Source organism: Apium graveolens, chromosome 10, assembly GCF_009905375.1.
Source record: "Apium graveolens cultivar Ventura chromosome 10, ASM990537v1, whole genome shotgun sequence".
Classification (NCBI taxonomy): Eukaryota; Viridiplantae; Streptophyta; class Magnoliopsida; order Apiales; family Apiaceae; genus Apium; species Apium graveolens.
Window position 1 is genome coordinate 202,076,000 of NC_133656.1, and position 133,418 is coordinate 202,209,417.

The following is a 133,418-nucleotide window of genomic DNA, read 5'->3' on the forward strand; positions in this document are numbered from 1 at the left end:
AAATGAACTTAACTTTCGCGAAATCTTATACGGTTTCCCAAAAGTTGGGGAGCAAATGATAGGAATAAATAAATCCTGATTACATAATATTACAGTAATTATAAATGGTTTGGGCTGCAAGGCCCAATAAGAAGATGTATGACATTCAGACCAAAATGGTCAACACATTGATCAGGCCCGATGGACCAGATCAGGCCTGATGGAACAAAGAAGGCCCAAAAACCCTGAATATTAATTAATTTCGTAATTAATTAATAAGGGAAAAATCAGCTATTGAGAAGAGTCCCGATGAGGATATAAATCCTTGTAGATTAGCCTCAAAGGGACCTGAAAGGATAAGGAATCAGTTTCCTACTATTTAGGACTCCAAAGTCCATTCTAATTATGAGACTTGCCCACCAAGTCTCATATATCAAGTCAAATTCAAGGACCACCAGCATCTATATAAGGGGCCTCACCCCATTTGGCTTGATTATCTAATTTACAGAGATACGTAGGCATCTCGTAAAGGCAGAGTTAAGCTATGAAACACGAGAGCAGCCATTAAAGGCCTTGAGCTCCCGAATCTTAGTAATAAATACAGCAAATAATAACCTTAGTTTTTTTATCCATAACAATAATAATAATAACAACAAGAATAATAATGTTCAGTTAAAAGTTAATTTTTGGTTTAAATCAATAAGAAACGAATTATGTTTAATCTGATATTAATTTGATTTATCTCGTATCAGGGTTTACATTATTTTATTTTAACCCGAGGCCCATTGTTACGACTAAATCCAACTAATTATTTTTAATTTAATTCTAACTATTTATGTTGTGATCAATAAGATAATTTTGTTTAAGCCACAATAGTTAGTATATATGATCGATGCGTGTTTTTTATATGGAACTCGCTTTTTCGATTGTTTTAATTATCGAATTATATTTTGATTTTAATTTTGTGTCCGTTTGAATCAATTGTATAATATATTTTTTATCTTAGATGACTAATCTATATTATTTTGTTTATCCTATTCTATTGTATAGTTTTTTACCGGATCGGTAATATTTATAACCTGTGCGATGCACAGTTTATTTTTAATATTTTATAAATTTTTTGAAGTTTAATTTGAGGTGAAAATTTAATATATTAATTTTTTATTTTTAATACTATAATTTAATAATAATTGTAAATATACATATATAGATTCTCTTTAATTTGATTTTAGGCTTATTTTAGACCAGATTAATTATATACATTTTTTTGTATGAGTCTAAAACTCATTATACGAATTAAATCCAACTAATTGTATTTAGATTTATTTTTCTTATTTGTTCAAATCGACCAACGAATTATCTTTAAATTTTTAATTTTGTTTTATCCGGATTCAATACTTAAATTTTTAACCAGATGAGTAGCAGTTATTTATTTTAACCTCAGCAGCAAATCCTTTTAATTATATTTATAATTAGAGTATTTTTATTTTTATTTAATATTGGATGAAGAATATAAATTGTTTAGCCCGAGTAAATAGTATATAAGAAAAGCTAAGGAATAGGTTTGTGCTACTCTCGATGTGGTACAAAACCACTTTAATATTAAAAGTAAAACTTTGGAACATCAGTTCTCATTCACATTTTACTCATTTTGAGCGTGTAAATATGCGTTGGAATCCCCTCGAAGAGGAGAATACGTTCCAATAAATACACACCATTAACACATAATGTGTCTCACTCATATAGAGTCTCAAAATGATTCACAACTTAGTCTAAAATACTAGGTTTGTCCAACAACCCCCCACAAATGAGATTGATGGTCCAGTAGTACGCACCACATAGACAGAAATACGCGGAGCTTGACTTGGTGATAGTTCCGGCGGTCAGATATAGCATACGATAGGTAGAGAATGCTCCTTAAAACCTTCGCTCGAATAAGTCGACTTTACTGGTAGACAGTATGACGTGATGTCCTTGAACTGTTCGATCGTTTGTGTAAACGATGACATACTCATCACTATATCTTTCCTGACTCATTCAGTTCTCATAATTATGTCCATTTTGGCCCTGGAACATCGTCCTGGTTCTGCAAGAGTTTCTAACGAATTGTGCCTCGCAATTCTCCTTTGAAGCGGCCATACTTCTCTCTCACATAGGTGATCTTTATCTTATAGAGTAACCCGCGTTTACTCAACCGAATATTATGTATTTAAACTTGAAATCCTTGTATTCGTCAAAGATCATTAAAAGCATAAAACTTAACCTCGTACCTTACGGGTCTCACTGTTTCATCATCATAGAAATAGGCCAGGGGTTACCCCCACAGTGATTTGGTCATCATGATTTAGTTGTCCCATTGAACCAAGTTCTTGGGATCTCCAGTCAGCAAGGTTGGGTGTCCACCATGACGTCGTTAAGCAATAGGCAAGGCTCATTCCTCTCGATGATTTGACAACTATCTCTCGGTCTAACTAGATTCCCTTGGCTTAAACAGATTCGCTTAGTTTAACCATCTAGTTGGTGGATCCAAACATTATCATTTGACTTTACATAGTCAATCATGATAATTCTCGTTGAGAATAGTTGTTTAATGGTATTATGTCCTCATCATAGATGTGAGACATACCATTTCATACACAATAATGTGATCTCCCAATTTGCATATTGATTACACAATATATGCATATTGAAGACACATTTTCCTTGTCATTTAGGAATATCCTTACAAAGTGGCTATTCAGCCTTTTAACTGCATTTATTTTATGCACCAGACTCGTATTCCATCATGAATCGAGCTAAGTTTAGGATTTCCGTGACACGGCTGCTAAGTGTGAAATGTATTCTCGAATGACTTTTAAGTTCATAAAGTCAAATATCTAATTTACATACTATATTCACATAATACAATTAGATATCTTTCGTATTGCAGTCCAAGCTAATGAGCACATATCATACACCTTAAATCTCATTGCAATCACTTCCAAGTGACCAATTTCCATTGTACTCGTGCATCTACCCAGTTTACCAACTGTGTAGCCTATGTCTAATTTTGTACAATTTTAAAAAGTATAACAGACTTGCAATCCTTCTTGAGAGATCCTTGTTCATCTACGCTTGGATAAATATAAATCCATTCTAGCTATGACAACTTTAGCTTCGTTGATCTCTTCAAAATTCACATCACTAACATGTGACATGTATCATCTAAGACTTTTAAAGTCACGAAGATTGTAATCTTACAATCAAAACTTTTCAATCTCATCAAGTTTTCAGATGTGATCCTCTTGTCATTACTTCTCGTAATGATCAGATCACTCACATGCAATCAATTATGACTTGCATATCATGTGTAAGTAACACATGCACACTTGTCAATTCTCTGATTTTGAATCAGTTTGACATCTCATATTGATATATTTCACATTTATGAAATAACTTTACTAGTTATTACTTAAGGCTTCAGTTGTTATTGATATTACCAGATTTTAGCGTCCCAAAAACCAGCAATTTCAGTTTGCATCATTACCGAGTTTAAGCGTCCTTAAACTGACAATCCTTATTCACATAGCAACCAATTTTGAGCGTCCTCAAAATGGCAACCATGTCATTTATTTGAAGCCATTGCTTATCATAGCAATATCAAATTTAATATGCCATTATTTCGTGTCAATGTTGTTTCACTCAACATGATCACCGAAAATACAGATTTTCTACTCTTGCTTTATCTAGAGCAACCCTCATGTTCACGTAAATAGATATTTCTACAAATATCTATTTAGAAAGACCGTCTCAATGTTCATTGATGCACTTTTAAATTTCACAATACGATAATTTTAGTATCATCTTAATGAACCTTATTCTCAAAACTCGAGAATATTTCATAAATTATATAAGGTCATCACTTTTGACTGCAATATTTTATTATCAGTCTGACCTTATACTTCCTTCAGACCCACATATATTTTCTCAATTTGAAAATTTATTTGGGTCCTAATGCTTCTATCTCGTAAGAAAATCTAAATATTTTTTAAACAAGATTCTGTCAAACAGAACCACTCTCTCTATTTCTTAACATCCTTTCACCCACAAAGGACATAGAGAGAACATACATAATCCATTTTCTAGTACACGTGCTAGAAAATCTTGATTTACTGACTCTCAGTAATAGTCAATTTTTCTCTTGATATATTCACTTATCAAGGAATTATACGAGAAACGCATTGCTTCTATTAAATTTACGAGTTCACCTTCAAGCAAATTATCGAGACATTCGGGACTAGCAATTATCCAAGTTTTTTGCTCTCTGCAGGTTCATCCTCAAATTCATCCAATAACTCGTAAGTTCATTTAGATGACTTTTCATTACAGATCTACTAGGATCTCCTAGCTTATCGCATAAGCAAACCTAAACTCTGTAATAGTATTCTTACGAATCTCAAAAATTAGATTCATATATCGGATATTATTAGACTCAACCATTATCTATGTATCCATCCAAAATATCTCAATTAATTTTGGATCTCATGCTACCAACAGATGTATTGGTATCAAGTTTCGAGATACCCTCACATTTCAATTAATTTCAAGAATGTTTCATTACATTCCACTATTCATAGAAAATTCAATAATTTTCTATTTTAGATACCCCCACAATTTTAATATTTTACAGAATGTCAGAAAATATTCCAAAACTAATAGGAAATTTAATTATTTCCTTCAGGTGGTATCATGTTTAAGGAACGATTATCCCTTCGTAACTAATATCCTCAAATTCAGTGATAGTCTGAGTTGATCACAATCGTTTTTGCATCTCTCTCAGAGCGCAACTCAAGCCTGCATCTACTCCATTTATTTAATGCGAGTAAGGTGCAACGACCACATGAATATTCACGTTGTAAACAGAATTTGCCCAGTGATTTTCATCATAAAATTTATTCACTACCATCTTAATTATATGTATTAAGTTGGATATACCCTTGAGTTTATAGAGCACACATCTCTCTATTTAGCTTCAATATTGACTCGACTACGAGTACGAGTGACAAATGTTTTACTATCAAACCAGACAGTAAACACGTATCGTGTCACTACCTCTCATCTGAGCGGCTTTTACGTCATTCATTAAAACCTATAAGATTTTAACATCATGTTTAAAGAACTTCCCGTGGTTCTTATCATTAAAAATTCAATTACTGAATTTCTCTAAAATATTTACATGGTTCACACGAACCTACATTTCTGGCTCACCTACTGGTACAACCAGAAAAGGCCCAAGGAAGAACATAAATTTTCAATAAACCCACATTCAGTGATCCTTGATCAACTGATGCGTTAGGGTTAACAATTTTTTGGATTCTCTCTGAAGTTAAGCATAAATACTGATATCAATATTTGCCGTATTAAGTATCACATGGATCACTATAATAGGCTCGTGTGTCACTGCCGCAACAGACCGACACCAACACGTGAAATTACTATTTAATTGGAGGAAAAATCCAACCAGAAAAATATAATTTATGTGCCGACCCATAACCTGTACTCCAGGCCCATTAGGTTTTTTAATGTGGAGAATTCTGAGGAATTGTAAATCTGGTTCACTTCAGCTGCACAACTTGTCACATTGTTTAACAACAAACATATTACTGCATTATATCCAGTGCAGCACAAGTGAAAATACTAGAACAAATTTTCCAGTCAAACTAATGTTAACTAACAAGACACGTTATATAATAAAAAAACTTATGCCTTCTTTAATAGCTTTCCAAAGCCTCCATGTAGACTAAAAGCATTTTGTTAACAAATAAATCTATTAAAATAAGATGTTTAGAACTACATAGTTTGCATCACGTTTATTGTCACCAACCTATGCTTGTAATCTATTTTCTCCAATTAATCCAGTATTACAAGTTTGTGATATAACTCCATTATTAAAGATTAAACAATAATAATTGATGTCTTATCATCACTCAACAATGATTAAAAATTAATCACCAAATAATCAAGTTCCATCATGAAGGGTCACATTTATGTAGCCATATCATTTAATTGCATAGCAATATCATGTTATGAACTTGCAAACACGCATGTAAACTATAGCATATACGATTTTTGTATCAGTATACTAATAATTCCGAAATCAATTCAGAATTAAGAAACTCTATCTCATATATATTATCAATCACCATGTTAATTAAACAAACATAATAAACTATCCATTAATAGCGAAAACATAGACAAATTATAAATTTGGGTTTAATCTACCAATTTATAATGATCAACCCGAGAGAGATGTCACCAAATATGTCCACTTGAATATAAGTTGATCATAAATCAATAACCATTAAAGCATCAATAGCCTTATAAGAAACCAATTATCCAACAACTTTGTGCTTACTTTTGCCTCGTACTTGTTATGCTTAAACAAAACACCACTTATAATCAAATTTATATTAATTTCAAGCACATGGCAACAAGTGATCAAAGAAATTAACGCACTAAATTTAATTTAATTAATGAGGCAAATAATGGCCACTCATATACCCATAAATAAATCCAATTTAAATAATCAAATTGACTTTTGCGTCTACTCACAAGAAAGTATGAAAATTGAAGAAACTGCTTTAAGATTGTTATCAATCTTGTACGATAAAGATATTATATATATATATTGAATATATAACTAATTCACAAGAAAATTGCTAATTCTTAAATCACATAAGCATATAAGAACTAACAATTAAATTAGGAGAAGGGTTTGAGAAAACAAACAGAGATTTGATTTAATCTCAAGTCCAGAAAACTGTCTTCTTAAAGCAGTTTCGCCCCGCACCATCCGTGTTTAGCGACCTGCTTCCCAAGATAAAACGAGATACTAGTATAATCGATAAATCGAATATACTCTCAGCGAACTTGAACTGAGCACGAGAACTATTGGAAAAATTTAGGACTAAAGAGACCGAGAATGAAAGAAATGACTCTTATTTCCTCGACTTAATAAAACTGGTGCCCTAAGACTCTATTTATAAAGAGAGGCTTGAAAGGACTTGTGTTTTTTTTCGATGTGTTACATGGTATTTATAAGAAAAACTAATGAATAGGTTTGTGTTACTCTCGATGTGGTACAAAACCACTTTTCATATTAAAAGGTAAAATTTTGGAACATCAGTTCTCATTCACCTTTTACTCATTTTGAGCGTGTAAATATGTGTTGGAATCCCCTCGAAAAAGAGAATACGTTCCAATAAATACACACCATTAACACATAATGTGTCTCACTCATATAGAGTATCAAAATGATTCACAACTTAGTTAAAAATACTAAGTTTGTCTAACAAGAACTTCCATGCGCTTGTTCTTCTGGAATTTGAAAATGTTGTTGGAATCGGTTTTCTACATTGCGCAAAAAATACTCACGATGTTTATTGTTATTTGAAAGACCTCTCATTGCTTGCCTGGCAGGATAAGCCGCAACATATCTTCTGCCCCCTTCCACAATGACCAGTTTTCCCCACGTAAAAGAGTCGTCACTCTGTTCCAATACCCACATCACCACGCCATACACGTTTTTGATGGAATCGCGAGAAAAAGATCCCATTAGAGTTCTCCTTATTCTTTCATGGGAATATTAGGGGCAGCAGAATTAATAACAAAAAAAATATCTTCAGGCCATTGTATATTTTGGATTATCTCACGACTCAAATCAAAGGACATAACTTGCTTGATGACCTCGTATGAAATATGCAACACCATTTACTAATCTGGTCTTAGGGCAAGGCAACATATCAAAAGTTTCAGCACCGCTAGTACCAGCAATTTTAACCTCCACTTTTATAAACTTCCAACTATCAGTGCTCAAACTATAAACAGAAACCTCGTAAAAGTGCGAGAAAGCATCAATTTTAATTACTTTGTAATCATCATCATGATACCCGAAACACAAAGAAGTATACCTTGTCCCGGGTCCAAATCCACGCGTAGAATCGGGAGGAATTAGCTTCTTCTCTTATTTGATCATGGGATTATATAAAAATATAGGAACTTTTAAATTTAACAGGTAGTCATGAGTAGACAGACATTATAACCCGTGACAAATTCCGTAAACCTCTAAACAAAATTTAGTTGAATCTCTACAACATATGTCATTATATGATTTAAGAACCTCATATGATTTTCTGTCAATGAGACTAGCTGAGTAGTAGGAACCATAGTTGAGTAAAAGATATCTGTTTGTGTCTGTGGATTTCATTTGATGGGCAGCATAGGATTTAATGAATGACTTCTATACAGTAAAACCTCTGTAAATTAATACTCGATTAATTAATAATCTCTCTAAATTAATAATTTTGTCCGGTCCCGACTTGGGCCAGTTCAAAAAATGATCAATTTCGATAAGATAATAAGATAATAATTTTTTTGAAAACCCTGTATAAAAATATGGTCCCAATAAAACTATAAATTAATAATTTTCTTATATTCATAAAAATATAGCTATTACATCTTTGTAAAATATGATTCAATTGTAGTTTGTTTTTTCATATAATTTAAATCAACATGAAGCTCATCCCTAATCTTCCTTATTGCATCCAAAAGCTCGGGTGTGGTGCTTTCATGTTGCATCAAAAAGTTATTAAGCATTTTTGATGCCTTGAGTGCTTCTTTATGTGTAACCGGCTCCAACGGTGTTGTATCGTCTTCAAGATCATCTTCAACACTATTTTCAAGGATGGTGTTTGCAATCTCTTCTATACTCTGGACCTCGGAACATGATTCATTTTCACCCGGATAATCTAAGAAGTTATTAACATCCATTTTATTACGATAACCTAGATCCTTAATCATCACCTCAAGTTCATGAATGTATTCTTCCGGAGTTGTATGTTCATTTAAATTGCTCGAAACTTCATCTATGGAACGAATTTTGCAATGTTGAAAGCACCTTGCTATTGACTCTTGTTTTATATTTGTCGTCCACGTCGCGACTGCATAATTGATAGCATCCAAAATATTAATCTTTCCTGGATCAGATTGTCCCAACTCATAACCTTCTAATAACCCACGATAAAATCTCCTGCGATAGTGCATCTTGAAAGCTCTTATAATTCCTGCATCACAAGGTTGGATTTTTGATGTCATGTTAGGTGGCAAGAAGTACAACTCAACATTTTGTAGTCCTTCAATATTTTTTGGATGTGCTGGACAGTTATCTACCACAAACAAAATTCTTCTGCCTTGCATTTGGCTATCAAACCAACGAATGTATTCATCAAAAAGTACACTAGTCATCCAAGCTCTTTTGTTTGCACGATAATGACAATTCAAGCTGCCCATGCTAACATTCTTGAAGCACCGTGGCTTTGCATACTTTCCAATAATCCATAAAGGAATTTTTTCAGAGTCATCTTCATTGCAACATATAACAACCGTGAGCCTTTCTTTGTCTTGTTTTCTTCCTTCAAGTTGTTTCGTAGCAAGAGAGTGATCAGCTTGTAACCTGTAAAACAAACCAGTTTCGTCCATGTTAAAAACATCTTTCATAGGGAACTGGTTTATTTTTTTCCTTATGGACTCCAGTTTCTTCTCCATGTCCTGTACATCAACAGAACCACTTTCTCCAAAGCGAAGAAATGACTTAATACCATGTCTTAACTTGAATTTCTCAAGCCAACCTTGAGAAAAAGTGTGCTCCTGATCTTGTTGAGGGTATAAAATTTTCATGGTCTCTTTTGCCTTCTCTAAAATTAGCTCTCATGTCATATTAACACGATCTTGGTACCGGAGAAACCATTCATAGAGAACCTTCTCCATATCTGGATATTTTGCTGGTTTATGTCGCTTAATATCTTTTCTTTTCTCCAAGTAATTAGCTGCAAGATAGTCTGCTGACCTTTTCAGTGTATTTGATATTGTACCTTGACTAACTTTTAGATGAAACTTATTCTCGAGCCACAACTGGAGATCTTTTTGAGTGCATGATGAATTTTCTCTTTTATATTCACATAATGTTTTTCTTGCTTCATCCGTCATTGTTGATTTTGTGACACCTTTTAGATGAGAAGCCATTGTTTTGTTTGTATAATTTTTCCCCCAATCTAGTATATACAGTATATATAATATATTTTATGACTACACATACATTGAATACTTTCTATGTAAAATACAATGAATTAAATTAATTCATGTACTTTGAATTTTCCTAATATACATTGAATATTTTCTATGTAAAATACAATGAATTTAACTTATACACTCCATGGACTTTGAATCTAATATATTGTACATTACATTGACTTTCTAAATTCATATACATTGAATTAATTGAATTAAGTATAAAATATAAATTGTACAATTCATTTTATTTAAATTTATGTGAATAAAAATTTAATCAAAAGTTAATTTTGTTTGCTACCGAAAATTCTCTATAAATTAATAATTATTAATTTATCGATTAATTAATACCTCTCTAAATTAATAGAATTCTCCGGTCCCAACTATATTAATTTATAGAGGTTTTACTGTACTATACTATAATAACCGTAATGGGGTATAATTTGTAATTTGGTTGACCCCTCATTTTGGTTATCCCTTTACATCACGACCGTCGGATTTTCATCCACATACTAAAAAATACTCTTCACAAGTTATCACGACCGTCGGATTTTCATCCACATACTAAAAAATACCCTTCACAAGTTCTCAAGTTCGAATCCTGTCAACAACAAACATTTATATAATTATTTATAAAAATACATATAAGTGCTCAGGTACGAATCCCGTTAACAACAAACATTTATATTATTTATGTTTTTAGATTTGAATCTCACTCACTAACAACAAACATTTACATTATTATTTATGAATAACATTTCATCAATAATATACTATTTATACTATTTGAACCTAACTTGAAATTATAATTATATAATCATTATTTAATATTTAATTATTTATATAAAATTTTAATAAAATTATATGAAATAAAATTAAAAATATTTAAATATTAACAAAGACTCGTGCATCGCACGGGCCGTAAGCTAGTACTAGTAATGACTTTATTCCATAATTTGCAAACACACCTCCATTGTACAAGGGATTTTACGGGTTGTGGTAACAAAATCTTCGACAACAATTCTTGTGGTATGTGAATATATGTGCGCTCCATTAAATCACATGTTGCCAAATATTCATATGACACATCGGATTTGGGAAAGTTTTTGGTGTAAAAATTTGGGGTTCTAGCATTTTTTTATAAAAATATCGGAAATTTTTGATGAACATGTAGTCACGAGTGAACAAACATAATAACCCGTGAGAAATACTATAAACCTCTAAACAAAATTCACTTGAATCTCTACGACATATGTCACGTATGATTCAAGAACCTCGTAAGTTTTTTATCAGTGAGACTTGCGGAACAGTAGGAACCACCCATTCCGACTTTATTATTTTATGACATCGGTAACCGGAACATTAAATGGATGGCTTAAACGTGAATTGAGAGCACCATAATTGAGTAGGAGATATATGTTCGTGTTTGTGAAAGTTTTTTGATAGGCAGCATAGGATTTATTAGAGGACTTATTGCTAATAACTTGATCCCATAATTTGCAAATGCACCTCCATTGTACGAAGGGGATTTTACGGGTTGTGGTAAGAAAATCTTAATCAATAATTCTTCTGGTACGTGAATATATGTGCGCTCCATTGATTGAATCACAGGTTGCATGCGGCTTAACACCAGGGAAGGGATTTTGTAGATTTTTATAACTTTGTTAGGGTTTTATGTAGAGTGGTAAGAGGAGATTGTTTAAAGAGTTTAATTCTCTCGACAAACTCGCTCGTTCAATTAACTAGTTGGATTTAATTCATGAAGCATGAGGAAAAAAATGCCCCAAATGTCATTTTAAAGAAATACGGCCTCAAATATTACTACAAAACAGAGTATCGTTTGTCGTTTATTAACATTAGCTAAAAACGTAAGTGCATATTTCGTTTTCAATTTTTTAACTTTTGAAAAAGTCAAAACACAACATGAGAACAAGTTTCTACCGGCCTAAATTTAGTTTCAACTTTCATTTTTTCTTTGTTTTTTAATTTTAAATAAAATCAAAACGTAACTTGAAATCAACCCTTTTTCGGCTGAATAAGCCGATCTGTTCAATACCGAAACTTGAAAGGAGTTTGTTGAAGGAGGCTGTTATAGAATTATTTGCAACAGCAGCAAATGGATACGACTTAGAGAAAGAATGACGTTGATAAGTACCGTTTGATATAGTAATTTAATTAGAAAATCTCCGAAGTAATTATAAGATCGTGACAGCAATGTGATAAACGCGAAGATTCTACGTGACTCTCAAATCATACGTAAAATTGAACAATTAACCTTATCTTTCATATTTTCATATGAGTTATTAACTGCAAAAATTTAACTAGAAAATACCTGAAGTAATTATAAGATCGATGAAACAAACCAGACCGATATGCTTCCCTACCGGCCAAGTTGCTACTCAAATCTTGATCAACATTTTTACTAATGCTCCTAGAAGTCTATAAAAGCAAGGTCAATTACTCAACACTTCGTGATAGAGCAATAATATAAAGTAAAGTTGCTTGTAACATGCAATTGATATGTTCGACAGAACCGCGGAGCCACGACATCAAAAATTCACAACATTTAAATACTATACTATAAATTAATCCCGATGTTTTGAAAAATCAAACGTTATTTAAAATATAAAATACAATTTGGTAAAAGTAGAGGAAGTCCTGCAAACCAAAACATTTGCAACAAGAAAAATCTAGAAATCCTTTTTTTTTCAAACTGTCTCAAAGTGTATAATATTTACTCCGAACATATGCACATGGTCCACAAGCCAATGACATCCACTTCCAGGACTCCAAACACAATCTTCAATCCGAGCGTAACTTTGGAGGAAATGGACCTTCAGTTCCATCAGGTGGCTTTAGCTTCAGCTAAAAGGAAATTGCTCTTTCATCTCCATTGTTCATCAAAAAATATTAAAAAAACCCACATCATCATCATCATCATCATCATCCAACGAATATATTTCATGAAGTTTCATAGCCTTTTCATATATTTCATTCTTCTCTTGACTCTGAAGGTTTTCGATCTTTTCTAGTCCCTCAGCTTCATCTCTCAACTTCGCATGCACATTTACATCACATGTGTGACCCAAATTATTCTCAGCTTCTAAAACCTTCAAAATGTTTTCCAGGCCTCTCAAGGCAACAATAACAATTTTTGGATCAGGACAATTTAAGAGATCACACAAAGGCTTTATACACCTTTGGCTTACCAAGAACCTAAGAACCAAAAAAAAAGACTTCGAACTTACGGAAGATTTCAAATATCCAGAATATAGGGAAAAAAATTCAATAACAGGACCTACATGATTTGTTCATGTGTGCCAGCAGCTGTAGCATTCGCAACTGCCCAGGCAGCCTCTTTCTTGATTTCAAATTCAGCATTGCCAAGCAGTTGAACAAGGGGGGCTATAATACCAGCCTCAATAACAGCCTGAATGTGTCAGATACGTATTAGAAATACAAGTCAGTGATAAAAAGCAGAAAGGATGTATCTCTAAATTTAAATCCACATTCAATATTTTTTTGACAGTTGAAGACATATATGATAGTTCTTTATCTAGGATGATCGAGGATACTATCCAACTACTATTGGCAAGAACCATAAAAGAAATGAGCTAAACATAATTTCTCAATCTGTCACTTAATAACCCTATTTATAATAACCAAACTTACAAACAACGATACATTGAAGACATTGTAGGATCTTTTTTGTGTTTTACTTCCAACTAACTACACTTTTGCCCACAATTTACTTCTACCTAATCAAAGCCGAGCATGAGCTTCATGCGAGATGGCACAGCTCACATTTTTTTTTAATGTATATGTATTTTTACATTTTTTACTTGAAAGTATTGATTACAAATATATTATTAGTTTGTTTGCCCTGGTAAATGGCAGAAGAACAATTTTTAGTTTAATTATTTATTATTTATGTACTTGTTTAAATTTTTTTAGTAGGACATTTCTTTTAATTTTGCGCAGAATACATAAAATTGCAGGCACAACTCTATCCCCATAGCATGTACGAAAACATGTACGTAAATGGAATACATATTAACACAGAGACTGCTCTTAGACAAACTTAAGCAAGATAGAAATGCCATCGGCTAAATAAAATTATGAACATGAATCTCTTTGCTTAGCACAAGTACCTGTATCAGTTCATTATTTCCGGCCATGATATTAGAGATCATCCAACAAGCATTCCTCTTAATAATCTTGTGATTAGTTCTCAACAACTTTAAAAGGGATACAAGTGCTTGATGTTGTATAATGACCTGAAATGGTATTGAAAAACAAATTATAGGCTTTTTGCTAGCAAACATTAATTAAGTATCAAAAAGACCTATATGCTAATCAAATAAACTAAATGTTTGCCAGACACTCCCCGGAGCTAAAAGATGGCCACATGTGGATGGCTGTGATTGTGACATCCATTTGTCAAGGAGATATTTTAAGCATTTTAGTATCATGAGACCAACAAACCATAGCATCATAAAATAGACAGAAATAACCTGAGTTAAATTAAAAGGAAAATAAAAAGCAGGATTATAAACAGAAATAGAGAGAGGAATGGAAAATAACAGGGCTTTTACAAAGCAATATAGAGTGACAATACCTGTGTCTGCTTATCATCTCCTCTGACGATATTACCAACTGTGAGCAGAGCAGGAATAAGAACAGAAGGTGATGGGTGACTAGCAATTAAAATATAATAACAAAAGTCAAGCTTTTTGAACAAGATGAGTAAGATCAATGGCTAAGAACATAACTAATGGATTAATGGAGTACATTCTATCTAATAATAATAATCAATCACTCACGATAAAAGTTCAACCAGACGTCCGCAAACACCAGAGTCGATCACAGCTTGGATTTTATCATTAGTACCATCAGAAAGATTGGAGAATGCCAAACAGGCATGTTTAAGCACTTCTTCGTCATTGGATGTTACAATTTTAGCAAGTGTGGGGAGGGCCAGCTTTGTCTGATCAAACAAATTGGACGCAACTGAGCTTAGATGAACTTAAAGGCATCAAGAAAGTGGAACAAAGAATGTATGTTGCTAGTGTCAGCCTAACCTGCTCAAAATGAGGTTGTGGATTTCCCTTACAGAATTTTGACAAAGTCCAGGTTGCATTTTTGAACATCGATATCTTTGCGTGCTCGTTGAATTGTGCCAACAATGGTATCAAAGCTCCATGGGCAAGAACAAGATCACGGCATTCGGGTGAGTCAGCAGCTACATTCCCTAATGCCCAAACAGCCTGATAAAATATAGAGATGTATAGAGTCATGGTCATTGTTTTTACCTCGTACTAATAGGCATTATGTTGCAAACACAAACATATATAAAGTAGGAATTAACAACCAACATGGCTAAAAAAAGTAGGATATAGCTAATGGGAATCAAAAATCATAAAAAGGTTTCATTCCATACCTGTTCACGAACATCATCACTTGCAGAAGTAAGAAGTCCAACAAAAACAGGAATAGCTCCATGATCAATCACGACCTTGGTTTGTTCAGATGTTCCGGATGCAATATTAGTTAGGGCCCATGCTGCTTCATACTAAGGGCAACACGAGTTAGAAATAAGAACATGTAACATAGCAAATAATAAATCATCATAACCAACCTGTAGTTGTGGGTAGTCATCTCTTCCAAGACAGTCAACAAAGCGGGGAACTATACCAGTTTTAATAACTTCCTCGATAGGAGGATTGCATTCTGTTAATGAGAATATAATATCTATTTTATTTATATGCACAAGTAGATTAAACATTATATATAAAGGCTAAAAGAATCAAATAAACCTTTACAAAGAAGCTTTCGAAAATGAGCAGTTACTTTAAGCCACAAATTTCCATCATCTGAAAAAACAGCAGCCACCATTGGTGGAATAGATGTTAAATGCAAATTTATCATTAAGACACAATGTACATACATATATTTTACCTCTTGTCAAATACTATAAATAATTCAAAACAAACTCAATTCGGTTGTTTCAATACCAATATTATAGAATTCTATCCAAAAATCTCAATGATATCATAGAATATTAATATAGTCTACACATGTTCCTGTACTATGTCTATCATTTCATATCTAACAATGTATACCATCATATTACAAGTCGACATGTATTTGTTATTATCAAACTACCAAATCGAGCGAGACGCAAACATATTAGTATTTCTCAATAGACGACAATCCCGTATGACTTATGTAGTCATCATCAAAACCTTACATTCAGCTTTATCTACATGGTCTGGAAATCAACAAACCCCTAAAAAATATATTTTAATTACTCCTAACTAAAGATCATAAACCAAATTTAGCAAAAAAAAAAAGATCATAAACCAGGTCATAGCCAATTTCATATAATTGACCCAAAAAAATAACGGTAAGCACATCAAACACTAATTAACTATTCAAGTTAGGCTCAATCCTGTAACATACAATAAAATCAGCAATTAGACATTCAAGCATATAAATAGGGCTCCTGGTCCCTGAAATCAAGTTGTAACCATCTGTCTGCAGAAAATTACCCTATCCGCACTTAAGTTTTTTTGTTTTACAGAAAATTATGGCAGGGTTAGTCGGAGCTGCTTTTCTGTGATTTGTGTCGCTTTGAGTAATGATTGGGCGATTTAGGGATGGAATTAGTAGCGTTTTACGGTTCAAAGCAACACAAAAATATTTTCCCTAAACCACAAAATTTTTCAAAAGATCTCCTTCGGAAATATTTTAGTAATACGTCACCCATTAACACCAAAAAAATAGGGCAAAAAGCTATCATTGTAACAAAGCGCCAAATATTACCAAGTAAGTCACTACAATCTAGAACCAAATCATACAAGATTTAGAACCAGCATTACCAGCAATAACCAACCAATAATTGCATTTATCCAAACCAAACACACTCTGTCTCAGTTAGAGGAAATAGTCCCGTAAAACCCAAAAATCCAATCCATGTAAAACCAAAGACCATGAACAATTTTCAAAAACCCCCAAAACTAAACCCCTCTTCTCTACTAAATTTACAAAATTACTTACTCTAATAAAGGTAAAATTCACATTCAAATCCAAAGTAAACTAAGAGTTCTCAGAGACAAAAACACAAACATGTAAAGAGCAATCAACAAAAAACATGTACATACACCATCAATCAATTAAACTTAGTTGTTATACATGAAAGATGATAATGCAAACGGGCTGAACTTATAATTAACACAAATGCACAAATTAAACGTCAAGGACTTACTACAATTTAAACGGGCTGAACTTACGTAGTCATTATCAAAACCTTACATTTTATTACTTAGCAAGAGCTGAGGACGTATAAATAATTAGGATAATTTATAATTATATGCAGGATTAGGATCATGTTATGGTTCTATATACATGACGGTAGAACTATGCTAACAATGCAAATATAGTTTAGTTTTATGTATTATATTCATATCATGACATGTTATTAATAGAATGAAATGGCATTATTATCTATTTTTCTGTTGCATTTTGTTATTCTGGTCATGGATATTACTGTTTCAATTGTTTTTACTGAAATTCTATTTTGTTTTTTGGACTTATATCAAGTTCTAAATTTGTGTATGTGAGCGGGAAACAGTTCTGTCATACATTTACTGTCGTAAAAATGTGTATGTATTGTAGTGGGGACCAAATCAACATTTGTCTCTTAATGGTATTTCGTTGAAACCCTAATTATGTTGCATGTTTCTAGTTCTAAAGGTTAACGTGTGTAAAGCTTGAGCAGTTGATTTATTATAAAGGTCTTTTATACATAACCTTGTTGGAGATGCTCTTACACTACAGGAAAACACACTCAGATCAGTGTTTTTGCCCGTTGTCTGATACCCTCAAAGGCGTCGTCTAATCATAATCATTGTCTTTCTTTAAGCAAGACAACGGCAAAGTTGTGAAAAGGCGTTGTTAAAAGCTTGGTATGAATAACAGTTTTGTAAAACAGACTATTGTAAGACTTGTAGTTATTAAGCGTATGTTAAGTGAACCTCAATATCTGATAATGAACACAAGGGTTACTCGATAAGAATCTATTGGCTATACCCAGTTGTTAGTATTAGTGGAGTAGCTGCAAAACAAATTCAGATCGCCACACTACGTACTGGTTCCCCAATCCATAACACTCATTTTTTCCTCTGCACGTTGTCAAGTTTTTAAATTTTCATACATGCACAACATAATAATCAGATATTAAATACCCAATGTTCATCATCAGTTATACAAGCAACTCGAGGGGAAAAACGAGAAAAAAGCAGAGTAAGATGTTTATTAACTCTGTGCTCCGTGTGAGATGATATATATAGAAAAAGCCAACATTAATTGGATGGATTTAGAACATATATTGAACCTAATAACACTTGAGATGATATAAGCCGGCGTTATTTGGATAAAAATAGAACATAAATAGAACCCTTGGAGCCTAAATCAAAAAGAGTTAACTAACAATTACCAAGATATGAACCAGCATTACTAGCAATAACCAACCAACAACCGCAGGTACCTAAACCAAACACACCCGATATCTCAACTAGAGAAATAGTCCCGTAAAACCAAAACTAAACACCTCTTCTCTACTAAATTTACGAAATTACTTACTCTAATAAAGGTAAAATTCAAATTCAAATCGAAAGTAAACAAAGAGTTCTCAGAGATAAAAACACAAACAGGTAAAGAGCAATCAACAAAAGACAAGTACATACACAAATTAAACGTGAAGGACTTACTACTAATAACTTGTTTCCAGTATTTGCAAACGCACATCCATTGAACTAGTGATTTTACTGGTAGCGGTAAAAATATCTTCACCCACAGTTCTTCAGGTAAGTAAATATAACTGCGCTCCATTGAAACACCAGGGAAGCGATTGTGTACAAATTTTTTAGGGTTTTAAATTTATTTTTTTTATTTGCGAGTATAAATAACGAGCTTACGTTCTGATTCCAGTTCGATTTTGAATTTTGGATATTATAACCAACCGGTTGAACGGGCCGTAAAACTATATTTTTTAAAAATATTACTAGTTTATAGCCTGCACACGGGGAGCTCAAATATTATTTAATAAAATAAATAAATAAATTTATAAATTAAATTAAATAATATGAATATGAAAGATTAAATTATTTATATAATAAGTATATTACATCTACATATTATAATAAATTTATTTAAGAACTATTTTCGTTACATATGTTAATTTTATGTTATATATTTTATGAGATTATTTATATAAATAGATCTGTTAAAATTTAAATTTTACTTCAAATTTGTATTAAAAACTTACCATAAGTGGTTTTAAAAAAAAAACTTACCATAATAACAAAATTCATATTTAAAATTATATTGTAAAGTTTCTACAATTAAAATGGATCATAATAATTAAAATGGATCATAATAAGTATATGGATCTTTTATGAACCTAATATGATACCAAACCTAAAAATGGATAGTCCACTGGGTCAAATTAAAGTTAAAAATCATATCCGAACCAAAATATGGATACCGAACCAAAATATGGATACTAAACCTTAGGAAAGAGTTATTCAGCAATTTATAATATATAGATATGTAATATACTAATATAATTATTATTTAACCAAGAACATTTAAGGGTTTGTTCATCTTTTGATTTAAAAGATCAAAATCAACCGTCCTGATTTAAAAAAGCACAAATTTGCTTAATTTAAATTAGGACAAGTTTAACTAACTTAGAATGGTTTAACAAGCCAAATGAGTTAATCATGCTCGCGATTTAATCGAGTCAATTTTATGTAGTATCCTCACAAGCTTATAAATTTAAAGATTAAGATATGCATGCAATCATTTTTGTTTTTCAATTAATAAAAGTCAAATTTAGTAACAATTCCATATAAATTATAAATGAGTTTGTGAGTTTGTATTGGAGTTTTGAGTCGAATTTAATCAAGTAAGTTATATATTGGATCAACCGGTTAGGTGAACGAGTTTGAGTTCAAGCTCAAATTAGAGGTTCGATAACCGTAAGTTCGAACTTTTATGTTACTTTAATTTTTAGGTTACACAATTAAGGCCTTAAGGGTGTAAAATTTGTGTTCAATAATATAATTTTATTCAGATATAAACTGATATTCAATATTGAGATCCGTATCCAAATCTGAGATTAGCCAGAATCATATAAGCATTTCTGTTTGAAAAATTGAAAAACATAGCTTCCCTTTGTTTTTCTTCTTAAACACTTATGTAATTTACATAATTTGATCTTAAAGAAATATATATGTTGTTCACAAAAGATTAGAGCAGTGGTTGAGAGCTTTTCTGAACATTAAGGGTTCGATCCTAGCACAACAATTTTTACTAATGCTCCTAGAAGTATGTAAAAAATGAGTGCAATTCCTCAACACTTGATAGATACAAGTTCATAGAAGCGAGTGCAATTCCATAATGTTTGATGATAAAACATGAATCTAAAGTAAGATTGCTTGTTAACATGCAATTAATATGATAGACAGAGTTGTGGATCCATGACAAAAGGATTCACAACAATTAAATATTATAAATTTATTCACAATATTTTGAAAAATAAAATGATATTTAAGATATAAAATACAATTTGGTAATATTAGCGGATGTAAGTTGTCTCAAAATAAAATATTTGTAAGAAGAAAAATCACTACACCATATATTGCATACTGCAACTACCAAACAAACGTTGCTAAAAACCAAAAAAACGTTGCTATAGGTGCCAAAATGGTTATTGCAACGTTTTTGGGGGTTGCAATTTTAGCCATTGGAAAAGCACTCTATTGCAACCCCGACAAATCCTATTGAAACCCCTAAATATATGTTATAGTAATAGGCTACTGCAATGTAATGAAAGTTAAGTGGCGGGCCTACACATTCAGGGTTGCAATGGAAGTTGACCAATGTTGCAATATATGTTTGACATTCAGAAAAATATTATGGGCCCCACATGTATAGTAGTCATTGGTGGACCTATTTAGCAAACACTTTTAAAATGAAAAATTGGCATGAACTATTTGATTTATATCCATATTTCCCAAAAATAAGAAACCTGTTTTCTCATCAGTATCAAACAACCATTATTACATCAACATAGAGAACAAATATTCACTAAATCGACACCTGGAACAAACATTCATCTGACTAAGAAATACTATATTTTAAAATCATAAATATCCAACTAAGAAGTGATGCATCAGTCTTGTACTTGTGGATCTAATCTCGCCTACTCTGTCATTTCTTATCCATATCATATTCTTTTTTTGATTCATTATTCAGCTTATTCAATGACAATCCATCTTCGATCCACACGTCATCCTAAAGCAACATAATTGTTTTCATTTTAATTAACTTGAAAAAAGATGAAAGATTAACATATCAAGTGCCCAATGGCAGCGCGGAAAAATATCACAGCCCGATCCTATATCAATAATCAATAACCTCTGAAAGACCACCAAGAAAGAACATTTTAGAAGTATACAATCCATACAGATTTTAGGGGAATACATACCCCATAATATATTTTCAACAACTAGAAACTAGTTACACAAGTGAGAAACCAGAATAACTTAAGGTAAATGAATAATTATCAATATCCATATTAATTTTTTTTATCCTTGTTTTGTATCTTGAGTTAATTATTGACATTTGCATATTTAGAACTACCTCTATCTCGAGCTACAATATCTAGATTATTTTTTTATCATTGTCTTGTATCTTCAGTTAAAATTCACCTGATAAGATCTGAAATTTGAAGAAATCTGCTCGAACACTTGACCATTTTGCCAAAAAAGCTTTCCAGTAGTCTGTGGAAAAAATAGAGATTAGTAACTTCAAAACTTATTACATTTTTACAGAAGAGGAACTCTCTTGGTAAGTGTAACGATTGGGATTTTTACGAATTTTATTATGTGAATAAAATATAAATTATGTGAATTAGTGAAGGAATATTTAAAAATATATTATTCCATTTTGTCGAGTCAGTATAGAACTTAAGGTATGAAATGTGATTAATACTCGAGTTGAAATGTCAGTCGGGCCGTCAGCTGAGACGCGGACCGTAAAAGCTGGTGAGACGAAAAATGAAATTGATAAAATGATTGAGAAAAAAATTAAGTGGCGTATGTAAAAAATATGTGATGTAAAGGGGTTTTATGTATTCATATGATTATTTGATTAAGATTATGTGAAGCTATATTATTACTGGAATTATCGGTTGTTCGACAAATGCGAATATAATTATAATTAAAGTATAAACGAGAAAATTTGCAAATATGTGATTTAATTGATTGAGATATGCGAATAATATGTTATTTGACCCCTACCAGAGCCGGGCCTGAGGGTGTGCAAGGTGTTCGACTGAACAACGCCCTAAATTTGTCAGGGCACATTTTTTTTATATAGGTGTATACATATATGTTATTTACGGTTAAAATGAATAAAATAAGTAGCAAACAAAACTTTAATTTTTATTTTTAGGATAAAATTTGTAAATGCAAAAAAAATGTCCTACACTTAAATAATTTTTAATTGTTATCAATAAGGCACATAAATTTTAGAAACACAAATATCAAAATCATTTTAATAGAAATAATAAATACTTTTATTGAAGATTATAGTTTAAAAACTTGATTAAAGTTAATTATTTTAATTACAATTAAAAAAGTCAATTTAACGTCTAAATATGTATTAATTAACTTTTAAACTCTTTGCATTCTTAATATTTTGAATTTGTACGGGTGACTCTCTACTAACTCATATAAACACGTATTACCTATTCATATCATAGTTCATCATCTTGTTTCTGTTAAAAAAAGGAAAAGAAAGACTTCTTCCTGCCTTAATTAATCTTTTAATCACTCAACACTCATCAGTCATCACACATCGGACATCTAGGGCTCAGGCTGCAACTAGGGCTACATTTTATCACAAATTTAGAGATCACTTTGATTAAAAATTTGTGTGTCACACCTGCCAGGTTCTTTTGTTCTTATTTATTTTCTTTTGTTCTTATTTATTTTCTAGATTTATATTCAATATTTGTGCACTTTTAATATATACTAGAAGTAAAATTATGCCTCCTAAACAATTATCATTATATGAAAAAAGAAAGAAAAAAATAAAGGCTGTTGAATTTATTCAATCTCAAAAAGGAGCTCTTAATAATTTTTTTAATAGGGAGTCTCAAAATGTTAATAATGATGTTGATATTCCCGAAACTTTGGCAAATGATTTAGGTTGTGATAATAATTCAAATCAAGAGAATCGTGATGATAGCAAAAAAAGAAGAAGATGGCATTGATATTAGTCACCCTGTTGAAGTAAATCAAGAGGAAAATGTTGATGGATGTGTTGATATTTATAATCCAAGAATTTGGGATGGTCTTGACGTTAAGTCAAGAGATTTATTAATATTAAATGGTCCTAAAAGAGATATTTCTATAGTTAAAGGCCCTCGAGATAAATTATCAAGGTATTTCTCTTTCAATTATTATACACGGTATATATCAAATGGTGAAAAAATATGATAGGCCATGGTGTTGTACAAGACATGCCTGTACCATAACAAGACTAAGTCAAATTGACAGCCCTAAGTAAGTTGTATGATAATCTAAGTTTGCATTTTTTATTATATTACTTAAGTCTGTAAAAGTGTAAATAGATTAGACTGGAGTATTTTTCTGTAAACAGTCTCAAGCCTAAGAATAAACTCTGGAAGAAGATCATGAAGATCATGCCTCAGAGACAGTGTGAAGAAGTTTAGACTTGAATAAATCTGTTTTGGAAAAAACATTCTAAGTCAAGAAATCTACAAGTCACAGATTAATTCTTATAGAGAAGTCATTCGAGAACTCCAGAATAACTTATCGACAAGTCAAAATTAGATTATAGAGAAGTCTCAAAGATATCGACAAGTCATTTCTGCAATATAGAACTCAGAGATATCGACAAGTCAAATTGAAGATATGAAGATTGGAAATATCGACAAGTCAAATTCTCATTAGAGATCTCAGAGATATTGATAAGTCAATATGCCTATAGAGATTTTAGAGATATCGACAATTCTTTTCTAAATGTAGAAATTCAAAGATCTCGATAAGCCAAATTCTCTTATAGAGAACTCAGAGACTTCACTAAGTCAAAACCACTATAGAGTAATATGAGATCTCGATAAGTCATTATACTTATCGAGATGTCGAGTTCTCCATATAACAAACTGGAGATCTCGATTTAAAACTCAAGTACAAAATGCAGACCAGTTAAAGATCCAAGATTATCAATCAACAAACAAATCAATCACTGATTTGAAAAGTCTACAAAAGCAGCTTGAAGAGTACAATATCAAAGGGCAAGATTAACCGACAAAGTAAAGTCACAGAAATGCATGATTTGCGAAGATACACTAATCCAGAAATAGAAAGTTTTAGTTAACTTAAAGTAGGGTTTAGTACATGCTATTACATGTTGTGTAAAACCCGTGGTTACTGTTCTATAAAGTAAACACTGGAAGCTTTGTTTTAGTTGTAACAAATAGATCTAAAAATTCTTGCAACTCTCTCAAGAAAGAAGCTGAGTTCTTTATCAAAAAGAACCCATAAATTTGTAGCAATACATACTTGATTTTAATATAAAATTAAGTGAGTTTTGAAGATAGTGTGTTCATGTGCATGTTTTATTATTTCTGTTAAAATATATTATCTCTACAAGTTAGATTACTTTGTTCACCACATCCCTAACAGTTAAAAAGCTTAAAAATAATCCAAAACACATTTACCCCCCCCACTTGTTGTATTCATTACCTAACAAGTGGTATCAGAGCAAAATCTGAAAGTAAACAGATTAAAGATCTTGGAAGAATGAATACTCAGAAGCTCAGCAATATCAAAATCCCCACCTTTGACAGATCTAACTACACATTATGGAAAAAGAAATGATGTTGTTCATAAGGATGGCCAATCCACTATATATTCAGATCCTCAAGAATGGACCTTTCACCCCCATGGTAAGAGTTGAGGAATCTACAGATGGAGACATGGTTATTCCAGCACATTATGCTCCTAAAGATCCTTCAGAATACACTGAACCTGAAAAAGAAAAAGTATCTCTGGACAGTGGCTTGCAATTGATCTTAATAGAGTCACTTGACAATGTAATGTACAATAACATTGTCAACTGTGACACAGCCAAACAGATCTGGGAAAAAGATAGAAATTCTATGTGAAGGAACAGAGGAAGTTAGGTCAAACCAAAGGAGGATTCTGGTTTCACAGTATAAGGGGTTTATGGCTAAACCAAAAGAAGGAATTACTGAAGTTTTTGAGAGGTTCAATAAATTGATAAATGACTTGCAGCTACATGATAAATATTATGAAGCTGAGGAAGTTAACCTAAAGTTCCTGCTAGCTCTTCCTGACCATCTTGAACAGAAAATATCAGCTATAAGAGAAGGAAGAGATCTAAGAAGAATGACTTTGAAAGTTCTATATGGAATTTTGAATAATTATGAACTTGAGATGCTACAAAGAAAGTCATTGAAAGCACATCATGGATATGTTGTTGATGGTTCCGGTGCTTTAATTGTAAATGACAAAGAAGAAAGTGAAGATGAGCAAGAAGATCAAGTTCCAGTTATTCAAGCTATGGAACAAAAGAATAAAGGACCTCAGAAGAAAGTTGTATTGGAGAGCTGAAGGAAGATGAATATTACACTTTAGATGAGCTAGATGAAATAGACCAATCTATGGCTTATTTGGCTAGGAAATTTTCCAACATAAGAGTCAAAAAGCCAAGGTTTTTCAAAAATAAGGGACAATCTTTCAACAGCAATAATTGGAAACCAAAAGCTCAGTATAATTCAGCTAGCAAAGGTGGCTACAAAACAGGATCCGTGGACAGGTTAAAGATAAGGTGCTTCAACTGTGATGAGTTGGGTAACTTTGCTACTGAATACAGAAAGCCCAAAAAGGTGAAGAAGGATAAAGCTTACTTGGAACTGGAAGCAAAGTATGAATCTTCCTTGAAGAAGCAGTCTGGAAAAGCCTATACTACAGAATGAAAGAGTTGGGATGATACTGATAATGATGATTATGATGAAGAAGTTGGAAACTATGCACTAATGGCCTTTGAGCATGGAGAAACATCCACTTCAAAATCAAAGGTACCAACTCTAACCACTATTGATTTAAATGCTAATAAATATAAGGAGACTGTGGAAAAGATGAGTGTGGAGATATTTCATATACACACTAGCTTGGTAGCAGCTACTGAGGAAGTCAGTAGGCTAACAAAAGCTAATGAGAAGCTTGAGAGTGAGAAGCAAAAGCTGGATCTACTGCTTGTGGAGCTTGAGTCAGTCAAGCAAGAAAATGAATATCTGAAAAACAAGCTAAAGTGTGCTGCTGAGATTGAAGCTGTGTTGAGGGAGAAGCTGGAAAAGAATAAAGTAAAGTTGAAGTCTTACAGGAATGCATCTGAGTTGGTTGGTCAGTACCATGAGAAAAACAAGACATGTGCTAACATAACTATTGGTCTTGATTATGATACTTTGAATATCAACAAGAAAGCTGTAGGTGGTAAAGGAAAAGCAACTGAAAATGAAGATGTCCCAGCTATGCTGAGAAAGGTTGGTTCACCTATGTTTAAAGCATGTGAAATAAATTTCAGTGAAGAAGAGTTGATCATAAAGCAAGAAATTGATGATGAAGACAATGAAAAGAAAAATGCAGAAACAACTCCAACTTCCAAAGTTGAAAAGAAGCCCATGGTCAACCAAGATTCCAAGACACTTGTCAAGGAAGTAAAGATTGAAGATGCAAGAAAGAAGAAGAAGAATAGAAATGGGAAAATTGGGATTAAAAAAAAAGCAACAACTTTGCATTTATTGCAGATGCTCCAAGGAAACAGTGTCAAAAATGTGGCTCAATAAATCATCTAACTCACATTTGTAAAAAGGTTGTTAGCAATCCAGTAGAAGGAGCATGCAAGTACAAATAAAGCAAATGCAAATGATCCCTACTCATTCTGTGACAAGTTTGATTGCATCCCTTGCAACTTGAAAGTGATGAAAAGTTGCCACAAGCTGAGAGTAGACCTCAAAGAAGTGAAAATTGGGTCTACATCAAAAAGGGAAAATGCACAACAGTCAATGAACACTATACTTTCCGAAACAACTCATTCTGATTCTGCTCATTCTGTTAACAAGAAGAAAGTACCCAACACTGCTTGGGTTGCTAAACACACTTAATCTTCATTGTGTGCAGGGCAAAAAAAGAAAGTCATATGGATCATAGACGGTGGATGCTCAAGACATATGACAAGTGATATGGCCCTGCTATCACAGTTTGAGGAGAAGACTGGCCCATTAATGACTTTTGGAGATAACAACAAATGTTTTACAATGGGATATGGCAAATTAATTTCTGGAAATATTGTTATTGAAGATGTAGCACTGGTAGATGGTCTTGAAGTGAATCTCCTTAGTGTTAGTCAATTTGCAGACAAAGGATTCAAGGTCTCATTTTTCAAAGGAGAATGCTTTTTTATCAGCAAAAAGACTGGTGAAGGTGCTCTGAAAGGAGCAAGAAAAGGAAGCTTATCTATTGCATACTTGGACTCAGCAAATGAGGATGAAATTTGTTGCTTCTACACCAAGGAATCTATAGAGCAAAGTAAGCTATGGCATAAGAAGCTATCTCACTTGAATTTCAAGGCAATCAATACTCTAGTCAAAAAGGAGTTAGTGAGAGACATGCCTAATCTGGAGTTTGCTCAAGATGAAGTCTGTGATGATTGTCAAAAGGGAAAAATGAAAAGATCAAGTCACAAGAGTAAAACTGTGAATTCCATAAGTGCACTTTTGCAACTTATTCACATGGACTTATTTGGACCAGTTAATGTCCTGTCAATTTCAAGAAAGAGATATGCACTTGTGATGGTGGATGACTACTCAAGATACACATGGGTAGAATTTATGCACTCCAAAGATGAGACTCCACACATCATACTTAAGCACATCAAGAAGATTGAGAAGCAGGCTGAAGATCAGAATTGTGTGAAAAGATTGAGGAGTGATAATGGAACAAAATTCAGGAATACAACCTTAACTGAATTCTACAAAGACAAGGGCATTGTTCAAGAATTCTCAGCTTGTTAGGAATATGTTGTGTACTTGATGATAACTTGAACAAAACACTAAGTAGATTTGATTAAAGTGAAATTGTAGCCTTCAACGGATGATCCACATAGTCTCAACGGATGATCATTTTAACATTCGTTGAAAGAGTGGCTTATGTAATAATAAGATTAGTAGCACATTCCTGCATACTATTATGGCATAGTGAACTAGATGTTGTAGAATGTACAAGTCATGTTGACTACTAGATTGATATGCAAGATAGGTTGGCCAATTGTAAATATAAGATACCTTGTAATCTTGTATAAATGAAATAGAGTTAACTTCCAAGAAAACAGTCTCAGCGGATGATTCATAAAGCTTCAACGGATGATCAACTAAAGCTTCAAAGGATGATCCATATAGTCTCAATGGATGATCAGCCAAAGTTTCAACGGATGATCAACCACAGTTTCAACGGATGATTCAATGAAGCTTCAACAGATGTTTAAATTTAAAAGAGCAGTTGATAGTGACTTGACAGTCACATGCATTGATTGTATGCAAATGGAATGTAGCAGCCTATTTGCAGGATTTAGAGAACAAAGAAGCATTTCCATTTCCATGCTAAACTGAAGATATTCAAAGATGCGGGAAAGAGAAGTGAAGCAGCATGAAATTAGGCTAATAAATATTTTGTCTTATTATCTTGTCTTATTGTCATGTAAACTTGGTAATATATAAACCAAGTATAGCAAGTAGAACAATTATCGAACTAAGCACACACATTTTCAGAGAAACATTTTCAAGCTGTATTCTGTAGCATTTCTCTGTAAGTTTAGTTGTTCATACTTGTAAGCATCTGTGAGCTATTCAAGCTTCACAGGGTTCTCATTCGATATATATATATATGTATATATATATATGGTTGATACTTTCAAATCCACCAGAAAGTTTAAAATCCTGTGTTTTTATTACTTTGTGTTTTGATTCACATAAATTATTCATTCCGCACTTTGTAAATCTAACACCTATATATTATCGAGTAAGAACTGTTTTAAATTATTTAAAAAGAAGCCATAATTACATTCAACCCCCCTTCTGTAATTTTTGTTGTATTGTTAGGGAATAACAAAACTCCTCCGGAGTCTTCTCGTTCCAGTTCTCTCGCTCCTCCTTCCTTTGGGGCTGCTCAATCACCCTTCAAATCGCCTCAGCACTGTAATCCACCGTCATCCCCCTCACCACAATAAAACCATTCTTCTCCGCCTTAGCATTAGCATAAAACTCACGCACCACACTCATGGGCACAACAGCGAGTGTCTCGCAGAAAACAACCCAGCCCATCTTCAAGATCATCTCCAACAACTTACCATCTTTCCCCGATGGCAGAAAACCACGCTCCCTGGCTATAGGCTTCAAAAGTAGCCTTACATACTCCGCCTCAGCCTCGGGAGTTGAAAATCTAGGCCTCACACCACCCACACTCGAAGAATCGGTGGTGTTGTTGCTTACTTGAGCTCGCTGTCTTTTTGGTGCCATTGAGATTGAAAGATATTGAGAGAATAAAGGTTTGTAAGAGAGATTGTGTGTTTGAGATTTTTGAGAAGTGATGGAGAAGTTTGTGTATAAGTGTGTGTATATATAGGAGATTGGGAGAGAATTAGTTATGGAAAAGGAGTGGGAATTGATTATAGGAATAATGGGAATAATGGGTTTAATTTGGAGAGGAAAATTTGGGATGTGGAAGAGTAAAAATCGGGTGGGAATTGATTTTCTATTAAAAACCCTGATTTTCTCTTCAAAACCGACTTAAAATTTTTTTTGCGTGCAACCTCGGTGCGGGCGCGCCCAGCTTCTGGAGTTTCAGCGCGGCCGCGCGCCAAGTCATCGCGGGCGCGCCCAGTTTCTGAAAAACTGCGCGAGCGCGCCGTGCTATTAAAGTTGGTCCTGTATTTTTTGATTTTTTTTGTATTTTTCTCTTTTCTTTTTGCTTCCTCTACCTACTAATGTACAACATACTTGGGTTGCCTCCCAAGAAGCGCTTGGTTTACGTCGTTAGCTTGACGTAGAATCTCAAGATTATGTTGACAATAAAACGGCACTAACCACCTCACAGTTTGCCGTATTCCCATAGTAGTGCTTCAATTTCTGACCATTTACCTTGAATGATTGGCCTGGATCATTCTCAAAAATCTCCGCAGCTCCATGCGGAAACACAGTTTTGATTATGAGAGGCACGGACCATATCGACTTCAATTTTCCAAGATAAAGACGGAGACGAGAGTTAAATAACAAAACTTGTTGTCCCGACACAAATGACTTGAGCACTAGTCCCCTATCGTGCCACCTCTTGACTTTCTCCATGTACAATTTGTTGTTTTCATATGCTTGAAGTCGAAATTCGTCGAGTTCACTCAATTGAAGCATTCTCCTCTTACCAGTTGCATCCAAATCAAGGTTCAACTTCTTCAAAGCCCAATACGCTTTATGCTCGAGCTCCACAGGCAAATGACACCCCTTACCATAAACCAACTGAAACGGCGACATTCTCAACAGAGTCTTTTATGTTGTTCTATATGCCCAAACAGCTTCATCTAGCTTCAAAGACCAATCCTTCCTTAATGGACACACAACTTTCTCTAGAATACGCTTGATCTCTCTGTTAGATACCTCTGCTTGACCATTAGTCTGAGGATGGTAGGCTATTGCAATGTGATGATTCTCATTATATATTTACATCATGGCAGTGAACTTGCGATTGCAAAAATGCGATCCCTCGTCACTGATTATGATTCTTGGAGTCCCAAATCGTGTGAATATCTGCTTATGCAGAAAATTAAGGATTACCTTTGCATCATTTGTTGGCAAAGCCTTGACTTCCACCCATTTTGACACATAATCGACCGCCAACAAGATATACTGATTATTGCAAGATGAGACAAACGGCCCCATGAAGTCGATTCCCCAAACATCGAAGACTTCAACCTCGAGAAGCACATTAAGAGGCATCTCATCCCTCTTGGACATATTACCCACACGCTGGCATCGATCACACTTCAAAACAAAGTGATGTGCATCCTTAAACAATGTAGGCCAGAAGAATCTCGCTTGAAGGACACGAGTTGATGTCTTCTCTCCACCATAGTGGTCTCCATTAACAGTCGAATGACAGCCTCGCAAGATTCCCCCCGTTTCGCTGTACGGAATACATCTCCTGATGATTTGGTTAGCTCATTGCCTAAACAAATATGGTTCATCCCACATATACCACTTCACCTCATGAAGAAACTTCTTCCTTTGAGCGTAAGAAAAGTCTGAAGGCATAACATTACTCACAAGGTAGTTCACAATATCTGCAAACTACGGTTCTTCCTCTTGCACTCCAAATAGCTGCTCATCGGGAAAAGACTCATTTATCAATGTTTTATCCTGAAAAGTTGCACTTGGATCTTCCAAACACGAGAGATGATCAGCGACTTGATTCTCAGTACCTTTTCTGTCCTTAATCTCTAATTCAAACTCCTGAAGCAAAAGAACCCATCTAATCAATCTAGGTTTCGAGTCCTTCTTCGAGACAAGGTATCGAATTGAAGCATGATCAGTGGAAATTGTCACCTTCGTCCCAAGCAAATAAGATCGAAACTTCTCAAAACCGTAGACAATGGCCAAAAGTTCTTTCTCAGTAGTAGTATAATTTAGTTGAGCACCATTGAGGGTCTTACTAGCATAGTAGACTACATGAAATATGTTATTCTTTCTCTGCCCAAGAGCTGCTCTAACTGCATAATCATTTGCATCGCACATCATCTCAAAAGGTTCATTCCAATCAGGTGCAGTTATGACAGGCGCTGTGATCAAACTCTTCTTCAAAAGCATCTAGGCACTCGTCATCAAACTTGAACAGGACATCCTTCTCTAAAAGAGTGCACAAGTTGTTTCGAAATTTTAGAGAAGTCCTTGATGAACCGCCTATAGAAACCCGCATGACCAAGAAAGCTGCGAACTCCCTTAACAGAAATTGGTGGAGGAAGATTTTCAATGACCCCCACCTTGGCTTTGTCCACCTCAAGACCCTTACTAGAGATCTTGTGCCCGAGAATAATGCCCTGTCGCACCATAAAGTGACATTTTTCCCAGTTGAGAACTAGATTGGTCTCAACACACCTTTTAAGAACGACGCCAAGATTTTGCAAGCACTCATTAAAAGAATCACCAAACACAGAGAAATCGTCCATAAACACCTCCACATTCGAACCAATCATGTCAGAAAATATAACCATCATGCATCTCTAAAATGTGGCAAGTGCTCCACATAAACCAAAAGAAACTCTTCTGAAGGCGAAAGTACCAAATGGACAAGTGAAAGTAGTCTTTTCCTGATCCTCTAGAGCAATGCAAATCTGATTATAGCCCGAATAGTCATCCAGAAGACAGTAGTACTCATGCCCAGCCAATTTGTCAAGCATCTGATCAATAAACGGCAGAGGGAAGTGATCTTTTCTAGTGGCCTTATCCAGTTTCCTGCAATCCATGCAAACACTCCACCCCATGAATGTTCGAGTAGGAATGAGCTCATTCTTCTCATTAGCAACGACAGTGATACCTCCTTTCTTTGGCACACATTGAACTGGACTCACCCAAGAACTGTCAGAAATGGGATAGATGATCCCTGCATCCAGCCACTTAAGAATTTCCTTCTTCACAACTTCTTTCATGATAGGATTTAGTCTCCTTTGTTGCTCAACAGTAGGCTTGCTACCTTCCTCTAACAGAATTTTACGCATGCAATACGAAGGGTTGATTCCCTTAATATCTGCTATCGTCCATCCAATTGCCGATTTGAACTCTCTCAGAATTTTTAAAAGTTTTTCCTCATCACTACCTGAAAGGCCAGATGCAATAATAACAGGCAACGTAGATGCATAACCTAAAAAACATATCTTAAGTGTTCATGTAATGGTTTAAGCTCGAGTGTAGGAGCTTCCTCAATAGATGGCTTGAGGCGCTTAGGAGATTTGTTCAGCTCCTCAATTCCAAGAGATTCAAAAGGCATATCCATCTTCCTCTTCCAGGGAGAAGCATTCAGATATTGCAATTGCTCATCACCTTCATCATCTTCGCTATCAGAATTCCACAACAAGGCATTTTCTAAGGCATCAGACCTTAGCAATTGATCAAGTTCTGAGGTAACCACAGAATCGACCAACTCCACCTTTAAGCACTCTTCATTTTCCGGAGGGAACTCCATAGCATTGAACACATTAAAAGTTATATCCTGATCCAGCACTCACATGGTGAGCTCACCCTTCTACACATCAATCAAGGTTTGGCCAGTAGCTAAGAAAGGTCGTCCCAAGATTATGGGAATCTTCTTATCCTCCTCGAAATCAAGAATTACAAAATCAGAGGAAAGATGAGTTTATCCACCTTGACCAAAATATCCTCAACAATGCCTCACAGATATGTAATAGAACGATCGGCCAATTGCAAAGTCATATAAGTAGGTTTTGGATCAGGTAAGTCCAACTTCTTGAATATTGGCAAAGGCATCGGATTGATGCTAGCTCCCAAGTCACATAAACATTTGTCAAAGGACACTTTTCCAATGGTGCAAGGAATAGTGAAGCTTCCAGGATCTTTATGTTTTGGAGGCAACTTTTCTTGCAGCACAGCACTGCATTCCTCCGTGAGAGCGACTGTCTCTAAATCATCGAGCTTCACCTTCCGAGAGAGTATACCTTTCATGAACTTCGCATAACTAGGCATCTATTCAAGAGCTTCAGCGAAAGGTATGTTGATGTGAAGTTTCTTGAACACCTCCAGAAACTTCTCAAACTGCTTATCCAGCTTTTTCTTCTGCAGCCTCTTAGGAAAGGGAGGTGGAGGATAGATCTGTTTCTCCCCTGTATTACCCTCAGGAGAGTGTGTTCAATAGTAGTCTTCCTTGGTTCCACTTCTGATTCCTTTTGCATATCTTCTTCAGCTACAGCTTCTTCATCCGAAACTTGAGAGTGTTCGGGATTTGCAACCTTCCCAGACCTCAATGTAATTGCCTTTACCTGCTCTTTAGCTTCCTTCTTTCCTGGTACTTCAGTGTTACTAGGAAGTGTACCAGGTTGATGATTCAGCAAGGTATTTGCAATTTGTCCAATTTGATTTTCCAAGGTCTTGATAGAAACCGCTTGGCTCTTGCACATGAGCCTCAACTCTTCCAATTCAGATTTTTCATTAGACTGTTGTAACTGGAGTTGCTGCCTTGGTACATATTGCGGTTGTTGAAATCCAGGGGGATTGTACTGCTTGGCTGGATACTGCTGTTAAGGCTGCTGAACCGCATTCTGAGTGTTGCTCCAGCTAAAGTTAGGATGATTGCGGTTGTTAGGATGATAGGTGGCTGGTACAGGTTGCTGCGACCTCTGAAAGTTGCTTACGAACTGAGCTGATTCACTAGAAATGGCACACTGATCAATCTCATGGGCACCAGCACGAAGCTCACAGACACTAGTGATTTGATTAACTCCATAATTAGCCAAAGAATCCACCTTCATCGTCAAAGCCTTAAGTTGAGCAGCTATAACAGTAGCTGCGTCCAGCTCCAGAATTCCTGCTACCATACCCTGAGATAGTTGCTGAGTAGGATTCTGGTATTCATTAGCAGCCATCAGTTCAATTAATTCATAAGCTTCATCGTAGCTTTCAGCCCACAAGGCTCCTCCTGATGCTGCATCAAGCATGGGTCTAGAAGTAGCACCCAAACCATTGTAGAAACAGTTAATGATCATCCAGTCAGGCATCCCATGATGAGGACACTTCCTAAGCATCTCCTTATATCGATCCCAAGCCTCACATAAAGATTCTCCAGATTGCTGAGCAAATTGAGTAAGTGTGTTTCTGATTGCAGCAGTCTTCGCCATAAGAAAGAATTTAGTTAGAAACGTTTGAGCAAGATCCTCCCATTTGGTGATAGACCCTGGTAGTAGAGAATGTGACCAACACTTAGCTTTATCCCGCAGAGAGAATGGGAAAAGCCTCAACTTAATAGCATCTTCAGAAACTCCATTAAACTTGAAAGTGTCGCAAATCTCGATGAAATCTCTGATGTGCATGTTGGGGTCTTCTATCGGAGAACCCCCAAACTGAACTGAGTTTTATATCATCTGAATCGTGCTCGACTTGATCTTAAAGGTATTAGCCGTGATGGCTGGTCGAACAATGCTATACTGAATATCATTGATCTTTGGTTGAGAGTAGTCCATCAAAGCCTTTGGATTCGCTTCTAGTTCTCCCATTGCAACAAGAGCTCATTCTTCTTTCTCAACTAAGATCTCTTCTTCAACTTTCCCTTCGACAACAACTTCTTCCTCAGCTAGATCCAGTGTTCTCTTACGAGACCGAGAACGCGTATGCATACACGCTACCTAGAGTACCTGAAACACAACAAGGAATTAATTAAGTAACAATTTCCGAGCCACTGAACTTTAACGACCAATGATGACAAACACATAAACTAAAAATTAACACCACGGTCCCCGGCAGCGGTGCCAAAAACTTGTTAGGATTTTAACACGCGCTAATAATACACGCAAGTATACGCAATCGCAAGTAATATAGAATAAATTCTAGTTCATTCCCACAGGGACTGGTTTTGGTTAACTTTAATTATTGTATCTATGCAACACTAGTATGGTTATTATCCAATGCTAAGACGAATAACAAATTGAGATTATTTATACTACACTTAACTAAAAGATTATACTAAGAACATAAACTAAGAGATTAAAGAGAGTTGAATAATATATGACACAAACATGGGATTCTAACTTCATTAAATACTTCATTCAATAGCCTTTTTGTTCTTAACCTTAGCATGTAATGGTGATGACACTAATCCGATAACACGAAACTGATAAACGCCAACTTTCGTTGTACGAATACCATACTACCAGATATCCACAAAAGAGATAGAAGCTGAATAGACACCAATTATATTGAGACCCTATATGTTAATAGAATTTGACAACATAACGGTTTAATGCACAAGTTATCTATTGTGATTACATAGGGCAAGTAAAATGGTTAATATTACCTACGAATCATGCATATCACATACATGAACCTATGCTAGCCTGACAAGTTCTAAACCCTTAAATTCACTTTCGCTTCATTAAAGATTAACACTCTATCTTATAAGTTCGCGACGCTCACAAGACGAATAAGCACAACCAAAACTAGATTATCATACAATCACCACACACTAAGGCATCAAAACAAATTAAATAAAGAAATCCATAAATAAATCTGTTAGAACCCCACGATAACGATTAGCCCATGATTGGACTCATCATCAACGTGGGTTCCGATGAAAGCATGGTATAATAAACGTAGTTTTAATACTTAATAAAACCAAGTACGAAACAAGAATAAAGGTTCACGAATAAGAAAACTAGCATCCAAAGTTACAACTTAAAACAAAGAATCACAAGAATAAACTAGATCCTCTTCGCCTTGGTTGATTTGTGCTCTACGTTCTTCTCACACCTTCTCCTTAAGCTCTGGTACTTCTTCTTTTAAAAAACAAGCATAAGTTATGTTTATATAGCAGCCCACACAAAGTAGAAGTCTTCTGGATCAAAATTCCATGAGAAACAGGATTTTCCGAATTTGACCTAGCGCGGGCGCGCGCTTGACCAGCGCGGGCGCGCGCTTGACCAGCGCGGGCACGCGATTGACCAGCGTGGGCGCGCTGCATCTCTGGACTTCTGGCGTGGCCGTGCGCTATCACATTGCGGACGCGCCGTCTCTCTGGAAAAAATACTGACTATTTCTTTTCTTCTTGAGTTGAGGGGTCTTTTCACGAGCTTTTATTCTAGACACCATCCTAACACCATATTAGCATTAAAACCATGCTAATTCACCTGGTTACCTGGTAAATGCCTGAAATACAAAAACACTACAAAAACACTAACAATTTGAGTGCAAAACATCAATCCAAAGCTTTACGGAGCGTAATAAAGTGTCATAAATGCCACTCAACACTTAACTCCTGAAGAAGTCTATAATGCAGTTAATGAAGTTCACAAGGCTCAAATCAAAGCTTTTCACCTGTTTGGTAAAGCAATAGAAATAAAATTGACTAGTCATGAAGACAAGATTAAGAAGCTAGTAAGAGAGAAGATGGATGAGATTATTCCTTCTCAAGTCACAATCACCTCTAAATTCCAACATTCTGCTGATCAAATGGCCAGAGTTGATTTGACTACTGTAGAAAAGGATGTCAAAAATCTCAGACAGTCCTTCATAGCTTTGCAGGAGGTGGTTTAACAGCATATATTCAACTTCAATGATACAAAAGCTAAATTGAACCAGCTTCATCAAAGTAGATATGAGCCTTCTAATTTGCTTATGGAAGGAATCAAGCAAGCTGTCCAAGACACCTTTGGTGCCTCTCTTCCCTCATGTTCTCAACAACCTGTTTCTATATCCACAAACTTACAAATTCAAGCTCTTCAAGAACAAGTTTCAACTTTGCAGTCCTCCAATGACTCACTCACAGCTCAAGTGCAAGCTCTCACTACTCTAGTGCAGAGTCAACAGGTAGACATCCAGACCTTGGTGGACTCCCACAAGCATTTACAAATGCAAAATTTTATGGCTTTGGGAGCTATCATGGGAAAGCTTAACATTCCATTGTCTGCACTTCCTGAGACTGTGAGGCCAGAAATAACAACTCCCCTACTCATGCCTGTTCCCAATACTAAGGGGGAGATAGAAGCTAGGATTCAACAATCCAGGGATGCTGGTAAATCAAAGGAGCCTAGAAAATTGACATCAACTACTCAGACTGGTCAAAGCTCTTATAAAGCTCAAATCTCTAAAGATATTGGAAAGGAAAGACTTCTAAAAGCTGCAGAAGGACACTATCAATATCAAGAATTCAATGAACTTCTAGCAGGCTTGAGGGTGTCTCTCCATAATAACTATATCACATACAAGAAAGCTTTGGCCAACAACATCAACTTTGTTAGAGTGGTGATTGTCAAAGTTGATAAATTTATGGAAAAGAGTATTGTAGCTAATATGAATGACAGTGGACTGGACAGATGTCTACATGTGTCTCTCTCTAATATTCAGAAATTGAGAGCATCCGAGCTTGATGTAGTGATTGACAAAGTACATACAGTCATTCCAGAGGACACACAATTGCTACATGAACTCAAAAAGGCTCAGATAGATGTTTTTCCTGAAGCCTATCTCTATCCAAGCAAGGGTGTGGCCTACATTTGTCCTCAGACTAAAAGATGCAAAATCTTCAATATTCCTAAGAACTGTGTAAGAGGAAATATGAGGCTAATTATGACTCTTCAATCTGATCTGAAATGTAAAAAGAACAAGAAAATTGAAGATGAAGAGATGATCAGAATTCTTGACATATACCTTGTGAATGTTGATACCATGTTGCCAAACTCACAATACAACTTGAAGGATGACAATGATGATGATGAGCAGAAGCAAGATGATCAACCACCTTCTGGCTCAAATCCAAGTCAATCCTCTAAAGTAACTGGTAGCAAAGAGAAGAAGCGGGATGAGAAAAAACAAGATGATAAGAAAAGAGGAGAAGAGAGAAGAAGAAAGAAGAAGGTTGATGGCTCAGAACCACAATAACAAACCCTAAAAATCTAAAAAAATCAAGCTCAACCTTCTAAGACAACAAACTCAAATACAAAACCACCTCAAAGCCAAAATTCTTGTAAAGACAAACTGCTAACACCCTTCTGAAAATACCAATCACCTCATGCCAAACATCTCTAAAGAAAATCTCAAACCAACCTTCTGTTAAGCCACCAACCAAACTTCATTACAAATCTGTTGGGAGAAAACCAAAGAAAATGCAAGTTAATGAGAGGGCCACCTGGAACTATTATAATCAAAGTGACTTTCTGCCTCTAAACTGGTGCATCTCAGATGAAGACTACTTTCAACAATTAGCTGAAGAAATTGTCAGAGTTTGGGTTATAACATTAAGGGAAGTAAGAATCTACTATCAGGATGGAACCTTCACATTTCTTGGCAAAAGCTTAATTGACACATTTTCATCCACAGAGATCAAAAGAGTGATAAGCTTACTGAAAGATAAGGATTCTGTAACTAAGGCATGGAGATATGTTTTGGCTGAATGGTTGGTAGAAAGGGTAGAAAGAAGAGCAAGAAACAAGTCTGAAAGTGAGGAGAGAAAAAGAAAGTATATTGAGGAGATAGACATGTATATACAAAAATCTAAAGATCTCAAGGCAAAGGAGATGAGCAGAATTACCAAGGATGGACAATTCCTAAACATCAAGGCTGGCAGATTCTCAAGAATAAGGGTTGGTTTCTTGGACAGTTATCCTTTAGCTGATAAACTCAAACTTATAGAAGCTCTAAGAGAGACACCCATGATAGAGTAACTGGAAATACTTGTAAAGTTTTCATTAAAAAAGAAACAGGAGATGAGAAGTTTGATTAATGAATGTACCTATTGAACTCAAGAAACTCTTTATGTATAAATGTTGTATTTCTGTCAATTTGTATATAAAGTTTTATTATTCATTGTAGCTTGGGGTTAGTCTTGTAATCAGGCATGAATTTATGATAAACAATCTTCTCACAAATTGGGGGAGATTGTTGTACAAGACATGCTTGTACCATAACAAGACTAAGTCAAATTGACAGCCCTAAGTAAGTTGTATGATAATCTAAGCTTGCATTTTGTATTGTATTACTTAAGTCTGTAAAAGTGTAAATAGATTAGACTGGTGTATTTTTCTGTAAACAGTCTCAAGCCTAATAATAAACTCTGGAAGAAGATCATGCCTCGGAGATAATATGAAGAAGCTTGGAGTTGAATAAATCTGTTTTGGGAAAAACATTCTAAGTCAAGAAATCTACAAGTCACAGATTAAGTCTTATAGAGAAGTCATTCGAGAACTCCAGGACTTATCGACAAGTCAAAATTAGCTTATAGAGAAGTCTCAGAGATATCGACAAGTCCATTCTGCAATAGAGAACTCAGAGATATCGACAAGTCAAATTGAAGATGTGAAGATTGGAGATATCGACAAGTCAAATTCTCATTAGAGATCTCAGAGATATCGATAAGTCAATATGCCTATAGAGATTTCAGAGATATCGATAAGTCTTTTCTAAATGCAGAAATTCAGAGATCTCGACAAGCCAAATTCTCTTATAGAGAACTCAGAGACTTCGATAAGTCGAAACAACTATAGAGTAATAAGAGATCTCGAGAAGTCATTATACTTATCGAGATGTTGAGTTCTCTATATAACAAACTGGAGATCTCGATATAAAACTCAATTACAAAATGTAGACCAGTTAAAGATCCAAGATTATTAATCAACAAACAAATCAATCACTGATTTGAAAAGTCTACAAAAGTAGCTTGAAGAGTACAAGATCAAAGGCCAAGATTTACTGACAAAGTAAAGTCACAGACATGCAGGATTTGCAAAGATACACTAAGCCAGAAATAGAAAGTTTTAGTAAACTTAAAGTAGGGTATAGTACATGCTATTGCATGCTGTGTAAAACCTGTGTTTACTGTTCTATAAAGTAAAGACTAGATGCTTTATTTTAGTTGTAACAAATAGATCTAAAAATTCTTGTAACTCTCTCAATAAAGAAGCTGAGTTCTTTATCAAAAAGAACCCAGAAATTTGTAGCAAGACATACTTGATTTTAATATAAAATTAAGTGAGTTTTGAAGATAATGTGTTCATGTGCATGTTTTACTATTTTTGTTAAAAAAAATTATCTCTACAAGTTAGATTACTTTGTGCACCACATCCATAACAGTTAAAAAGCTTAAAAAATAATCCAAAACACATTCACCCTCTGTGTTGTATTCATTACCTAACACATGGTTAGTGTATTCAAAAGATCTTGATAGAATATTTTGTTTTTGTTGCAAGTTATTTTAAAAAAACTTCACAAAAAGAAAATATATTGATAAATGAGGGATTTAATGATTGGATACATGCTCCTGTCAGGCTTAAGGAACATGAAAGTAGTGGTGAACATGTTAATAATATGTGTGCTTGGATTGATTTGCGTGATAGACCAGAGACAAACAAAACAATTGATAAAGATGTTCAAGAACGGATTAAAAAGGAAAAACAACATTGGAAGAAGTTATTAAATAGAATAATCCATGTTGTGGAATACCTAGCTACAAATACATTAGCTTTTCGTGGAACAAATGACCGGCCTTTTGATGAAAATAATGAAAATTTTCTAAGATTGATAGAGATGATTGCTAAATGGGATCCTATTATGAAAGAACATTTGCGTCGTATTGAACATAGTAAAATTCATTATCATTATCTTTGTAATAAAATTCAAAATGAGTTGATTGTCTCTTTGGCTAATGAAATAAAAAATGTTATGATTAGGGAAATCAAAGAAGCAAAATATTTTTCTGTGATACTTGATTGTACTCTTGATGCAAGTCATCGGGAACAAATATCTCTCATATTAAGATGTGTGAATGTATCTAGTAATCCCATTCAAGTAGAATAATATTTTGTAGAATTTTTGAAAGTAGATGACACATCAGGTCTTGGACTTTTTAGTGTACTAGAGAATGTACTTGTTACTCTTGATCTTAACATTGATAATATTCGAGGCCAGGGATATGATAATGGATCTAATATGAAGGGTAAACATCAAGGTGTTCAAAAAAGATTACTTGATATAAATCCTAGGGCTTTTTATACTCCTTGTGGCTGTCATAGTTTAAATCTAGCACTCTGTGATATTGCAAATTCTTATGTAAAAGCAAAAGATTTTTTTGGTATTATATAAGGTATTTATAACTTGTTCTCAAACTCAACGAAGAGATGGAAAATTTTAAAAGACCATGTTAAAATTAGTGTTAAACCACTCTCTTCCACCATATGGGAAAGTCACGTGGAAGCTGTGAAAGCAATTAGATTTCAACCTATAGAAATAAGAGAAGCCTTACCGGAATTAGCTGAAATAGATGGTGATAATGATGTTAGGTGTAGGGCTAATACTTTAGCTTGTTTTCATATTGGAAATTTTGAATTTTTGGTAGGTTTAATTATATGGTATGAGATTTTGCATGCAGTGAATTTAATAAGTAAACATTTACAATCTAGTGATATGCTTATTGATGTTGCTATTGATGAGATACAAGGATTGATTATTTTTTTTAAAGAATACAGGGAGACTGGATTTATGGATGCCATGAAAATTGCTAAGGATATTGCTATAGAAATAAAAATTGATTTGATTATTCAGGTTAAAGAAGAAACATTTTGATGAAATAATTTCTCGATAAAATTCTCAATCACCATAAGATTCTTTAAGAATTAATTATTTTCTTTATTTGGTAGATCAAACAATTGGGTCATTAGAAAAAAGGTTTGAGCAGTTTAGTACCTATGAAAATAAATTTGGATTTCTTTTTTCTTACCAAAAGTTGAATTCCATGAATGGGAATAATTTAAAATTAGCATGCAATAATCTTGAACTTATTTTAAAGCATAAGGATGCCTCTGATGTTGATTGTGAAGAATTGTTCCAGGAGTTAAAAATATTAAGAACCATTTTACCAAATAAGACAACACATGTCATAGAGATATTGATTCATTTAGAAAGATTTGATTGTTTTCCAAATGTTTTTATTATTTACAGAATATTATTGACTATACCGGTCACAGTTGCATCTACTGAAAGGAGTTTCTCCAAGTTAAAATTGTTGAAATCATACTTAAGATCAACTATGTCGCAGAGATTGAATGGTGTTAGGAATATGTAGTGAACTTGATAATAAGTTAAATAAAACACCTTAGTAGATTTAACTTAGTGAATTTTGTAGCTCTCGACGGATGTTCTAATATAGTCCCGACGGATGACAATTTTACATCCATCGAGAGTGTAGCTTATGTAACAAATAAGTATTGTAGCACATTTCTGCAAACAACATGTTTTAGTCTAGTAGATTATATAGGATTCTTTAAGTCATGTTGACTAATAGATTGATATATAGAATAGGTTGGCTAATTGTAAATATGAGATGTCTTGTAATTCTGTATAAGTGAAATAGAGTCAAGTGACAGATAGACTCCCGACGAATGATCTACAAGGCTCCCGACGGATGATCAACATATTCTCGACGGATGTTCAACATAATCCCAACGGTGTTCATATTCAAAATAGCTGTTGATAGTGACAACACAGTCACATGCGTCGGGTGTTTGTAAAAGGAATGTGGCAGCCTATTAAGCAGGATTTTGAGAACAAAGAAGCATTACCATTTCCATGCAAATGTGAAGATATTCAAAGATGCTGGATAGAGTAATGTTGAAGCATGATATCAACTGTCATGTAACTTGGTGATATATATAAACCAAGTGTAGCAAGTAGAACAATTAACTAAGCAAGCACATTTTTCATAGAGATAGATAAAGCTGTACTTGTTAAGAATTTCTCTGTAGTTTGTTTGTTCACCTGTAAAGCAGCTGTGTGCTATTCAAAGTATCACAGAGTTCTCAATCTGATACACACACACACACACACACACATATATATATATATATATATCTGGTGGATACTTTCAAATCCACCAGAAAGTTTTAAAGTTTGTGTTTAATTACTTAGTGTTTTGATTTCTATTATTCTTTCATTCCGCATTACAACAAATCAAACACTGTGATATATATTAAGTTAGAATATTTTTTAAAATCTTAAAAGTAGCCTGAATTATATTCAACCCCCCCCTTCTGTAATTCTTGTTGTATTGTTAGGGAATAACAATTGGTATCAGAGCAAGCTCTTGAAGTACAAAGAGTATAAAGATCACAACAAATCAACAAGATGAACAAGAAGGATGTTGGAGTAAAGATTCCATTTCTGGACAAAGACAACTATCACTACTGAAAGGTGAAGATGCACCTACATCTCCTCTCTCAAGATGAAGCTTATTTGGACTGTATTGAAAGAGGTCCTCATGTCCCTATGAGAGCTGCTACAGGGAATGAACCATCAGTTCCAAAGCCTAAGCATGAATGGTCTGATCCAGACATTGAGCAAGTCAGGAAAGATAAAAAGGCCATGAATATACTGTTTAATGGTGTTGATAGTGATATATTTGACAACATCATTAACTGTAAAATAGCCAAAGAGGTTTGGGACACAATACAGATTATCTGTGATGGTACTGAGCAAGTAAGGGAGAATAAGATGCAACTCTTGATTCAACAATATGAGCATTTTCACTTTGAAGAAAGTGAGTCACTCACTGATATTTTCAGTAGGTTTCAAAAACTGCTGAATGCTCTAAAACTGCATGGAAGGGTCTATCAAACAAAAGTCTCTAACCTCAAGTTCCTTAGATCTCTCCCAAAGGAGTGTAAGCCAATGACAGTGTCATTGAGAAATTCACAAGATTACAAGGAGTTCACCTTGGAGAGACTGTATGGCATCCTGAAAACCTATGAGCTTGAAATAGAGCAAGATGAAAGAATGGAGAAAAGAAAAAAGAAGGGAGGATCCATTGCACTAGCTGCTGAGCTAGAAGAGAAGGAGAAAGAGGTGAAGGTGGAAGCTATTGAATCTACATTAAAGGTCTGTGAAAGCAAGGATAAAGGGCTGGTAGCTGAAAATGAAGAACAGTTGAGCCAAGATGATATGGATGATATTGATGAGCATCTAGCCTTCTTATCCAGGAGATTTTCCAAGCTCAAATTCAAGAAGAATCTTGGAGCAGCCAAGCCAAACAGATACATAGTTCATAAGTCAAAATTCAAGTGTTTCAAATGTGGTTAGGAAGGTTATTTTGCTAGTGAGTGTAGAAAGTGTGATTCCAGCAAAAAGAAGTTCGAGCCTGTTGATTATAAGCAGAAATACTTTGAGTTACTCAAGCAAAAGGAAAGGACTTTCATCACACAAGAGAATGACCGGGCTGCAGATGGACTGGATGAAGATGAAGAAATCAACTATGTCAATCTAGCCCTAATGGCCAAGTCAGATGAAACAGAAACAAGTTCATCAAGCAATCAGGTAATCATAACCAATCTAGCTCATTTTTCTAAAGCTGGGTGTAATGATGCAATAAATGATATGTCTACTGAGTTATATCACCTGTGTGTTACACTTAAGTCCCTCACCAAGGAAAATGCTAAAATTAAAGAAAATAATTTATTTTTAAATGAGAGGAATAATGTGCTAGAGTCTTAATTTATTGAGTTTGAAAAATTGAAATTAGAATGCAAGGTTACTAAGGATAAACTTACAGAATCCTTAAAGAAAGAGGAGATTTTAAGAAAGCAACTTGAACGAGAACATGAAGTAATTAAAGCATGGAAATCGTCTAGAGATGTTCATGCTCAAATTACTAAAGTTCAAGGTATAGAATCCTTTTGTGATGCAGCCTGGAAAAAGAGCAAAGAGAAGCTTGATCCAATCTGGTTGAAGGACTCTTTACAGATGTGGACTCGACAGATGATGAAAATCATCCGTCGGATAATCAAAAAGATTATCCGTCGAGAGACAAGGAGCCACATCTGTCGGTTGTGAGTAAACCAGTTTGCAAAGCTAAGTTAGTTAAATTGAATGAGAAATATGGATCAGTTTCTAAAAACTTTGTTCCAGGAGAATCAAGTCAAGTTAGAAAAGAAAAGAAAGTTAATATTTGTCATATGTCTATCAAGCAATTGAATGACAGACTGGAAAAGATTGAGGTTAAAACAGAAGCTAAAAGGAAAAATAATAGAAATGGGAAGGTAGGGATTAACAAACATAACAACTACACACCTGATAAATATGCACCAAGAAAAATTTATGTTAAGTGTGATAGTGTTAATCACTTGTCTGTTAATTGCAAGATTGCTAAGCCTACTCCCATGTCTGCACCTTCTTTTTTTTCCAACATGACTGCCATGTCTGCAATGCCTATGAATGTTATGCCTGCTCAGAATATGAATGCACATTTTGCTAATATGCCATTTGCACCTAATCCTTATTGTGCCGCGCTTAGTATGCCTCAAATGCCATTTAGCATACCTTACTGGAATAACATGTTTGCAAATAGCATGCCTTTTCATGTAAACCAAAATGTGCATGATAATTCTGTTTCAATGATTGGTTTCAAAGGTCCAACTCAAATGACTAAGGATGAATCTCAGATCCCCAAATCAAATGAGGTCAAACCTAAGAAACCAAAAAAAAGGCTAACAAGGCAGGACCCAAGGAAACTTGGGTACCAAAATTAACTTGATTTGGTTTTGATGTGTATAGGGAAACAGAAAGAATCTTTGGTATCTAAACAGTGGTTGCTCAAGGCACATGACTGGAGATTCTACCCTACTCACTGAGTTCAAGGAAAGAGCTGGCCCAAATATCACTTTTGGAGATGACAACAAGGGTTATATTGTGGGATATGGCTTGATTTCAAAGGATAATGTCATCATTGAAGAGGTTGCCCTAGTGGATGGACTCAAGCATAATTTGTTGAGTATCAGCCAGCTTTGTGATAAGGGCAACTCAGTCACTTTCAATTCAGAAGCCTGTGTTGTGACCAACAAAAAGAGCAACAAAGTGGTTCTTACTGGAGTGAGAAAAGGAAATGTGTACCTAGCTGATTTCAACTCATCAAATGCAGACTCAGTAACTTGTCTTCTCAGTAAAGCAAGTCAAGATGAAAGTTGGCTATGGCACGAGAAGCTGTCCCATCTAAACTTCAAGACCATGAATGAGCTAGTCAAGAAAGAGTTGGTCAGAGGTATTCCTCAAGTGGAGTTTACTAAGGTTGGATTGTGTGATGCCTGCCAGAAAGGAAAGCAGTTTAAAGCATCATTTAGAAAGAAACTTCATTCAACAATTGAAGAACCTTTGCAACTGTTGCACATGGATTTGTTTGGACCAGTCAATGTGTTGTCCATCTCAAGGAAAAGATATTGCCTAGTAATTGTAGATGATTTCTCAAAGTTCTCTAGGACATATTTCCTAAAGTCCAAAGATGAAGCTAGTGAAATCATCATCAATCACATAAGGCAAGTCAACAATCATCCTGACTTCAAAGTAAGAAGAATCATGAGTGACAATGGAACTGAGTTCAAAAATTATGTGATGAAATCATTTTGTGAAGAGAATGGGATTATGCATGAGTTCTCTACAGCTAGAACTCCACAACAAAATGGAGTGGTGGAAAGGAAAAACGGATCTCTTATTGAGGCTGCAAGAACAATGCTAGAAGAATCAAAGTTACCAACATACTTTTGGGCTGAAGCTGTGAATACTGCATGCTACACTCAGAATATCTCTTTGGTTAATCAAGAAAAATGCATAACACCCTACCAATTGTTCAAGAATAGGAAGCCAACTCTAAATTTTCTTCATGTCTTTGGATGCAAATGTTACATTCTAAGGAATCAAACTGATCAACATGGAAAGTTTGATGCCAAAGCAGATGAAGGAATTTTTGTTGGATATGCTGTTGGAAAAGTATATAGAGTCTACAATCTAAGAACTAACATTGTTATGGAATCAATACATGTTGTGTTTGATGATAAAAAGATTGAAGGACTGCAAGATGGAGATTTACATGAAAGCCTCAAATTTGATAATGTTGAGATGGTTAGTGATGACAGTGATGATGAAAGTGATCTAGAAATAGTGACTAAGGATAATGCAGAAAAATATACGACTAATGAGGCACATAATTCAACATCCGTCGAGTTACATAACGCTTCATCCGTCGGTAGACAATCTGTCTCATCCGTCGGTAGACAATCAGCTTCATCCGTCGAGATACAAAGTGCATCATCCGTTGGAACAATGAGAGAAGATGAGAGTAAAAATAGATCACTTACAGAAAGAACCCCATCTTTAAGTCAAAGATCCATAAACTCAGGGGGAGTTTCTTATAATCAAAACTCAGTCACACATCAAGACAACAATGAAGCCTCTTCATCAAGAGCTAATCTACCACAACAGAGAAAATGGACTAGAGATCACCCCTTTGAGCTCATTATTGGTGATGCAACTTCTAGAGTTCAAACAAGGAAAGCAACCCAAGAAGAATGTTTGTATAGTAGCTTTCTTTCAAAGGAAGAACCAAAGAAGGTAGAAGAAGCTCTGTTAGATCCTGATTGGGTTTTAGCTATGCAGGAGGAGCTAAACCAATTTGAAAGGAACAAGGTATGGAAGCCGGTACCCAAGCCTAAATGAAATAATCCAATTGACACCAAGTGGGTATTCAGGAACAAGATGGATGAAAATGGCATAGTTGTCAGGAACAAAGTTAGACTGGTTGCTAAGGGCTACTGTCAACAAGAAGGAATAGATTTTGATGAAACATTTGCTCTTGTTGCAAGATTTGAAGCCATCAGAATTTTCTTAGCCTATACAGCCCATGCCAATTTCAAAGTCTATCAAATGGATGTCAGAAGTGCCTTTCTGAATGGAGATTTGGAGGAGGAGGTCTATGTCAGTCAGCCTCCTGGCTTTGAAGATCCAAATTTTCTAGAATATGTCTACTATCTTTTGAAAGCACTTTATGGATTAAAGCAAGCACCTAGAGCCTGGTATGATACTATGTCAAAGTTTCTCTTAGAAAATCACTTCACAAGAGGTACTGTTGACAAAACTTTATTCTTTAGAAATGGTAATGGCTCTAGTATACTTGTTCAAATTTATGTAGATGATATTATATTTGGCTCTACATATGAAAAACTTTGCAAAAAGTTTGCCATATTGATGCAAAGTAAGTATCAAATGAGCATGATGGGAGAACTAACTTACTTTCTTGGCTTACAAGTTAAGCAAGTTAGTGATGGAATATTCATTAGTCAAACCAAATATAATTATGATCTTTTAAAGAAGTTTGATCTAATGGATTGCACATCTGCAAAAACTCCCATGGCCACTGCAACTAAGCTTGAATTAAACACTACTGAAAAGTCTGTGGATATTTCAAGCTATAGAGGCATGGTTGGCTCACTTCTGTACTTAACAGCTAGTAGGCCAGATATAATGTTTGCTACTTGTCTTTGTGCTAGATTTCAGGCTGATCCTAGAGAATCTCACTTAGTAGCTATTAATAGAATTTTCAGATATCTCAAGGGAACACCAAAACTTGGCGTTTCGTACCCTAGAGATTCTGGTTTTGATATAACTGGTTATTCAGATGCAGATTATGCATGTTATAAAATAGATAGAAAAAGTACAACAGGAACCTCTCGATTTTTAGGAAACAAGCTTGAAGCTGAATATAGTGCTGTTGATAGTTGTTGTGCACAGATTTTATGGATGAAAAACCAATTGTTGGACTATGGTCTACAAGTGGACAGAATTCCTATTTTATGTGATAACATAAGTGCAATTGCTATCACTGAAAATCCAGTACAGCATTCAAAAACAAAGCACATAGACATCAAGTACCACTTCATTAGGGAATATGTGATGAATGGTACTGTGGAACTCCATTTTGTTCCAAGTGAAAAGCAACTTGCAAATATCTTTACCAAACCACTTGATGAATCCACCTTTTCTAGGTTGGTAAGTGAGTTAGGTATGCTTAATTATTCTTAAATTATTTCTGATAATTTTACAAGTTATGATGCAGCCATAAACTTAATTAATTTTTCTATTTTAGATGAAATTTTGGCTAAGTCAAAATTTACATCTCGACGGATGCACATTATCCATCAAGTTTGATCATCCATCGAAATAGAATAGCTTAGTAAAAATTAATTACTTTTCTGGATTATTTTATACCCGACGGATAATTGGTTTATCCTCATCCGTCAAATTGTCTACATCTTAGCCGTTAAAAGTACTGAACATTATCCATCGGATATATTTACAGTCTGTAAGTATGTCACGATGGATAATTAACAGAATTTTGACAGTTTATTTTATTTTAAATGGCTATTTTAGGCTATTTTAATTGGTTACTTTATTTCACTTTTGACAATTTGTTTCTGAGATGGTATAAAAGCTAAATTCATTTTCATTCTTTTCTTTTATCATTCTCAAAGCAATTTCTCTAACTCTCTTCTTCTCCAAAGCAAATACTCTCTCTCTCTTCAAATTTCCTCACCTTAACAATGACACCAGTAGTCAAAATCATGTCTTAGTCTGGATTCATCTAGGAGAAAAACAATTTCGTAGCTCTTGTGAACAAGGAAATTCCGGCGTCTGAAGATTTTTACAAAATAATGGACTTTGTGAAGGGATGCAAACTCAGTTATGCTATGCTGGAATCACCCACAATCTACTGTGAAGTTGTGGAGGAGATATGGACAACTGTTGTGTACCAGTCTACTGACAAAACCATAACTTTTACTCTCAAAGGTAAGCAATTCTGCATTAACAGTGATGTAATTCAAGCATGCTTTGAGATTTCTGAGAACACTACTACTGAACGACACACAGATGCTAATTTAGTTACCATGCTTAATTCTATTGGTTATGCTCTTCCTACCACTAAGTTAAGTGAGATTAGAAGGCTAGGTCTTAGGAAAGAGTGGAGTTATTTGTGTGATGTAGTTACCAAAGTATTTTCTGGTAAGATAAGTAACTTTGATTCTATCAATACTGACATGCTTTATATGCTAGTTACTGATAAGTACCATAATTTCAGTGACATGATCATGTTTGAGTTAGGTTACAAGTTAGGGGAAATTAAAAAGAGAACTAAAAATATCTATTATGCTAGATTCCTTATGATTCTTGCTAACCATTTTGTTGAGGATATTGTTATTGAGAACCCAACCAACAAACTGGATTATTGGGTTCAAGAAAGGAGAGTGCTTGCATATCTTAACAGAGCAAGTCATCACAATGAGGTGCCCATTTTCTATTTTCCAATCATGGAGGGCCCTCAGGTAAGTGAGGTAAGCACCACTGTCTCTACTATTCCAACCTCCCAAATTTTTTTGCCTTTGAGTGTGGCTATGACATCTGTGTCAATGACCAAACAGATGCCTACCCAAGCCACCAAAACAAATATTTCCAAATCCAAATCAAAGAAAACCCCATCTGGTTTCTCTCAAAAGAAACCAGTTACATAATCAACCAAAACTAAAGAGGGGGGTGAAGGATGGTAATATAGGTGAGGGACAGGATGAACATCAAAGAAACCCCAAGAATAAGGTTGGAGAGGTGAGTGTACCCAAGCCTAGCCACACCATAGTTTCCCAACAAATTGTGGTGATTAATAAGGAAATTAGCACAACTCTAGTTTCATCCTCCCAAAAGGGTGTTACTATTGAAACAAGCTCCCAACCAGGAGCACAGGCCAAGAAAGTAAGGGACACAAGCTCACCCCAAACTTATGCCAGAAAGACGAGATCCAAAACCATTGGGGATGCACAGGGAACACACAGAGTGCAAACTGAAGCTAAAGACTCAGTCACTACACCATCTCAAATTCAGTTTGATGTGGCTCCAATAAATGTGCAGTCACAGCCAAAATCTTTAATAATGGAAGCACCACAAACACCAAACTCTCCCACAAATTCTCTGGATGTGGATATGATCAACACATCAATTCTTGATTCCCCTTCTTTAACTCTGTTGGGAAGCCAAAATCTCGTGCAAGTGAGCATCATCTTTTGGATAATTTGTTGGCTCACTTGCCAATTCTTTCAGGAACTGTTGAGACATCTGTGCCCAAATTATCATCAATCTGCACAGAGTCTATAATAGTTTCCACTTTAAACTCTATCACTTCTTCTATCCTGGTGGATATTATTCATCCGTCGCTTAGTGATTGTATCCCGACGGATGTGCCTAACAGCAGTCATCCGTCGGCTATCCCAACTACTACCTCGATGGATGTACCTCATCTGTCGGTACTCACTGCACACACTGAAAGTTTCAACAATTTTTTCAAGTGTAGATGAGTTAGTAGTTGTACAATCACTCTTAGGACTGAGGGAAGGGAGTGAATTGAGTGAGAGGCTGAGTTGCTCTCAGGCAAAAGGAGAGGAAATGAGTGAAATCATGCAGGCTATTTCTTCCAGTCTAGCAAAAGAGAGTGAGATGAGTTCCACCTTAGTAGGTGAAGGTGAGGGTGTGAGGGTGGTGAGCCAAGGGGAGCCCTTGATGCAAGAACAGAGAGAAAATGAGAGAAAAGCATGTACAAATGAATGGGAAGAGCCCATTGTAAGTGAGTTAATTGATGTCAATGAGGCTGACAAGAGACAGCTAATTCAGCAAGAATATCAAGTTGTTTTAGACTCTGTTTCTGTTGAAGCTGAGGCATTTACTAACCCTGTGGCAGCATATCAAGTTCTAGCTGAACAGGACAATGTGGCTACAGAAAAGATGCTTAACTTGGTGCATACAACTGCTTCAATACAAAGAGCGAAGGATGTCATCATAGCCATGCCACCTAAAGCTGGTGATGATGTTGACTATGGAACTGGTGAGTCTGAAGAGTTCTTTGGAGATGAAGATGGTGATGAAGAAGAGTTCATGGAAATAGGGGGAGAAGCAGGCGCAGGCCCTGGCTCTAGATTAAACATTCCACCTTGGGTGTTTTCCAAAGAGTGTGATGAGCAACATTTCAAGACAACTCTTTTTCACATCATTCACAGACACACACTGCTCTTCAAGCCACTACTAATGCTAGTGAAAGGAATATGTCCTAAGTCCAATCATGTATTAGGATTTAGGAATAACTCTTTATGTAATCTGTTTTGATTACATTGATATTAATAAAAGACTTGTTTTGTTTTTATTACGGGCTCTATCTATTTAAGTGTTTAAATAAGATATACCATAGTTTAGAGTAAAGCTTTTTATGGATTATGATGAGATCATAATAGTGAGACCTAAAAGATGATAACTCTAAACTTAAATAGTTCCTGATTATAGGATTACTAACTGGTAATTAATAATCCGCAAAGATCGATACATACTATGCTTGCTTCATTATGAAGGATGTCTGTTCTCATACACATTTGTGTGGTGACACTATAGCTAGTATGTAGGTGCTTATTATAGAATAAGTTCACTGAACATGACTTGCACAGTTGAACAACTGATGGAGTTCACTCACGTGTCAGCAGTTGTTCACATAGTGATAGTTGTACAAGTATCATTAGACTTGAGGTCATCATAGTCATCTTGTGTACACTAAACTATGCTTTGGTTTAGTTCTTAGTCTCCAGGGACAATTATTAGGGCTCTACTGGGTATAGGAATTTGTACAAGTGTTTTAAAGCTGTTTTTAACTGTTTTAATTGCTTTTAAATGCTTCATGTGATACATAGAGATGTATAATGCTTAGACTAATATGCTAGATGATGTAACATGCCTACCTTGATGTTTATTCATGTTTATATATTTGATATATGTTTAGTTTATCATGCGATGATAGATTTAGGTGAACTTAAATGAACATAAGGCGTTTGTTAGACAACCTAGTATAGTGAAATTGTTTCATAACCTTAATAACAATATTATGAATACAATCATGAGATTCTTGTATTTGTGAAATACGTAATTGAATATAAATTTTCGATATGAGAGAAAGGATGATTCTGTCAACAACAGATTTCTATCTGTAAGAAAGGGTTATTAAGTGACGCCTCTTGACAATGCTCCACCCGATCTGGGAATCATCTGATTATTGATTATTGATTTGAAATATTTAATTTAAAAGGAAGAATCTCTTTATAATATGATTATGATTGTAATGTAATATAATCCCTCTAAAATTAAATAATATCAAGTAGTAATTGGCCAATGATATAACGGGCTTGTGTCGGTCATAGCCTTCCAACATGATAGAAAGTAGTTCTTATTTTTGAATTATTATCGGTTCGTGCTACAGCCGAGGGCTTTGATTTCGAAATAAGAAATACTTGTCTATTACATAGAGATGTGTACATTGAATAAGAATCTAAAGGTCGGTACGTGCCACAGCCGTGGGCCTTTGGGGACTGATTCAACTGTACGGAATGTTGGGTTAGACTTGACTTAGAATATTGAGTTTGTCGTGCCACAGCCGAGACTCAATTATTCAAGAGGCTAAAGTTTGATTAGGGAATAACATTAGATGAAATTGACAAGAGTTGTCTGCCTATTGAACATTACATGGCGTTTCGTGCCACAGCCGGGGTTGTGTAATGGAATGTAGGATCCCTATTCCCACTATCATTATGAATGCTTAATTTTTCACGTAGGGGGTTGAATAAATTAGATAAACTAGTGGGAGCCATTTATGAATAAAGACCCGATTCATATAGTGTTTTGAAATGAAATCGAATATTTGCTAAGTGTTGTTATGTGTTTATCATTTACAGATTTACTTTATACATTATGTCTTCTGCACTATCACTCAGGAGCATACTGGATGCTCTCAAATTGACTGGTCCTAATTATGCTGACTGGCTTCGAAACTTGAGAAGCTGGAATACGTGATTGACTCACCTAAGCCTACTAAACCTGCTAGTGATGCACATAATGATGAACATGTTGTGTATCGTAAGTGGGTAGATGATGCAAATGTTACTCAATGCATCATGCTAGCTTCCATGAACATTGAGCTACAGAAGCAACATGAGCATATGGATGCTCACACTATCCTCAAGCATCTACAAGAGTTGTATGATGTGGCAGGGAGGACAGCTCGATATGAGATATCGAAGGAGTTGTTCGGTTGTAGGATATCTGAGGGATCATCTGTGAATGACCATGTACTTAAGATGATCAATTTGATTGAACATCTTGGACAACTTGGTTTTGCCATGGATGGGGAGCTGAGCCAAGACCTGGTCTTGCAATCGCTTCCGAGTTCGTTCTCGCAGTTTGTTGTGAACTTTCACATGAATAAGTTGGATGTCAGCCTGCCTGAACTCCACAACATGTTGAAGACTGAGGAATCGAATTTTTCCCCTAAGAAGAGTTTTGTTCTTCTAATTAGTGAAGGTTCCAATCCTAAGAAAAGGAAGAGGAACTCTTCCAAGAAGAACAAAGTAGGTGAAGAAAAGCCGGTTCCACCAAAAGCTGAAGACCCCAAGAGCAAAGTTGTTTGCTTTCACTGTAACAAGGTGGGGCACTGAAAGAGGAACTGCAAGGTTTACCTTGCAGAATTGAAGAAGAAGAAGGGTAGTGAGACTGCCGCTTCTGATTCAGGTATGTTCATGATAGAAGTGAATATGTCATTAAATCAAATTTCTACTTGGGTATTAGATACCGCCTGTGGTTCTCATAACTACAATTTATTGCAGGGACTAAGGAGAAGTAGGACTCTTGAGGAAGAGGAGGTGATTCTATTGATGGGAAATGGAGCAAGAGTTGCAGCTGAAGATGTAGAATTATTTCATTTACATATGCCTACGGGCAAGACTATTGTTTCAAATAATTGTTATTTTGTTCCCTCGATTGTGAGGAATATTATTTCTATTCCCATGTTAGACTTGGCTGGATTTTCATTTATTATTGTGAATAATGAATGTTTTATTCTTAGAGATAATATTCTTTATGGACGTGGTACTTAAAATAATGGTCTGTATAAATGTGACATAATTTACTTCAGATTGAACAAACTAATAAAAGAAAAGGGATGATGAAAATCTCACTTCATTGTGGCACTGCAGTCTCCATTTAGTAGACATGGAGAGAGGGCTGCAAATTTGCTAGAAATGGTACACACAGATGTATGTGGACCAATGTCTACGCATGCCATGGGTGGATTTTCATACTTCATTACTTTCATAGATGATAGATCTAGATTCTGATATGTGTTTGATGAAACACAAGTCTGAAGCCTTTGAAAAGTTCAAAGAGAATAGGTATGAAGTGGAGAAACAAACCAAACATAGTATTATAATTCTTCGATTAGATCGAGGTGGTGAATACTTGAATGGAGAGTTTCTGGATTATCTCAAAGTAAATGGTATAGTCTCCCAGTGGACTCCTCCAGATTAGTATCTGAAAGGAGAAATCAAACTTTGTTAGACATAGTTCGGTCCATGATGAGCTATGCAAATCTTCCAGTATTCCTATGGGGTTACGCATTGGAAACCTCAGCATATTTACTGAATAAGGTGCCTTCCAAATTTGTTCCTCAAACTCCGTATGAGATATGGAAAGAAAGGAAACCGAGTCTTAAACACATTAAGATTTGGGGATGTCCAGCTTATGTCAAGTATGTTGACCCAGATAAGCTGGAATATCGATCCGTAAAATGTAGTTTTGTGGGATATCCTAAAGAGACTTTAGGGTATTACTTTTACACCGATCATCGGGTGTTTGTCTCCAGACATGCTACCTTCTTGGAAAAGGAGTTTATCCTTGAAGGAAACAGTGGGAGCAAAATTGAACTTGATGAAGTTCAAGAAGCACAAACTACTACGGATCAGGTGGAAACACCTATTCTGACTGAACAACCTTTTGTGGAACAGCCCATTCATAGAACAGGGAGAGTGTCTCGCCAACCTGAGAGGTAATATGGCCTTGTCATTAAGAATGACAATGAGTTGTCGATCATTGATGATGACGACCCTGTGACCTATAATGAGGCTATGAGTAGTGTTGACTCAGAGAAATGGCATAGTGCCATGAGATCCAGAATGGAATCTATGTATACGGTATACAAAAGAATGATTATAGCAGATGGCCAGGTGGAGACCTTTAAGGCCAGGCTTGTGGCAAAAGGATTCAAACAAAGGCAATGGATTGACTTTGATGAAACCTTTTACCTGTAGCCCTGTTAAAATCAGTTCGGATTTTGCTTGCGATTGCTGCTTACTACGACTATGAGATCTGGCATATAGCCAGATGGTTTTCTTTCCGAGGGAAATGAAAACCTAGTGTGTAAGCTACTGCGAACCATATGTGGTTTAAAGCAAGCTTCTCGTAGATGGAATATCCGTTTTGATGAGACAATCAAAGAGTTTGATTTTATCAAAAACGTAGATGAACCATGCGTCTACAAAAGGGTTAGTGGGAGCGCGGTAACATTTCTTGTATTGTATTGAAATAGAGTTGACACACATAACAACATAGCAAACCCACTCACAAAGCTACTTTCTGAAAGTCACTTTGATCGTCATAAAGACTATATGGGTATTAGATACCAGAGTGATTGGCTTTAGTACAAGTGGGAGATTGAAAGGAATATGTCCTAAGTCCAATCATGTATTAGGATTTAGGAATAACTCTTTATGTAATCTGTTTTGATTTCAATGATATTAATAAAAGACTTGTTTTGTTTTTATTACGGGCTCTATCTATTTAAGTGTTTAAATAAGATATACCATAGTTTAGAGTAAAGCTTTTTATGGATTATGATGAGATCATAATAGTGAGACCTAAAAGATGATAACTCTAAACATAAATAGTTCCTGATCATAGGATTACTAACTGGTAATTAATAATCCGCAAAGATCGGTACATACTATGCTTGCTTCATTATGAAGGATGTCTGTTCTCATACACATTTGTGTGGTGACACTATAGCTAGTATGTAGGTGCTTATTATAGAATAAGTTCTATGAACATGACTCGCACAGTTGAACAACTGATGGAGTTCACTCACGTGTCAGCAGTTGTTCACATAGTGATAGTTGTACAAGTATCCTTAGACTTGAGGTCATCTTGTGTACACTGAACTATGCTTTGGTTTAGTTCTTAGTCTCCAGGGACAATTATTAGGGCTCTACTGGGTATAGAAATTTGTACACGAAGATAGTGTATGATCAATAAAGGATCTACCCCTTCCAGTGAAGGAAGTGAATGTTCAAGGCTGATCCACTCATGCTAGTTTAGGAATATCTGGCCAGAGTGAATGAAATTAGAAAGGAGTTTCTAATTTGCATAGAACTAAGCAAGTGATTAAATTAGATAGGCTTGACACGAGATCCATGCCTTGTATTTAATCGGGACATTGTAGGGTAGAAGGAGTTTATTGTACGATAACTATTCACTGAATAGGTTCTTGGTATTCTAAGCAGTGAATTCATATTATCCGGATAGTCGCGATATGCTGAGAAGTATCCCTCACGATGTAGAATAAATGTGATTAATTAATTAATCATATTTAATAAATTAGAGAATTTATATAAATAATGATAAAATAGTTTTATTATTATTTATTTCTACTACCGGCTTAATATTGAACTTACAGGGTCACACCATAAATAGAGAATGATTTAATGGTGGAGGAATTAATTAATAATGGCTAATAATTATTTATTTGTGAAATAAATAATTAATTAGAAAATTTAATAATTGATTAAATGAGATTTAATTAATTATAAATTAATTAAGAAAAGTTCTTAATATTATTAATTAAGGATTTAATTTTTGAAAATTAAATCAAGAGAGAGAATTATTTCTAAAGTGTTTAGAAAAAGGATTAATAATTAAAAGGTGTTTTAATTATTAATGAGAATAATAAATGGGATAATAATAATAATATTTATGGGAAAATTTCTGCTGAAAATTTTGCCTATAAATATACTATTATAAACCTTATTTTCATTCGAACCCAAAAACCCAAAAGTTTTAGAAAACCAAATTCTCTCCACCTCCTCCTCCTCCTTAACGTCGTTTTCTTGGTGGATACCGGTGGAGTGCTTCACGTTTGAGGAGCAGCTGCTAAGGATCTCCGAACGTTGCTTTTGGATCGCATATTAAAGGTTAGTAATCGATCCCTATGTTTTTACCACGATTTATATGCTTTTATTTGGATTTTATATGTGTAAAAGTGTTTTACCATACCTCCGCTGCGATTAATATCCAACAACTAGCACCAAGAAGCTTCTACAAGCATACCTCAACTCTCTACAACTACATCAAATACAAGCTCTTCAACACAATCAAGATGTCACTTCAATCAAAACAGAGATTGACCAAATCAAGAAGGATGTCTCTAAAAGATTAAATGCTAAATTTCCAGATACAACAGTGCTTGACATCAACAGACAATTGAGGAAGAATTCTAATCTTGCAACTAAAGTGGATTCCTTGGACATAAGACTGAAAGCAGTAGAAGCCTCTCTCACAGTTATTCATCTACATCAAGCACAGCAAACTCAGTTTCTTCAAAAACTGGTGGCTGCACAAACTTCTACCTCTACTCTATTTGATGATAACAAAAAGGGGGCGAAAGATTCAACCGTCCCAGTTAGTCAAGAAGGGCAAACCAGTGAGGGGGAGCATGTGTTAAATGTTCAAATCAGCCAAGTAATAGTTCCATAAATTATATTACCAAAGCCACCAGTATTGGACAGCATTGATCTGATCCAAATAGTAGTTGCTAAGCTGGATTCACAGTCAAATCTCAAAAAGTTTGATGTTGCAGCTATTGAGAAGGAATTGGATGACAAGTGGAAGAAAATAGATGAAGAAATTACAAGGAAATTTGGTCCAATTGAGAAACCAGACAAGATTTTTCATCATCACTCTCAAGTCAAACATATCTCTGTGAATGAAATGAGTCTAGGTAGCTTAGATAAGGGCCAACCTTCATGCATAAAGTCTCCAAAGGTCAATCTGGTTTTGAAGCCTAAAAAGAACTATTTAAAGTTCTCAGACAAAAATCCTGTGGATCTTATGTTTGAGACACCAAGGCCATATGAAAAGAAGTTGTTGGCAAGGTCCATTGCATTCTTCAAAGATCCAACTGATTCAGTGCTGAAAAGAAGAATTGCCAAAATTTACTGGAATGGAAAAGAGATTTGTGTGGTGGCTGGACACCCTCAGTTTGTAGCAGCTAAAAAGGAGGAAAAAGAAAGGATCAAGCAAGAAAAGAAGCAGGCTGCTTTAGATGCTAAAAATCTCAAACAAAAGAAGAAGCAAGATGCTATCTTGGCCAAACTTCAAGCTGTGAAAACTGCAACTGAGATCTCTGAGAAACCACTTGTGATAACTAAAACTCAGGATAAGAAAGTGCAAAATGAACCTCAACAGACAAAGAAACCTAGATACAAGGTCAAAGCCAAGAGAAAATTGGATTTCAATGATGATAAGATGGAGGATTACATTCCCAACCAGTCTACCACTTCAACTTAAATATCTAAGCCCTTAGTGGTGCATGAGGAATTTAAGGTGGATCCAACAAAGAACTTTCATGGTGAGCCTATAATTCCCAAGGATGAGCCAATAGACTGGGAAAGCTTGCCAATTCCTGATCTTGCTTTACCAATTTTCAACAAAGCAAAGAAGACAAAGATTAGAGCAATCAAGAAGGTCAAGCCTGTGACTTTCAGAACTAAGACCCTAACCAAAGCTCAACCAACAGTCAACAAGGGAGATCTTTTATACATCTGTGACATCAAAGAATTTTCTAAGATTAATCTCTACATGGATGAACTAGAAGAAGTAAGAGCAATTGATGCTTACAGAAATCTCCCTGAAAGACTGGTGTTCAAGTACAAGGGAGGGAGAGAAATCACATGGTCTCTTCACAGGATTCTTCAAGAAAGCCAATCTGTACTAATAAAGGTCTTCTCATCCTTCAAGAAAAACTTTGGTTTTAATGTAACTGCAAGGAAATTGGTCCTAAAGAAGATAGAAAATCTAAGGAGTAATAAAGCTAAAGATGCACTCCCAAAAACTTTATCAATTCCCTTCACAGGAAATATAGTGCATTTGAGGCCTTATTGGCTGATGGAATTCATGGATGACAAGGGTGTTAGAAGATTTTTTAGACTGGATGACCAATTGAGTATCTCTAGCAATGAGACTCTATTGGAAATACAAGAAAAGTTGGATCTGTCATATGCTAAAGAACTTGAATTTCACAGGCAGCTCCAAAATCAAATAGAGGAAAATAACAGGAAGCTTGGGAAGAAATCGAGACAATCAAGGAAATAGAAATTATCTGCTCAGATTAGAGGAGCACCTTGATAATGATTGTGAGAACTTTTTGTACATTCTACTTTGTTCAATTTCAATTAATTGTAGCACTTATCAGTTTTATCTACTATAATTCAAACTGTACATTTAGGTTGTTTTGTTATCATCAAGTTTCTCTTAATTTATGGCTACAATTCCAGTAGATATAAATTAGGCCTGTAGATATAAATTGGGGGAGATTGTTAGGAATATGTTGTGAACTTGATGATAAGTTAAACAAAATACCTTAGTAGATTTAACTTAGTGAATTTTGTAGTTCTCGACGGATGTTCTAATATAGTCCCGACGGATGAACTTTATAGTCCCAACGGATGACAATTTTACATCCATCAAGAGTGTAGCTTATGTAACAAATAAGTACTGTAGCACATTTCTGCAAACAACATGTTTTAGTCTAGTAGATTTTGTAGGATTCTTTATGTCATGTTGACTACTAGATTGATATGCAGAATAGGTTGGCTAATTGTAAATATGAGATATCTTGTAATTCTGTATAAGTGAAATAGAGTCAAGTGACAGATAGACTCCCGACAGATGATCTACAAGGCTCCCGACGGATGATCAACATATTCCCAATGGATGTTCAACATAATCCCGACGGATGATCATATTCAAAATAGTTATTGATAGTGACAACACAGTCACATGCGCTGGGTGTTTGCAAAAGGAATGTGGCAGCCTGTTAAGCAGAATTTTGGGAACAAAGAAGCATTACCATTTCCATACAAATGTGAAGATATTCAAAGATGCTGGATAGAGTAATGTTGAAGCATGATATTAGACTAGATTTATTTTATTTTATTATCTTGTCTTACTGTCATGTAACTTGATGATATATATAAACCAAGTGTAGCAAGTAGAACAATTAACTAAGCAAGCACATTTTTTAGAGAGATAGATAAAGCTGTACTTGTTAATAATTTCTCTGTATTTTGTTTGTTCACTTGTAAAGCAGCTGTGTGTTATTCAAAGTATCACAGAGTTCTCAATCTGATATATATATATATATGGTGGATACTTTCAAATCCACTAGAAAATTTTAAAATTTGTGTTTTATTACTTAGTATTTTGATTTCTATTATTCTTTCATTCCGCATTACAGTAAATCAAACACTGTTATATATATTAAGTTAGAACATTTTTTAAAATCTTAAAAGTAGCCAGAATTACATTCAACCTCCTTCTGTAATTCTTGTTGTATTGTTAGGGAATAACAAATGGATTAGCACTTTTATCCATAGAAAATAGTTTATTAGAAAATGTTGATTATAAAAATATTATTAGTGAGTTTGCTTCAAAGAATGCTAGAAGAACAATTTTCATATAATTAATGTCATCTATGTACTTGTTTCTTTCTTAACAATTTTCATTTAATTTTTTTTATATATAAAATAATTATTTTATGCACCAGTATTGTTTTTACACTTTTCAGTTGATTTTTATTATTGCAAGTACTTTTATATATTTTTATTTTTATTTTTATTGATAAAAATATTTTAAAATCACGAGGGCATATTTTTCAAAATTTGCACAGGGCTCTAAATGTCATGCACGGCTCTGACCCCTACGTGATTGAATGTGTGATTATATGATTTTTAGACATTTTAAAATAATTTATTATGTAAAAAATGAGATTTATTTGACCTTTAAATATATTTCTAAAATTATCAGAGTACGTTTAAATTACGAAATTTGTTTTAGTATTGTTGGAATATCTGTAGAGACTTTTTAAAAATAAGAGTTAGATTTATTTTAAGATTTTGATATTTTAAAATGATTATATTAAATAATTTTTTAAGTAAAAATAAAATACAATTAGATAAAAAGCAGGGAGTGAAAGTTGCCACAAACCAATATTTGCAACAAGAAAAAATGGTCTCCTCAAACAGAAAACCATTTTTCTTGTAAACTATCTCAAGGAGTATATTCAGTCCGAACTTAAGCAGATCATCGACGTGCCAATGCCATCCAAGACACCAAACATTATCTTCATTTTTCTTGGTAACTGATCATCATCATCCTCCAACCAGTATTGTTTCCACAAGCTTCACAGCCTTTTCATGTATTTTATTGTTCTCATGACTCTGAAGATTTTCAATCTTTTCTAGTCCCTCGGCCTCGTCGATCAACTGAGCATACACATTTACATCTCCTGTGTGACCCAAATTTTGTTGGAAAATATGGGTATAAGTCCCATATTGGTAAGTCATATTTTTGAGCATTATGACTAAAAGATGTGTGAGATATGATGATATTCTCTTAATAATGGAAATTATTATTTTCCATTAGAATTTGGCTCAAATATTATGGCATAAATTAATTTGATTTTGTTTCAGATTAATTGATATGGTGTATGTCTTGATATATTTAATCTGATTCTGTTTCAGATTATTTATGGAATAGAGTAGCTTGCAAGTATTACACCGATTCAATAATTAATGATATTTAATTATGGAAAAGAGTAGCGCACAAGTCTATCTACACCTATATAAACACCTCTAAGGCGTTAGGGTTAGACACACCAAAAATATATTCGCCTCTAAACACAAATCTCTCTTTCTCGGTGATAGTTTCGTGCTCGTTCAAGCTCGCTGAAGGTGCTCGTTATCCGTAACGCCGCCGCTACCTCGTTTTATCCTGGGAGGCTATCGACTCGCACATACGGTGAGAGGCGAAATAGCTTTAAGGAGACAGTTTCAACTGGACTCGAGGATCTCTCTTCTGTTTATATCTTTTCTTCCTCCGTTTGATTTCGTTTACTCACGCACACACTTGTTTGATTATTTGTATTAATCGCAGATTGTTTTGAAAATCTTAAAGCTATTTTTTTATATATACATCTGTGACTGATACATCTGTATCTGCTTGTTTTGTTGAGTAACAGATCGATGGAGAACCAAACTGTGAACGATTCGATGAACATGACGGCTGATCCCAACACACAGATCACTGGATCTGATGGGGTTCACCAGCAGCCGATTAACCCTAATGCACGGATCGTACGATCTGATGGGGGTCAAACGCCTGTTGGACATGTGCCTTCGGGACATGTGCCTGTGGGACACACTGTCATTGGACAGTTTAGTGTTCCTCTTGGACAGATATCGGCAGGATTCACTCCTCCGATCATACCTGCGGTGCCTACTGGTGTGCATACACCTGTAGTACAGACACACGTACCATCTGTTCCACCCGTGGTGCCTGCTGCACCTGTTATGCCAACTGTGCCTGCTGCACATGCTGAAAAACCTGAGAAGTTCAACGGAACGAACTTCAAACGTTGGCAACAAAAGATGCACTTTTATCTGACCACGTTGCATATGGATCGCTTCCTTAAGGAAGAACCACTGTTGCTCACTGCTGAGAGTAACATGCAGACTGTGTATGCTGCTGATGCTTGGAAGCACTCCGACTACATCTGTCGGAACTATGTGTTAAATTGTTTGTCTGACTCGTTGTATAACGTATATAGCGCGAAGCCAACAGCTAAGGTCTTATGGGAGTCACTTGACCATAAGTATAAAACCGAGGACGCTGGGGCAAAGAAGTGGATTGTTGGCCGCTTTCTTGATTATAAGATGGCAGACTCTAAGACTGTGGTCAGTCAGGTGCAGGAACTGCAAGTGATCATTCATGACATTCATGCTGAGGGAATGGTCATAAGTGAGTCTTTCCAAGTTGCTGCTGTTATTGAAAAGCTTCCACCTGGATGGAAAGATTTCAAGAACTACCTTAAGCACAAGCGAAAGGAGATGTCTATGGAGGATCTTATTGTTAGACTTCGTATTGAAGAAGACAACAGAGGGTCCGAGAAGAAAGTTAACGTTGCCACTGAGAAGGCAAACATGGTGGAGCATGCTCAAAGCTCCAAGCCCAAGAAGGCTAATTCTGGTAAAGGGGCAAAGCTGGCACCCAAGGGAGGGATTTCGAAGTCGAAATTTCAAGGGAAGTGCTACAACTGTGATAAAGTTGGTCATAGGTCTTCTGACTGCAAGAAGCCCAATAAGAAGAAAGAAGCAAACATGGTAGAGAATATATCCAAGGAGATGGGTGACATAGACCTCTGTGCTACGGTCTCTGAAGTAAACCTGGTCGGTTCTAATCCATGTGAATGGTGGATTGATACTGGTGCTACTAGGCATGTTTGCTCAGACAAGGCGGTTTTCTCTAGCCTCAAAGCTTCTGATGCTGGTGAGAAGCTCTACATGGGGAATTCAGCAACTTCTACCATTGAGGGTGAAGGCACGGTGATCCTGAAGATGACCTCTGGGAAGAATCTGACTTTGAAGAATGTACTTTATGTGCCTGATATTCGCAAGAACCTTGTGTCTGGTTCTCTGTTGAATAAGCATGGCTTTCGCATTGTAATAGAGTCAGATAAAGTTATTTTGTCTAAGAGTGGTATGTTTGTAGGCAAGGGTTATTTAACTGATGGGCTTTTTAAGCTCAATGTAATGTCCGTTAAGGACGATAATGAAATGAAGAATTCTTCTGCTTACTTGCTTGAGTCTCCTAATTTATGGCATGCTAGATTAGGACATGTAAATTATGACACTTTACGACGTTTAAGTGCAAAAGAATACATACCTAAACTTACTATCGATCCAAAACATAAGTTTGAGACTTGTGTTGAGGCAAAATTAACGAGATCATCATTTAAACGTGTGGAAAGGAACACCAAAGTGCTAGACCTAATACATAGCGACATATGTGATTTAAAATTCGCTCCAACAAGAGGAGGAAACAAGTATTTTATTACATTCATTGATGATTGTACAAAATACTGCTATGTATATTTGTTGAAAGGCAAAGACGAAGCTATAGATAAATTTAAAATCTATAAGGAAGAAGTTGAGACACAACAAACTGAGAAAATCAAAACGATACGAAGTGATCATGGAGGTGAATATGTTGAACCGTTTGGGGAATTCTGTTCACAACATGGTATAATCCATGAGGTCACTGCACCATACTCCTCTCAGTCAAATGGTGTGGCTGAAAGGAAGAATCGCACTCTGAAAGAGATGATGAATGCGATGTTGTTAAGCTCTGGGCTCCCACAATCGATGTGGGGAGAAGTCATCTTAAGCGTAAATAATATTTTAAATATTACGATGCGCAAGAATAAGGATGTAAGTCCTTATGAAATGTGGAAGAAAAAGAAACCAAGTTACCAACACCTGAAAGTGTGGGGGTGCCTTGCAAAGGTACTGATCCCTACACCGAAGAAGGTGAAGATAGGTCCTAAGACTGTGGATTGTGTCTTCATCGGATATCCTCCACACAGCACTGCATATCGGTTTCTTGTTCATGAATCCAAGATTCATGATATTCAAAAGAATACCATTATGGAATCAAGGAATGCCTCATTTTTTGAGACGATGTTTCCCTGTAATCCAGGAAACCAACAACCTACGACGTCTAAACGATCTCATGAGTCTGTAGATGACGATAATGAGAGTGACGAAAGTGAAGACGAAAATGTGGGGGTAGTGAGAAGGAGCAAAAGATAACGAACGGAGAAATCCTATGGGTCTGATTTTATGACCTATTTGCTCGAAGAAGGTGACCCAAAAACTTATAAGGAGGCGGTTACCTCACCTGATGGGCCTATGTGGAAAGAGGCCATCAAGAATGAAGTTGATTCAATTATGCAAAATCATACTTGGGAATTAGTGGACTTGCCAACTGGTTGCAAACCATTAGGTAGCAAGTGGGTTTTCAAGAAGAAGTTGAAAACTGATGGCACTATTGATAAGTATAAGGCCAGACTTGTAATTAAAGGATACAAGCAACAAAAAGGCCTTGATTACTTTGATACATATTCTCCTGTAACGAGAATAACGTCCATAAGGATGATGTTTGCTATTGCTGCAATGCGTAATCTAACTGTACATCAAATGGATGTGAAAACAGCTTTCCTAAATAGAGACATAGATGAAGAAATCTATATGGAACAATGTTAGGTCACACTTTCACTGTAGAGGGGGTGAATACAGTGTTTATTACAATCAAATCAAACTTCAAGAACTTATGTAACAGAAAACAAACTTTATTGAAACAATAAACTCTGTTACAATCTGGAACTGTTATCTCTCAGTGATGAACAAAATATCACGAGAGCTGCTAGGGTTATAGTAAAAAATATTCTCGATAATGATAACACTTATAGTGTAAACCCTATGTCTGTGTTTATATACTACACAGTTACAAGATAATCGCTAATTGATATGGAATATAATTCTGCTTCCTAAAATATATCAATCAGATATCTTCTATTCCAAGTATTCCATTCTTTATGGAATTCCTTCTTCATGCATATCTCTTCTTATGTTTATCTTGATCTTCTTAACTTTAATCAGCTACTGTCCTTATCTGATCGTCCTTCAGCACCTAAGTTCTGATATCTATCTCCTGATGCTTATCTCCTGATAACATAAGTACTGATATCCCTTAAGTCCTGACTTCCAGTATAAGTACTGATCAACAGTTAAGTACTGATCTATCCTGTTCACACAAGATCTGAAAGCTAAACATAAAACATATTAGCCATGACATTATCAAATATATCTAACAATCTCCCCCAACTTGTAAATTAGCAAAATATACAAGTTTAACAGATATTTGATGATGTCAAAAACATTAAGTACAAATGCATGAGAAATAGACAAGATAACTACAACTTACAGTCCTTAAAGCTTTTACCAATTTAACTTCTGATAACAACTTTAGTCTGTATACACATCAGAATTTAAGTAGTTGTAGATCTTTGACTTGGCTTCATCATTTTCTGATCTCTCTGATGTCAGGAGTTGTTCTGAGATAATTCTTCAACAAACATTTCTCAGCATATCTGAGTTCATCAATCATTCTCCGTTTGACATCTTTAAGCTCTGCAGTATCTTCACCAGTTTGAAATATTGCAGCTCTGAGATCATTAATCTTTGCTCTTCTCAACTCCCGATCTAGTCTTATGACATAAGCTTTATTAGACTCTAGATTGAATTCAAGCCCCTTAATACCAAGATATGTTCTGATCTGTGCAGTATTAGGCTTCATATCAACAATATCACCATTGTGATTTCTGTACTTTGGAACATATCTGCTGTCAGACTTAACAGAATAAAGCCTTTTCTGTCTCTGAATCTGTTCTTTTAAGTAGTTTGCAGCAGTCTCTGTTATTCTGTCATCCACTTGAAGTAAGAAAAGCACATGCTCCAATTCTTCAAAATACTTCAAAGGAATGGCATTTTGTCTTATATGATAAACCCTACCATCTGTCATGAAATACAACATGATGTATTCTTTCAAGTAGGTATGGTAAACCATCTGTACAGATTCTAATTGATTCAATCTCTCAGGAGTTGCTCCAATACCTGGTTCACTCAAGGAAGTTGGATCATCGGTAGTGTTGTGTACTCTTCTTTCATCAACACTTCCCAATCCAGTTTTATCTCTAGCTTCCTTTCCAGTAACTACTCTTGCTTCAAAACCACTTGGAGTAGTCTTCAAAGATTGAGTCTGTTTTGCTTTAGTGAAGCCTGGTAGGAGTGTTTTAGATTTATTTTCTGATATCAAGTTAACTTGAGCACTGTCAGAGGTTACTTGCTTCTTCTGAATATCAGAACTTACAATTTCTTGACTCTGAACAACTTGAGCCATGTCAGAGGTTGTTTTAAGAATTTTTCTTGAAGTCAGAGCAAGATCATCTTTTCCATCAGTAATTTCTTCTTCCTCAGGAGGTACATAAGGCTTGATAGGTTCACCAACCTTTTCTTTACCCTTGGATCTTGGATCTATCTGTGGTTGTGATCTAGCCAAAGTTTCTTCAGTATGTATCCTTTCTTTGATCACAATGCCTTTAGGTTTTGGAAGTAACTTTTTACCAGAAGCTTCAGATTTAGATGTGACTTTCTCTGATTTAAGTCTGGCTTCTTCTTCCTTTAAACTTTCCAAGTCCATCCCTGGATTTTCTTGAAGAAATAACTGTCTTGACATTTCCTCATCAAGATCTAGAAGTTCATCAGAACTCATCCTTTTACCAGCAGCAGAACTTATTCTTTTCCCAGTATCAGAACTTGTTCTGTGACTAGCTTGTCTTGATGTAAACCTTCTACCTTGACTATGACCACTACCCATTCCAGAGTTTCCTTGGTCATCTTTTCCATCATCCTTTCCTTGCAGTGTCTTGTTGGTTTTGCATTTGGACTTAATTACCTTCTCCCCCTTTTTGGCATCAGCAGGTAATAAAAGAGAGATAAGTAGTTCCACTGAGGTCTGGATTTCAGTAAGTTGCGATTGCTGAGAAGCTTGATTTGTCAGAATTTGATCAATCTGAGCTTGTTGCTTCTCTTGAGTTTTCTCAATATAAGCAACCCTGTCAATGGTAGGTTGGAAGAACTTTTTCTTATCAATTTTCCAAACTTGTTCCTGTTTGATAAAGTTCTCCTGAATCTTGTGTAGCTCTGCATGAGTGTTGGAATGAAGACCTTGTAGATGTTTAGTACTCAATGCAGTGACTCTAAGCTGGGTTTTAAAATCATCAGAATGTAACATTTCATCAGCTTTAGTCAAGTGCTCAGCAAGATGTAAAGCATTTGGAACACATGAAACTGAGTTCCATTCCTTAGTCCACTCCTGACCTGCAGGAGTTTCACTCCAAGGTACTGGTGCATCCCTGATAACAAACTCCTTTACCAGTTCAGACTTAGGAAGAGTCAGTGGAGGAGTATGTCCTGAAGGACCTGCTTAATCAGCATCTACAGTTGTAGCAGCCTCACCAGTATCTCCATCATTTGCAGCATCAGAACTTAGAGAATCAGTATCTTCTGATAAGACAACTGTGTGAGTAGCAATGGAGGCTTCAACATCCTCTAAATTGCTGATCCGATACTAAGTTCTGATCAACAGCCATATCCTGATGCTCACCTAAAATCTGATCATCAGCATCTTGATGCAGAGAAGGTGTTAGTGATAACTCAGGAGTTTGAACAGCATCAGTAACAGGTGTTGTGGAAGGATTATTTGCTGTTGGAGCTTCTAAGAAAAGTATTTCAGGCACAACCAGGTTCTGAATATCAATTTCAGCACTTGTGCCTGGATCAACAAGAGACATAGAAGGTGAATTAGCCTTGTCAGATACAGGTTCCTGAGATGGAGTTGATGGAGAAGAAGTGACTGGAGCAAATTCCTTGTCTTGTGAGATCAGAGATTCCTGATCCCCTTCCTTAGCTGCTTCCTCCTCATCATCTGAAATTGGCCTTTGTGCCCTCTGTTTCTTGTACTTCCTTGTTGATTTGGATTCCTTGGGAGTTTCAGGAACCGTCATACGTCTAAGCCTCTTGAGAAGCCTAGAACCCCCAATTGCAGAATCCTTCTGAGAAGTTGCCTTCTCAGCTTCATATACCACAGGTTCTGAAGAGGAAATCTGATCTTCAGAATCTGATTCATCTCTCAAAGTAATGCTTCTCCTCTTTTGAGGTGTTTGAGGAACAGTCTTTGTTCTCTTTGGCTTAGAGGATGTAGGCTTCACAGTAGGTGCTGAAGAAGAAGGTTGAGCAGTCTGTGAAGTGGAGAGATAGGATTTGAGATAAGTTCTGAGGGTAGGTTGAGTAGAATGAGAGGTAGGTACTGAGGTTGATGGATTTTGGTTATGGTGAGTTGGTTGTACATTTGAGTAAACAGATTTGTAAGTAGCAGGATCAGCATTTACCAGAATATGTTTCACAGACTGAGGAATCTGTAATTATCTCACCATTGATTTCTTTGTGTCAGCATTTATCAGGTCGTTAAAGTACCTTTTTGCAACCTTAAAAGGTGGGGTTTGAGTGCTGACTAACTGGGGTTCAGCAGTACAATACGTATAAATAAGTTGACAGAATCTAGCAAAATAAACAACATCTCGATCCTCTGTCATCCTATCCCCAATAAAACCAATTATTCCAGTTGCAAAATCAAAATGAGTTTGATGGATAATAGCATACCCGATGTGCTGACTCAGAATTGGGATGGCATCAAAATTTGAACACTTGTTGCCAAAAGCCTTGGTGATGCAATCGAAGAAGAAACTCCATTCTCTTCTGATATTAGCCCGTTTCAACTGTCCAAGTTTCGTCAGACTCTTTTCATATCCCAAATCAGTCATTAACCCCCGAAGTTCTGATTCCTCTGGTATAGAGAAGGTACAATCTTCTGGAAGATGTAATGCTCTTCGTACTGTACCAGGAGTGACTACATAGGATGAATCACCCACTTGGAAGATAATACTGGGAGTTCCTCGTTTACCACCATCATCAAAAACTCCAGTCCTCCAGAACCGCAGAACTTGTTGACTTGAAAATAATTCAGGCTGAGTTAAGGCGTACCCAACCTCACTATGTGCAAGAAGATCTTGCACAAAATGCAATTCAGATGGAGCTTCAGCATGATCAAGAATTGCAGCATAGTTGTTTGGAACAAACTTTGCTCCATCAATGATTAAATCCTTTGGTGCCATGTGAAAAAATATTGAAATTCAAGTATGCCTGTTAGGTGTTTGAGATAATGTCTGTATGAAAAACCAACGTGAGAAAGAATGAGAAAGAGAGTAAAAGTAAGAAGAGAGATAAAGTATAAAGAAAATAAAAGATTAAAGAAATCTTCTCTCTGTTGTTCTTATACTCTGAAAAAAAATGTTACCGTTGGACACCTGGCAGACATGCAGTAATAACGGATAGTTACTGGGCTCGAGAAAACAGGAATGATTACTTACCCAGTTGCCTTGTTTCAAGGAAAAACCATTTCATTTATCAAGATACACAGTTTTAATTTCAAAATTTAAACCGTTAGCACTGATTGAATTATTTTTCACTGCAACATTAATATTCTGAAAATGAATCATGTGAAAAATGACCGAGATAATTTCGATGAATAAGTGCTGACAAAGAATCAGAACTTAAATAAAGACAAAATTTAAATGGTCATCAGAATATCAAGCAGGATTTAACAACACAAGATAAAATAACTCAGAGACAAAATCTTGAAGTAAAAACAGTTTTCATTAATATATCAAGTCAATACATATATGAAATAGAAATTACATCAATACAAGATTTTCCCTAAGCTTCTAATCCTAACGTCAACAGCTTTAGTCTTAGCTAAGAAGCCTGACAAAGCTGAGGATGAAGAAGAACAGGAAGAAGACGAGATTAAGTCATCTTCCTCTTCCTATCTTCGACAAACAAGATAGCGAGTCGAATGATTCGCTCTTGCTGACGGATAGCTTCCCGCCGTTCCGCCTCCAATCGATCAAGATGAAGCTGGTAGTCCATCTCTAAGAACAGAAGTTGGTTCAGCACCGCCTGTGGGACAGAGCCCCATATCTCTTCAGGAATGGCAGTTACATGCCACTACTGCTGCCAGTCGGCGCAGCTAAGCTCCATATGAAAATTTTGGTAATTCAAAAACATGTTGTATCGAACCATGATGCTTTTGAAAAAGAATATGAAGTTATGATTGTGAGAAAAATTGATGAAAGGGCTAAAGTGAAGTGGCTGATTATATAGGCAAGAGAATGCCTAGAGACGCAAAGATATTTAATGCTGACAGATAGAAGTCTACCTCGTCTCCCTAGACTTGAAAAAGAATAACAGTCATTGGAAAGAGGAATCATGGTCTAGACCCCACAAGACACAAGAAACAGTGGACTATTCAAGTACAAAACCATTAATCCTAATCATAGTGACTATTAATCTTCCACTTCAACATATGCGAGTACAAACTGAGACTGTTATTAAATTTCATTCAAAGATAAGCCAAGTAAAGGATTAGACTGAGAAATCAGAACTTAGACCTATACCAGAACTTAACAGTCATCAGAACATAATTTCTTAACTCGAAAAAGGAATGCTCATCTTAGTAAATACTCATACAAGTTCTTAGTTATGAACGTCAGAACTTAATCATCAGAACGTGTAACTAGAACTTGTCCTCAGAATTTGTGCAAAAATGACACAATGACTGTTTATCTAAAATAACATAGACCACCACAGAAATTTTCATCATTCAGATGGAGTGATTAGTGTGTGCATTAAGCTAAATAACAGACAAAGAGTAAAGTCTGATCTACTTCAGTACATCTTAGAAATAAGTCATAATTAAAATTTTGCTAAAGAGCTGTCATTATCCTGAAACCTACTGATAAATGAGTTCATGCATGAGTCCACCTCAACTGTTTTTGTGCTAATTTTATGCATCTTTAAAATTCTCTTTTACAGTGGCTTCTCAGTGTAAGTAAGTCACGACTGCTTATCAGAATTTATGCTATTATCAGAGTATTTCTCCAGTAATCATAGAGTGTGAAAAGTCACCAAGAAAATATTTTGCTTTTCTAATGCATATTTACTTAATACCAGCAATGCACTTGGGTCGTCCCTTTCACATTTTTACTCTAGATCTCAAAGGAGTACCTGATATTATTCTTTGATTTTTTTTTTCTTTTTGATAAGTGAGGTTTATCAGCACTTAGTACATTCAGCAGTTTTACTAGAATCAGAACTTAAACAGATGAGTAGCATTATTCTAATTTGGGACTTAGTAATAAGATGAATAAAGTAAACTAAACTAAGCTCAAGTATCAGAATTTGCTTGTGTCATAAGATTTCCGCAGAAATAATTACTTCTTTCATGGGATCATTTGTTTATTGAAGACTAGTAGGTCAGTATCTAGCACAATTATCCTCATAGGATTGAATAGTTACTGAAACAGACATATCACTTATCAGAGTTTAGAAACATATATCAGACAACAGTCAGTACTTAAGGACATTTATCAATTAATGCACAGAATATACAAAGAGATTAATTCTGTAAATACTGATCATAAAGTCTGATAACATAGAACAAGTTTAAGCAGATTTAGAGAAAGAACCTGAAATCATTCCAAGTTCATTTACCAATTTTGAAAAGGTAGCTTCACACAGTGGTTTTGTGAAGATATCTGCTACTTGTTGATCTGTGGGAACAAAATGCAATTCCACTGTACCTTCATCCATATGTTCCCTGATGAAATGGTACCTGATGCTGATGTGCTTTGTCATAGAGTGTTGAACTGGATTACCTGTCATAGCAATAGCACTTTGATTATCACAGTAAATAGGGATTTTGAAATATGTTAACCCATAATCCAGTAACTGATTCTTCATCCAGAGAATCTGTGCACAGCAGCTTCCTGCAGCAATATACTCTGCTTCTGCAGTTGATGTGGAAATTGACTTTTGTTTCTTGCTATACCAAGAAACCAACCTGCCTCCAAGAAATTGGCAGCTACCACTTGTGCTTTTCCTGTCAATTTTGCAACCTGCAAAATCTGCATCTGAGTAACCTATTAATTTAAAATCTGATTCTCTAGGATACCATAATCCTAGATCAGCTGTTCCTTTAAGATACTTAAAGATTCTTTTTACAGCTGTTAAGTGAGGTTCTCTTGGATCTGCTTGAAATCTTGCACAAAGACAGGTAGCAAACATGATATCTGGTCTACTAGCAGTTAGATAGAGAAGTGAGCCAATCATACCTCTGTAATCAGTAATATCTACTGAATTACCAGTATCCTTATCCAGTTTTGTTGCAGTGGCCATGGGAGTGGATGCACTTGAACAGTCTTGCATTCCAAATTTCTTCAGCAAGTTTCTGGTGTACTTAGATTGACAAATAAAAGTTCCTTCTTCACTTTGCTTGACTTGAAGGCCCAGAAAATAACTAAGTTCTCCCATCATACTCATCTGATATCTTGACTGCATTAGGTTGGCAAACTTTTTGCAAAGTTTGTCATTTGGAGACCCAAAAATAATATCATCAACATAAATCTGAATCAAAAGTAAGTCCTTGCCATGGTTGAGATAGAACAGTGTTTTGTCAATAGTTCCTCTGTTGAATCCACTTTCCAGAAGAAACTGAGCTAAAGTCTCATACCATGCTCTAGGAGCTTGCTTAAGTCCATAAAGTGCTTTATCAAGCCTGTAGACATAATCTGGATGTTTGGAATCTACAAAGCCTGGAGGTTGTTCAACATATACTTCCTCTTCCAATTCTCCATTGAGAAAAGCACTTTTCACATCCATTTGAAAGACAGTAAACTTTTTGTGAGCAGCATAAGCCATGAATATCCTTATGGCTTCTAACCTAGCAACTGGCGCAAATGTTTCATCATAGTCAATTCCCTCCTGTTGAGAATATCCTTTTGCAACCAGCCTTGCCTTGTTCCTTACAATTATGCCATCACTGTCAGTTTTGTTTCTGAATACCCACTTTGTACCAACAACCGATCTATTCTTAGGTCTTGGCACTAAGGTCCAGACTTTGTTTCTTTCAAATTCATTCAACTCTTCCTGCATTGCTTGCACCCAATCAGCATCTTGAAGAGCTTCTTCCACTTTCTTTGGCTCAGACTGAGAGAGAAAAGAATTGTAAAGACATTCATTCGAAGTACCTGTTCTAGTTCTGACACCTGCCTCAGGATTTCCAATTATCAAATCAGGTGTATGTGATTTTGTCCACTTCCTTGCAGATGGAAGATTTTCTCTAGAACTGGATGCTCCCCCATGATTCATGCTGTCTTCGGTTTCATTTTCTGATGCTCCCCCTGAAACTATGCTCTCTGAGTTGGATCCTTCAGTATTTAGATTTTCAGTACTGTCAGTACTTGGCTTATCAGAACTTGACGAATCAGAATTTGAAGAGCCAGATGTATGTTCTGATGCTTCTTGAGATGTGATAATATCTTGAGTATGCTCCCCCTGCATTGGTGCATCTTCCTTTGACGTAGTCACCACAGTTTCAATAACATCAGAGTTTAATCCATCAGAATTTATAGTATCAGGACTTAGACTGTCAGGACTTGAGGTATCAGAATATGAATCTTCATTTTCAAATCTCAGCTGATCATGATCAATGCAATCTTCAAGTCCAGTGATCTTCTTGTCATCAAAAGAGACATTGATATATTCTATGACCACTTTTGTTCTCAAATTATAGACTCTGAAGGCTTTTGTAGAAAGTGGATATCCAACAAAGATTCCCTCATCAGCTTTTAGATCAAACTTGGATAGCTGTTCAGGATGAGTCTTGAGAACAAAACACTTACATCCAAATACATGAAAGTATTTGAGATTTGGCTTCTTGTTCTTCACCATCTCATATGGTGTTTTTCCATGCTTGTTAATGAGTGTTGCATTTTGAGTAAAACAAGCAGTCTGCACAGCTTCAGCCCAGAAATAGGTTGGAAGCTTTGCTTCTTCAAGCATTGTTCGTGCAGCTTCAATGAGAGTTCTATTCTTCCTTTCAACAACTCCATTTTGCTGTGGAGTTCCAGGAGCAGAAAATTCCTGCTTTATTCCATGATTTTTGCAGAACTCTTCCATTATCAGATTCTTGAATTCAGTGCCATTATCACTCCTCAAAATTTTCACAGAATCTTTGATCAATTTATCCAGATGTTTGACATGATCAATCAGGATAGATGCAGTTTCACTTTTTGTGTGCAAGAAATACACCCATGTGTATCTGGTGAACTCATCTACTATGACCAACGCATATTTCTTCTTTGCAATAGACATGACATTCACTGGACCAAATAGATCAACATGAAGCAGATAATAAGGCTCAAGAATTGATGATTCAGTGTTGCTCTTGAACGAAGATTTTCTTTGTTTAGCCTTCTGACATGAGTCACAAAGACCATCAGGAACAAACACTGATTTTGGCAGTCCTCTCACAAGATCTTTCTTGATCAGTTCATTTATCTTGTTGAAGTTTAAATGAGAGAGTTTCTTGTGCCAATTCCAGCTTTCTTCAGTTGAGGCTCTACTTACTAAACAGATTGCAGAACCATCAGAACTTGTTGAAAGCTTAGCTTCATAAATGTTACCACGCCTGAATCCCTTCAGAACAATTTTTTCTTTAGATTTACTAACTATTTCACAATGTTCTGCAAAGAAATCAACATGATAACCTCTGTCACAGATTTGACTTATACTCAGTAAGTTGTGTTTAAGTCCTGAGACCAGAGCTACATCTTTAATGATGACATTCCCAAGATTGATATTGCCATATCCCAAAGTTTTTCCAATGTTGCCATCTCCATAAGAAACACTTGGGCCAGCTTTCTCCACAAAGTCTGATAGCAGGGCCTTATTTCCAGTCATATGTCCTGAACATCCACTGTCCAGAACTAAAATATTTTTTCTGTTGCCCTGCAATCAAAAAGACCACTAATTATTAGTTTTAAGGACCCAGACTTGCTTGGATCGTTTGGCCTTTTTAGGTTTGTTAACATTTGCAGCGGATTTAGCATCAGATTTTATGTTAACAGTTTTCTTATCAGAACTTATACTACCAGACTTTGAATCATAACTTACACTAGAAGGAACAACAGAAACTTTCTTTAAAGAAGGTTTTATTTGATAATAATCATAGTACAAACTATGATATTCCTTACAAGTATAAATGGAATGCCATAAACTACCACAATGAAAACAAGGATCTTGTGGTTTGTATCTAACAGACTGACTCTTAACTCCTGATTTTGTAGATAAGGAGTTAATATTCTTATTCTTCCTGCAAAAAGAAGCCAGATGGTTAGAACTTCCACAGTTATGACACGCTTTCCTAGGAGCATCAGGAACAGATTTATAGTTATTACTTTTATTCACACCTTCCTTTCCATTCCTATTTTTCCTAGGTGATTTTACCTTGTTTGCATTCTTAACATCTTTCAGCTTATGCTTAAGCTGCTTCTTTGTCATTAAGCCTATGTTAACTTCAGCTGTCTTTTCCTGTTTTAGTTTGTCAGAAGCTAATTCCTTTTTAACTTCTGATTTCTCATTTTCAGATTTTTCAGTTACAAACTTAACAGGTTTTAACTTCAGCTTTTGCTTATCAACAGGCTTAATTTCTACAGTTCCTTTTTCATTTTTATTTTCTCCATAACCTAAGCCCTCTTTCCAGTTTCCACTGCTTAGCAAATTTTGAGTTGTTTTGCCAGAGTTAGTCCAAGTTCTGATAATCTCTCTCTCCTTTTCTAACTCAGTTTTTAGAGATTCATTCATTTTTAGCACTTCATCCCTAACATAAAAAGCATCATCTCTATCCTGCTGAGTTTGATGGAACATGACTAACTCTTTTTCTAAGAAATCATTTCTTTTCCTAAAAGCAAGATTTTCAGAAGTTAATCTTTCACATGTTAAAGTTTGATCTCTATAACTAACAAACATGGTTTTAAGATATCTTCTCAACTCATTAATATCATCAGTATGAAAAGCATAAGTAGTCTGAGGTACCTTTGTTTCAACAGCTTCAGAACTGCTCTCAGAACTTGATTTATCAGCATTTGCCATCAATGCATAGTTCTCCTCACTTTCAGAGTCTGAGGTGTCTGTCCAGCTTTTCTGCTTTGTGACAAGAGCTTTGCCTTTGTCACTCTTGGTCTTCTTGCAATCAGGAGATATGTGGCCTTTCTCACCACAATTATAACATTTAACATTAGCGTAATCTCCTCTGTCAGACTTTCCTCCTCTTCCTTCAGATCTTCTGAAATTCTTCTTATCAGAACTTATGCCTTTCCTGGAAAACTTCTTTCCCTTCCTGAACTTCCTGTATGCAATCTTTGTGATTCCTTTCACCATAAGAGCACACAGCTTCATCATCTCCTCATCAGCATCAGTTTCAGGCGAGCTTTCAGAATCTGAGTCATCATCACTCTCAGAACCTGATGACTCAGTATCAGACTTTATGATAAGAGCTTTACCCTTGTCTTTCTTTGAGGAAGGTGGTTTGGGGGATTCCTCTTCAGCCTTGAGAGCAACTGTCCTTGACTTTCCTCCTTTCCTCTTGCTTCTTTGTTCCATCTCAAGTTCATGAGTCTTGAGCATTCCATAGATTTCATCAAGAGTTGTTTCATCAAGATTGTAGTTGTCTCTTATTGTTGTTGCCTTCAAATCCCAACATTCAGGAAGAGCTAACAGGAATTTAAGGTTTGTATCTTCAAGATCATACTCCTTATTTACTAATGACAAGTCATTCAAGAGTTTGACAAATCTATCATATACATCAGTCAATGACTCATTAGTCCTAGAGTCAAAGTGTTCATACTCTTGAGTGAGTATTGTCTTCCTGTTCTTCTTAACTGTTTCAGTTCCTTGACACCTTATCTCCAGTGCATCCCATATCTCTTTAGCAGTCTTGCAGTTGATTACCCTGTTTGACATTACATTATCAATGGCACTATGCAATAAGTGTCGTACCTTGGCATCCTTAGCAATAGATGCTATATCTTCAGCAGTGTAATCACTCTTTTCCTTTGGTACGGTCTTTGCTGCTTCACCTGCAACTACAACAGCGAGCTTGGTAGGTTTGTGAGGCCCTTCCTTGATTCTATCAAGGTATTCTGGATCTGTTGCTTCCAGAAATATGGTCATCCTTACCTTCCATATGGGATATTCAGATGGTCTCAATATGGGAACTCTGATAGTCTCATATCGACTCTGAGTTGATGTCTTTGATGATTCCTCAGTTTTGGTAGGCTTAGTTGGAGTTTCTGTGTCAGACATGATTGTGTTTGGATCTTTAACTGTATGTGTGTTAACAGAAGGCTCTGATACCACTTGTTAGGTCACACTTTCACTGTAGAGGGGGTGAATACAGTGTTTATTACAATCAAATCAAACTTCAAGAACTTATGTAATAGAAAACAAACTTTATTGAAACAATAAACTCTGTTACAATCTGGAACTGTTATCTCTCAGTGATGAACAAAATATCACGAGAGCTGCTAGGGTTATAGTAAATAATATTCTCGATAATGATAACACTTATAGTGTAAACCCTATGTCTGTGTTTATATACTACACAGTTACAAGATAATCGCTAATTGATATGGAATATAATTCTGCTTCCTAAAATATATCAATCAGATATCTTCTATTCCAAGTATTCCATTCTTTATGGAATTCCTTCTTCATGCATATCTCTTCTTATGTTTATCTTGATCTTCTTAACTTTAATCAGCTACTGTCCTTATCTGATCGTCCTTCAGCACTTAAGTTCTGATATCTATCTCCTGATGCTTATCTCCTGATAACATAAGTACTGATATCCCTTAAGTCATAACTTCCAGTATAAGTACTGATCAACAGTTAAGTACTGATTTATCCTGTTCACACAAGATCTGAAAGCTAAACATAAAACATATTAGCCATGACATTATCAAATATATCTAACAAACAACCTGAAGGGTTTGTTGTCCCAGGGCAAGAAAGGAAAGTGTGTAGATTGGTGAAATCATTGTATGGTTTGAAACAAGCGCCTATGAAATGGCATGAAAAAATTGATGAGGTCGTGCTGGCCAATGGTTTCAAAATCAATGAATGTGATAGCTGTGCCTATTACAAGGATAACGAGAACAGTATGTCAAGGAGAATGACAATGGCTATGTCATGATGACACTATATGTAGATGATCTACTTATTGCTGGAAGCAATGATAAAGTTATCAAATCTACAAAGGACATGTTGGAATCAAGGTTCGACATGAAAGATATGGGACTAGCAAATGTAATTCTGGGAATTCAAATTTCTAGAACATCAGAGGGTCTCGCATTAAGTCAACCACATTATGTTGACAAGATCCTTGAGAAGTTTCTTAAGGATGACTTTGAGAAAGCTAGGACACCTGTGGATATGACTTTGCACCTATCCAAGAACAAAGGTGTAGCTGTTTCCCAATTGGAATACTCGAGGATAATTGGTAGTCTGATGTACCTCATGAGTTGTACAAGACCAGACATTGCATACTCAATTAGCAAGTTGAGTAGGTTTACGAGTAATCCGGGAGCTGATCACTGGAAAGCGATTATAAGGGTACTAAGGTACTTGAGGGGAACTCGAGACTATGGACTGCACTATGGCAGATACCCAGCAGCATTAGAAGGATATACTGACGCAAATTGGATATCTAGCAAGAAAGCACTTAAGTCTACGAGTGGCTATGTGTTTACATTAGCTGGAGCGGCAATATCATGGAAATCCTCAAAACAAACGGTGATAACTCATTCCACGATGGAAGCTGAGTTTGTGGCACTAGATAAATGCGCCGAAGAGGCTGAATATCTACGTCAGTTTCTGGAGGATATTCCAAGATGGCCAAAGCCTGTAACTGCAATAGGGATTCACTGTGATAGTCAATCTGCTATTGGCAGAGCACAGAGCACGATGTATAATGGAAAGTCTCGTCATATACGACGACGACACAGTTCCATTAGACAATTGATCTCAACCGGAATTATCACTATTGACTATATACCGTCAAAGGATAATATCGCGGATCCACTAACCAAAGGGTTATCAAGAGAAGTGGTTGAGAAATCATCGAGAGGGATGGGCCTTAAGCCTATTGCTTAACGGCATCATGGTGGACACCCAACCATTGCTGACTGGAGATCCCAAGAACTTGGTTCAATGGGACAACTAAATCATGATGACCAAATCACTGTGGGGGTAACCCCTGGCCTGTTCCTATGATGAGGAAACAGTGAGACCCGTAAGGTACGAGGTTAAGCTTTGAGCCTTTAATGATCTTTGATGAATACATGGAGCTCAGGAGTGAACGCATGGAATTCAGTTGAGTAGACGCGGGTTACTCTATAAGATAAAGATCACCTATGTGGGAGAGAAGTGGGGCCGCTTCAAAGGAGAATTGCGAGGCACAATTCTTTAGAAACTTCTGCAGAATCAGGACGATGTTCCATGGCCAAAATGGACATACTCATGAGAGCTGAACGAGTCAGAAACGATATAGTGATAAGTATATCATCGTTTACATAAACGGTCGAACAGTTCAAGGACAAGCACGTCTACTGTCTACCAGTAAAGTCGGTATGCTTACTCGAGCGAAGGTTCAAGGAGCATTCTCTACCTATCGTATGCTATATCTGATCGAAGAAACTATCACCAAGTCAAACTCCGTGTCTGTCTGTCTGTCTGGTGTGTGCTACTAAGATCACCAATCTCACCCATGTGGGGGATTGTTGGAAAATATGGGTATAAGTCCCATATTGGTAAGTCATATTTTTGAGCATTATGACTAAAAGATGTGTGAGATATGATGATATTCTCTTAATAATGGAAATTATTATTTTCCATTAGAATTTGGCTCAAATATTATGGCATAAATTAATTTGATTTTGTTTCAGATTAATTGATATGGTGTATGTCTTGTTATATTTAATCTGATTCTGTTTCAGATTATTTATGGAATAGAGTAGCTTGCAAGTATTACACCGATTCCATAATTAATGATATTTAATTATGGAAAAGAGTAGCGCACAAGTCTATCTACACCTATATAAACACCTCTAAGGCGTTAGGGTTAGACACACCAAAAACATATTCGCCTCTAAACACAAATCTCTCTCTCGGTGATAGTTTCGTGCCCGTTCAAGCTCGCTGAAGGTGCTCGTTATCCGTAACGCCGCCGTTACCTCGTTTTATCCTGCGAGGCTATCGACTCGCACATACGGTGAGAGGCGAAATAGCTTTAAGGAGACAGTTTCAACTGGACTCGATGATCTCTCTTCTGTTTATATCTTTTCTTCCTCCGTTTGATTTCGTTTACTCACGCACACACTTGTTTGATTATTTGTATTAATCGCAGATTGTTTTGACAAATTTTTCTCAGCTTCTCCAACCTTCAAAATTTTTTCCAGGCCTTCCAAGGCAACAGTAACAATTCTTGGATCAGGACAATTCAAAAGATCACACAAAGGCTTTATGCATCCCTGGCTTACCAAAAACCTAAGAACAAAAAATAAGACATCAAACTTATGTCATCTCCAGAATATAGAAAAAAAATTGCAAGAAAGGTGACCTACTTGATTTGTTCATTACCACCGAATATAGCATTTGAAACCGCCCAGGCGGCCTCTTTCTTGATTTCAAATCCAGCATTGCCAAGCAGTTGAACAAGGGGGGCTATTATACCAGCCTCAATAACAGCCTAAAGTTGTTGGACACGTATTTGAAACACAAGTCAGTGAGAACAAGCGAAAAGGATGTATTCCTAAATTTAAATCCACAATCAATATGTATTGAACAGTTCAGGTCGCATATGATATTGATACTCGAAAATAGTATCCAAATACTACTGACAATCAGAATTTCTCAGTCCGTCACTGATGCTAATTAAAATAACCAAACTTACAAAAAACAATTCCTAATCCTAGAACAGTCATGGCATTTTCTTAATGCGCTACTTTCCAGCTACCAACAACACTTTTTGCCCACATTTTAATTCAACACAATAGCTTATATTTAAATGGAATACATATCAATACACATACAGATCCTAGACACCTATAAGCAAGATAAAATTGCCTTGGGCTATATAAAGATATTTATATGAATCTCTTTGCTTAGCACGCAGACCTGTATCTGTTCATTATTGGCAGCCGTGATATTAGAGACTGTCCGACATGCTTCCTTCTTGATACTTTTCTTGTGATTATTTGTCAGCAAGTTTAAAAGGCAAACAAGAGCTTGAGGTTGTATAATGACCTGAAATAAGTATTGAAGAACAAATTATTGGCTTTCTTCTAGCAGCCAGAAATTAAGTATTAAGTTATCAACAACACCTATGACAATAACCTAATTGTTTCTACACAATTCCTGGAACGGAAAATGGGCAATGTCACACGTGGAGTTCCATCCAATTGTCAGGACAGCAATTTTAAAAACAACAGTAACATGAGACTAACAAATCCAACAGAGTTCCATCAATTAGACAAAATTTCCCAAGTAAAATCGAAGGGGCAAAAACTAAATTTATAACAGAAACAAAACACTAGAAAAGAACAGAGATCTTTACAAGCATTACGTAAAGCCAATACCTGTGTCTGAGTATCATCTCCTGTGGTAATATTCCCAACTGTGAGCAGAACAGGTCTGAAAACAGCAGGTGAGGGGTGGCTAGCAATTGAACATATAAACAAAAGTCAGGTTTTTAGTACAAGATGAGAAAGATCAATAAATAAAAATAATTACCGATTACATTGTATCTAATAATAATAATGATCAACCACTCACTATAAAAGTTCAACCAGACTTCCACAAAGACCAGAGTCGATTACAGCTTGGATTTTATCATTAGTACCATCAGAAAGATAGGAGAATGCCCAACATGCATTTGTAAGCACTTCTTCGTCATTTGAATTTAAAAGTTTAGCAAGAGCAGGGAGGGCTGGCTTTATCTGTTTAAAAAAAATGGACGCCTGTGAGCTTAGCTAGAGGCATCAGGAAAGTGGAACAAAGAATGTATATTGGTAGTGTCGATCTAACCTGCTCAAAGTGAGGCTGTGGCATTCCCCTGCAGAATTTTGACAAAGTCCAAGTTGCAATTCTTAACATCGATATCTTTGCATGCTGGTTGAATTGTGCCAACAACGGCATCAAAGCTCCGTGGGCAAGAACAATATCACGGCATTTGGGTGAGTCACCAGCTACATTCCCTAATGCCCAAACAGCCTAATATGATATAGAAATGTCTAGAGTCAATGTCATTGTCTTTACCTCCAACTAATAGACATTAAATTGCAAGCACAAACAGATATGAAGTTGGAAAAAACAAACAACATGGCTGTTATAGCCAAAATTTGGTATTGGATCATCTCGGGTCAAATACGGGTCAATTGGAATTGAATTGGGGCAAGAAGATGAATAATTAGGTTTTGGTCTACATTGTATGAAGCGAAGACGCGCCCTGTATATGTAGGATGCGTCCATGATTGTGTAGGCTGTACTTTGGGTTGTCATGTAAAGAGATGAGCAGAAAGATATTGAAAGGAGGAGGACGCGCCCAAGACGCAGGACGCGCCCAAGGCGCAGGACGCGCCCTGATAAGTAAAAATAATGGGATGAGCTGTATAGGTAATAAGGTTGCCAAGCAAGGAGAATATGTGTATTTTACAAGGGGAGGACGCGTCCTGCCTCCTGGAGATGCACACTTTGGGATGGTTGAGCTTGTTCTCATTCAAGACAAAGCAAATAGAGATACTTGGAAGATATAGCAATATGTGGAGTTCATAGCGTCAGGACGCGCCCAATCGTTCAGGATGACCTATGTGTGAAGAATGCATGATCAAGAGTAAGTTTAAAGCAAGACAAGCGTGGAAGGAGCAATGGAGGATTATTTTCACTAACATATTTGTTGCAGGTACTCTTTGAAGAATTCCCTCCTTGAGACGGTCAAGGAGGGGGATGTCCGTGAAAAGCTTGAAGACCTCCAGGGGTATGCCTGATGATTGAAGGCCTCCTCCTGTATTCAACGGGTGTCCTCGTTGGGGATGCGGGGTTAACTTTGGTGTGTGCTTTGGGAACTCTGTTCTTGTATTCAATGGGTGTCCTCATTGGAGAACTTTGGAGTCATCCTGCACTTTGCACCCAAGAGCTTGGGATCACCTGTCCTGCTATCTGGTGGGTTATCCTCATTCGGGGGACAGGGACGCGTCTGGCATTTGGGGTGAACCGTGGCTATACCTGCGTTCGTAATTCAAGGGAGATAGCTGTAGCGGAATGTTATCCTTGCGCAGGGAGATGCATTATCCGTGAAGTCCTGCGATTACAAACGAGCCTTGGGCCTTCGCGGTTGGGCCTCATAGTTGGACATTCCTAAAGCTAGCGGAAGATGGATTCTGGACCGGGCCTGGGAATAAGAAGTCTAAGCCCATTAGATTTCTTATTCCCCAAGAACTACGTGGGCTTGATTCCCTATAAATAGGGATACGTAGGCAAATTGTGAGGGGTCGGAAGCGAGAGCCATAAGGAGCCACCACCAACCCTAAGCAATCTCAGCCCCCAATTTATCACAACCACCACACTCCGCTCACTTTTCAGGCGAGGGACCACCATCGTAGATCTTGATTCCGGCGAAGAACCTCAAACTTTGTTGATACCAAATTCCTCCGTCAACAAATTGGCGCTAGAAGGAGGGGTGCTCATCAAGATCATAATCTCAGGAGGAAGAGATGTCTCGTCACGATGAAGGTTCTTTGACGCAAGAATTGAAGGATAGCCACGGAGGAGTTGCATACAACGGCCACGAAGGAGATCCGTAAAATAAATATTTTTGGCCAGGGGGGTCGAAGGAGATTTGAATGTAGTATCCACGGCCACGAGGGAGATCCATGGATGATGATTTCCAGCCATGAGGGTTGAAGTTTACAACCATGGCCACAAAGGAGCAAAATTGGATGAAAAATTCGGATTTGGTGGGTTAAGCGATTTGCTTACACTGTTTGGGCCGTATCTCGAGTTCCGTAAGTCAGATTTGAACGATCTTACAGCCTACGCGAAGCTTATTGAATTCTCTTTAATTCAGAGATGATATGGATAGGACAATCCAAGTTGAGCAGCCCGGAAACAGAGGAAAACAGCAGCTACGAATTTTTACCAAAAAATCCTATTTATCTTAGAAGATTGCAAGAAACCCATTCCATTAAGAAGATTGGGAGAAACCTATTTGGTATAGAAGATTGAAGAATCCTATTCTATTTAGAAGATTGAAGAATTCTATTCTATCTAGAAGATGGGAGAATCATGTTCTAATTAGAAGATTGGAGAATCCTATTCCATTTAGAAGATTGGAGAATCCTACTCCAACGAGAAGACTGAACAATTCTATTTGATTTAGAAGATTTAAGAACACTATTCAGTTTAGAAGACTTAATCAGGCGCAAATCTGAGGACGATCGGGAGGAGAACACTCCAAGAAGAAGGCATTACTATCATGAGCTAGTCATCGCCTTTAACAAGATCCATCAAGGTAACACTCAACTAGTTTCGTTGTATTTTACATTACTTGTTTTTGGGACTTGTGCAGGAAGAGGATTGGGAAAGAGATTTGGCATGGAGAAAATCCCCCACAAACTCTTAGGACGCGCCTTGATTAAAATATTTGGGGCCCATATGACTTTCAGCAAATTTCAGGAAAATTCACCGACTGGACACGTCCGTCCCTCTAGGACGCGTCCTCCAGGTAACATTTCAAGTTCCATATTAATTGTGTTTATTGTAGGTAGGAAATCTTATCAGGAAAAAATCTCATGAGTTACCAAGTGCTGCGTCACAATATATTAAGGCGCGCCCTCTGCATGTGAAACATTCAGTGGAGAATTGCTCTCCCAGGGCGCGCCCTCAGAAGAAAAAGTCTATGGAAGTTTTCAATGAAGATGTCATGATAATCAGATGAGTTATAGTCACTACTTGAAGAATGGCTCGACTGGAACTAATTCCTCATCTTTCAAGACGCGCCCTTTCCTTAAGGCGCGCCCTCAAAAAAAAATATTGATGGTGAGGTGAACTTTATTGACCACAAGGAGAATCTTAATATTGGAACTTCAAGAGAAAAGAATCTATCAGAGTAGAGGTACCATGAATCCTAGGACGCGCCCCTTAATTGTCAAGGTGAGGCCCCAGGACATGAATGAGCTCCTTCATCTAAGGATATAATGTTATATCCTCAACAGTTATAAGTAAACTCTCCAAGGCTATCTCTCTCAAGGCGCGCCTTTATTGAAATACCCATGTGATCTTCCTCGATATTACATACATGATTTATACAGAAGCGAATGAAGTACAATGATCTTCCTAGTATGTCGAGAGTTTAGTTTCAACGAACGCGCCCTCACATCCTCAATAATCTGAGTGAGTTTTCAGGACGCGCCCTGAGCATATTTGGCTCATATGTTAAGGCTTCTTCTTTCGATATGACTACCAAGGTCATCTGGTTGTCTTTAGCAAAAAGGGAATGTGGGAGTTGCATTAGTTCAGATGAGGAAGATGAGGCTACAAAGTACTTTTGACAAGGTGCACGCTCGGGGGGTAGGTTACCTCTCATTAGTTCTGTGGTGTTACATATTGCCACATGAGTAAGGTACATGGCTTTTCCTAAAAATAAGAGAGATGCTTAAGGTCGGAAAAATACTCATGTTTAAGGAAACGCTCAACTTTAAGAAAATGTCTCTGAGAGTGAGATGCCCTTTATCAGATGCCACTTCGTGAGATGCCTCGTTGGGAGATGTTTCAACAAGAGATAGTTTCTGCATCGCTTGAGCTTTGTTGAAGATAAAAGCCTTCTAAAAATATTGATCTTTGATTTAGTTTTGTTACATGAAGATTTTGTAGAAGACCCTTGTCGAGGTAGATGCTCCTCTTACAAAGGACGCGCCCTCCAAGGATGTTAGCTTGTCGAGGTAGACGCGCCTCTTACAGAGGTAGCTCCCTTAAAGAATGATTTCCCTTGTCGAGGTGGATGCGTCTCCGACAGAGGACGCGCCCTCCAAGGATGATTTCCCTTGTCGAGGTGGATGCGTCTCTGACAGAAGACGCGCCCTCCAAGGATGAATACCCTTGTCGAGATAAGACGCTCCTCTTAGAGAGGACGCGCCCTCCAAGGATGAAGACCTTGTCGAGATAAGCCACTCCTCTTAGAGAGGACACGCCCTCCAAGGATGAAGACCTTGTCGAGATAAGCCGCTCCTCTTACAAAGGACGCGCCCTCCAAGGATGTTAGCTTGTCGAGGTAGACGCGCCTCTTACAGAGGTAGCTCCCTTAAAGAATGATTTCCCTTGTCGAGGTGGATGCGTCTCCGACAGAGGACGCGCCCTCCAAGGATGATTTCCCTTGTCGAGGTGGATGCGTCTCTGACAGAAGACGCGCCCTCCAAGGATGAATACCCTTGTCGAGATAAGACGCTCCTCTTAGAGAGGACGCGCCCTCCAAGGATGAAGACCTTGTCGAGATAAGCCACTCCTCTTAGAGAGGACACGCCCTCCAAGGATGAAGACCTTGTCGAGATAAGCCGCTCCTCTTAGAGAGGACGCGCCCTCCAAGGATGTTAGCTTGTCGAGATAGATGCACCTCTTACAGAGGTAGCTCCCTTAAAGAATGATTTCCCTTGTCGAGGTGGATGCGTCTCCGACAGAGGACGCGCCCTCCAAGGATGATTTCCCTTGTCGAGGTGGATGCGTCTCTGACAGAGGACGCGCCCTCCAAGGATGAATACCCTTGTCGAGGAGGATGCGTCTCTGACAGAGGACGCGCCCTCCAAGGATGAAGAACTTGTCGAGATAAGCCGCTCCTCTTAGAGAGGACGCGCCCTCCAAGGATGTTAGCTTGTCGAAGTAGACGCTCCTCTTAGAGAAGACGCGCCTTCCAAGGGTGATTCCCCTTGTGGAGATGGACGCTCCTCTCATAGAGGACGCGCCCTCCAAGAATGATACTCTTGTCGACGTGGACGCTCCTCTCATCGAGCAAAACGCTCCTCGTAAAGAGGACGCGCCCTCTAATGATGTTAATTATTTGAGGAAGACGTCACCTCTTTAAAGGGCGCGCCCTCTAAAAATAGATGATTGAAGAAGATTGTAAAAGTTTTGACTTTGATTTGAATAAATGAATCACGCTATTTGTCGAAAAGATGAGATCAGCGGTTTGGAGTCATGATTTGGAAAGAAGCAGGAAATCAAATATAGAATGGTATTGTGTCATCGGTGGAAGGATCACTATCACCAACAAGGCACGTCCTCCTTGCGTCAAAGATTATTTATTACTTGAAGATCAGAGAGCTAGTGTTTTATTCTGGTCGCGCTTTCCTTAGTGCGCGCCCTCATATGATGACCCTTTCAGTTTAAGGCACGCTCATGGGAGACCAATATTGGGATGAAAAAGTTAGAGAACCCTCAAACCTTTGTTAATGGATTGTGCTTTTCCAAAGTATGTGAAGTGCACACTTTTGTATAAATTCTCTTGTTTCTTACACCGAGTTAGCTCATGTAAGCTTAGAGATATGGTACATAAGTGGTAAGCCTCTCTAGACAAACCAAGGTTAAAGTTATCAGAAAGAGAAGGGGTATTCATAGGTGAAGGCGGGAAGAAATGTGAATAACAATTGTGAACGCGGCAAAGAGTGAGAGCGCGCCGTCATGGTCAATAAGGAGGATAAGATTCCGAAGACGCGGCCTTAATTGAGAATCCGCCCTCATAGAGGAAGATGTAGAGGACGCATACTCATACGAGTGGAGGATGACACAAATTTTTGCTTGGATGTAGATATTAGAATTCCAATTTTGTTTCCAACTTCATATGGAATTCGGGGGGTAGTTGTTATAGCCAAAATTTGGTATTGGATCATCTCGGGTCAAATACGGGTCAATTGGAATTGAATTGGGGCAAGAAGATGAATAATTAGGTTTTGGTCTACATTGTATGAAGCGAAGACGCGCCCTGTATATGTAGGATGCGTCCATGATTGTGTAGGCTGTACTTTGGGTTGTCATGTAAAGAGATGAGCAGAAAGATATTGAAAGGAGGAGGACGCGCCCAAGACGCAGGACGCGCCCAAGGCGCAGGACGCGCCCTGATAAGTAAAAATAATGGGATGAGCTGTATAGGTAATAAGGTTGCCAAGCAAGGAGAATATGTGTATTTTACAAGGGGAGGACGCGTCCTGCCTCCTGGAGATGCACACTTTGGGATGGTTGAGCTTGTTCTCATTCAAGACAAAGCAAATAGAGATACTTGGAAGATATAGCAATATGTGGAGTTCATAGCGTCAGGACGCGCCCAATCGTTCAGGATGACCTATGTGTGAAGAATGCATGATCAAGAGTAAGTTTAAAGCAAGACAAGCGTGGAAGGAGCAATGGAGGATTATTTTCACTAACATATTTGTTGCAGGTACTCTTTGAAGAATTCCCTCCTTGAGACGGTCAAGGAGGGGGATGTCCGTGAAAAGCTTGAAGACCTCCAGGGGTATGCCTGATGATTGAAGGCCTCCTCCTGTATTCAACGGGTGTCCTCGTTGGGGATGCGGGGTTAACTTTGGTGTGTGCTTTGGGAACTCTGTTCTTGTATTCAATGGGTGTCCTCATTGGAGAACTTTGGAGTCATCCTGCACTTTGCACCCAAGAGCTTGGGATCACCTGTCCTGCTATCTGGTGGGTTATCCTCATTCGGGGGACAGGGACGCGTCTGGCATTTGGGGTGAACCGTGGCTATACCTGCGTTCGTAATTCAAGGGAGATAGCTGTAGCGGAATGTTATCCTTGCGCAGGGAGATGCATTATCCGTGAAGTCCTGCGATTACAAACGAGCCTTGGGCCTTCGCGGTTGGGCCTCATAGTTGGACATTCCTAAAGCTAGCGGAAGATGGATTCTGGACCGGGCCTGGGAATAAGAAGTCTAAGCCCATTAGATTTCTTATTCCCCAAGAACTACGTGGGCTTGATTCCCTATAAATAGGGATACGTAGGCAAATTGTGAGGGGTCGGAAGCGAGAGCCATAAGGAGCCACCACCAACCCTAAGCAATCTCAGCCCCCAATTTATCACAACCACCACACTCCGCTCACTTTTCAGGCGAGGGACCACCATCGTAGATCTTGATTCCGGCGAAGAACCTCAAACTTTGTTGATACCAAATTCCTCCGTCAACAATGGCTAAAAAAAATTAGGATATAGCTAGTGGGAATCATAAATCATAGAAACACTTCATTCCATACCGTTTCACGAACATCATCGCTTGCAGAAGTAAGAAGTCTAACAAAAATAGGAATAGCTCCATGATCAATCACGACATTGGTCTGTTCAGATGTCCCCGATGCAATATTATTTAGGATCCAGGCAGCTTCAAACTAAGGGCATCACAAGTTAAAATTAAGAACATGTAAAGAACATAGCAAATAATAAATCATCATAATCAACCTGCAGTTCCGGGTATTCATCTCTTCCAAGAAAATCGACAAACCGGGGAACAACACCAGTTTTAATAACTTGGTCGATGGGAGAATTGTGCTCTGTTAATGAGAATTTGAAGTTAATATTAAATATATGCACAAGTAGGTTGTAATAATATATTTAAAGGCTGAATGAACCAAATAAACCTATAGAAAGCAGCTTCCGAAAACCAGCAGTTGCTTCAAGCCAAAATTTTCCATCATCTGAAAATACAGCAGCCACCATTGGTAAAATAGATTCCAAGTGCAAATTAAAAAAAAAAAAGTTAACTTATAAGTTACCGATAAGTTAAGGCAAACGGGCTGTACTTATAATGAACACAAAGGCACTCATACAAAAATTAAACATGAAGGACTTACTACTACTACTAATGATTTGATTCCATAATTTGCAAACACACTTCCATTGTGTAAGGGATTTTACTGGTTGTGGTAAGAAAATCTTCGCCAACAATTCTTGTGGTATGTGAATATATGTGCGCTCCATTGAATCACAGGCAAACTGGTTGCATGGGGCTTAACGCCAGGGATTGTGTAGAAATCTATAACTTTTCAGGGTTTTATGTTAGTTTTTTAAATAATATAAAGTGTTTTTAGCCAGGCCTGTTCTCCAGTTCGATTTCCGATTCCAACTGAAGTTCGAGTGTATCAGCTGTTTAATTTAATCCAATTCATAAAAGAAGTATAGAATTTAGTGATGAGATATAATAAACCCACATAAGAAAACATGAAGAGTATATGGGGGAGCTTATCAAATTTAAAAACTAAGGTATACAAATAATTTTAATTTATAACTAATTCTCGGCAAAAAAATAATAATTTATAATTAATAAAAATAAAATCTAACAATAATAATATAATATAAATTAACATTCGAAACAAAGGAATGGAATGTCATTCCTATCCCCGTTCCATTTCATTAGAATGGTTAAATTTATTTAGAATTGTTAAATTTATTGCTTGTGGTGTGATTATTTGTTTTGCTTGAACCAACTTGCTTGGATATGAGTTAGAGGTTGTATTCGATTAATATATGTATTTTAATGCGCCTTCCCTCTTTAGGGTTGTGAGGTATATAAACGATCCAGAAATTGGTTCCCCCAGAAATTGGTATTATAAGAGGTAAAAATTCCGATTTAAATTTTATTGTGTATGATAGTATTATAAAATAATGTTTTTTAAGATTATGATGTTTAATTAGTATGAGGTTATAGGGATGATTTCATTTAAAATAATGAATTCGTTTTTGTCTACAGCTTACTACATCCAAATATTAATCGATATGAATATGTATTTTAATGCGCCTTCCCTTTTTAGGGTTGTGAGGTATATAAACGATCCAGAAATTGGTTCCCCCAGAAATTGGTATTATAAGAGGTAAAAATTCCGATTTAAATTTTATTGTGTATGATAGCATTATAAAATAATGTTTTCTAAGATTATGATGTTTAATTAGTATGAGGTTATAGGGATGATTTCATTTAAAATAATGAATTCGTTTTTGTCTATAGCTTACTACATCCAAATATTAATCGATATGAATATGTATTTTAATGCGCCTTCCCTCTTTAGGGTTGTGAGGTATATAAACGATCCAGAAATTGGTTCCCCCAGAAATTGGTATCAGAGCCAGTAATAGGCGGGAAATGAACAGTAAAACACTGTAGCAAAAGTAGCCGTGAATAGTAGACAGTGAATAGTAACTAATGAATAGTAAAAGGTACATGAATAGTAAAAATGAAATAAAATTTGAAGGTTAAATGAGACCTCCGACAAGAATAAATAGAGAAAGGAATAAAAGATATAAATCTAAAATAATAGTAACTCTATTAATTTTATTTATAGTAGAAAACAAAGTAACACAACATATGTGTAAGAAAATTTTATACAAACAATTAATCTGACTTATGGAAGATTTAAGGATACGATCAATTCAGTATATAGCTGATAAAGAACCAACATATAATAGGCTAATAAATCAACATATTGAAAGTTGTAAGATAAGCATTCAAATAATAAATGAAAAATTAGATATTATAGCTATATTACAAACAATGTTGAAAGAAATAGATGAAAAAATTAGGAGACTAGAGGAAGAAAAACTTTTATTAAAACGAGAAAAATTTATTAAAGAAACTAATTTAGAAATCGAAATAAAAGACTTAAAAGAAGTATTAACTGAACAATATAGATTAATAGACGATTTAAGACAAAAAATTAAAAAATGAATTGGACAGATCCAAATGCAATAACTAGAAATAATAGAAAACTAAAGCAATTAATAAAAAATCAAGAAAAATTAGAAATAGATCTGGAAAAATTACTAGAAAGAAAAAATAAAATAACATGGACAAGAGAGAATAACGAAGAAATTATGAGAATTTACCTACAACTTGGAAATATGATAATAACATAAACTAAGAATACAAGGACTTAAAAGAATAATTTTAACAAATAATATAACTGGATAAAATATAGATGGATAAAATGTCATTAGAAGAAATAAGTGAAAAACAAGATATATATTATCAAATGGATGAATACGAAGGAGGAACATCACAAACCCTAAGTTTTAAACCAGATATATATAATCAAATTCAAAGTGAAACACAAGAATTAACAATAAAAAATATATTCAAGACATCATATTTTGAAAGAAATAAGGAAGTTAGGTATATAGCCCAAAAATATGAGAATGTAATAGATATAGATACAATAAATGGAAAAATAAGAATAAATTTAATAACAGATGGATTAATAAAAAGAGAATTATCCAAATTAAAACAAAATGAAGCAAATAAACTAAAAAATATATATATTGGAGCAATAGAATTTACAATAAAAGCATATTTTCAGAAAAATATCGATACTCCTATACAGATATATGTATTGGATTATAGAATAATAGGAAATATACAAGATTCATTAATAGCGGTAATAAAAGGAAACTTGATATATCAGAAATTAAAATTTATAATACAACCTGATTTCAGTATATCACTAAGGGATGAAAATAAAGAAAGATCTTTAACATTATACTATAAGTTAGATGGAATAAAAATGCAAAAAGGAAGTAAAGTTATTAGTATAGAAACCAAAATGGTTTATGTTATGACTGGAAACCATCATGTAAAGAAACAAACGGAATTAGGAATAATAGTACCAAAGTTATATAATGATATATTAGAAAAAATTTAACATAAAGAAGAATCTCAAATAACAATCCCAGAAGAAATTACAATAGATTTTAGTAATAGACAAATGATTCCAAGGCAAAGAATTAAACCAATATTAGAAGGATCTAGATTAAGTTTTAGAAAAGAACAAAATCCTATAAGATTAATTCGATCAATGAGTATGATGAGTAGAAAGATAGATTTAATAAAAATAGATACCGATAGTTTGAAAATAAAAATAATAATATTTGACGAAACAATAACAAGAGACTGTATAGCAGAAATTAATACAGGAGCTACCAAAAGTTTTATTCATATAAGCAAGGTAAATGAAGAAAATTGTAAATGGATAGAACCTCAGACTTACAGATATGCAGAAAATGATAGAGAAATATTTATTACTAAATGTACTAATTTAAAGTTTAAAATATTAGACTTGGAATATAATATAAATATAGGAGTAATTGAATATGATAGTTCGAGTGAATTATTATTAGGAAGCGACTTCTTAAAAATGATAAATTATAAAATTAATAATAATGAAATATAGATAGTAGATCAAGAAAAAGAAAGATTTATAGAAAAACTATGAATATACAAGAAAAATTAAGAAATAAGAAAGAAAAGTTAAAGAAAATACAGAGTATGTTAGAAAGCGAAATAGATTCACAAATAAAATACTTAGAATATAAGGAAAGACAAACAAAGTTAGAAAATGATATTAAGAAATTAGAAGAACAGAGTAAAAATACTAGTAAATATTGGATAGATGTTGGAAATGGTTGGAAGAAGCGAATCAACAAATAATAAAATGTCAGACTCAGAATTTATAAAAAATTTATGGGAAGAAATAATAGTTAAGGAAAAACTAAATGCAATAATGAGATTGGTAGAAAAACAAGATAATCAAGAAAATTTGAGACAAATAATAAGAGAAGAATTAACAAGCTTATGGAATAATTCTGAAATACCTACTTTAAAAATGATACTAGACAAGTTAATAAAATTAGAAGAAGGAAAACAAAAAATTATACCAGAAAAAGAAATTACAAATAAGCCAGAACTAAAAGCCATAAATGCATGGAGAAGAGTTAATGAGCCAATGATGATAGATATAAGTAAAATGAAACCTAATATATCTGAACCAATAGGAAAGGTATTAGATAATTTGGGACAACTTAGTAAAAAAGGAAAGTTCTAATGGAAACTAAAGAACAAAAAGAATATAACGTGATAACATTTTTAAAGAATCATGGAAAAGAAATTTTAGAAAGAGAAAAATATAAGTATGAACCATTAAAAAAGGAAACAACTAGTGAAAGCAAAGCTGGGTTTAAGATTGATACAACTGTGATAGAATATTTAGTCAAAATTAGAACAACAAAAGGAAGAAGTAGAAGAAATGAGGACGGAGAATAAAAAACTACGATTAAATACTAATGAAGAATGGTTAGAAAAATATAAAAAATATAAAAATAAATATAAAGAAACTAAAAAGGAACTAAAAGAGGTAAAAAGAGATTTAAGACAAACAAAAAAGGAATTAAATGAAAAAACAGAAGAAAATAAAAAAGAAATAGAAATATTGAAAAAACAATTAAATAAGTTAAAAGACAAAAAAAAGGATACAAGTGAAGTTTCTAGTACTGTATCTACAAATAATAATACAAGTACTAGTGAATCGGAACAAGATAATTTAGGAAAAACGGTGAATATAATAGAAGAATATAACAGTAGTTATGAGGAAAATTCTGAAATGGAAATAGAAAATAAAAATATAATAGAAGCTTTAGAAAGAATGAAAAATATAAATGCAGTAATAAAACAAGAATCGAATAGTGACCAAGAAGATAAAAATAATTATACTGATATAGAAACTGAAGGAATAAAAAATGAGGAGATGGATAACTACCCAGAAGAAGAAGTAACCGACCATAATATGGAAGTTATAACAAGATATAGGAACACGATACCAAAACACATACCAATAGGACAACATAATGAATTTAAAGAATTCATAGGATCAATGTCACAAGGCGTAAACTTAAATGGATACTTTTTAGACTTAGATAATGTATATGAAGAACAAGAAATTAGCAGGAGAATAACTGATTGGAATTTAGGAATGTATATAGCATTAATGAATTCCACTCATACAGATGAGTTAGAATATACTTATAACTTGATCTCAAAAACGTTAATTGGAAAGTTAGCATATTGGATAGAATTCATAGAATATCAGTTAAAAACTGAAGTACTAAGGTATGCAACGGATTGGAAATTAATGTTACAAATATTTGATATGATATTAAAAAGAGAATTCTTAGGATAACCTTGGATAGTAGCTAGAGACCAAGTTCTAATAGAAAGAAAAATAGAAATAATAATGAATCTAAATAACATGAAATGCTGTAAAATTAACAAGTTACCAGAATATACTATAAGTTTTACTAAATTCTAAATTCTTTTATGAAGCTAGATTCTTACCCGAATAAGGACATATATATCAACAATTATATTATGATCATTTACCAGAACTTTATAATACTGAGATAACTAAGGAATATAATAAGTTAGAACCTCGTGAGAACACTCTGGGTGAAAGAATAAGAGTACTAAGAGGATATCTAATGAGAAAATGTGAAGAATATAGGGTACAACAGAAGGTTAAAAAGGATAAAAAACTAGGATTAAGAGAAATATGTGGATTCACTGAAAGAAGACTAGTATTTGGATGTGAAGATAAAAAACCCTATAGGAACTATAAGAAGAGGTATAATAAGAAAAAATCATATGATAAGTACAGAAGCAAACAAAATAGAAATAATTATCCTTATAAATACAACAGATATAAGAGAAAAAGATTTAGGAAATTTAGAAATACACCAGAAAATAGGAGAAGATATAAAAATAAGAGAAAGTTTAGAAGAAAACCTTTTAAAAAGAAAGATATAAGTGAATGTAAATGTTGGAATTGTAATGAAAAAGGACATTATGCTAATAAATGTCCTAAACTGAAAGAAAAGAAAGTAAAATATATAAATACATCACAATTCATAATGGAAATAGAACAAATTAAAGAAGATGACAATAGATGGTATGAATATGAAGAGTTTTATATTAGTGAAACTGATAATGAAATAAACTTTATAAATTATGAATCATCTAGTGAAAGCAATTGGGAGGAATGGTAGCAATATACATAGAAGCAGATGTAGAATATAAAAAATATAAATTCCTAAAACAAAAAATATTTATAGATAGTGGAGCAGATCTATGTCTAGTAAAAAAGGAAGTTTTAGCTTCATATAGATGGGAAAAATCTAATGCACATAGAACTAGGGTATCAGGATTTAATGAACAAAAGAAGGAATTAGATGTAATAGCAAAAAACATGAGAATAAAGCTAAATAAAACATTATTCAGTCTACCTATTGTATATCAGAATAAGATGAAGCAATCTATATTATTAGGAAATAACTTCTTAGATTATTTTAAAACACATATAGTAACTTCAAATACCCTATCATTACAAACTTCGTGTAATAAGTGGATAGTATTAAAAAGAATTATGCCAATAAGTACTATAAATACTATAAGAATAAACAATCTAAGAATAGAAAGAAATAATAATCTACAAGAATTAACTGAAAAATATAATAATTTATTAAAATTCAACTTCGGAGAAAATCCTATGAGTTTATGGGATAAGGAAAAGATATATGCTGAAATAAAATTATTAAACCCTAATGATATAATAAGATCTAAACCTATTAGGTATAGCCCTTCAGACCAAAAAGAATTTGATAATCAAACCAATGAATTATTAAAACTAAAATTAATACAAGAAAGTAAAAGTCCACATAGCAGCCCGGCTTTCCTTGTAAGAAAACATAATGAACAGAAAAGGGGAAAAGCCCGTATGGTAATAGACTATAGAGAATTAAATAAGAAAACTATATTTGATGGATATTTCTTACCATATAAAAGAAATCTTATAAATAGACTAGGAAATAAGAAATGGTTTAGTAAATTCGATTGTAAAAGTGGATTTTGGCAAATAAAATTAACCAAAGAATCAAGGCCTTTAACAGCCTTTAGTACTCCGCAAGGACATTATGAATGGATAGTATTACCCTTTGGATTAAAAAATGCGCCACAAATATTTCAAAGAAGAATGGACCAAATCTTTAGAAAATTAAAAGATTTCTGCATAGTATATGTAGACGATATATTAATATATAGTGAAACTCTAGAAGAGCATATAAAACATTTAGAGCAATTTATAAAAACAATAAACCAGCATGGAATATTATTGTCTGAAAAGAAATCTGAAATCTTTAAGAATAAGATAGAATATTTAGGATACAAAATAGATAAAGAAGGTATACAATTACAAGATCATATAGTAACAAAGATTGTAAATTTTAAGGATAAATTAGAAAACAAAAAAGAGGTACAACAGTTTTTAGGAATAGTAAATTATGCCTCAGATCATATTAAAGACTTACCTAAATTAAGAAAACCATTACAGGAACTAACAAAAAATAAACCTTTTGAATGGACAAAAGAACATGAAAATTGTATAAAAATTCTTAAGGAAAAGGTGAAAGATTTACCAAAACATAGAATACTCATAGAAACAGATCATTTAGAATTATATACTGATGCTAGCGATATAGGATGGGGAGCAGTCCTAATAGCATATGAGAAGGATGACATAGATAAAGAAAAGCCACATATATGTGGATATGCAGGAGGAACTTGGAAACCTAATGAATCAAACTACCACATAAATGAAAAAGAACTATTAGCTGTAAAATATGGGATTAAGAAGTTTCATTATCATTTATTGCCTGTTAAATTTGTAGTAAGAACAGATAATACTCAAGTAAAAGCCTTTATTACTAATAAAATAGAATTATTACCAGAATTAAATAAAAGAAGAAAATGGCAATCTTTTTTCTGTTGTTATGATTTTGTAATAAAAAATATATCAGGAACAAAAAATGTGTTAGTTGACTATCTTAGTAGAGAAAATAAACAATGAAAATAGAATATACTAGCAGACAAGCTCAACCATGGAAAATAATATCGGGATCTTTAATAATATGGACTACTACTTTAGAAGTTGTAGAATTCATAAAAAAATTTGCTCTCGAATGATTAGATGAAAATAATACAGAAAAACTAGAAGAAGCATATAAAGGATTTCTAGAAATAGAAAAACACATTGGTTATTATTTCACTCCTAATAGAAGGTATATTGATGAATTATTAATATCAATTATTAGAAAATTAAATGTCATTGAATGTCATGCATTTTGTTTTTGTAAAGGGAAAATTTAATTATTTGTTGTTCTTAGCAGGATATGGAAAATTTTGAGAAATATATCACTGATGTCACTTCTCATATATCAACCAATAATGAGAAAATCACCAAACTTCAAAAGGAGATAGAAACACTGGTTCAGGAGAACCAACATTTTCTGAAACAAATTATGGAAGCTATAAAAGACAAAACAACTCTACAAGCTTCAGTTGCAATCCCTACAATAAAACCTATAACATTTTCATCAAAGCTTGCAACCATGCCATCACCTTCAACCAACATATTAACTACTCTGTCAAATTTATCAATGAGTGATAGGCTGAAACACTCACCTGAGATAGTGAAAACATATGAGCAAATGATGAAATATTATGATTATAAATCTAACCCTGATGTGTGCAGACTGACAAAATCTACAAAATATCCCAGATATATTTGTTGTGAAAATGCAAAACCTGACATAGTCTATAACCTGTTTATACATGGTTTTGTTGACAAGATCTTAACAAATGAAACCATGTATTGTATATCAAAACTACCAAGTATAATTGTCAAATCCATGGAAGCTATGGTACGGGAAATGGGAGCAGGCTCATACGGAATACAAGTTTTTGATGCATCAACTGATCTGGTTGGAAAACCCATAGTAATATGCCAACTATTTAAATTAGGAAGGAATATGGCAGGTATTGTGGGAGAAACCAAAAGCTTGAAATTGCCAAATCCCTGTGATATTAACAAATTCCAAGAATGGTTATGTGAAAAACGAGCCATTGGTCTAGCTACCCTCAGGTCCAAAATACAAGATATACTACGAGCTCGGAAAGTTATAATCATTTCTGAAAGCCATGGTGGAGGTTTCACCGAAAGTATAATAACCTTATATTATGATAATACTATACAAAATTCAGGTACTATGGCATTAGAGATAATGCTTGATAAAATAGAAAACCTGAAATATAATCATGCAAAACATACTACTGAATATTATCAAAGAATAACAGGTCCTAGAAAGAGACCTATTATCAGTCTAAAAGATAATGATTAAGGGAATTCTGATCCCTTTGCATGATACAAAAATGGTGTGATACACCAAAACACTGTAAATTGAATGGTGAAAACCAAAAAATATGAAAGAGCTATATTACCAGAAGATAAAAGATTCCTTTCAACAACAAAATATCAAGGCAAAATGACAAAAATGGAAAAAGAAGAAAAGGAAAAGCATATTCCCGGGAAAAGATGACAGATCCTGCAAGATATCATGGCAGACACAGAAGATAAAGATGAAGAAAATATGAAGAGACGACAAAAGAAGAAATGGCAGACAAAGAAATGGCAGACAAAGAAAATAAAAGATTCGTGGAAAAAACCTGCAAAAGAGAATTATTAGTAATTATGTAAAAGAAACCGGTTATCCCGGTAATCTGTAACCATATAGAAGGACTACTATAAATAAGTCCATACATAAAATGTAAAGGATATCTGAAAATTTCTGAAGTTCAATTCTCTCTTTGAATATGTCTGGCTAAATTTCTTCACTCTCTATAAACTCTATTAAGAATATATCATAATAATAGAAAAGATTATTTTATATGTATTCATATACAATCAGGATTAATTCAGGAAAATAATACATTGGGAAATAGCAATATGGAAGAGACCGTGTGAGGACTCCTGCATCCAGCCAAGAATATCCAAAGGAGCTTGGAGAGCGTTGAGGATAATAGGGCAAGGGTGAGTTGAGACTTCCGGTGACCAGAAAGCTATTATAAGAGGTAAAAATTCCGATTTAAATTTTATTGTGTATGATAGCATTATAAAATAATGTTCTCTAAGATTATGATGTTTAATTAGTACGAGGTTATAGGGATGATTTCATTTAAAATAATGAATTCGTTTTTGTCTACAGCAATCTGATGGTATTTAACAAATGATTGAAAGAAGTCTTTTCAAATTTGAGTATTTAATTTAGATTTTAAAAAGTTAATCAGTTTTAAAAAAATCATCACAATATGATGGTATTCAAAAATTTATTATTTTTTGAAAAAAAAAGTGGTGGATTTTAATGAATTTGCTAGTACATTTTTAAGGTTTCGAAATTACTCCAAAATGCATGAAATTTTGATAGAATTCTGAAAATTTTCACAAAATCTTCAAAACTCTGCAAGATTTTTTTTTAATCAATTCCATCAAAATTCGCTAATAATTAAAATTTATAAATTATTAACAATTATTTAAAATCTGAAATCAATATTAGACCGTGTAAGTGTAAATATCTTCCCATTTAAATAAGTTTAGCTAATCTTTAATCTGAACAAAACAATTCCAATTTCAAGTTATCTAAAATTATATCAAACAAGTGTGCAGTTCCAAGATATCTGAAATTATATCAAACAAGTGGGACTAGTTAGTGATTACTGGTTACCATGGTCCATGGTGAAACCATAGTGAGATATTGTTAACTCCAATAGGCTCTCTATACACTTTTTTTAGTCAAAATTTGAGGAGAATTAAACAAAAAACAACTCAAACAACCTCCTTGTCCCTCCCTAGAATATTAGGATCTCTAAATCTCTCCTCAATAGTGAGGAGCATCTCTTGTCTCCTCTTCTCATTTTATATTAACATATATTGAATGCAGTGAACTACAATCAACCTGAATCATGTTTTATTCATATTTAATAAAAAAATAAACAAAAAAGATTGATAGAGAAGAACACCCGGGAGGCTTGTTGGAGTGGAAAGGAAAAAATGGATTTTAAATAACTAAGAGGTTATATAATAATATATTTTACGTGGAGAATGAGATCCTCATCTTTCATATTAATTATACATTTTTTACAAATGAGTCGTTACCTGCTATTTAACTTTAAATTACCCAAGTAATTATAAACTCGATGAATCAAACAAGGCCTACATACTTCCCATTATCTACCGGCCAAGTTGCTACTCAAATCTCAAACAACACTACATAAGCACTTCTGTTTAGACAATTAGAAAATAAAGCTAACCTTTGTTTCCCTGGTTAAACATTTATACGAATCTACATAATTTGGTCTTAAAGTAACGACTATGCTCCTATGCCCCCCTCTCCCTGTACCAACCAAGTAAAAGAGAAGGTATACTAAGAACTAACTTCTTACACACAGCAATAATATATTCAGGTAACTGTAATTGTAGGATAAATCATACAGAGTCATTCAACTGACAGTCAGCATCTTTACTGATCCTAGAGGTCTATAAAAGTGCTTGCAACATGCAGTTGATATGATAGACAGAACTGTATATCCATGACAAAAATTCATAACATTTAAATACTGTAAATTTATCCCGATATTTTGAGAAAAAAAACAATATTTAAAATATAAAATTCAATTTGGTAGAAGTAGGACATATAAGTTGCCGCAAACCAAAACATTTGCAACAAGAAAAATGGTCTACTTCAACAGAAATCCTTTTTTCATCTAAACTGTCTTGATGAGTATATTCCATAAGCAGCTGATCCACAAGCCAATGCCATCCGGGAATAACCGGATAGACTCCGAACATAATCTTCAATACCTGAACCCATAAAGTAAAGCCAATCAACACACAGCTGGCCAATATTTACACTGTGAAGACAAATTGAGAGACGATGTGAATCATTAATGAAGAAGTTACAACAACACAAGAAAGATGAAAGAGCACATACCTCTTAGCTGAAGCTAAATCCACCCGATGGAACTGAAGGTCCATTTCCTTCAAAGCTGAGCTCGGATTGAGCAGCATCAGCCCCTGGTAACTGCTCATCATCATCATCCAACCAGTATGTTTCCAGAAGCTTCACAGCCTTTTCATATATTTCATTGTTGTCATGACTCTGAAGGTTTTCAATCTTTTCTAGTCCCTCAGCTTCATCGATCAACTGAGCATACACATTTACATCTCCTGTGTGACCCAAATTTTTCTCAGCTTCTCCAACCTTCAAAATGTTTTCCAGGCCTTCCAAGGCAACAGTAACAATTCTTGGATCAGGACAATTTAAGAGATCACACAAAGGCTTTATGCATCCCTGGCTTACCAAAAACCTAAGAAAAAAAAATAAGACATCAAACTTATGTCGGGTTTCAAATCTCCAGAATATAGAAAAAAATTGCAAGAAAGGTGACCTACTTGATTTGTTCATGTGTACCACCGGATGTAGCATTTGAAACCGCCCAGGCAGCCTCTTTCTTTATTTCAAATTCAGCATTTCCAAGCTGTTGAACAAGGGGGCCTATTATACCGGCCTCAATGACAGCCTGAAGGTGTCGGATGCGTATTAGAATCACAAGTCAGTGATAACAAGCAAAAGGATGTATCCATAAATTCAAGTCCACAATCAATATGTATTCAAGAATTCAAGTCACATGAGACTATTGACACTCAAAGATAGTATCCAACTACTACTGACAATAATAATAAGAACTGAGCTTTCTTAGAATTTCTCAATCTGTCACTCACTAATGCTAATTAGTAATTATAATAACCAAACTTACAAAAAACAATTCCTGATCCTAGAAGACGTCATGGCATTTTCTAATGCTCTACTTTCCAGCTATCAAAAACACTTTTTGACTATATTTTAATTCTACACAATATCATCTACCTAAATAAAATACATATCAATACACATACAGCTACTAGACCCCTATAAGCAAGATAGAATTGCCTTGGGCTATATAAATTATTATATGAATCTCTTTGCTTATCACGCATACCTGTATCTGTTCATTATTGCCAGCCGTGATATTAGAGATTGTCCAACATGCTTCCTTCTTGATACTCTTCTTGTGATTATTTGTCAGCAAGTTTACAAGGTAAACAAGAGCTTGATGTTGTATAATGACCTGAAATGGGTATTGAAGAACAAATTATAGGCTTTTTGCTAGCAGCCAGAAATGATACGTTAAGTTGTCATCAACACCTATGACAATAACCTAATTGTTTCTAGACAATTCCTGGAAAGAAATATGAGCAATGTAACACGTGGAAGTGTGTGACTGGGCTCTAGAGTGTGACATCCATATTTCAGGAAAGCTTTTTTAAAAACAACAGTAACATGAGACTAACAAATCCAACAGAGTTCCATCTATTAGACAGATTTACCTGAGTAAAATTGAAGGGGCAAAAACTAAATTTATAACAGAAATAAAAGACAAGAAAAGAACAGAGATCTTTAGAAGTAATATGTAAAGCCAATACCTGTGTCTGCATATCATCTCCTGTGACAATATTCCCAACTGTGCGCAGAGCGGGAATGAGAACAGCAGGTGAGGGGTGACTAGCAACAAAATATATAAACAAAAGTCAGGTTTCTAGTACAAGATGAGAGAGATCAATAAATAAAAGAATTGCCGATTACATTCTATCCAATAACAATAATCAACCACTCACCATAAAAGTTCAACAAGACGTCCACAAACACCAGAGTCGATCACAGCTTGAATTTTATCATTAGTACCATCAGAAAGATAGGAGAATGCCCAACAGGCATCTGTAAGCACTTCTTCGTCATTTGAAGTTACAAGTTTAGCAAGAGCAGGGAGGGCTGGCTTTGTCTGTTTAAAAATAATTGGATGAAATGAGCTTAGCTAGAGGCATCAGGAAAGTGGAACAAAGAATGTATATTGCTAGTGTCGATCTAACCTGCGCAAAGTGAGGTTGTGGCTTTCCCCTACAGAAGTTTGACAAGGTCCAAGTTGCATTTCTTAACATCGAGATCTTTGCATGCTCGTTGAATTGTGCCAACAACGGCATCAAAGCTCCGTGGGCAAGAACAAGATCACGGCATTTGGGTGAGTCACCAGCTACATTCCCTAATGCCCAAACAGCCTAATAAAATATAGAAATGTCTAGAGTCATGGTCTTTACTTCCTACTAAAAGACATTAAGCAAGCACAAACATCTACGAAGTAGGACTTAATAAACAACATGGCTAAAATAATTAGGATATAGCTGGTGGGAATCATAAATTGTGAAAACGCTTCATTACATACCTGTTCACGAACATCATCACTTGCAGAAGTAAGAAGTCTAACAAAAACAGGAATAGCTCCATGATCAATAACGACTTTCGTATGTTCAGATGTCCCGGATGCAATATTAGTTAGGGCCCAGGCTGCTTCAAACTAAGGGCATCACAAGTTAGAATTAAAATTATGTAAAGGATGCGGCACATAATAATTCATCATTATCAACCTGAAGTTGTGGGTAGTCATCTCTGCCAAGAAAGTCGACAAAGCGGGGAACAACACCAGTTTTAATAACTTCCTCAATTGGAGGATTGCGTTCTGTTAACGAGAAGGTGGATTTTATATTAACAAATTGCACAAAGAGATGGAAATATTATATATAATGCAGAGTAAACCAAATAAACCTATAGAAAGCAGCTTCCGAAAATAAGCAGTTGCTTCAAGCCGCAGATGTCCATCATCTGAAAAAACACCAGCCACCATTGCTGGAATAGACTCCAACTGCAGATTTATTATTAAACACATTATACATACATATGTTATACCTCATGTCACATAATATAAAATACTGAAAACAAACTCAATTCGGATGTTTCGTACCAACATTATACAATAAGTCTATCCAAATATCTCAATTAAATCATATAACATCAATTTTGTCTTCACATGTCCCAGCAATCTCTCTATCATTTCATAACATAACAAAATAACACCATATTGCATGTCAACATTAGTTTTTATCATTATAAAACTACGAAACCGAAGTGACACGCCAACATTTTAGCACTAGAACGACACTCATGGATGACTTGTGTGGTCATCGTCAAACCTTACATTAAACAATAACAAAATATTATATATTAATTACTGATTAAAGATCGAAAACCAATGCATAACCACGCTATATAATTGGCCTAAAACAATAACTATAAGCACAACAAACATAAATTAACCATTCAAACTGATTCTATAACATACGTAATTTCAAAAAAAAGAAAAAGATCAAACATATACATAGCATATGGATGTATGTATGTATTATGACTTCCATTAAAATCAAAAACTTAAAACAAGTTAAAGTCACAGTCAACATAATTCACCTATTGTAATGACAATCGAAACTTGTGAGCACACATACACAAATTGTCCAATAACATATACATAATACATAATTAATACAAAGGCATTTAAACATACATATATACATACACATATACACTAATCGTAATTAATCATATTCACTACAGACATAAATGACCTAAACCGATTACAATCGAAGCAAGAAAAAGTAAACATTCAAGCCATTCAAACACATAAAAAGACACATATAAACATATAAATCAATGTACCTACAGTTTATACCCTCTGTTAAAGCTAAATCGATACCAATCGAAGCACGAAAACACAAATTAAGCCTTCATGCAATTCAAACACATAAAGACACACAAATACACATACAAATCAATGTACCTATAATTCATACACTCTGTTCAAGCTAAATCGATAACAATCAAAGCACGAAAACAGAAATTAAACATTCAAGCCATTCAAACACACAAATGAACATAAAAATCAATGTACATATAACTTATACCGTCTGTTCAAGCTAAAACGATAATAATCGAAGCACGGAAGCACAAAAACACAAATTAAACATTTAATCCATTAAAACACAAAAAAACATACAAATACACATATTAATCAATATACCGACAATTTATACCCTCTGTTCAAGCTAAACCGTAAAATCGATAAAAATCGTAGCACGAAAACACAAATTAAACATTCAAACACAAATAAACACAAAAACAAACGTAATTACAATTATCGCCCTCTATGCAAGCTGAACAGCACTAGCAAAGAGATTCTCAAGTAAAAAATATTCACTATAACTAAATCGATAACAATCGAAGCACGAAAACACAAATTAAACATTTATTCCTCTCAAACACATAAAAACACACAAATACGCATAAAAATGAATGAAATTACAATCCTCACCCTCTGTTCAAGCTGAACAGCAGTAGCAGATAGATTCTCGAGTTGCGGAGCTTGAACGCCTTCTCTCCGCTTCTTCATAAGATTCTCTTCTCTCCGATTCTTCCTGATCTCCACCATATTGTCTTCTCGTCTTCTCCGGCCTTCATCGGCGTCGACGGCGACCTTGTACTTGCTCCGGCGAACCTCGGTTCTCGCGTTAGGACGGAGAGACATGGTGAGTGTGTGGATCGAGAAAGTTGTGTGTACAGGTTAGGGTTTGAGTGTTTGAAAATGAGAGAGAGGAGAGTGACCGTTTTGAAAGAGGGGAGAAAAGGCGGAGAATGTGTGCAAATGTTTTTGATTTATTTCGTTTGGTTTTCCAAATGGGTAAGAAATCTGAAGTGGGCTTGGGCCTTTGTGATTTGGGCCAAAGATAAATTATAATAATTAACACACTCGTATTAATCTTCTAATATGACCCAATTGTCATGTGATTAACATTTTTGTGTAAAATCACGTTATGTTAATGAACATTGAAAGATACACATTGGGAATGAATTTTGAATTTAAGAAGATCTGCGATCAATTTGCAAAGCTGAATTTTTTATGTTTCATGCTCAAATTTTAGAATGTTTTGTGGGATATTTGAGATACTGGAAGAAGCTAAGGTTCATTATCAAATAGTAATGTTTGGACATATGTACCAAAGATTTTTTGAAGGGTATTTTTATAAAGATATTGTAAACTTTTTTAAAAATGCAAAAATACATTTTTATATAACCATTATTTGTAAAAATATGATATTTTCAAAATTTATTTACAAATATACCGATTTTAAAATAATTAGAAGCAACTAAATGCAAAACTCGTCGGATTATACCACTATATGCAATATTTAATATTTTAATCAAAAAATTCGATGCAACTAATTGTATACCTGGTCAATTTTGGTTGCATTTTATTTTTGCAAAAAAATTTAGACGATATTAAAATTGCAAAATAATTTCAATAATTTAAAGAAAGTATTTTTAGTTTCTCCTTTTTTATCAAACTTAGAAAAGATAGTTTTTTGTAGTTTTTTTTTTATCAAATATAGTATTTTTACTATTTGACATCGTTGATTGTGGTTGTAAAACATTGTTTACAATTAGACTCATGATGGAGTAAAGTCGTACAAATATTTAAAAAAAAAAAATTGATAATCTCTTTTTTTTGTTGTCAACCAATCATCTAAATTTATTAGTTTTCTTAATATAAGCTAGCAATGTTATCTTTCTAAATTTATTAGTTTTCTTAATATAAGCTAGCAATGTTATCTTTCAGACTTTCACATTCATAAATAAATAAGTCCGGCCATCGAAAATACAGATCATACGTCTTGCAAAAATTAATTTATCCAAACTTTTTGATCCGGTCATCTTTCCAATAAAAATCAAAGTCTTCACTCTTATAACGTCATGTTTTCTCCTACAAAATAAGAAAACAAAAAAAATTGTCCCAGTTATCAAAGGATAAGACGGAAACAATGCAAGACATGAGCAGTTGAGCTGGAGCACAGAGCAGAGAATAGACTAAAAGCAATGGAAGCAAAATTATCAACAGTGGCAAAGAGCTTAAAACCCTCACCAATACAAGAATTATCATTACTAGCACAAAGATGCAATGCTATCAACCTTGCTGAAGGCTTCCCTGATTTTCCTGCTCCTCTACGTATCAAACATGCTGCCACTCAGGCCATCAATTCTGATTTTAATCAGTATCGGTATGTCTTTTCATCGTAAAATCTGCATTAGCTGGAAGAATCTTGTCTGCTGATTACGATTACCATATCATGAATTCTTGTCCCGCCATCACACGTAAAATGTACCCATTATACATACTTACAAGGTTTTAGATGAACTGGTTACTTAACATTTTGGACGAGACTTGCTAATTTTATTCTAGCAATATGTATGTAATATGTTTTTTTCATCTGCGAATGTAACAAATTTAAATAAATATTATAGTTGTGTATCACAGGTTTAATTATTTTCAAGTTGTTCTTAGTGGTAAAATGTAAGACCTTATCGCAAGTAGCATCAAACAAATTCACTGCTTGAATAACCTGTACTATTTACAAGAGGTTTTTTTTAGCAAATGAATGTTAATTTCTATGCCAATTTGGTATCTAGATTGCTAATTTTTCTTCTCCGTAATGGTGTCTTTTCAAACGATATGAAACTTGATGAGTCATGTGTAAAGCTACAATATCTATTTGTTAACGATCTTAACAATTTGAATTGTTGACTTGGATATGCCTATTACTTGGTACAAATTTTGGTACATGGCAGATAACCTGATCCTTTGACAGCTTAAAAGTATCATAGCTATCAACAACATCTTTGCTCTTGTTCTTTTTTGCATCTCCGGGTCTTTTAATACAAGCTACAAAGTATCGAGATCTCCTCCCCTCCCTAGTTCGTCTGTACTATGTAGATATCTACTTAAAGAAACCAAATGACCTTGTAAGTCACAATTACTGATATGATGTTGCGGTGATATCACTGTGTTTGATTTTAGTAGGATCTAGACCTGTAATATAAATAAAGTAGTAAAACTGTAATATGATTCATATTAAAGAAAAAAAATACTACCTGTATGTTGTTTTACTTAATAGTTAATAATAAATTGATGATATTGTTCATGGCTTGATTATTAAAGGCACGTCCAGGGAATTTGTGACAATCTGGCTGACAGAATGAAGCAAATGCACGGTTTAGATGTTGATCCAGTTACCGATATAGTTATTTGTTGTGGTCAGACTGAGGCATTTGCTGCGACAATGTTTGCAAGTACGCTTTTAATTGTTGTACAAAATCTTTGGATAGTGGATTTCGAGGAATTTATCTAAATTTGAGTTTTGTTTTCACAGTAATTAATCCAGGTGATGAAGTAATATTGTTTGATCCTTCATTTGAAACATATGATACATGTATTACTATGGCAGGAGGAGTGCCAGTAAGTTTCTGGGAACCATTTGTTAGTTAATACGACCGATTTATGTGTTTTAACTTGGATGATGTGTATGCCCAAAGGCTTTAATTGATTATTAAGATCAATTTTGCAATTTGCAGGTATATGTTTCCCTTGAGCCGCCTTGCTGGACATTAGATGCAGAAAAACTTATGAAGTCTTTTGCTGCAAGGACAAAAGCTATAGTATTGAACAGGTATGCATAATCTTGTATATTTGTAATTTTTTGGTAAATTGAGGAAGGTTACAGTTGTATGAGTTTGCATAGTACTGCACAATAAAGAACATCGTTATTGCATGAATGAACAATATATCATCTGAAACAAATTCACTTGCTAACGAGGCTTAGTGACAGATTGTTCTAACCTTAAATGCTGAATGTATATGCTGATCGCCATATATTTGTAAAGTCGTCTTCCTGAAAATCTTTGTTGCTACTAGATGCATGCTGTTGAACCAAGGAACTGCTATAGATTGTTGCTTCTGTCTTGTAAGGCATTTATTTCTTTGAAGTAATAGTATTTGTTGCTAAGAAGTATTTTCAAGGGTTTGGTCATCAAGCTCAACACTTAATTATTTCTTTGTATTTGTGACAATGTGTGTATAATTTTTGAAATTTCATAAATCATACAATAAAGAAGTTTGACACAATGCTTTGTATTTACCCATACACTGCTAATGTGGCCTGTTGGAGACTTGTACATTGGGTAGCTGCTACTACCATTTTATACTCTAAACACTTGAGACAGATTAGTGTAGGGATCTGTTATATAGATAATAACATTGCTCTCTATCTATCAAAAGGTCAAATTTCAACTGAAAATACCCACGTAAATCCGACAACATTGTCTACAAGACTGCAACCAGAACATAGTGCAAATTCTGTTGCAGGTGCATAAAAGATACTTTGGTGGTACAAATATGTGTCAAAACATCAAGAATGTAAGCATGGGTTTCGATCAGGCTTACACTTGCTATCAGAAGGATTTTCATCTGAGCTGAGAATTCAAATGATATAAACATTGCTATAAACGAAAAGGGTCCAAGTGTTTGCAAGTGAATTCTGCTAAAATTGACATTTTTTGGGACCTTTCTTTGGTGAAATATGGTTCGGCTTCACAGCCTGTAAAGGGGTTTTATGTAGGAGCTGTGTGTAAGGGAGAGATGGTTTTGTTTGTTGGAGATTTGCAGAAAGAAGCGATTAAGAAAGTGAATGTTGTTCTTTGTTTAGTTCCATGTTTGTTCCGAAGAGGGAATATATATTTGGAAAGAGGGTGAATAAAAGTAGGGTTCATTTTCTGATAATGGACAAGTTCATCAACTTGTGATTGAATGTGAAACAGTTGGAGTGAATGACATGTGCCTTGTTGTTCATTTAGACAGCAAGGTAGTGATGCAGGTAAAGCATCTACTATGACCGTTTCGTGGGAACCAGACCATTTTGGCTGATGGGCTTCCTGTAGACATTTTTTGGGATGTTTATAATTGGTTATTTGACACAACTTTTGGGATTGCCATTTTCATGTTTCAACCTTGTTCGAAATCTGAGAAGTTCTGGGATAGTCAGACGTTGGATCCCTCTGAACTCCCTTGGTAAGTCATCTGATCCAGGATTTGCTCTGACCTTGTATGCTTGGAAGAACGAATAGCAAAGCCTCCTTGATACATGATATGTGTTTTCTGGTCGGATGGTATGGAGATGGTTGAACATTACGAAATATGGTACTATAATCACTGAAATTATTTGCTTGTTCATACCACTTTGCAATATCAAAACATTAGTGCTATACCTATAACTCTTATATAGTGTTTACATATTTCAAGATATATTTACGCTCATACGTGTGTATTTGCTTGAGATGTGAATGAAGACCCATCATTTTTCAGTTTGGGTCTTATTATGCAATGGAAAACAACCTAATTGAATTATATTATAAAGTTTTGTGGCGTTCTTATCATTTTCTTTCATATATTTGAAGTAATGGCATGGACTGTCCCGAGCTCAGAAAATATAGAAATTGCAATAGTAATTTGTTAAGTAAAAACTTTTATGAGCTTTTATTCTCATTTCATTGAGAGTGCTTTAGCAAGACTTTTGCATAACATGGTTTTTTTAGTGTGGCACTTTTCGTGAAACCTGTGTCACTATCAAGTGCTACGAAAACTATATCCTTCAACTCTTCAAGGACTAAATATGACAGCATGTACTGGTGGTGAACTATATATGGTGTAAGATTCTTCAACTAGTGAATACTTCAAATCTACAATCACAAGTAGCATAATGTAGTAGCTTCTGTGATTTAATACAACATTGCTGAGGACCTGATCAGTAATTTACTCAAGTGTTAGGCATACTGTTCTTTTTGTGCTAGATACTAAAGTCAGAACTGTTTATTGTATTAAAAAAATCATTTGTATAACAAAATTAGTTGATGTACTTATCCAAAGTTTCACAGTCCGCACAATCCGACTGGAAAGGTTTTCACTCAGGATGAGCTAGAGATTATTGCAGGAGCCTGCAGAACATGGGATGCCCTAGCTGTAACAGATGAAGTATGACCTTACTTCTTTCTCTCATTCCTAATTGCTATGAGAATACGAGATAAATAAAAGGTTTAGCAATGCTCATAAAAGCTGCATCATGTTCCCTTGCAATTCAAAACTGAACACTTTGATTCTCTATTTTCAAATATTTAAGTGTAGCACTTCATACATTGAACCGGCCTGTCTTATCAAATTTAGATACATATATTGACACTGGCTTGCAAAAACAGAAAATTCTGGGTGTGTTTTATTTCTTGCTTCTCATTAATTTTCTCGTTGTTTTTTGGGACCTAATCACCTATTGTATATGCAGGTATATGAGCATATTACTTATGACAACGAGAAGCACATATCTCTTGCGAAACTTCCAGGAATGCAACAAAGGACCATCATCACATCTTCATTGTCAAAAACTTTTAGTGTAACTGGTGAGTTGTAATTAAACTGCACAAGCATTGCATGACTGTACCCTGGTCTCACTGAAGATGCTAGATTGAATATCTTTTATTACTGTAAATTGGAAAAGAAATTTTTGTTTTCAGTAAGCTATTATATTTATTTTTAAAATCGTTTTTGATTTCTCTGTTCTCTGTTAGGCTGGAGAATTGGATGGGCAATTGCTCCCTCCTGCATTGCAACTGCAATCAGAAATATCCATATAAAACTTACGGATTCAGCTCCAGCACCTTTCCAGGAAGCCGCTTTGACTGCATTAACAAGTACTCCAGAATACTTCGAAACATTGAAAAATGTAGGATGTTAATATATGTGAAAAACGTTTTGCATTTTATTGTTATCATCGTCACTAATAATCCATTTCTTTGTGGTCAGGATTACCAGGAAAAAAGAGATTTCATCATAAAGTTGCTTGAAAGTGTTGGCTTCAACTTTGCATTTAAGCCAAAGGGTTCATTTTTTATATTTGCGCAAATTCCCTGCAGTTGCACCCTTTCAGATGTATGTACCATTCTGTACTATGTTGAAACTATACTTAGTTTTTTAGCCCATGTAGGTTGATCAAGATTTATCATCATGAATTATGTGGCATTATTATCAAATACAGATACAAATTTGTCATTATTATCTAAATCCGTCCTAAAGATTTAAAAAAAATAACTTTATGGTTGTTGATCTGATGAATGGTATCTGTAGACAACTTTAAAAAAAATACACTACCATACTTGATAGAAATTTGAGAAAGGGCGTGCTTCTTACACTGACTGTGTTGGCAACTTGAAATTCTTTCAGGTCGAATTCGTGGAGAAATTGATTAAACAAGCGGAAGTGGTTGCTGTACCAGGACGCGAATTCTTTCATCGAACTTCAGAGGAAACGCAGACAAAGGTTTGTTATCAAGAAAGATACATCAGATTTGCTTTTTGCAAAAGCAATGCAACTTTAAATGCTGCTGCAGAAAAAATCAAGCGGCTTGTTGATGAAAGGGGCGAGCTCAATTTTCTTTAGTGCAGAACAAACTTGTTTGCATTTTCTGATATGCATTGAGCAATAAACAAAATGCAATGCACTTGTCCTAAGGGTGAAGTGATGAGTGTAGCGTACTGAGATTTGCTATGTACTACATGGATATTTTCTTATCATCTCAAGATCAAGTATATCCTAAGTGGGAATATTGCAATGAGGCATCTCAAGTGATACAGAAATGTATATCTAATCTGTTATAATTCTTAATCGAGCTTTATTACTTAATTTTTGCACTCGAGCCCATAATTCCTAGTTAAAAGTTAAAACCTATTATAACTGATATCATGATTTTAAAAATCTATTCAAATTAAAGAGTTAATTGCATTTTGTAACCCCTACCTTTCACTAAATAACAAAATTATATATTTACTTTCAAAAATATAGTTTGCAACCCCTAACTTTATATATCAAATACAATATGCATCCCTTTAACCATTTTGTTAAAAATATTTATATTGTGGAGGATAAAATTGAAATTCAGCAAAATATTTAAATAATAATTTTGATTTTTTTTAATTAAACTAAAATTTAGAATTTTAAATTATAAAAATAATATTAATGTCAATTATTTTATTACTCAACATAATTTTTAAAATTTCAAAATATAGATATATTTAGAAACTTTATGATTATATATAAACATATATTTTGCTTAATAAATATATTTTAAGTATTTAGCATTATGATTAATTTAGAGTATTACTAATAGAAAATAGCATTAATTTTTTTCATGTAAAAAATGCATTAAAATAAATATTTTAATTAATTTGAAATTTTAGTTATTAATATTAACATCTCAATTTCAATTTTATGACCATAAGGGATGTATATTGTAGTTGATATTGAAAGTTAAGGGTTGCAAACTGTATTTTACAAAATAGGTATATTGTTTTGATTTTAAATGAAAGGTGGGGGTTGCATAGTGCAATTAACTCCAAATTAAAACACATACATTTAAACCATCTTTAATACCTGATCGGTGTTATAAAAATCGATAATCGGACATGATCGGTCACGTGACCTTGTAAGGATTAATCGGTGAATCGGGGATTAATCAGAAGGATTAATCAATAGAAAAATCGGAAGTAATTTAATATTAATAAATATATATTTATATACTCACTCCGTCCCACTGATTCTTTAGATACTTTTTCCTCGACGCGTATTTTAAGACTATTATAAAATATAATTCTATAATTTATTTTTATAATTTTCATTTTCTATATAAAAATTTAAACATTATAATTTTATTTTAAAAAAATATTAAAAATTATTTAGAAAACCATATTTTACGGGAGCCTTAAAATGCGTGTCGGTGTCGATCATTTGTCCCCCGACATAAAGAATCCAGCAGGAGAGATTGAGTACAATACATCAAAAAAATATTGTACATAGGAATTTTTTATATATGTTGTTAGTGAGAATCGAACTCGAGTCATATACATGTAAAAGTTCATACAACTACAGCATGTTGTCACTTGAGTTTTTTATCGTACACATAATATGTTAGTGTTCTAAACAATAATAAATTTTATTATTAACTTCAAACATCTATATTATATTATAATAGATGAAACATTAAAAGTTTAGTAGTCGGTCGGTCGGTACTTGCTGAAATCACTTAATTACCCTTACTTAGTTATTCTAATTTTAATTATTGGGTCGATCAATTTTAATTTTAATTCTAATTGATATTGAAGTCAACTTCCTCATTTTATATCGAACTCTATATTATTATAATTTATATTAAATTTAACTTCTTCTAACAATTTATATTTTAATATATATCGAGTTCTATATTATTCTAATTTTTTACTTCGGCCTAAATTAAATTTAAGCAAACTAAATATAATTATTAATATTTAGTTGATATATCATGCGAATCGAGTTAAGATAAAATAATAATACTATCAATTCTCCTAAAAAAATTATACTAATGAACTTGGATAAACAAAATAATATATTTTATTTATCCACGATAAAAAAATACATTATACAATTGATTCAGGCTAACACAAAACTAAAATAAAAATACAATTCGATCAACAAAAATAAAACCATATATACTAATTATTTAGTCTAAAACATAATTATCTTATTGATCCAGACTTTAAAAAAATTAAAATTAAACTAAAAATAATTAGTTTAATTTAGTCGGTGTATTGGGCATCGGGCTAAAATAAAATAATGTAAACCGCTGATCCGAGATAAATCAAATTAATATTAGACTATGTATTATTCGTATCCTGTTGATGTGAACTAAAAAATTAAATTTTAATTAAAATATTAATATTATTTTTAAAAAAAATACACATAAAAGTATCAATAAAACTATATCGTTCAATTAGTAATATTATTTTTTCACTATGCTAAAATAATATTTTTAAGGTCCCAACATAATTGAGACATTATATTTTTATCCTTAATAAAATAATAATTTCGTTATAATAACATTCCCCCTTACCAATGCTATCACTTTAAATAAGTTTAAATGTTTTAAAAAGTTATGAACATATATGTGTACTAATACAATTATTATGAAGTCATATCATTTAAAGTTTTAAATGAACAAAATTAAGATTTGAATTCAAAAAATATATATAGTATTAAAAAAATATGTGCGATTCGTGCATTGCACGGTTTTTAAGCTAATAATTATAATATCATCGTTACCATATTGCTATTTAGAATTTATATTTTATTCATGAAAATTGGTGAGATATTTAATTAATGTACAATAATAAATATACACTTGTGTATACTATGTATTTAAAACAATATGTATGCACATATTTTTGCATGAACTTTTGCTACATTGTCATGCATGTATAATATGTCTATATGTGTCATGTAAAAGAAACAAAATATATAATTAAACATGAAATATAAATAAATCACATATTTATTTAAATATATATATATATATATGTCATATGTATGTGTATGAATATTTTAAATTTAAGTGATGAATTTTAGGTTTGTAAATATGATATTTTCAACAACAAAAAAGTACCATCAATCTATATAGTTATTGAATTATTAATGGAGTTGGTTTTAAAAGATTGATTTCAAGAATAATTTTAAAAATTTGATATTAAATCGATGAGAGATGTACCATCGACAATTCAGAAGATATTTTATTTAGTTTGAAATGATCAAAGTATTCTCACATCTAATATTTCTAGAAAATAATGTCGTTATAGGGAATCGAACATGGCTATAGCCCAATAAGGAGTTTCTATTCACTAGAAAAATTATTTAGTAAAATGATAGTTTAGCCAACAATCAATTTTTTTGTCGTTCGATCGTGATTCTTACGGTTATGGTTAAAAAAAATCAGCACTCCGCTATAATTTTTAGTAGAGCGATTGTTGCTCTGTTAAAGTTTATAGCGGAGTCTCAATAGCTCCGCTAAAAAATATAGTGGAATGGTTGGAGATATCACGATCATATTAGTATACTTTTTATATCTTTATGATATTACAAATCATATTATTATACTCAAAATTAAAATCACAAAAAAAATTTATACACCTCAATTAATAGGATACAATACACAATCTCGCTCTCCTTCTTCTCGGCTGCAATTCTCAATACAAAAAAATAGGGGACTCATTTTGATATCACTCGCTAAATATGTATATAGTGTGCAAGCATTATATTTTCTTTTCTACGAAACCCTTTATCCATTTAAATTTAAATATTGGACTGATATAATTAATGTTGGTAGATGGCGGAATAACAGTGGATGGTTGAGGAGGTTTAAGGGTGGAAGTAGATATCAAGGAAATGGATAAATGTAGATGCAATTGTTTGACATCGTAATTAAATCTTCAGTAACTCCGCTAGTATTTTTAGTGGAGCGACTAGAGAAACACCGTCATTCTGCTAAAAGTTGTAGTAAAGTGCTAAGATTTTTTATTTTCTTTTAATCAAAGCCTCTGGAATCATGGCCTAATGGAAAAAAATATTAATTTATAGTAGTGACTTTAATAATAAAATAGTTCATCAATTCATTATTTAACTAAAACTTAGTTTTGTATTCTTGTGCATAACACTACAACTACATATTTTTCTCAACTTTGCAATATTATACAATTGTATAATTTTTACTTTATTTTATGTGAATATACATGACGATTTCATTATATGAATTAACTTTTTTTTTCTTTTAAATAAAAACTAACTGAATAACCTACACCGATTCGGTAATACAAAGTACATGAAATAAATAAGAAACTGTATAATTTGCTTAATGAACTAAATTAGTATCGTTGTGTAGATTGGTAACGTCTTACATGCAAATCGTACACATTAATATTTAATCATCTTATAAAATATATATGTGAGACGTGCACAACTTACAAATGAAAAACAATCAAAAACACTATAATTACATGTTGCATAAGAAATAGTCTAGAATATAACTCGTGCAAGGCATGAGTTATTATACTAGTTAAATAGTATACACAGACATGGTTTACACACATAACTAAAAAGTATTAATCCTTAATCTCATATAATCTCTCTCCTATGTTACTTTTGTCTCTCCCCGTCATTATTCTTTCTATTTTATACTCATGTCCGTTGTTATCATCTCCCACTTCTCCTATCTCGCTATTCAACTTCTACCTGTTTTTCATCTTCATCTTCAATATATCTTCATCTCCTTCTTCAATATATCGTCATCTCCTTATTCAAACCCGTAGCCGTGAGGTTTGAAATTCGATTTTAACTTTTGATTTGCTGAATTTTTCCGATTTTCACCCGGTTTTTGATCCGATATCGCAAAACCATTTTTTGTGCCGATTCATGCTAGTTAGATCGGCAGCAATGATCTGACCGAATAATTTACCTAAAAATTTATTTTTTTTTAATATATTTAATAGTTTTAAAATTTTATTATGAAAAATAATATATATTAAAAGTAAGACGCACCAGCTATAAGTTGTTGGGTCAAGCCAAAATTGTGTTGGTCAGGTTCTATACAATCAACTGTAGAAAGTGCAGAGTCCTTCAGAAGTAAATTTATTTACACGAGAGGTTAATTAAGTTGAGTCGAGCCGGCTCGTTTGAATGATCGAATTTAAATCCTTGCTTAAACTCGATTTATTTGATTTCACGAGTTAATTCGAGGCGACTCGTTTAGGTAAACGAGACAATTTTAACGAGTCGTGCGAACCGACTCGTTTAATTTTACACTTAATCGAGCCTAAAACTCTACATGAAGTTGCTCCGTTTAATTTCATGAATCGAGACGAGCCGACTCATTTAATTAAAGGTGCTGGAACCTTCACCCGAACTCGGTTTATTTAACTAAACGAGCCGATTCGAGCCTACTTAAACGAGTTCGAGTCGGGCTTGCTCGCGAGCAACTAGACTCGAATTACAACCCTATTTATACCTGGTGCTTTATAAATATTTTTTATGGGATTTTAATATATAAATATATTCATTTTAGTTTATAAAAAATATAAGATAATATATTAATCCCCCGGAGCAATAAGTCTTGTGGGTAATACTTAGTGTTTTAATATTTTAACCCTATTCTAGTTTATATTTTACCCACAAGAAAATACAAAATTTTCTTATGGGTAAGTCTCATGTGAATACAACTATGAACTCAGATATTAATTTTCATTCGCGCACGCGCGCGCACACACACGCACATATTATATTTTCTTGTGGGTAAGTCTCATGTGAATACAACTATGAACTCAGATATTAATTTTCATTCGCGCACGCGCGCGCACACACGCGCACATATATATATATATATAGGGTCCTGATCAAATAGAAACTTACTTTATAATAAAACTAGAAATTAGTATAATCAATTAAAGCACAACCCAACTTAATGTCAAGCCCACTTGCATTACACACGCAAATCATCAGCCTCACCTTCTTCATCTTCCATTACAATCATATCAAAGTTCAAACACCCTCTCAAATTATAGCAACCATCTCTAATCATCCCAATATCTCTGATCTACTTACACCATCTTCACTTCTCTTCGCACTGTAAAATTGATTATATTCAAAAATTACCAAATTTAACTTTTAATCACTGTTTGTATAACATAAATCAATAACTTGTATAACTTGTATATTTATCGCACTAAGTTGGGAGTCTTCATGAAAACAGTCTCCCTGCTTTTCGGAGTAAGGGTATTGTCTGCGTACATTTTACCCCACGGACACTGCTCTAAGAGGTATAGACTGAGTATGGTTGATTGATTGATTGATCGATTGATTTTAATCCCCCTAAAACTTATTATATTAGAATTTAATTTTATTATTATAGTTGTTTATTCCTTTTTGTTATAGTTGCTTTTTTTTCCTTTTTGCCACACACTTTAACTCATGTATTCCAACTCGCATAAAAACCCGTGCGAGGCACGGGTCATTTTTTAGTATAAATTCTAAACTTTCGAGATGTTGTAATATGTGTGATGTTCATATCTGTTGCACTTTAGCTACGTAGTTACTTGGTTATCGATATAAATCATCCATGATTAAAAAAAATTGAGTCGTAAAATGAGTAACCCTGATACTGAATATTTTGCATGTATAAGATTTATCCAATTTATTTTGTTGCACTTAACTTTGTTGTTGTTACACGTTAGTCTACGAGATTATATATAATATTCATCAAAAGTGTAAACTGACTTGTGTTTTTAGTCAATATATACAAAGTAAAAGATTTAACTCGATAGAATGTTAATATATATGACAAAACTGTAGGCAAAGTAATTTCTTAGTAACACAATTGTAAAACGCATATATTTCAGCTAACATTATTTTACCATGCATATGGTTTCTGGTATGAAATGAGTATTGATACATGATGCAGAGTATATGACCACTAAGATTTGCTCATAATATCATTGGTTTTGTTCGTGAAGTTTTCTCATCTGTACATATGTTGATGTGTCCGCGAAACGTGTCCGCGATCCGCGATCCGCGTCCGCGATCCGCGTCCGCGATCCGCGTCCGCGATCCGCGATCCGCGTCCGCGATTTAACAATTGTAAAAAGTTAGTTTGCGCTATTTAACTAAGATATGTGATATTTTATAGTCTAATATAACTTACTAGTTTTATCACGAAGGTGTATTTGTTTATAATGGAAAATATTATAGATTGACGTATTCCTCCCCACAAGTAATTTACCTTCAAAAGCAATTGAGATAGCACAAAAAGCTGGCTAAATGTATAATATTTTCTAGTGCCTCAAGTTGTAAGAGGCACAAAAAACTGGCAAAATGTCTAATTTTTTACTGCCTCAAGTTTTAAGAGGTCACCGACATTTCCGCCGTCTTAGGATCGGGGTTTCGACGAAAGCATTGGTCATTAATAATCCTCCTTAAACTTTAAAAGAAAAACCCTCAACCCCTCCCCTAAAAAACCCTCCCCCTTCCAAATAATATTTAATCTAAATTTCATATTTTATACTTGTAAATGAATTTTTCCTTACTAAACTTTGTCATTCCCTTATTGATAGTTTAACACGCATATTTCTATTATCTATCCCATTGTTGACAGTTTATCACGCACAATTCTATTAAATGCTCTTTCATTAAAAATCTAATTTATCAGGTACCTTAAATTTCAACGAACACATTAGACTTAATGTAACATCCCGATATTTTATAATTATTTTTAGTTGGATTATTTGATTTAATTATTTATTAATGTCAATGTGTTGTAATTAAAATAGTTTGTGTAAGTTTACTTTTATATTTATAATCAGAATATTGTTGTAAGAGTATTAGTTAAAAAAATAGTAAGGCTTTTATTAAAAAAAGGAATATCTAAAAAAAGAGAAAGAAAGAAGAGTCTAAAAAAATAAGGATTTGCGTTACTTTCATCAGAGAAGGGAGGAGAGAAAGAGAGAAGAGAGAAACAGAAAATAGATGGAGATTGAGATGAATATCAAAAAAAAATTGGAGGGTTATGAATTTGGCGTTTGTGGAATTGGGGTTCTTGTGATTTGGGGTTCTGAAATCGTTGTTAGCATTCTCGATAACTAATATTTTGAGGTACGGATATTTCGTTATACTGTCAATCTTGTTGAACTTTATCGGATTCTTGTACCTCAATTCTAGTAATCTGAATTCTTATAAAATTTATATTTAATTCTCTGTTTATTGGATTTTTGTGATTTTATACTCGTTGAAAATCTAATTTTGTATTATCTTCATTTTTCGTTCTTTAAGTTTTCTGAAATTATGCTTGTAAGTATCTTAAAATCTTCCTTTTGTGTAATCTGGTAGGTTAAGTTTTGCTTGTATGTCCTAACTTCGTAAATTCATAGTAAATTGAAATTTTGTTCAAATATTATGAATAATGCCATTATGGAAATCTCTTTCCGATATCTGCATTTTGCTTCTACATTTTTCTTCCATATTTCATGATTCGGATGCCAAAAATTGTAAAATACTATACTGATCAGGGGCTGATTATGTTCTGCAGTCCGCATTTATTTGTTTTTTGAATTCGTTACTTCATCATTTTTGACGTGCCTTGCCATTCTGGAAAGGTCTCTGAATTTCCTACGACTTTCGTGTTTCATACTTTTCCATTTGAATTCTTCTTTATGCATTGATTTGGCATTATTTGAAACTGATCAGATTTGACCTTATCAGTAATTAGTGATTTTGTGTGATATTTACTTTCGTGATATTTGATTAGATTGTTTTGAGATTATTTTGATAAATTTATATATGATTTTGAAGATATAAAATATTTGGGTGTGTGATCTTTAATTATGTATTTTGAGTTATTGTAATATTTGTATGACTTGGGAGTTTGTAAGACATCCGTCGCGAGTGGATAATCTTGTGCTTAGCACCTCCTATGCGGTGTAATTAAATTGTACGAGCGTGTCACCGAAGTTGTGGGACACGTATAGTCATGGCTAGTATGTGTATGATTTGGCCTTGGGCAGCATGTGCTTATTGTCGTGCAAGCCCCTGTAAGATATTGGGTAGCATTTGCTTTGTACTGTGCAAGCCCCTATAAGTTTTGATGACTACATATTTCTGGATTACCGAAATGTAGGACATCTTGTAAGTGTAAGATTATCCCCCATGTTAATAAATTATTTTGAGTATATTATTTTTAAGTGTAGGAATATTTGTACGAGTAAGATTACAGTTTATTAGTTGTGTTTTCGATTATATTATTTGTGATTATATTTTGCGTAAGTGGTAAGATTAATTTATTTAAAAACAATTGCTTTGATTTATGAGTTGAGTATCCATTTTCTAATTGTCCCGTTCATTATTTCTATTGATCTTGCTATTCAATTGAGCTTTTACTCTAGTCATTTTTAATCATTGTTCAGTATTGTGTTGTTTTATATTCGTATATGAGTCTTTTGCTCACAGCCGGTCCCTTGTTCGCTATGTTTTCCTCCGGCAGGTTTTCTTAGGTGGGCTACTTATAGGAAAAGTGGTCTTTTATTAGGTTTTTGTTATAGTTTCTTGGTGTCGTTGGAAAATTTAGTTGCATTTTAATTCAAGAATTGTAAGTTATCGAATTTTTGAGAAGTTTTATCGGATTTTAATGGAGTTTGAATTTTATTTATTATTTCGAGGCACCCATATTTGCTGGGTTGTTAAACTTAATATCGTATCCTTGATAATATCTAGTGGAGGCACGAGTTATCTTATAGCGCATGGTAGGAAAATTATGTTTCAATGTCTTTAGAATGTTTATTTGATTTTTTTGTCCCTCTTTATCATTTATAACATGTGCCGTTCAAATATTTTCCATGTAAGAATTTATGTTTTCCATGTTGTCGTGGATAAACTTAATTATCATAAAATATGGATATATTTTTTTATTTGCTTATTCTATTAATGCTCTGTAGCAGTTGTGTTCATAGTCTTCTTAAAAATAGAATATGGCTATCGCTAAAGCTAGTGTCTCGACTTTTGAGCATTGTTGATATCCTTTTTATCAAAAATAATTAAGACATTGTTGGTAGTGCATACTATGTTGCTCCAAGTAGCAATAAAAGTAATAGCAATATATAGACTGGTTATGATTAAAGATAAAAAGTGGTTGGGTGCACTAAACTGTGTATGATTTTCAAATACATCATGTAGTATTTTCGTGAATTTTTATAATTATGCATTTTAGTATACTGATATTTCATTTCTTGTATTTAGTGTGGCATTGTTGTAAAGGACCCTGGAATATCCATGATATCTATAAAATATAGTAAATTTAAATATGTAGTGGATCAATTCATAGAGTCTTTCTTGTCCGCCTTAGTTGTTTCAACCATTGTGCAAGTTACGTCTGTCATTACACATGTTGGAACTTTACAAGGGAGCAAATTAATGTATGAATGTGTTATGGAGGGAAAGGTAGACAAAAAGAAAAGGGAGATGGAGCCAAGAGGAAGAGGGGAGATAGGGAGTTTACTGCCCTATTTTTGACAGTATTTTTGGATAATCTCCTGCCCGGTTTTGGGAAGTGGGTTTGTGTGGAACATGTTGTATTAAGTTTAGTTTATAACCTCAAAAATTTCGGATCATTTCGATTAACGAGTTGAGATAATTTGAGTTTTTAGTGGGACTAGCGCAGAAATTTCGAAACTCTCGGGTTTCTAATTTTGAAATAATGTTTCACCTATTTAAACTCTACAAATTAATCTAATTTTTTTACTGAAGATAGGGGAATGGTTTAGAATGATTATTAAAGAGATTTTAGGTCAAAATAATAATTTTTTGATTTTACTAGATTTTGATACTCTTCTAGAAATTGTCGAGGTAACTTCTGAATATTTAAATATATAAAATATATTTTCTAATTATATTCCAATTGTTCGCTGATATAACACCATCATGTCTACGGTGTTAATAGTTTTCTCTATAATTTTAAAATTTCAGGCTGTAGTCCATGCAATTCGTGAAGGTTTTACACGGTATACTCCAAATGCAGGAACTTGGAATTACGGACAACAATATGTCACAAGCTAAAGAGTTAATACTGGATACATATGAAAACATGCCTCTAGTTAGTTATTAGACTAATTGTTAATTATGGAGCTGATTTGTTGGAAGAGGAGAATGGATTATCTCACTCACCTGATCATATTGTTGTCAGTAATGCAACAAATCAATGTATAACTCAAGATGTTCTTGCGTCTGTTGCCCCATTGATGAGGTAATTTTTTTAATAATTTAAGAGACAATCCATTATTAAATTGTAGCAATTACTATGCTTATTTGTATTTTTATTTTGATTTTCTTAATTTGATCCTTTCTTCAAATTTTAACATTACCCAGGCAAGGCAGAGTCAAAGAGTCAAAGGTACTGAGATATGATGATTACAGATTCCAATGCAAAGGCAATCAGTGATTTTAGCACAGCCGATAACCTTACAGGAAACAACAACTTAGATTTGACATTCTTCGACTTAGATACCATCCTAGATATTATATTTATGCTTACAAGACTTGCTAATACTATAATCTAGTTTTTATAGGACTTAGATTCATCTTTTTGTAATAATAATTCATGAGTTTATATTTATTAATTTAAATTGAGTTGATACTCTAATTATTCTTGCAATATTTGTCTATTTATTATTATATTTGTGAAAAATTAAAGAAAAAATAAGCAAAAAACTATTGAATATGCATTTTTTAAAATTTGCAGATAAATGTTTGTCGGGGAGATTGGTGCTTTATTATGTGGGACCCACATGTGAGTCCCATCTTTCATAAAATATGGTCTGAATATTATAAGATCTTTTGCAACACAATAAAGGTGTTACTCTATAGCATAAAAAGTATTGATATTTACATCTATATTAACTAGTAACTAGCAACGAATCCACATAACTTTACTGTTGTCTTGGACTTTTTTGGGCCTTTAGAAACGTTTTATGGGTTCTATAGCAACACGGTTAGGGGGTTACTATAAGCAATCTATGGCGGAGTGAAATCTAAGATGCAGAGCAAAGGGAAGTAAAAAGGCTCGAAGGTCCCATTAAAAATTAGCCCGAAAGCCAACCAAAATCATTCGCCCAAAGGCAGTTAAAGCTCGAAGGCGAAAGTCTTACATGACAAATTTTATTATTCGAAAGTTCTTCATCCTCACCCGAGGAGACTTCCAGAGGTGCTTCATCACCGGTTCGACCGATGGGATCTTCAATGATGTCGTCTAGAACATTTTTATGGTCCCAGCCGAGGCCATGAGCTTTCTCAAGCACATAATCAGCCACGAACTGAAAGCTACAGCCTTCAACTAGCTCGAACTTCTTCTTCGGCTTTCAGAGTTCCTTCCTAGACGACTTAAGCTCAGCATTTCTCCCACGGATGCGTCTGTTCGCCTTCTCCAAGTCTTCCACCAGCTATTTTTGTCTTCAATAAGCACACCTGCCTGCTTATTTAGATTATCATTCTCAAGGATTAGCCTGAAATAAAAAACAAGGCAACATTCAGTCCGAACAAACAAAAGTAAAACACAAATAAAGGAATAAAACAATGGCGGTAAAATTGTATGAAGAACTTGCAAGGAAAAGGAAGAACTGAGCTCAGTACAAGCTTCCGTCAGCGTAGCCGCAACGTAAAGAGAAAGGTCATTTGAAAGCTGGAGACCACGACAAAGATCGGGAGCCGCCTCCTTAGTAGACTCAAAAGCAGGGTAGACGTTGTGGTCGTTCGTTAGAACGCCTCACTTGGGGACATATGTAATGAACGACCTCATCACGGCTCTGGAGCCTCTTATTGGAAATTGCTCATTTGATCTTAAGATCGAGACCTCCCTATTGTTCAGGTTTCTCCTCCGAAGCAGGCGGCTCTTAGCGGCCGCCCTCGGTCCCATCCGCTCCTTGCCCGGCAGAAGCTGAAGGATCAAGAATGTCCTTTCTTCCTAGAAGCCTCCTCTTGCCTAACCTCTTCGGCAGCTTGCTTTTCGGCTGCCTTGAGTTTCTTCCTCTCAATTAAAGCATCCCTAGCAAACACCGAAGGAAAAAAGAAAAGAAAAGAAAAACACATCATTTTCAGATTTGGCCGAAAGACGTTCTACGCGATTGAAGCCTGTTCTTTACATCCGCAAAAATCTAGGCGTAGCACCGTGTTATTATATTTATAATAGTAATAATAAAACCTTAACCTATGAAAAGATAAAAAAAATCTAGCCAAATTTTAAAGTTTGGAATCACAAAATCCAGAAGAGGGGCTTATACATGCGATTTATATATTGGGTCTTGTATGAATTTGTGATCGATAAATAACCCTCGTACTTTATGTTCTGCAAAAGAATTTAATGTCTTGCCTTCAAAAACCTTTTTTAATTTAACTTTGCATTCAAAACTATTATATTCAGTTTGGAATTTGAATAATAAAATTTTTGAATTTTTATAATCCAATTCCTGAATCGAAATTTTAAAATATTTTTAAATTTGTTGAATTTTATTATAAGCGAAATTAGAATCAGGCACTCAGGGTTCACTCAAGGAACACACCATTTGCTACTTCATATAGATTGGACAATTTATGTGAAATAAAAAAAATAGAAAAACAAATTTATGTGAAATATAAAGCTTTTTTATGCCTCTCCAGCCTTTGCTCAAGTGAAATAGATCTAACGGTCAATCAAGTTGGTGACAACTGCAAAACAAATAGACAGCCAAGCCAGCCCACTTGTTCATTTCCAACTATGCCTGCAGTTGGCCAGCTTGTAAGGTGTTAGCTTCATTTCTCCCACCCTTCATCATTTATGGAGTACTATTAATCGGTACACGGACGAATCCCATCCGACTAAGCATAAATGGGGTAAAAAATGGTTTTGTAAGAAATTAGGTAAATAGAATTAATTATTGAAAAAAATAAAAATCAATATCAATCGATCAAAATTAAAAAAAAATACAAAATTTGGAAATAAATAAATAAATTATATATTAACTATTAAATACAATATGAGTTATTGAATTGTTAATTAAATCATTTAACATGTTACTAATATTTCTCAAAAAAACAAGTCACTAATATTAGCAATTATTCGCTACAATCGAATTACTCTCTTCGTTCACATCAACTGTGAACTACTAACGTTGTGTTCCCGAATCTAGGGTAGAAAAGAAAAAAATAGAAAATAACCAATTTTCCTTTCTCTCCTAATCTTTCTAAAAGTGGGAAGAAAATTTTCGAGACAAAAATAAAGAAAACATCTTCCCAAATCTGCAGCTTTCTTTTTCTTTCTTCCATAAAAGTTGTTCGGGAACAAGCTGAAGAAATGTATTCTTTACATTTCTTTTCTTTTCTCTCCAAAAAAAGTTTCTGGAACACAAAATGTTACTTTTTTTGTAAATCTAAACACTAAAATGTTTATATTTGACTAGCGGTATATGTTATATTTTTATAAAAAAAATTAACAACCTGAGGTGTTTAAATAAAATTATACTTTATTACTTACTAAAGTAAAATAGTACACTAACCCGTGCGAGTCACGTGTCATTTTCTAAAGTTTTTTATGTATCATGCAATTATAACGTTCTTAGTTATTGTCTTATTTGTAAATATTGTACAATATATAACGCATATAAAATACAAGTTTATTATTTATTATTATGTATTATTTTCATAGAAGAGATTACCAAATTACATAATATTTCTAATATAGTTAATGAAGCAAATTATATATATATTCTTGTTTATATCGTATAATTTGTATTTAATGAATGAATATATAGGCTCCGTCCTTTTTATGGGACAGTTGAACGAGTTTTTCATTTTTATGGGATAGCTGAACACAAATTGACAAATATGGCACAGAATGCCACTTTTTATGGGATAGCTCCGTCCCCTTTTTATTTTTTTTCTTTTCCTCCCCGTTTCTGACTTCTGTTTTTTTTGTTTTGCTAGGAAAAAATTCATGTGAAGGGCATGTTTTGAACTCTCATATTAAATCAAAGAAAAATTATTTTGGTTTCATTTTTTTTTTTGTTGGGTAATTATGTAAACCTATTTTTAGTGTATATTTTTTATTTTAATTAAAAAGTTGTATATATCTGACTTTTGTTGCTACAAAAAGGGTGTCATGGGAGGCGAGTGTGCATTTGTTACGTGAATGCATGTTTTGGAACTCTTATATTTAATTCACAAAATATTATTTTGGTTTCATTTTTTTTGTTAGGTAGTTATATAAACCTATTTTTAGTGTATATTTTTTATTTTAATTTTAATTTTTTTATGGTTTTAGTTGCTTGAAAAATGTATCATGGGGGAATATCTTTTTTCTTTACGAGGCCTCATAATCAAAAAATATAAAAGGGAACTACACTTTTAGTATGTTTTCAGTATGTTTTGATATATTACGTAGAACTACACTTTTAGCATAATTAGTTAAGACTTCCAACATACTGAACGCCACTTCTTTTGGGGTAATTTCTTCTGGGGTAACATTGGCAGAACCCCTGAAAAAGTGGCAATCAGTGCCATATTTGTCAATTTGTGTTCAGCTATCCCATAAAAATGAAAAACGCATTCAACTGTCCCATAAAAAGGACGGAGCCGAATATATACATGTTAGTCAGTGTACGTTTAAAATAAAACTATTAAACTTAATCTGTAAATACCGTTAGTATGTTTACAAATAAAAAGTTAAAAATTAATATATATGTTGAATACAAAATTGACCAAAATTTTTGAATTTTATTTAAATAAACTATATGTACTGGCTATTTTATTACTGAGTTCACTACTAACTTACAATTAACTTACTCAATTTAAAAAGATAAAAAATGCATAACTGAAGTCAGAATGACTTGCAATCATAATATAGAATAATATAAAATTCATAATATTGTTAATAAAAAAGTTAATTTTAATGAAAAATATTAGTTTTTAAAATTCAACGCATGTATGTATGGAAAAATGTTAGTTTATTGTTTAAAGTACCGTTAACAAAGTAATATTAAGTTATATGTGCGCGTGTCAGCATATAAATTATCGTATGTTATATTTTTTAGTAAATTACTATGATTTCATTTATTTATATGCTAAATATTTAATATATGTACATGTATAATCATTATTAACATCTAGTGAGACAATTGATTACTTAAATAACATGTATTTATAGTTATTCAACAATTAAAGTTATGTACTAAATAAATTGCAATAATTTATACATGATATTCACATTATCACTAAAAAACAATCCATATCTACTTTTTACGTAATCGAGTATCAATGATGGTTGTAACATAAAAATAAATTATATATTGTAAAGACTTATTATTGATAGAAAGAATGCCCAAAATACACCACTTTCCACCTTCAACCGCCCAAAATACCCAGATGCGTGCGAAACACCCAAAATACCCACGAAATACGCATTTCAGGGATGCATATTTAGCCTTTTAAATTTTAACAAAGAATATGCATGTTGAACATGCGTATTCACTTTTGATTTTACAAAGAATACGCATGTTCAACATGCGTATTCACAAAAAACAAAAAGTGAATACGTATGTTGAACATGCGTAGTCTTTGTTAAAATTTTAAAAACTGAATCTACATCCCCCACATGCGTATTCAGTGAGTAAAAAAGGCGAAACATCCCGCCAATATGTATTTTTGGCAGATTTTCCCAAATGGTGGGCATTTTGGTTTTTCACCCTTATTGATATTCATGATTTTTTTTCAAGAATTCGAAGGAAAAGTTGTAATTATATCATTATTTAAACCGTTTTTAAATTTCTTTCATTACGACTCTAATATTTCTTCAGAAAATAATTTGATAACATTTTATACTATTCTCCTAAAATTAAATATTTTTCAATTCGATAAAGTTTTATAAATATCAGTTGAACTAGTTAATTCCATCAAATTATTGAACAATATATATATACATATATATTTCTTTAAATAACTTAAAATGCATTGATTCAAGTGCTATAATATATATATATATAACTTTTATTTGAATAATTCAAAATATTTGTACAATGTCTTCGAGAAAATAATATTATCTTCATCAATGAATATTGTTTATCTAAAAGAATTCGTTTTGAAAAGCTAGTTTTTTTAGAGTAAAAATGAAAAATAAATCGATTTAATATATCGTCGTAGTTTTAACAAATCTTGTGACAACTCGTATCGAATTCCGAATATTTCTAAAATTGGGTTAATTCTCAAAAACAACAATGCATTAAGAGTCAAGTTATTAATTTTAATACACGTTATCAATTAACATTATCCTATAAAAATCTTAAACACATTAATTTGTATTAACTTAAGATATTAAAAATTTTAACATTATTGGTAAGATATTCTCGCCAGGCTTATAATTTAAATTTACTAAACTTATAATGTGATAATGTATTTTCGGCTCGGTCATGTAGTCAAATTTTGAGTATTTTTGAACAATGAGTCAAGTTCTAATTTCAAATTTGAAATAAACTAAAATGCATTGACTCCTTATAATTCGAACATATCTAAATATGCAGTGCACATATAAATTATTTTTATATATGCGATTCTATTTTCAATATTTTTCTTAAAAAAACTTTAAATTAATATCGTAAAATGGATCGAATCAAATGTTATAGTATATTATTATAGATTTAACTTTTGTTTAAATAATTCAAAATACTAGAATAATTCAAGATATTTGTATGATGTTTTCGAGCAAATAACATTATCTTCGTTAATAAATATTGCTTATTTGAAAGAATTGTTTTTAAAAAGCCAGTTTTTTCAAAATGGAAAATTAATCGTTTTAATATACAGTCGTAGTTTTAACAAATCTCCTGAGATTTCATATCAATTTTTGAATATTTTTAAAACCGGGACAAGTCCCAAAAACAATAATGCACTGCCAATCAAGTTATTAATTTTAATACAAATAATCAATTGACTTGATCCTATAAACACCTCAAACACATTAATTTATATTAATATAAGATATTAAAAA

At 34.4% G+C, this 133,418-nt stretch overlaps 4 protein-coding genes, 1 non-coding gene and 1 pseudogene across 8 annotated transcripts; 2 read left to right on the top strand and 4 right to left on the bottom strand.

Moving 5' to 3' along the window:
* Positions 1-8,469: 8,469 nt before the first annotated feature.
* Positions 8,470-10,038, bottom strand: LOC141689215 (ARS-binding protein 1-like; annotated as a pseudogene).
* A 2,574-nt stretch (positions 10,039-12,612) lies between these two features.
* Positions 12,613-19,063, bottom strand: LOC141693623 (importin subunit alpha-like). Its single transcript, XM_074498774.1, has 10 exons — positions 18,855-19,063; positions 15,900-15,956; positions 15,722-15,813; positions 15,524-15,655; positions 15,165-15,350; positions 14,907-15,070; positions 14,702-14,780; positions 14,235-14,360; positions 13,386-13,513; positions 12,613-13,299 (listed from the first exon to the last, which is right to left on the bottom strand). The coding sequence occupies exons 1-10, from the start codon at positions 18,973-18,975 to the stop codon at positions 12,984-12,986; spliced, it is 1,401 nt and encodes a 466-aa protein (XP_074354875.1). The 5' UTR covers positions 18,976-19,063; the 3' UTR covers positions 12,613-12,983.
* A 15,969-nt stretch (positions 19,064-35,032) lies between these two features.
* On the top strand, positions 35,033-35,139 carry LOC141694671 (small nucleolar RNA R71). The gene has a single exon (XR_012563958.1). It is a non-coding gene; the product is annotated as a small nucleolar RNA R71 (small nucleolar RNA).
* Positions 35,140-63,156: 28,017 nt separating this feature from the next.
* Positions 63,157-92,462, bottom strand: LOC141688897 (importin subunit alpha-1a-like). The gene is made up of 10 exons (XM_074493041.1): positions 92,103-92,462; positions 91,924-92,015; positions 91,722-91,853; positions 84,505-84,690; positions 84,253-84,416; positions 84,057-84,135; positions 83,596-83,724; positions 83,043-83,167; positions 82,844-82,965; positions 63,157-63,311 (listed from the first exon to the last, which is right to left on the bottom strand). Exons 1-10 carry the CDS (start codon positions 92,179-92,181, stop codon positions 63,157-63,159), a joined length of 1,263 nt encoding a protein of 420 aa, XP_074349142.1. The 5' UTR covers positions 92,182-92,462.
* An 11,289-nt stretch (positions 92,463-103,751) lies between these two features.
* LOC141692638 (importin subunit alpha-1-like) lies at positions 103,752-108,786 on the bottom strand. 3 transcript variants are annotated; one of them, XM_074497540.1, is made up of 11 exons: positions 108,461-108,786; positions 106,864-106,960; positions 106,686-106,777; positions 106,484-106,615; positions 106,134-106,319; positions 105,882-106,045; positions 105,690-105,768; positions 105,206-105,334; positions 104,619-104,746; positions 104,158-104,533; positions 103,752-104,027 (listed from the first exon to the last, which is right to left on the bottom strand). In XM_074497540.1, exons 1-10 carry the CDS (start codon positions 108,671-108,673, stop codon positions 104,161-104,163), a joined length of 1,593 nt encoding a protein of 530 aa, XP_074353641.1. In that variant the 5' UTR covers positions 108,674-108,786; the 3' UTR covers positions 103,752-104,027; positions 104,158-104,160. The 3 variants fall into 3 exon arrangements, with proteins under 3 accessions (XP_074353641.1, XP_074353642.1, XP_074353643.1); XM_074497541.1 differs by having other exon boundaries at positions 103,752-104,077; XM_074497542.1 differs by lacking the exon at positions 108,461-108,786 and adding an exon at positions 108,183-108,190.
* Positions 108,787-109,899: 1,113 nt separating this feature from the next.
* Positions 109,900-115,702, top strand: LOC141693321 (uncharacterized). 2 transcript variants are annotated; one of them, XM_074498383.1, is made up of 9 exons: positions 109,900-110,201; positions 111,140-111,270; positions 111,351-111,436; positions 111,553-111,647; positions 113,908-114,004; positions 114,309-114,423; positions 114,592-114,746; positions 114,827-114,952; positions 115,244-115,702. In XM_074498383.1, the coding sequence occupies exons 1-9, from the start codon at positions 110,020-110,022 to the stop codon at positions 115,457-115,459; spliced, it is 1,203 nt and encodes a 400-aa protein (XP_074354484.1). In that variant the 5' UTR covers positions 109,900-110,019; the 3' UTR covers positions 115,460-115,702. The 2 variants fall into 2 exon arrangements, with proteins under 2 accessions (XP_074354484.1, XP_074354485.1); XM_074498384.1 differs by having other exon boundaries at positions 110,067-110,201; positions 111,150-111,270.
* Positions 115,703-133,418: the final 17,716 nt, after the last annotated feature.

Excerpts from the sequence above, each read along its gene's own strand:
- LOC141688897 (XM_074493041.1), bottom strand. The coding sequence starts at position 92,181 with ATGGTGGCTGCTGTATTTTCAGATGATGGAAAATTTTGGCTTGAAGCA. Across the intron at positions 84,136-84,252 it reads AGTCTGGTTGAACTTTTATA|CCACCCCTCACCTGCTGTTT; the intron begins GTGAGTGGTTGA and ends TTCAATTGCTAG. Across the intron at positions 83,168-83,595 it reads CCAATAATGAACAGATACAG|GCTGTTATTGAGGCTGGTAT; the intron begins GTCTGCGTGCTA and ends CAACAACTTTAG.
- LOC141692638 (XM_074497540.1), bottom strand. The coding sequence starts at position 108,673 with ATGTCTCTCCGTCCTAACGCGAGAACCGAGGTTCGCCGGAGCAAGTAC. Across the intron at positions 106,320-106,483 it reads GTGATGATGTTCGTGAACAG|GCTGTTTGGGCATTAGGGAA; the intron begins GTATGTAATGAA and ends ATATTTTATTAG. Across the intron at positions 106,046-106,133 it reads CACAACCTCACTTTGCGCAG|ACAAAGCCAGCCCTCCCTGC; the intron begins GTTAGATCGACA and ends ATTTTTAAACAG.
- LOC141693623 (XM_074498774.1), bottom strand. The coding sequence starts at position 18,975 with ATGGAGCGCAGTTATATTTACTTACCTGAAGAACTGTGGGTGAAGATA. Across the intron at positions 15,071-15,164 it reads CACAACCTCATTTTGAGCAG|ACAAAGCTGGCCCTCCCCAC; the intron begins GTTAGGCTGACA and ends TTGTTTGATCAG. Across the intron at positions 13,300-13,385 it reads GGCACACATGAACAAATCAT|GTTCTTGGTAAGCCAAAGGT; the intron begins GTAGGTCCTGTT and ends TTTGGTTCTTAG.
- LOC141693321 (XM_074498383.1), top strand. The coding sequence starts at position 110,020 with ATGGAAGCAAAATTATCAACAGTGGCAAAGAGCTTAAAACCCTCACCA. Across the intron at positions 110,202-111,139 it reads TCTGATTTTAATCAGTATCG|GCACGTCCAGGGAATTTGTG; the intron begins GTATGTCTTTTC and ends TGATTATTAAAG. Across the intron at positions 111,271-111,350 it reads TGCTGCGACAATGTTTGCAA|TAATTAATCCAGGTGATGAA; the intron begins GTACGCTTTTAA and ends TTGTTTTCACAG.